Source organism: Haliotis cracherodii, unplaced genomic scaffold (genome assembly GCF_022045235.1).
Source record: "Haliotis cracherodii isolate W230 unplaced genomic scaffold, xgHalCrac1.p SCAF_6, whole genome shotgun sequence".
Classification (NCBI taxonomy): domain Eukaryota; kingdom Metazoa; phylum Mollusca; class Gastropoda; order Lepetellida; family Haliotidae; genus Haliotis; species Haliotis cracherodii.
In genome coordinates, this window is record NW_027266319.1 from 48,188,088 (window position 1) to 48,332,266 (window position 144,179).

At 42.2% G+C, this 144,179-nt stretch overlaps 1 protein-coding gene across 5 annotated transcripts; it reads right to left on the reverse strand.

Moving 5' to 3' along the window:
- Nucleotides 1-27,726: 27,726 nt before the first annotated feature.
- Nucleotides 27,727-99,896, reverse strand: LOC139444821 (FYVE, RhoGEF and PH domain-containing protein 1-like). Of its 5 annotated transcripts, none has more exons than XM_071225790.1 (18): nt 99,817-99,896; nt 74,210-75,309; nt 58,080-58,193; nt 51,942-52,090; nt 48,658-48,814; nt 47,570-47,657; nt 47,276-47,326; nt 46,403-46,461; nt 46,050-46,199; nt 45,040-45,123; nt 44,432-44,514; nt 43,168-43,198; nt 42,753-42,845; nt 41,998-42,126; nt 40,561-40,725; nt 33,730-33,858; nt 33,277-33,431; nt 27,727-32,520 (listed from the first exon to the last, which is right to left on the reverse strand). In XM_071225790.1, the coding sequence occupies exons 1-18, from the start codon at nt 99,827-99,829 to the stop codon at nt 32,208-32,210; spliced, it is 3,063 nt and encodes a 1,020-aa protein (XP_071081891.1). In that variant the 5' UTR covers nt 99,830-99,896; the 3' UTR covers nt 27,727-32,207. The 5 variants fall into 5 exon arrangements, with proteins under 5 accessions (XP_071081891.1, XP_071081890.1, XP_071081889.1 ...); XM_071225789.1 differs by lacking the exon at nt 99,817-99,896 and adding an exon at nt 99,656-99,734; XM_071225788.1 differs by lacking the exon at nt 99,817-99,896 and adding an exon at nt 77,791-77,875.
- Between the last annotated feature and the right edge of the window lie 44,283 nt (nt 99,897-144,179).

A 144,179-nucleotide genomic window follows, 5' to 3' on the forward strand; every position in this document is an offset into this window, starting at 1 on the left:
TTGATTGATTGATTGATTGATTTATTTATTGTGGGCAACAGTGATGAGTTCGCTCATGGATAGAAAAGAGTATAGTATGTGCATTCTATAAAACTTTGACAACCGTTTTGATGCATGTATGATGTTAGCCAGTTGGACTCTCGTAAGAGATTATGTGTAGTAAATGCCTGTGTTACCATTTGACGATGCAATACGCAGACAACCGAACACAGTCCAAATGTCTTCCTTCTAGAGGTCGTGTTCACTGGAATCGTCAACCCCCGAGGTTCGCTAGCAAGGCCATGTCACTGCTGAATTGGAATCGCTTCTATTTGTAACCGCTATTCACTCAATGTCACCAGCACCCTGTGTATGGCGGCCTTTTTCAACGTAAGCGTTTTCCCTGTGGAATCCACAGATTGTTCAAACAAGCCAGCGTGACGTCAATACAGTCTCAGTGATAACGGGATCACCGTTGCGTCAATGGTTGCTGTAGAAGTTTTGAAATGTATTAAATAAACGACAAGAAAGTTAGTAGTTAATGTAGCAGACGGTCCCGACTTGTTTTGTTTGTGGTAGAAGTTTGTTAGTTTTTTTAACGCCGCACTCAGCAATATTCCAGCTATATGACGGCGGTCTGTAAATAATCGTGTCTGGACTTGACAATCCAGTGATTAATATCATGAGCATCGATCCGCGCAATTGAAATCGATGACATTCATCAACCAAGACAGCGAGCCTGACCACACGATCCCGTTAGTCGCCTTTTACAACAAGCATAGTCGCCTTTTAATGCAAGCATGGGTTCCTGAAGACCTATTCTACCCCGGATCTTCACGGGTCAGTAGTAGAAGTAGTAGTTGTAGTAGCAGCAACAACAGTAGTAGTAGGTGTGGATGGTGTAGTACTTGTTGTAGTAGTAGGTGTGGTAGTTGTAGTCGCGTTCAAGATTATTGCACTTATATAGCGATGCGCATGCGCATGCACGTGTGTGTGTGTGTGTGTGTGTGTGTGTGTGTGTGTGTGTGTGTGTGTGTTTGTACTAATCCGGACTAATACTGATGTTACAGTGCTAGTCCACTGAGATATCACGCCACAGTTTAACATGAATACCCCTCTCAGACACAGTACATTGACTCCGAACCGACCAGTCCTTGTTTTAACCCCTTAGCGCCGAGCGCCAGGCAGGGTAACAACATATATCTTTTAACGTCTTTTGATTTGGTGCGTCCGGGAATGAAAACCCCTGACCTTGCGCTATCTGAGAGGACACCACTAGACCACGGAGGCGATCAGTAGTAGTAGTAGTAGTAGTAGTAGTAGTAGTAGTAGTAGTAGTAGTAATTGCTACTTGATAGCGGCAGCAGCTTTCAGATTTAAATGACATATTGTTTGCATTTCTTCAACAGAATCAGGAGATATACCCGAAGTTGACTGTAGTTATTCAGTATTCAGGCTTCAGGCTGACTGAACGTGGGGTAGTTCTGGAAATATAAAACGTGAACGCCATAAAACGACTAGTCTCGTTTAACTGCCGAAACAGTCTTCGTCCATTTGTCAAGAAACTCCTCGCGCTTGTGGCTGGTCGCGGTTAAGGGCGTTTACAAAATCCAACATGTTTTAATTTAAGGTAAAATGGTTTGTTTCTTTATAAAAAAAACCCTCCAATTTGGGCCAGAAAGATTTCTTTTAAAAAACAATTTTTGATTTCTTGATTTGCAAAATAACACAAACATTAACTACATTTGTCATGACACGTATGCAACTAACTTCTAGTGCTAAATAATGTTTTCTTATGTAATTTTCAAAATATAATATCATTAGAACTAAATAATCCAATTTGAAGACATGTTTATTAAATAAATATAAACAGATACACAGTGGCGTGATGCTTTAATTGGCATTTGTCCAAACAATACATCATGAAAGGGGGCTGACCTCCACCTCACTTAACCAGAAAACTCTAATGATAGCTTATCAAAAGATGTACTGAGTGAGTGAGTATGGTTTTACGCCACTTTTAAAAATATTCCAGCAATATCACGAAAGAGGACACCGGAAATGGGCTTCACACATTTTACCCATGTGCGTAATCGAACCCGGGTCTTCGGTGTGAAGAGCGAACACTTTAATCACTGGGCTAGCCCACCGCCTATCAAAAGAGGTAAACATGAATATCTCTCTACCAGCAGCTAATGTGCACTCTACTTTTATTTTGGGATTGAGCATGTAAACAAACAAAACGTGTTTGCAGTGACAACTTAACACATGGTATAGACGTGAAGTCCATTTGTATTATTACAGATAGGGGTGGTAACCAGACATTTTGCGTCTTGGCAACATCATCACATGCAAGCATTATTTCCGAATACAATGATATCGCAGATAGAACTGGTGAACAAAACTGTTTACAAGGATGATCTATCACTAGAGTTTCACATTAATTGTGTATTCAGTAGGGTTTCAGGAGAGGCGGTAAAGTGTGGGTTTACATGTACTGTAAATACAACTGATAATGACAATGCTGATGATTCTGGTGATGGTGATGAAGTTGCTGATATTGGTGGTGGAGGAGGTGACGGTGATGATGATGATAATTGATGATGATGATGATGACGATTGATGATGATGATGATGATGATGATGATGATGATGATGATGAGAAAATCGACATTAACTATATCTGATTCATAAAGAGATATTTTCAGTAACCCATTCGTAAAGTTTTCACCGCTATTTTGTCTTTTACGCCGAGTGGAATCGGTTCCAGCAGATAATAATCCGGCCGATACTGGTTGTTCTATGGTGTTTACCTTGTATATTTCTGAAAGAATTTGATTTAGATAAAGATGATGTTGGTAAAGGACTTGACACTGAAACTGTACGAGATGATCACAGGATACCGGGAGAGTAATTATTTTGGTCTTAAATTAATTGAAATTAAAACATGTGTAGATGCAGATGTAGAATTCGAAAAGAAAATTGATAGGTAAAACAACATAGATTATACCATGGAATCGCCACATAATTGTATCTCATACCTTCGTTATCAGAGTGAGTGAGTTAAGTTTAACGTCACATGAGCAATATTTCAGCCATATCGTGACGAGTCGTTATTAGATGTGCTTTGACCAGTTCCTGTTATTTTCTCTTTGAATACCACCAGATATCCCAAGAAGAAGTAAGTCCATATCATCCCACAGATATAAAGAATGTCACATGCCAATCATATTTAAACGAACATCTCACCCCATGTAATCTTTAAAGTCTGGGAACGGGCTGATATTAAGGGATAGACGAACCTAACAACGATCCGTTTTGTTTCGCAAGTCTCACAAGATTTAGGTATCGTCTTAGAACGAAAATTATTCATTGTCTTGTAATGTATGATCAAAAGAACCCACCAATGTTGTAATTTTCAGACGGAAGAAATCTGGACTTCCATAACAATAAGAGTCTTGCCTGAGATTTGGGGATATTGTTTTACTTCCAAAGTTTGTAGAAAGAGTCCATATGCACGGGCTGGCAGCTATCCGAATCTTGTGAGACAACGGCGGGCATATGTTAGTGACACATCGATAAGGCCACTGTAATAATTAAACGTCAACGCCAGAGAATAATCAGTCTCCGAAACATATTCCATTGGGCGTAGAAGGCAAAATAGCGGTGAAAGTAATATGAATGGATCACTGAAAATCGGTGATGACAGCAGGTATTCGCAAAAAGGGTTAGCATGTCCAGCCTTCCCGGTACATTTTGATGTAGATGTAGATTTACTAGATTTTTCTGCAACTTTTTTTAAAAAAAGAAGAAGAGTTGTTTATTTTCAAAATAACGAACTGTTCAAGGCAAATGTGATTTACACGAAACATGATTCTTTGGTAGGACTACCTGAATGGTGTATTTCATCACGTGAAGTAACCAGGGGCCCACATAGCGACTGTCGCCATCTGTAGGAGACAATAAAATGATGTCAAGATGTTCTAGCGGAAGTGAGGCGGATGGAGATGACAATTTAATTATTAATGATTAATTCTCTAAGGATGATCTAATGTTTTAGATCTAGCATTATTCAAGGGTACAATCCATTCAAATTGTTGGTGAAACTCCACACTGCGCGAGGGTGTCAGGACTACCTTTTGTAATGTGCTTATGATCTAATAAATTAGCTTGAGCAGTGTAGAGAGAAGTATTGAGAAATATGTTCTGATTGATAATGAGTGGGCTATGATTTGATCAGCGAGGCGAACTAAAACATCCTACCATCAATCTCGGCATCCCTCACTTTATGACAGCTGCCACTAAGAGATTGCATTGACCAAGATGAGCTGTATGCTTCAAAACGATACTTTGAGGGTATTTGTATTTGATGACTTGGAACGTGCAGCTCTGGATCTCCAATTACTTTTTACTGAAATATTAGCATCTGACCGTGCAGAGCAATGGTAATTACGGGGTATTTTCTGGGCTTCATTTGGGGCTGCATCTGTAGGCCCCCAGCAGTTGCAATCAAGTCGACTTTGTGATATGGCCTTATGGGTATTTGTGTCATATGGAACCATATTGCGTCATGTCTTTCTATGTTATCTATTATCCGATTTCTGATGAATACTTGAATATTAGGTTCATTCAGAGAAACAGATTTGTTTGTGGGCTGTGTGGGTAAAGCCATCTTGTACTTATCGACCATTAGATTATCAATCTCAATGTGGAGTATTGTGGATAGAGTTTAGGATACCCGATGTTCAATTATCGCGTTTATTGAATCCACCGCTTTAAGTGCAAATGTATTAATTCTTGCGTGAACAGCTGACATTTCACCGAACATCTAGCAGCAGAGTTTGTCAGATTCTCTTCGCTACCGTTGGCGTGCACGTGCACGGGGCAGACGACAGGAGCAGTTCTCGCGAGATCACGTGCAGCTTGGCTGGAGCACACGACTTTCTGAACGGAACATTGACAAGTCCACAAGCCATCTCGTCGCTAAACAATGGTCAGATCGGTCCATTGTGTACACGTTACCACAACGATTCTCCATGGATCAAATTAGCGGCAGCAGAGACGACAGTCCATCTACATCGTTATCAATAAGTCTGACGACGGACGTCTTGAATTTGGATGAACAAGGCAGTGGCACTTTATTCTGAAATAATGACCTTTGTACTACTGGTCATTAGCTCAATAACGAGAAAACAAACTACTCAATAATCAAGTTTCAACTTGTTTGACCAGTGCGGAAGACACAAAGAACGTTATAGTTATCAAGTTTGACAAAAAGGATGTTTATGAACCCCATCATGGGTGCCTCATGTCGATGGTGGAGTAGCCCACCGGTCTATTCGTCGCTGCAACTCACCACACATGTTCATATATGTTTAAATGCCAGAATCCGCTGTTTCTGGTTTCTAACCCAAGAATATTCCCGATTAAGGTCTTCGGAATGGCAGCACTATACCCGTGCTCGTGGGTGTCATCAAAGGAGAAAATAAAAAAAACCTAACTAATTCTGATACTGTGGTAGATCCAATTGCAAGTAAGATTCACAGAATTTCTGCTAAGGGTTCTTCGCGGGGGACCGGATACTGTTATTGGCCGTGATGATTGTTTATAATCAAATCTTTGAGCGGATATACATTAAAATTATGGAAATCCTTACGATTGTTTAAGTATTCTGACAATATAACGGCGTCCTCTCTACAGAACAAGGTCAGATTGATCTGTGAGCTCTCTCACCATTGCACTGTTGCATCGTGGAGTGTTTTCGGCGTGACGACAAGATCCTCACATTGGCCCAGGACGGTGTAAATCTCTCCACTGCACCCACACGCACTCTCCGTGCCGTGCGGACATTTCCAACTTCAAGTGTCTTCTCGGGACAAAGACCGTGCTTGTCTGAGCGGGAGAATATAAAAGATCAAATACAAAAGACTAGCAGGAATTAAAACGGAAATAAAACAACAGCACAGTGACATCACAGAGAAAGATTAACCAGGCGCAACTTCAAAGGGATTTGCGAGAGGAAATGAAATTGAATTTTACCATTGTAAGTTTCGGTAGGGTGAGTCAGGGACGATATTAAAATCTTGCAACAAGATCACCCTTTCACGCTGCATCGATGTATTTCAATTAAACAATTGTTGGATAATACCAGATTTGCTCTATATTTTCCCAGCATCGTTCAATAATGTATGCGTAGGCATAGAATAATATTTCCCTTTTTTTCATTTTGTAACAGCAGTCTATATATTGATCTTCATATCGCTCTGTACTTAAGTGATAGGGGATGCTAGTGCGTCATTTTATAGTCGTATCGCACAATGGCAGTCCCTGTCCGATTAACATATATAGCGAGACTACCTTGTTATTGTTTCCGCACGTACATCATATAGTTTCAATGAATATGCATAATATGTGTATAAGCGTTACCATTCCATCCAATTAACCACGCGCACGTACTTCACTTGAAAGATAAACACTCATCTGAGAGCTACACTGAGTTATCGATCAGATATACTTTTTTCCGTCCTATCATACAAATACATGCTGAAATAGAATAACAAAGTCCTCAGTGTCCTCTGACGCATGGCAATACTGGATGTGTAAAGGGCAGCAGTGTTTATTAACTCCAACTATACACAGCGAACTTTACCATGGAAATGAATAAGTAAATTCAGTACAGTACATTTGGTTCGGTATTGAAAAGGCTCCGGATTAACCGGATTCCGTTTTGGGCAGGTTCCACTGTAAGTATTTAGGCCAATGCTTATCTACATGGGTTCCGTTTAAAACAAGATACCAAAGCGCTGTGACTGTCGAGAGTTACATACTTGAATATACATTTGGATCAAACGATTTGTGAAACTACATGTATATCAATACATAAGGACAGTGGGAACTATTTTGGCCTAGAGTTACCATATATGAGTGTGTGAGTGAGTGGGTGGAAGGGTAAGTGAGTGAGTGAGTGAGTGGGTGGAAGGGTAAGTGAGTGAGTGAGTGAGTGGGTGGAAGGGTAAGTGAGTGAGTGACGACTGAGTACAACATATTTCACACATTGGTTTCCATTTTTAGATTCGAACCCAGTCTTCCGCATGACGAGTGAACATTTTCACCAATAGTTTATCACACGCACTTACATAATTGTATGTTGTAGGATGGTGCAGCAGATGGATGCACTAGGAATGTAATCCGACAAGGAAGCCCTTCACCAAAGACAAAATGACATTTTCAATCCAACTCTAAATATACGCAAAAAGTAGATAGCATAAAATAAGGATAACAGGGAGTGAGTGAGTTTGATTTTACGCCGCATTTAGCAATATTCCAGCAATATCACGGCGGGGGACACCTGAAATGGGCTTCACACATTGTACCCATGTCGGGGATCGAACCCGGGTCTTCGGCGTGACGTGCGAACGCTTTAACCACTAGGCTACCCGACCGCCCTAGGGATAACAAAAAAGTCGTGTTTTGTTATAACATTAGCTCAAACATGTTAAAATATACTGGTTTTCCCATAGCCCCGAAAACATTTATTTACACCAGCCTAAACATAGCCCAAGCTAACTGATACACACAACACTATAACCAGATAACGGATACAGGTGCATTGTGGGAGCTCACAAAGGCATTTTTGTTACGAAATTCGTGAAGCTGAGATCACTCTCGAGATCTAGACATTTCAATATTAGCATACTTTCAACTCCAATCACAGCCGTACAGCTTCCAACTTGTTTCTTTGACATCTGTTGGTGCAATAAATTGCCAAGTAATCAGCTGCTTGACAAGAAAAGCCAACATCGATTCCCATGGAATCCCCCCCGACCCGCATCTCGCCTGGGAATCACTGTTATGATCCGAACGTGTCAGCAGTGGTCAGAGATAAGTGGTGTATGAAGTGCGGGTCCGAGCGTCCAGAGTCACGTGACTGACAGCAGACGACTCTGATTATCAGCCCTCACGCAACATCGAACTCGGCACACTCCTCGTCCTCTCATGTGTAGATACTATCTCGTGGTAATCATGCAGCAGAAGACCACGGTACGCACACAAGATGGCGGATGTGATGCAAGATGTCGTCTGCTCGCTAGTTAAAGTAACAAATTACCGTTCAAACAATCATAGAGCAAGGAGATGGTACCACTGACGTATCTTGTGATTCTATATATCCCTTTTTGTCCAGGTAAAATAAGGTTTTACTTGGAACAAATTGCAACATAATTTATTTCACCACAATGCATTTCTACAAGGTCCCCAAAACAGCAAACTAATACTTTAACTCTAAACAGTGGATTTATATGCTTATAAGGTTGTCACACTAACTCATTTGAGTATAGTGAAAACTTTTAGATATGAACCCCGCCACCAGAACTAAAAATCCACGATTGTCGCCAAGAGATTGATGATAGACATGGAATATCAATACACTGATGGTCTCTGATGACCTATTTGAGTGATTTCAACTTCTACAGTACTATTGGGGTATACAGACCAAAGGATGCGTGTAGACACCCAATCGTTTGCATAAATCCACTATAACCACCAAAGAGCAATATTTAGCACTGAAATGACATTTTCTAGTGAGTTGAAATATCTCTATATCCACTGCTCATTCAAGAACATGACTGTCTGATTCATGAACCTTATCATGTGGCGAACAGTGGAAAAGTTGTCACAGTGAAATCAATTCTGTGGCAATTTGTTCCAAGTTGAGTGGTGAAAATAATTGCCTAGATTGCCTGAACTATGTACAAAGATTGTACCATTATGCGAATGACCTTCTCCGAGACCCATGCAATATATTTCCACTTGTTCCCGAGGATGCCAATTTTGGACCAGACTACCCCACCAGACTACCCCACCACACTACCCCACCAGACAACTCCAACAGACAAACCCACCAGAAACCACACAAAACTACCCCCCAGACTACCCACCAGACAACCCACCAGACTACCCACCAGACAACCCACCAGACTACCCAACAGACTTACCACCAGACTAACCCACCAGCCAACTCAACCAGACAACTCCACCAGACTACCCCACCAGACTACCCCCCAGACTACCCACCACACAACTCCACCAGACTACCCACCAGACAACTCCACCAGACTACCCACCAGACAACTCCATCAGACTACCCACCAGACTAACCCACCAGACTACCCACCAGACTACCCACCAGACTACCCACCAGACAACTCCACCAGACTACCCACCAGACAACTCCACCAGACTACCCACCAGACAACTCCACCAGAATACCCACCAGACAACTCCATCAGACTACCCACTAGACTAACCCACCAGACTACCCACCAGATTACCCACCAGACAACTCCACGAGACTACCCACCAGACAACTCCACCAGGCTACCCACCAGACTACCCACGAGACAACTCCACCAGACTACCCACCAGACAACTCCACCAGACTACCCACCAGACAACTCCACCAGACTACCCACCAGACAACCCACCAGACAACTCCACCAGACTACCCACCAGACAACTCCACCAGACTACCCTACCGCCTCTTTCCCCTGAGACTACCAGACGTTTCACGCGAAGTCAATCAATCATATGTTTCAGTGAGTTGTACAGGTTATTTTAATAGAAAGGCTACTTATGTCGCGCACATGTTTGGTGACAAATTAAATAATTAAAATAATTGCATAACTCTTAATAACTCCATGGAAAGGTCCTTGATAATATAAGCAACTCCTGCAGCAAATTGATCTTGTATATGAGAATGGAACCAGCACCACATTTAGAATCAGTAATGATATACATTTATTCGAACATTTACCCCTGCTGCAGATATTACACTGGTCCTGTCAGCGTCATCATCAATAAGATATCGAGGAAACCGTATTTTCCGTTACCAAAACTCCATGGCGAGCAAAACGTGCGCAAATCTCTCCTTAGTTTTAATATAGTGTTTGTGCACATCAGACTGAAGACACGAAGTGTAGGCTGAAGGGCCCCGTGACTGTGCAACCCGACTTGTTGCTCTATCATCCCGCCATCCGCCTCACGACGCACATGCAATTATACCGCTCGAAAATCAATCTCCCTTGATTGAAAACCTGCTATTTGCATGGTCCCACAGTGCGAAACTTCAGTACCAGTGCGCCTTTATTTGTGGAGAGTTGTCATTGTAAACAACGTATCGCCGCCAGGACCATTCTCCATTCTCACTAGTTGCCTTGATGAGACAAAAACATGAAAACGAATTCGACCGACTAACCTACAAAGAAACTCCTTTGCGAGTATAGGATGCATATTGAGCAATGTGATTAGAATAAAGAGTTGTGCCCTGTGCCCTCGGGAATTAAAGATGCGGGTTTAGTGCGTTAGGGCGGTTGGGAAACCATTCCTTGCGGTAATATAGTCCTAATGGATGTGAAAGTGCCAATGTGGTTCCATTACCCCCTACAGCTAGTTCCTGCCTCGATGCACAGTTCCTCCCTGTCTCTACACCAAGGCGTGGATGACACTGTGACAATACCTGACATCTCAGGCAACTCTTGTGTGTTTCCTCGTCACTCCCCGACCCGAGTTCGATACCAAACAAAGACACAGCGTGTAAACCCATAATGATAGAATAGGTCTTCAGCAACCCATCCTTGCCGTAAGAGGTGACTAACGGGATTGGGTGGTCAGGCTCGCTGTTGATGCATGTCATTGTTTCCCATTTGCGTGGATCCATGCTCATGGTTTCAATCACCGGATTGTCTGGTCCAGACTCGTTTGTTTACAGGCCACCGTTACATAGCTGGAATATTGCTGAGTGCGGCGTTAAACATCAAACAAACAAACACAGCGCGTAAAGTCAAATTCTGCGTCCCTGGGGTGGTACTCACTTCTCACCTCAAGGTGGGATGCAGTTACATTGAACATCATTTCAACTGAACTTTGCATGGGCAAAACAATTCCGGGCGATCTCAGTCACAAGACGTTAAGACGCTGTCACTGACTTTTTGAAAGAACTCCTGTGTTGAAACACAAAAAGACAGTGTGCCAGCCAAGCAAATGCAAGGCATGTCAAGCTCTGCACTGTCACGGCATGAACTCTTTCCTTCAACAATATGTTGAAAGAGATGCCTGTGGATAGTGTACACTCTTAACTGCTGATTCGTCACATCTTACACTGTCCATTCAACGAGTTATATATGTGTTTCATCTACTCTACACATTTAGATAAACACACCTGGTAAAACTATTTTCTTATATTGAGAAAATATCCTAAAACGCGAAAACATTTTTTCCACTCGCGTATTTGTCTCTTGTTTTAAATTGAGACCAGTGACCCACAGGTTCTCACCGATAGATGAGGTGGTACACGCTGAGACCAGTCACCCACAGCCACTCACCGAAAGTTGAGGTGGTACACGCTGAGGCCAGTAACCCACAGCCACTCACCAATAGTTGAGGTGGTACACGCTGAGACCAGTAACCCACAGCCACTCACCGAAAGTTGAAGTGGTACACGCGAGGCCAGTAACCCACAGCCACTCACCAATAGTTGAGGTGGTACACGCTGAGGCCAGTAGCCCACACCCACTCACCAATAGTTGAGGTGGTACACGCTGAGACCAGTAACCCACAGCCACTCACCGAAAGTTGAGGTGGTACACGCTGAGACCAGTAACCCACAGCCACTCACCAATAGTTGAGGTGGTACACGCTGAGGCCAGTAGCCCACACCCACTCACCAATAGTTGAGGTGGTACACGCTGAGGCCAGTAGCCCACACCCACTCACCAATAGTTGAGGTGTTAGACGCTGAGGCCAGTAACCCCCACCCACTCACCAATAGTTGAGGTGGTACACGCTGAGGCCAGTAACCCCCACCCATTCACCGATAGTTGAGGTGGTACACGCTGATGCCAGTTACCCACACCCACTCAGCGATAGTTGAGGTGTTAGACACTGAGGCCAGTAACCCACAGCCACTCACCAACCGTTGAGGTGGTACACGCTGAGACCAGTAACCCACAGCCACTCACCGATAGTTGAGGTGGTACACGCTGAGACCAGTAACCCACAGCCACTCACCAATAGTTGAGGTGGTACACGCTGAGGCCAGTAACCCACAGCCACTCACCGATAGTTGAGGTGGTACACGCTGAGGCCAGTAACCCACAGCCACTCACCAATAGTTGAGGTGGTACACGCTGAGACCAGTCACCCACACCCACTCACCGATAGTTGAGGTGGTACACGCTGAGACCAGTCACCCACACCCACTCACCGATAGTTGAGGTGGTACAAGCTGAGACCAAAAACCCACAGCCACCCACCAATAGTTGAGGTGGTACACGCTGAGACCAGTAACCCACAGCCACTCACCAATAGTTGAGGTGGTACACGCTGAGGCCAGTAACCCTCACCTGCTCACCAATAGTTGAGGTGGTACACGCTGAGACCAGTAACCCTCACCCACTCACCAATAGTTGAGGTGGTACACGCTGAGGCCAGTAAATCACAGTCATTTACCAACAGTTGAGGTGGTACACGCTGAGGCCAGTAACCCACAGCCACTCACCGATAGTTGAGGTGGTACACGCTGAGGCCAGTAACCCTACATTACCGACAGAACTGCCATTAACAAGTAATGAAACAGACCGAGTCGATGGATGCACGAAGCTCTGCAACTTTATTGATGGCACGCTCACCTTCCTTCATCTTACGACACATCAATGGCGACCTAGTAATAAACCCACAGCTACTGTTCGTCGATACAAGACCAAGCCATTGAATCAGGCTGCGGAGGCCAACAGTGTATGTCGGGGAACCCCTGGAGTACCCAGCCCGAGCTCCAGTTCCCGCTTGCAATAATATATTGTCACTGACAGCCAGGAAACAGGACAGGGTTCCCATATCGCTGCCCGGACATCCACATGACCAGAAAGTCGTCCGCCAGCCCATCGTCAAACAGAAGAGTAGAGTGGCCGAGCCATGTTCTAGCCGTGTGTATGACAGTGAAGGTAGCCTTTTTAATTTACGTGAGTACATGTCCGGGGATATAAGGGCGGTCAACAATCGATAACCCTCCCAAGCAGGATCCCAGGGGATGAATACAATTTCCTCTGTCCAATAGGTCTGTAAAGACCCGTATGTGGTCTCCCCAATGTGGGAGGTTGGTGTCATGGTAATCTGACCAGTGTAATGCTGCTAATTAATTAGGTGCTGCTTCACCGAAACGTTATTAATCAACATCCATAAGAGTCTCTGCTCTTACCCGGCTTGAAATAATCTCCATGATGAAAACGTTAAATCTATCACCATCTTAATTAGTTGCGAAGATATAACCCCTCATCTATCACTTTCTGCATAAACGTCTTCGGAATATGTTGAAGTGGATCATACCGTCCAGTATATCAACAGGCTTAAAGTGTCAGGCTTAATGCTATTTACATATCGCCGGACAGATTGAGATATGGTAGTTGTAGATTATACAGCTGTAGTACAGCTCAAACAATTCGCGATAAAACAGTCATGGGGGATACACCACCCGTGAAGATCCGGGTTAGAATAGATCTTCAGCAACCTATGCTTGCATTAAAAGGCGACTATGCTTGTCGTAACAGGCGACTAACGGGATCGATTGGTGAGACTCGCTGACTTGGTTGATCCATGTCATCGTATCCCAATTGCGTGGCTCGATGCTCAATCACTGGATTTTCTGGTCCAGACTCGATTATTTACAGAGCGCCGTCATATAGCTGGAATATTGCCGAGTGTGGCTGAGTTCAACAACAAACAAACAGTGTTGAATACACTCGTTAAGGTCAAACTTAAGGTTATGCCGAATGTTCTTGGAAATGTACCGTTCTTTAGGTGTACATCGATTTTGACCCTCAAAGGGTATGAGAAAGCGCTGTCTGGAGCAGCTGGTTTATGTACGTGATGGCAGCAACGGTGGTGTTGATGGTCACGTCAACGTTAGATCGATGTTTGTCTTGATATAGTGTGATAGTCAGATGGCATGTGACCAATCTGAGGCAAAAACTTATCTTTATGATTGGAGAAATGCATTTTACTGTGTACTTGGACTTTCAATATTTTTCAAATGCTTTTGAGGACAAAGGCTCCACGACGTTTAGGGGTATTGTTATGATGTATGGCTAGTCATGACGTCGGCCAAGGCCGCCTCCTCAACAACGACGTCGACGATGAAGTATCGCTTCTCTCCCGTCCACCCAGTGTGCCTATAACGGACCATCAACCTGGTGGCTGTCATTCGGCTACAGCCAAAACTCCTTGCAACGCGGTCATGCGTTGCTTCTGGATGTATCAGACCAATGGCGTTTTCTTTCAGTACCATTACTCTCAGCAAGTTATTTGTGACTATTATATCCATATCTTTGTAGGCTTGCATGCCTCAAGTTCCACTGACCTGTGTGATGCAGCAGGTGCATTCCTCAGCAAACGGTTGTGGTTGTGTTTGGGCGAATGATTCTCAACCATTTGGTAACACTATTCGGGGTTTGGACCCAACGTGTCCAACTTTCAGTTGGTAACGTTTCTTTTTTTCGTCATATACATCAAAAGCTATGCTACTTATGTCCATCATTCACAATCTCAGTAATTGAAAGGTACATTCCTCCAGTAGATGTGAGTACAAACATGTCAAGTTGACTGGGTTTTGCTACACAAGGTGAGGTAAAAAATGGTCTTGTATTTATTATTTGATAAAATGCTTTATGCTATGTTCATTGTTCTGTTTCAAAATCACCCTTATCTATACAGTTATTATGTTTGAGTGAACAGTGAGAACTGTAACATTCTTTCTATAAGTTGAATATGAAATATGCCGTAAACAAATCTGAGCTCTCTTTTCAGAAAATATCAAAATCTCAGGTCCTAAAAATGGAAAACAAAACAAAACATGACTACCTAAAAAACCCAGGGCCCCATGAGTTTAAGTGCGGCGTTAAACAACAAACAAACAAACAACCATGAGTATAAGGTATGTATAGTATAAGTGTTGTGCCATGAGTATATTGTCTGTTTGTTTGTTTGTTTGTCTGTCTGTTGTTTAACGCCGCACTAAACAATATTACAGCTATATGACGGTGGGGGCGGTCGGGTAGCCTTGTGGTTAAAGCGTTCGCTCGACTCGGGTTCGATTCCCGACATGGGTACAATGTGTGAATTATATTCTCCCTTCTCCCGCCGTGATATCGCTGGGATATTGCTAAAAGTGGCGTAAAACAATACTCACTCTCTTACTATATGTCGGCAGTCGATAATCGAGTCTGGACCAGGCAATCTAGTGATTGACACCGTGACATCTACGCATTTGGGATACTATGACGGCAGATGGCAGTAAGTGCGCCTGACCATCCGATCCCGTTAATCGCCTCTTACGACAAGAATAATCGACTTTTACGGCAAGCATGGGTTGCTGAAGACCTATTCTACCCCGGACCTTCACGGGTCCTACGGGTAGTTACGAGTATAAGGTATACAGTATAAACTTCAGCTTCCGGATGAAACCGAACGTGAGATTGGGAGGACGTGATATATGACGTTGTCACGGAACTTGACAGTTGCGTTAGTCAACTCCGTCCGTCAGCAGACTGTCTATATGACAGCATGGCGGTGCAGGGTGCATCAGACAACCTGCCCTTGTCATTTACTGATAGCGACATTTGGCGAGGGGGAAGTGCTGCTAAACTTTGATCTTCTTCAGAGATCGACATTTCTGTTCAACCACGCTTGAATGTTCGCTTCTAACGATATCCGGGGGATGCGAGGGCTCACATCTACATATATATTTCATACATGGCTCGTTCGAGCAAAGGTCAGCGTGGCTCTTCATTGCAAAAGGTCGTGTCATTTATCATAGTGAATGAACTCGGTGGCCATTTGAATGAAATAAGTAGAACTTGAAAAGTATGCAAGTTTGGTTCTTTCCTTAAAAGCCTTTGACCCAGTCTGACTTTACACGCGCATACAGCTGGACGATTAGTCTGTCTCTCATGACCTCAGAGAATAAATTAAACAAGGAGTCGAACTCAAGTCTAGAATGATTGCCTCGGCTCTTTCTGTTCTGGTCTCCTTTTGGATTACTGGTATATTATTTTTATTTAGTAGATATATATCTACAAATGAGATAACTTTAATTCTGGGACTAAATGTCAGTCAACTAGACTGTCCACGGGGTAGTGTGTGTAACTTCTCTCTGGTTTCATTAAGTGGCACATGGATGACGGACAGCGAATGTATTGTGACACAGAATAACACCGCGAGTCGCAGAAAGACCTACACATCCGATTAGAAGAAAATGTAACTCATACTGGAGGTACGCGAACATGTATCCTATGGCAACCAGTACTGCGCGATTCTACAGGGTCTCTGGCAGGAGTTTTGAATACGCAATGGCATTCCTGTCCATTATTCATGACGACATTCTGATATTCCTACGACATATTATAAAAAACATTGTCATGATAATATTCATCAACACTGTGTTGGTAATCAACACTATTTTTAAATGTCCGAATGTCCCCAATTCGCCGTCTCAAGACAAGGAAGTAGATTATGGGGACCTTTCCCAAACGTAGCTCATCTCCCCATGCAAGTCTGGCACTCCCAAAATTTCAGCAGTAAAACTGAAACGGGGAAAAAAAGGTTTTAATTTTTAACTTTTCTTATATACGATTGTTAGCATAATCATCAGAAAGCATTGTGTATATTACCATGGTTATTATTGTTTTGTTCAGGGTACGAACATTATCTTTCCTATGTTTTATGTTCTGTGTTTTAGCGTCTTATTGAGTTGCATTAGCGGCTGAACGTTACTTTTAAATTATATGCCCAATGCTCTCTCTCTCTCTCTCTCTCTCTCTCTCTCTCTCTCTCTCTCTCTCTCTCTCTCTCATGAGTGTGTGTATCAAGGGCCGACGTAAGGACGTCGGAACGACGGGGAAACACTTAGTCACGGGGGGACGGGGGGACTGAGTCACGTACAGTGACGGATGATGACGGGGAAGAGGGTATTTCACGAGCTTTATGTGCCGGAATAGTGCAATTTCAGTTTCGGTTTCAATCATTGTGATGGAACCAATACAATAACTTGGATAAAATCATAATGAATAATAGCATTCGTTGGTAATGAGAGCCATGAAGAAAATCGTAGCCCAGATGAGAAAATGACGACACGTGAAATTAGACTTCATATGAGATTAAAGATTGCGTTGTGGTCAGAATACATGAATTATTTATTGGCTATTTTTGGATTCCCTTTTACTCTTGAATGAATAACTAGTTTATTCTTCGGGATAGGCTCGAATATGTTCCCCAAATCATTCAGAAAACATTATAGGCACAGCCAAGCAGCGGGAGAGGCCGCAAGAATACGGGCTGTTGTGTGTACAGGGCCGAGTGTGAAGCTGTGTCGAGGCCGCAAGTGTATGGGTTGCAGTGTGTGTACAGAGCTGTGTGTGGAGGCCGCAAGTGTATGGGTTGCAGTGCGTACAGAGTTGTGTGTGGATGCCGCAAGTGTATGGGTTGCAGTGTGTGTACAGAGCTGTGTGTGAAGGCCGCAAGTGTATGGGTTGCAGTGCGTACAGAGCTGTGTGTGAAGGCCGCAAGTGTATGGGTTGCAGTGTGTGTACAGAGCTGTGTGTGAAGGCCGCAAGTGTATGGGTTGCAGTGTGTGTACAGAGCTGTGTGTGGATGCCGCAAGTGTATGGGTTGCAGTGTGTGCAGAGCTCTGTGTGGAGGCCGCAAGTGTATGGGTTGCAGTGTGTACAGAGCTGTGTGTGGAGGCCGCAAGTGTATGGGTTGCAGTGTGTGCAGAGCTGTGTGTGGAGGCCGCAAGTGTATGGGTTGCAGTGCGTACAGAGCTGTGTGTGGAGGCCGCAAGTGTATGGGTTGCAGTGTGTACAGAGTTGTGTGTGGACGCCGCAAGTGTATGGGTTGCAGTGTGTACAGAGCTGTGTGTGGAGGCCGCAAGTGTATGGGTTGCAGTGTGTACAGAGCTGTGTGTGGAGGCCGCAAGTGTATGGGTTGCAGTGCGTACAGAGCTGTGTGTGGAGGCCGCAAGTGTATGGGTTGCAGTGTGTGTACAGAGCTGTGTGTGGATGCCGCAAGTGTATGGGTTGCAGTGTGTAGAGAGCTGTGTGTGGAGGCCGCAAGTGTATGGGTTGCAGTGTGTACAGAGCTGTGTGTGGAGGCCGCAAGTGTATGGGTTGCAGTGCGTACAGAGCTGTGTGTGGATGCCGCAAGTGTATGGGTTGCAGTGTGTACAGAGCTGTGTGTGGAGGCCGCAAGTGTATGGGTTGCAGTGTGTAGAGAGCTGTGTGTGGATGCCGCAAGTGTATGGGTTGCAGTGTGTAGAGAGCTGTGTGTGGAGGCCGCAAGTGTATGGGTTGCAGTGTGTACAGGTGTGTGTGGAAGCATCAAGTGTACGGGTTGCTGTGTGTTCAGGGTGTGTGTGTGGGAGCATCAAAAGTGTAGGCGTTGCTGTGTGTACAGGGGTGTGTGTGGAAGCATCACGTGTAGGTGTTGCTCTGTGTACAAAGCTGTGTGTGGAAGCATCACGTGTAGGTGTTGCTCTGTGTACAAAGCTGTGTGTGGAAGCATCACGTGTAGGTGTTGCTCTGTGTACAGGTGTGTGTGGAAGCATCAATTGTACGGGTTGCTGTGTGTACAGGGGTGTGTGTGGAAGCATCAAGTGTAGGCGTTGCTCTGTGTACAGGGGTGTGTGGAAGCATCAAGTGTAGGCGTTGCAGTGTGTACAGGGGTGTGTGGAAGCATCAAGTGTAGGCGTTGCTCTGTGTACAGGGGTGTGTGGAAGCATTAAGTGTAGGCGTTGCAGTGTGTACAGGGGTGTGTGGAAGCATCAAGTGTAGGCGTTGCTCTGTGTACAGGGGTGTGTAGAAGCATTAAGTGTAGGCGTTGCAGTGTGTACAGGGGTGTGTGGAAGCATCAAGTGTACGGGCTGCTGTGTGTACAGGGGTGTGTGGAAGCATTAAGTGTACGCGTTGCTGTGTGTACAGGGGTGTGTGGAAGCATCAAGTGTACGGGCTGCTGTGTGTACAGGGGTGTGTGGAAGCATCAAGTGTAGGCGTTGCAGTGTGTACAGGGGTGTGTGGAAGCATCAAGTGTAGGCGTTGCTCTGTGTACAGGGGTGTGTAGAAGCATTAAGTGTAGGCGTTGCAGTGTGTACAGGGGTGTGTGGAAGCATTAAGTGTACGCGTTGCTGTGTGTACAGGGGTGTGTGGAAGCATCAAGTGTACGGGCTGCTGTGTGTACAGGGGTGTGTGGAAGCATTAAGTGTACGCGTTGCTGTGTGTACAGGGGTGTGTGGAAGCATCAAGTGTACGGGCTGCTGTGTGTACAGGGGTGTGTGGAAGCATTAAGTGTACGCGTTGCTGTGTGTACAGGGGTGTGTGGAAGCATCACGTGTACGTGTTGTTGGGTGTACAGGGGTGTGTGTATAAGCATCATGTGTACGGGCTGCTGTGTGAAAGCATCAAGTGTACGGGCTGCTGCCCGGTAGGATGTAAAGCAAGGACTGGTCGGCTCGGAGTCATTATACTGTTTCTGGGTCGGGTTTCCACATTAAACTGCGGCATGGAGACATTTGGTCACGTCAATCGGTGTTGATAGATGCCACACTGTACGACGCTTCAGTCGTTATGGATAGTTGTCATACTGTAATTAAGGTCGTTTCAGTCTTTGATGGTATATTTCTCACTGTTATTGAGATCACTTCAGTCGTCGGCGGTAGATAGCACAGTTTTACTAAGGTCACCTCAGATGTTGATAGTTGCTACACTTGTTAGTAAGTATCTTCAGTCGTTGGTAGATGGTGTTATGGTGTAGGAGATGATGAAGTAGTGTAGTAGATGATGTTGTGGTGTAGTAGATGATGTAGTGGTGGAGTAGATGATGTAGTGGTGTAGTAGATGATGTAGTGGTGTAGTAGATGATGTAGTGGTGTAGTAGATGATGTAGTGGTGGAGTAGATGACGTAGTGGTGGAGTAGATGATGTAGTGGTGTAGTAGATGATGTAGTGGTGTAGTAGATGATGTAGTGGTGGAGTAGATGATGTAGTGGTGGAGTAGATGACGTAGTGGTGGAGTAGATGATGTAGTGGTGGAGTAGATGACGTAGTGGTGGAGTAGATGATGTAGTGGTGGAGTAGATGATGTAGTGGTGGAGTAGATGGTGTAGTGGTGTAGTAGATGATGTTGGTGTAGAAGATGATGTAGTGGTGTAGAAGATGATGTAGTGGTGTAGTAGATGATGTAGTGGTGGAGTAGATGATGTAGTGGTGTAGAAGATGGTGTAGTGGTGGAGTAGATGATGTAGTGGTGTAGAAGATGATGTAGTGGTGTAGTAGATGGCGTAGTGGTGTAGAAGATGATATAGTGGTGGAGTAGATGATGTAGTGGTGTAGAAGATGGTGTAGTGGTGGAGTAGATGATGTAGTGGTGTAGAAGATGGCGTAGTGGTGTAGAAGATGATGTAGTGGTGTAGTAGATGGCGTAGTGGTGTAGTAGATGATGTAGTGGTGGAGTAGATGATGTAGTGGTGTAGTAGATGATGTTGTGGTGGAGTAGATGATGTAGTGGTGTAGAAGATGATGTAGTGGTGTAGAAGATGGTGTAGTGGTGGAGTAGATGGTGTAGTGGTGTAGAAGATGATGTAGTGGTGGAGTAGATGATGTAGTGGTGTAGAAGATGATGTAGTGGTGTAGTAGCTGATGTAGTGGTGTAGTAGATGATGTAGTGGTGCAGAAGATGGTGTAGTGGTGGAGTAGATGATGTAGTGGTGTAGTAGATGGCGTAGTGGTGTAGTAGATGATGTAGTGGTGGAGTAGATGGCGTAGTGGTGTAGTAGATGATGTAGTGGTGGAGTAGATGATGTAGTGGTGGAGTAGATGATGTAGTGGTGTAGAAGATGATGTAGTGGTGGAGTAGATGATGTTGTGGTGTAGAAGATGACGTAGTGGTGGAGTAGATGATGTAGTGGTGTAGAAGATGATGTAGTGGTGTAGTAGATGATGTAGTGGTGGAGTAGATGATGTAGTGGTGGAGTAGATGATGTAGTGGTGTAGTAGATGATGTAGTGGTGTAGAAGATGATGTAGTGGTGTAGAAGATGATGTAGTGGTGGAGTAGATGATGTAGTGGTGGAGTAGATGATGTAGTGGTGTAGTAGATGATGTAGTGGTGGAGTAGATGATGTAGTGGTGGAGTAGATGATGTAGTGGTGGTGTAGATGATGTAGTGGTGGAGTAGATGACGTAGTGGTGGAGTAGATGGCGTAGTGGTGTAGTAGATGATGTAGTGGTGTAGTAGATGATGTAGTGGTGTAGTAGATGATGTAGTGGTGTAGTAGATGATGTAGTGGTGGAGTAGATGATGTAGTGGTGGAGTAGATGATGTAGTGGTGTAGAAGATGATGTAGTGGTGTAGTAGATGATGTAGTGGTGTAGTAGATGACGTAGTGGTGGAGTAGATGATGTAGTGGTGGAGTAGATGATGTAGTGGTGGAGTAGATGATGTAGTGGTGGAGTAGATGACGTAGTGGTGGAGTAGATGATGTAGTGGTGGAGTAGATGACGTAGTGGTGGAGTAGATGGCGTAGTGGTGGAGTAGATGATGTAGTGGTGGAGTAGATGGCGTAGTGGTGTAGTAGATGATGTAGTGGTGGGGTAGATGACGTAGTGGTGGAGTAGATGATGTAGTGGTGGAGTAGATGATGTAGTGGTGGAGTAGATGATGTAGTGGTGGAGTAGATGATGTAGTGGTGTAGTAGATGATGTAGTGGTGGAGTAGATGGCGTAGTGGTGTAGTAGATGATGTAGTGGTGGAGTAGATGACGTAGTGGTGGAGTAGATGATGTAGTGGTGGAGTAGATGATGTAGTGGTGGAGTAGATGACGTAGTGGTGGAGTAGATGATGTAGTGGTGGAGTAGATGATGTAGTGGTGGAGTAGATGATGTAGTGGTGGAGTAGATGACGTAGTGGTGGAGTAGATGATGTAGTGGTGGAGTAGATGATGTAGTGGTGTAGAAGATGATGTAGTGGTGGAGTAGATGATGTAGTTGTGTAGTAGATGATGGAGTGGTGTAGTAGATGATGTAGTGGTGGAGTAGATGATGTAGTTGTGGAGTAGATGATGTAGTGGTGTAGTAGATGATGTAGTGGTGGAGTAGATGATGTAGTGGTGGAGTAGATGATGTAGTGGTGTAGTAGATGATGTTGGTGTAGAAGATGATGTAGTGGTGTACAAGATGATGTAACAGTGTAACAGACGCTATCAACAGAGTGTGGTTCTGTAGATCTTCTTGATCCTTGAAGTCCTGTGAAGCACTTAAACTAGCACATGGATACGGTATGTCGTAGATCTTGAAACAGAAGACCCCGTCTCATTTTCTATTCGACCATCCGTTACGAACCCGGCCTTTCCGGGTCTCCTATATTTCTTCCAAGTGAATACACTTAGTCTTAGACACAGTACAACGAAATGCCATCATGGGTTTCCAGCCTGGTCTACCAAATACATGATGGAAACAATGCACAGAAACACATCTCAACATTTGATTCTTATGTGTTGAATTTGTATGCACGTTAATATGGGATTACAAGTTCCCTTATTCTTTCAATGCGACGTATAGGTACATATGTTAGTACCTATTGGGGAAGCCTATATGTTAGTACCTACTGGGGAAACCTATCTGTTAGTATCTATTGGGGAAACCTATATGTTAGTACCTATTGGGGAAACCTATATGTTAGTACCTATTGGGGAAACCTATATGTTAGTACCTATTGGGGAAACCTATATGTTCGTACCTATTGGGGAAACCTATATGTTAGTACCTATTGGGGAAACCTATATGTTAGTACCTATTGGGGAAACCTATCTGTTAGCACCTATGAAGTTCAAATTAAGTTAATCCCGTCTCAGTGTACTGTTGGCTGATCCATCTGCCCAGACATAAAGTTGGCGGCACTTAATTGTATTTAATTAAATTGCATGCATGCCATTAGGTGTATAAGGATGCTGGTTTATTCATTAAGGTTCCTACCTGCTATAGGCTTTTCTACTCCACATGGAAACTAACAACGCCAAGAACAGCCATGACCTACCTGTTAGAAATCATAAAACCACATTCATTTCTATTTCAAAATAACTTATTTGGATTGATTTACAAAAAGATGATGTTTTCCTACTTTTCGTCTGCGAACTCCTAATTAACGTATCAATAATTCAGTCTCCACACGCTTTGTTTCAATTAAGGACCAATAATCCATCATTTAGAGTGAATGAAACAATTGAAACGGTGATCAGTTATCAATACTTTACTTCTTGGCAACACTGCATGGGGCAGGTAGGGGGAGGAGGAGTGCACATAATACCCGAGCAGTTAACAAGGTGGGAAGCCACCCTCTACACCTAGGATCCGCTTGACCTGAACGTGATTTTCTTGTGTGAGGAAATTAGAAACTAAGTCAACAGGAGTTATCGCCCATATATCACCGGAATGGATTTTACAGCATTGGATTTATTCCGTATGCTCGGCTTCTTTCTGGGTCAGAATTCAACACAAATAACCCAGGACATCGTGATCACGGAGGCGGATGAGCATTAATTATTAAAAAGATAGACATTCCTACTTGAGGCAGGGCCGCTGTCAACACATGACTGATTTTGTATGCTTCTGTTCCGATTATATATGAGCGCAATCTGCGAAACAGAACAGTGCTTGGTCAGTATTAGATAGGTTCTCACATTTAGGTGCACTTCCAACGGACTTAGATCTATGTTTAAGACAAAAAACAATGGTAAACGCTACTGAACCCACGAAAGCCATGTCTTCGGCAGTCTACAACTAATAAGTAACCCAATGGGTTTGGTGCTCCAGAACCAGTCTCCTGAAGGTTAATGTAAGTGGAATCTGGCTGTTGGTGTGTTCATGCTATCAACCACCACTGGCATGTTGTTTCAGACATGCTGGAGATGCCGACCTCAGTTTCCCCACAGTCCATGGAGAGTCCGCAGTCTTGATACTACCAGCATCATCAGTATTTTGTACTGGACCGCCACGACAGAAACCCGGCATGTACCTATTCTCCGAGTTTGGTTTTGACCCATCCTTGACAATCCACCGTCGATCTACCCTATCAGTAACTTTGCACATATACATGTAGTTTTAGTGGACTGCTTTTTAAGCATCGACTTGTACTTGATTTATGTTTATCTTAGTTTATTCATTGTTTAACGCCGCACTCAGCAACGTTCCAGCTATATGTAAATATTGTCTGTAAATAATCGAGTCTGGCCCAGACAATCCACTGATTGACACCATGAATATCGATCTACGCATTTGGGATACAGTAACATGCATCAACCAAGTCAGCGAGCCTGACCACCCGATCCCGTTAGTCACCTTCTACGGCAAGCATGGGGTGCAGAAAACCTATTCTACCCCGGATCTTCACAGATTGAATTGTACTTGAAACCAAGCTATGTGGTGAATTTACCCAGAGTATTTATCAGAATAGAATGTAGATACAATACACTGGATAATGTTTTAGGTGTATGTATTGGAGGCCAGTGTTTAGTACAGGAAATATAGTAGTTTGTCAGGCCAGGGTTCCATTACAACAAAAACCACAAAACCTCTCCCACAATCCAAAAATTTGAAACAATTGTATCAACTTTAAAGTAGCATTCCATAGATGAATTTATCAGAGTTATGTCACATATAATGACATTTGCTCTCTATATCACACTTAAACTTCACCTCACTAATTCGAGATAAACAACACTTAAAGAATGACAGAGAACAAAATCCCGGTGTGAAAAATAATTCCTAGTAAAAACTGTTCCTAGAGAAAATAGTACAAAGGAAAAATAATACACTATAGAAGTGATACCCTTTGACACCAGCTGGAGGGGTATTCCCGGGTTCACCTGTCAGGGCCAGACCTGTCGGAGGGATATGCCCGGGGACACCTGTCAAGGCCAGACCTGTCGGAGGGGTATTCCCGGGTACACCTGTCAAGGCCAGACCTGTTGGAGGGGTATCCCGGGTACACCTGTCAAGGCTATTTGCTCAGTGGCACATCAGTATAATATTCTTCAATCATCACTATTGGTACTACAGACCAATTAAGAGGATGAACAGGTTTCAGATCTAATACAAGATACTAATTTATCTTGCAGTGGCATTCTAGATTAACATTAAGTCTCTGAAATGAATCCATTGTTTAGATAATTTTTTGGGTTAAATTGACTTTAAATATCTAATATTATGAGACCCCATGTGACATTCTATGTCTAATATGTAAAATCATGTTCAAATCTTGGTATGTTGCCAAGGAGCACAATGCAGAGAATCATGGTTTTGGTCCTCCACAGTGTCACACCCTGTAAATCTGCTGTGCCAACTGATGATGAAATCTCCTCCCTCGCCCATGGATAAACAATAGCAGCAGTGTGTATATGAAAGGGAGTAACTGTTAGTGGGAGCGCCTCGATGTTCCGTTTTCAAATTGTTCAAAGAGTCCGTCAGGGGGGACGGACTCCGTCGAGTGCAACAAAACGTTCTTTTCTTACAAACTATACTAAACAACAAAAGTTCCCGAGACACCAATATTTTAGTGTATTTTTCAAACGAGTAAAGTTTGGTTTTCAATATTGTAGTACATGTATGGAATCAAGTCACAAAAACACAACTGCTACAGAAAAGCATGCATTTCATGCAAAAGTTGACTTTTATGCAAGCCCCATGCATTTCACTACCCAAGAATGGGTAAAAAAACATGTGTGTTAACGGGATTCCATATGCATTGCTTAGCATCGTGCTGACAACAACCACTCAGAAAAACAACAAAATTAGGCAATTATTCAACATTACGAAATGCCACGCCTGTCCGAAAATGAGTGTCTGCGAGCCACTGGTATGCTTGATGCAGGATCGAGTCAACGTGATGTTGCAAGACAATTTAACGTCCACAGAAACACCATTTGGTGTTTATGGCAACTTTGGCAACAGACGAATGCAGTCAGATAACATTCTCGGAGTGGCAGGCCACGCGTAACCAATAATCGACAAGACAACTGGATTCGAACAACAAACACACCAGACCATATAACAGATATGGTCTCTGAACACACCTACGAGATCAATTCCAGCCAGCAACAGTGACTGCAAGACGCATCCACGGCCTTCGACGAATGTCTTCACAAACCGTACGTCGTTGCCTCAGATTGTCTCCACAAGACCCGCCAGACATCCCATTTTGGCAGGAAACCACCGTCAAGCACGTCTACAGTGGTGCACACAGCATCTACGCTGGACGGCCATGGAGTGGGACAAGTTCTGTTCGCTGACGAGTCTCGTTTTCATCTCAGCCACAGCGATGGACGGATTCGAGTGTACCGGCGTCGAGGTGAACGTTACGTCAATCATTGTGTCATGGAAGAAGATCGGTTCGGGGGCGGCAGCGTTATGGTATGGGGTGGGATTACAGCAAGACAGAGGACCCGTTTGATAGTGGTAGAGGGAAATCTCAATGGACAGCGCTACCGCGATGAGATCATCGACCCTGTTGTTCTACCGTTTTTGCGTCGTCATGGCCCAGGCATTACCTTTCAACATGACAACGCCCGGCCTCATATTGCTCAACTTGTTCAGTATTCTCTTCAACAAAACAACGTGAATGTCATCCCCTTGCCGGCTCGCTCCCCTGATCTCTCACCAATCGAGCAAATGTGGGATGAGATGGATCGGCGCCTATGACTTCAACCACGTGTTCCAGACACTCAAGGAACTTCGAAACATGCTCCAGCAGATATGGACAGATATCCCACAGGACTTTGTGTGATGCCTGGTCCATTCCATGAGACGAAGATGTGTTGCTTGCATAGCAACCAGAGGTGGACACACATGCTATTGATTTGTAAATTGACAGTTTGGCATGTTCATGTTTTTTTTTTATGAAATCACGCATTTTCTGAAGTCCGTATGGCAAATTAAACTATTTGAACACTGACAGGAGTCTTTTATCTGTTGCAAACCGAAATTGTTTCAGATTTGGTAATAGACATAACTTGGCATTAAATCTTATTCAATGTCACAGGAACTTTTGTTGTTCAGTATATTAATGTTTTAGCTTTATCTTCCCTGCAATAAACGATTGAAACAAGCTTTTAATAACATGTTGTATTGTCATCATACTGTGAATGACTGAACCAATTAAGAGACTGATGTGAGGTGAAATGGGGTTCACCATGCCTCCAAGATTATTGTATCTTATATATTATCATGCATGCATGCATGTGTGTGTGTGTGTGTGTGTGTGTGTGTGTGTGTGTGTGTGTGTGTGCTTGCTTGTACTAGTTCTGACTGATACCGATTTTATAGTGCTAGCCCACTGAGATAACATACCGTAGTTTTAACATGAATACCCCACTCAAATACAGTAAACTGACTGTGAGTCAGAGTTGAGCAGTCCTTGTTTTAGCCCCATAATGCCGAGCGCCCTGGAGGGTAACAAGTACCGTCTTTCAATGTGATTTTGGTATGACACGGCCGGGGATCGAACCCCGGACCTTCCACTCTCCGGGCGGACGCTCTTCCACTAGACCACGGAGGCGGTCCAAGAGACTATGGAATTGACTTCTCCACTGTGATACTCAGTTGAAACAAAAAGGACAGTTGGGATTATCCTCCATATGACAGCAAATGATACAAGAGACTGCTGATATCTTCCATACGGTATTTAATCAGATCTTCCACTCATACATCCAGTATCAAAACAGAGATCAACAAAAGTATAAAATACAATACATGTTGTCATGTTATATTACATCTCAGAGTAATAGGTATACAGCCCTCATCATGGTGTCACACGACGGCACAAACAGCTTTGTCACATGATAAAAGATAGCCACGGGATAAATCCCAAAGAACAATAAAAAACGAAGCTTGTTATATTTCCTGATAAAACAGTGTTCTGTCATGATGTCATTTCATTAAATGATAAAAATTTAATCAGAACTTATTGTAAACTTAGAATTTCATAGCACAATTTTAATGTAAATGTATGTCGAAGGTCTTTCAAAGACGGTGATATTGTGAACTATCTTTGTACAAACTGTTCATCCGGGGAGGTAGAGGATGAATTCCATGTGTTACTTATATGTGAAACGTATTCCCATTTAAGGTATAATTTTCTCCCCATGTTGCAAGGTATTTTTAAAGACCACCTGTTAATGATAAATCTGCTAAACTCTGAAAATCCTGATATGATCCATGCTGTTCTGTTTTCTTAAAACATGTCTTTACAATGAGGAGTGTGTAACGTGATTTAAAATCTAATCATGTACATCACATGACAAATGTTAATATCCAATCTGCTATGGGCCTTGATGCCTAAATTACTGAATAAACTGTCTGTCTGTCATTTCTGGAGATTCTAACATGCGCTCACAACTTGATGATGTCATGTACTTGACCATGTTATTTTTAAGAGGGAAATGTCCAGTGACTTGTTCCCCATAGATGTAGCTGGGGTATGATATTAAACAAAATGTTCGAACGATCTCATCCAGAAGAGGGAGAGATACGACAATAAGTATTGTGAGTAAAGGAATATTGGAATATTGCTAAAAGTGGCGTAAAACCATACTCATTAATTTGCAATGCAACACTTTGTAAAATTCCATTAAGGTCACACATTTTTTAATTTACGTTTTACAGACACCCTACCCCAACTGAAAAGCAGCCGGTCTAAGAAATAAATTAAACATAATTTGTAAAAAGATTTTTAACTATGTCTCCCGCTCGCTCGTAATAGAGACCCTCTTATACAATAAAAAATGATATATATATACATTTCATGTCTACATCACTTTTAACTCTTTAATGGCAGAATGACTTACCGGGTAAATAAATAAATAAATAAATAAATAAATAAATAAATAAATAAATAAATAAATAAATAAATAATATTTTCTTCTTATTTCAACCGACCTTATGTGGAAAAAACTGGAATAAGTCTGTGAAACATAAAATTAAAAAAGTGTTACCAAAAGGATTAAAAATACATCTCAGTAAGACTCCAGATTATTAGATTCATCAACATCAAACATTGAACCAGAGCCTTAAGGAAGATTACATTTGACAGATCTGAAGATGCCACTAAGAAGGCTGAGCTCACTTCTCTACCTCAAATTAAGGGTAAGGCCATGAGAAGTGGTCCTACTTTATTGAACAGAGTTAGGTTAGATTATATGTTGCATGGAATGAATGGGCTTATATACACTTGTGTACAGACACAGGCAGTATAACATGGCCCCCTGGAACACTAAGGTTCTACTACAGTCGTGTGACAACATGATAATGGACACTCCCTAGTCTTGCTCTCTCTGACAACATACACATCAAGAAATGGTTTACAATTTCCAGTGTTAAGTTCTGATGTACATTCACCTCTATTTACAATTTTGATCTGATAATTTTATACAAAATAGTTTACAATAAAAATACAAACCCAGTAACAATTATTACAAAAGTGATGTAAGATGTTTTGCAGGTCATCAACTTCGAAGGATAAAACCAACAATGATGTAGCTACAGCACAGATGATGCTGGTGTCTACGTGACGTCCCTCATGTTGCTGGACTGATTGTCTAATAGCAGGAAATGTAAGCATAGGGAAGTAATACTCAATACATTTAAAACTAATTTTTGCAAAACTGTAAATGTCATAAAAATAAATGCAAATTACAAATTGTTTTCTCCATACATACAAAGCAGTTGTGATTTTACTTGCTGTGTCGGAATTAAGCACCATAGTTAAGTACAATAATTAGTACATTCAAAGCATACCATAAATTATTGTACAAAGCATTGTTTTTTAAATTTATAATAGTGTATTAAAATTAAAAACTCTTCACAAAAGTGTTGAAAATGAGCTCCAACATCTTAATAATCAGGACATTGATATTAAATCCCCCTACTGTATCAATGTGTATATACAAATCCAACAATGAAGCAGCAGCACTTCATGATAGACCCACTATGGTAATTAATTAAAAAAGGAAAATTTACATTAAAATCTGAAAAACGAGATTCAATCTAAAATACTGAGAGAAAACAACTTTATCTGAATATATAGACTGACAAAAATGAAGCATGTAGTTGACGCTGATGATTATGTAATGAACCTAATGATGCATAACTGTATTAGAACTTATTTAAATGTTGCTTTATTAACATTGCAGTACACGGCCAGGCATTATCTCAGCCACATTTGTAACACAACATTTGTAACAACACCTTGCTCTGAGTTTGACAGGTACACTGGGAGGAACATAGTGCAGCTCCGAAATGTGATTACTGAAATACAAGCTGCGTGGATGACTTCCTTTCATTGCTCCATGAGAGCTGGAGATGCTACATAGCTGTATCCCTGCGACCTGATGAACCGGATGTACTTCCCTTCATTGCTCCATGAGAGCTGGAGATGCTACATAGCTGTATCCCTGCGACCTGATGAACCGGATGTACTTCCCTTCATTGCTCCATGAGAGCTGGAGATGCTACAAAGCTGTATCCCTGCTACCTGATGAACCGGATGTACTTCCCTTCATTGCTCCATGAGAGCTGGAGATGCTACAAAGCTGTATCCCTGCTACCTGATGAACCGGATGTACTTCCCTTCATTGCTCCATGAGAGCTGGAGATGCTACAAAGCTGTATCCCTGCTACCTGATGAACCGGATGTACTTCCCTTCATTGCTCCATGAGAGCTGGAGATGCTACAAAGCTGTATCCCTGCTACCTAATGAACTGGATGTACGATGATCAACAATATGAAAATTGCTGACTTGAGAAATATTCTCAGTATACGTTAATCCTTGCAATCGAAGGTAACTATGGTTACTATAACAACAAATTTACATATTCAAAACAAAATATACATCTGACTGTTAAAATGTACAAATATATTAGGGAAATCAATCAAACTGTATAGAAACCATAATAGAACTGCAATGTAATTTGCTAAAGTTGGAATCTTTTCATGAAATATATTGGAAGATACATACAGTAGTTGTATCAGGATTAGTCTGTTTTTGCCAAAATTAGAAGGAGAATTTCTTATCCATCATCAACCCCCAAAAATATTTTAAAAACTTATTTAATAATAGTTATACCTGCATAACTATGTTCTAACTAACTTTCTTTATGAAAGATTTAAAATTGCATTGTGATTTAAAATAATAGTTTGTAAATATTAACATCGTGAGATTAAAAAACAGTTTAAATATTTACAGACATTAAGGCAAATATTTTCACAAACTTAAAACTGGTGAGCAAGAGTCTTTACACATTCCAGATTTCAACTTCTGATTTCAAATATTTTGTTCATATATATTATATAATTCATCCTTGATTTTGATTTTATTACCTCAGCATCATGTTGTAAATGGCCTAAAATTCCTGACAATTCTCAATATCATATATACATACTAAATGGTAAAATGTAAATACATACATCATTTCTATTTTCATATAAGGAATATATTACTTTAAGTTAGATTATATAAAGAATATTTGTCATCTATTCTTTCAGTTTCACATCTGGTATTAAGAAAGGGAGAGATGTAACAGAAAGTTGCCAGTTTTGGCAGCTCAGAGTTACTTCCCTTTCAACACTCTTCATCCACAGACACAGCTGTTCACACAGAATACTGAAAGAAGCTGGTGACATTGTGGAACACTTGACTTCTGGGTAATACTGTAGTCAATAAATCTCTGTGATGGAAATACATTATGGCAAAACACACTTTGTAGCACTTATATCCCAAGGTGACGTCTTCACCAGGGCTGGTATATTGTTGACAATCCATAACTGCACCAATGATAATCTGACTTTGGTTGGTTATTGAGGAAGATCTTTTTAAAACATCGTAATTTCCTCTGTCAGCTCCTTTCAAACAACTCAATGTCCACACATATCCATTCTTAACATGACACCAAAAAATGTGGTAGTGATCCCCCTTCATCAACTGCATTCAGAGTTACATCCCTTTGTAGTAGTATGTGCACCCATTACTTTGTTGTGGTAGTATTAGGATTTGGGCTGAACTTGGGCCAAGAGGCCCATTTGCACGCCATCCTTTGTTGTGACTCATATGTGAGTTGTTTCCCTTTGGTGTGAGTGATGTCCCCTGTATCATGACTTAGTTGAGTCCTTAATGTATTCAGAGTTGTCAGTATTACTCGTGCTACAGTTTTCATTGCTGTTGGCAATACCGCTGTCATTGTCTTTGCCACCGATTCCGTTTTCATCACTGGTTTTACTACAATCACTGGGGTTGCTATGGGTGCTACTGATGTCACTCGCAGCGGCGTTACTCTCTGACATATCACCACTTCCACTGTTGCTGCTGATGTTGCTGACGTTACTGACGCTGGACTGAGAAGAGAGACGTTGTGAATCGTCAGGGAGCTCCAGCCTCACCATCTTCTCCAGGACTTTGATCCACCTGTGAAGAGAAGGACCAGATTAGGGTCATTAGTTGTCCCGAGCGAGCATCAGAGAGCAGACACGATCTCACACCACTGCCAGACTAGCTCACAACATCACATCACATTTTACAAGAAGACACATTCAGATTGTAATAAAGCAAATCAGCTTCCATTTAACATTTTGACAGCTAAAAATCTTATTTTATGGACAATCAGAAATATGCTTACAAAATGTCCATGTTAATCTAACGCCTTGCAGATAAAGAGCAATATATTTCAGACAAATGCACTTTGTGGTTTTACATGGCACTGTCAACAATTCAGAAGTGAGTGAGTGAGTGAGTTGGGTTTAACGCCGCTTTTAACAGTATTCCAGTTATATCACGCTGTGTCAGCTTAATGTGGGAGGAAGTGATACAGGTCTCACATGTTTACCACTTTGGTGAAGCCCACTAGCACGGGTATAGTGCTGACAAACCTAGAAACATATCCGGGGTGAACCGGGATTCAAACCCACAACACTTCAGAACCTTTTTGTGGTTTGGGACAGGGGAATTGCTTTCCTTCCCTGTAGATAGTGTCTACAGTGTACTGGGAGGTAATGCCATTACAGTGACTCGACTCTACAACATGTGATGTCGACATAGTCCTAACCACAGATGCCATGAAAGAGCCAGCCATAAGCCCAACATGATATGTCCTTTGCTGTGAACATGAAATGGGTACATGACACCTGACACCTGCTACAGGGAAAGTTGCACCATTACACTCACTTCCTCAAGTGTTTCTCATGGTCAGTTTGGAAGAAGTAGATTTTCTTATGCTTATGATGAACTTTGAAAGTGTTGGGCCTGTCCACGTTGTCTCCTGCCGACACAGGTTCCGCAATGTACCCTGGGAGAGGCATAGATGTCAGCGCCGAAACATCCTGCAATCAAGAAATGGTTACACAATGTGAATAGTGAATAGTAACAGTATCATACTTTTTGCGACAGGAGAAGGCAATAATTGATGGTCTCAGAAATAATTCCAACTGCAATATTCACAAATTAAAACAAAACAGCAAATATATGAGTTGAAATAAATTCATTTCGCGGCTTCAGTAAGACGTCAATAATATCTAAAGTTCTTCTCAGTGAAGTAATAAACTATTGTAAATATCTCTTACTTTAATATGTGCAAATTGCCTTCATTACTTGAAACAAACGATTGTGATAATTGTGTACCTGGTGTGCTCTGAATGCATACATGACGAAGTCGTCATGGACGGCAAACCACCTCCTGACCCAAGACTTCCCCTTGTCTGAACTCATGTACAGGTAGCCAGACAAGACGGCTGGGTCGCTGGCCTTCACCTGCAAAACAACAGAGAAAGGTGAAGGTTGGACAGAAACTAGAAACCAGCAGAGATCAATCAGGATGTTTAACCCCAGGTGTACAGGAAAGAGCTGCCATGTTCGATCATATATCTATCCTGAAACAAATTTGTATAAATTATCCCAGCGGCTGATTTTGTTAAGTCAGGGTAGAAAGAGTGAGGGAAAGGCCGATTGTATAGTTTCATAGTATCCTACATAGGAGCCATAAGTGTATCAACAAAATACTACAAATTTGTAACATATGTGACCTTATTAAATTCAATTATGGTGATTCATGTACAAATTCCAAATCTCTGCAAAAACATGATAACAGATGTGATTAAGAGATAAGGGAAACTATTTTCCTGATGACCTAGCGATGGTAATGAGTCTCACTATGAAACCAGAATTAATCACTTCCTGTTGTTAAGGATCTGTTTCCTGAGTGACATGTATAAAAGGACAGTTAGCCAAACAGCCAAGGCCAGGACGTAGTGGCAAGAGCTGGATCATTGTGGCACAGTGCAGGGAAGATCAGGGAAGAGCTGGATCATTGTGGCACAGGGCAGGGAAGACCTGCAAGAGTTGGATCATTGTGCTACAGGGCAGGGAAGACCAGGGAAGAGCTGCAAGAGTTGGATCATTGTGCTACAGGGCAGGGAAGACCAGGGCGTAGTGGCAAGAGCTGGATCATTGTGGCACAGGGCAGGGAAGACCAGGGAAGAGCTGGATCATTCTGGCACAGGGCAGGGAAGACCAGGGCGTATTGGAAAGAGCTGGATCATTGTGCTACAGGGCAGGGAAGACCAGGACGTAGTGGCAAGAGCTGAATCATTGTGGCACGGGGCAGGGAAGACCAGGACGTAGTGGCAAGAGCTGGATCATTGTGGCACAGGGCAGGGAAGACCAGGGCGTAGTGGCAAGAGCTGGATCATTGTGGCACAGGGCAGGGAAGACCAGGGAAGAGCTGGATCATTCTGGCACAGGGCAGGGAAGACCAGGGCGTAGCTGCAAGAGCTGGATCATTGTGGCACAGGGCAGGGAAGACCAGGGCGTAGCTGCAAGAGCTGAATCATTGGGCTACAGGGCAGGGAAGACCAGGGCGTAGCTGCAAGAGCTGGATCATTGTGGCACAGGGCAGGGAAGACCAGGGTGTAGCTGCAAGAGCTGGATCATTGTGGCACAGGGCAGGGAAGACCAGGGCGTAGCTGCAAGAGCTGGATCATTGTGCTACAGGGCAGGGAAGACCAGGACGTAGTGGCAAAAGCTGGATCATTGTGGCACTGGGCAGGGAAGATCTGGGAAGAGCTGGATCATTGTGGCACAGGGCAGGGAAGACCAGGGCATAGCTGCAAGAGCTGGATCATTGTGCTACAGGCAGGGAAGACCAGGGCGTAGTGGCAAGAGCTGGATCATTGTGGCACAGGGCAGGGAAGACCAGGGAAGAGCTGGATCATTCTGGCACAGGGCAGGGAAGACCAGGGCGTAGCTGCAAGAGCTGGATCATTGTGCTACAGGGCAGGGAAGACCAGGACGTAGTGGCAAGAGCTGGATCATTTTGGCAGAGGGCAGGGAAGACCAGGGTGTAGCTGCAAGAGCTGGATCATTGTGGCACAAGGCAGGGAAGACCAGGGCGTAGCTGCAAGAGCTGGATCATTGTGGCACAGGGCAGAGAAGACCAGGGCGTAGCTGCAAGAGCTGGATCATTGTGCTACAGGGCAGGGAAGACCAGGACGTAGTGGCAAAAGCTGGATCATTGTGGCACAGGGCAGGGAAGATCAGGGCGTAGTGGCAAAAGCTGGATCATTGTGGCACAGGGCAGGGAAGATCAGGGAAGAGCTGGATCATTGTGGCACAGGGCAGGGAAGACCAGGGCATAGCTGCAAGAGCTGGATCATTGTGGTACAGGGCAGGGAAGACCAGGGCGTAGCTGCAAGAGCTGGATCATTGTGCTACAGGGCAGGGAAGACCAGGGCATAGTTGCAAGAGCTGGATCATTGTGCTACAGGGCAGGGAAGACCAGGGCGTAGCGGCAAGAGCTGGATCATTGTGGCACAGGGCAGGGAAGACCAGGGCGTAGCTGCAAGAGCTGGATCATTGTGGCACAGGGCAGGGAAGACCACGGTGTAGCGGCAAGAGCTGGATCATTGTGGCACAGGGCAGGGTGCTTCAAAGTGCTTATACTGATCTATAACAGTCCTATTGTTTTGTATTGATTCATTATGTTGTAAGACGGTGTTACTAAGCAATATAGCTGTAGACTGTGGTTACTCAGAAGCTAGTTTGGTAAAACAGATTTACATGGGATTGACATTTATATTGCATTTTGGAAGACAAGGAGGGAGTGCGTGTGGGGCTGGTAAATATAGGCTTGCAATAGGGTAAAGTGATAAGGAAGGGGATGACACAGGTATGAGAGGGTTTACAGGGGGCACAGAGTGAGAGGTTTAAGTATGGGGAAAGAGGTTCCACCGGATCACCCTGGTCATTGTTGATATTACCTGCTTTGGAAATTTATCAACCTTCTGATACTGTAGTGTGATGTCATCAGAGGTTTATAAGTACAGTCAGGGGTACAGGGCTAGGGGTGGGGCCAAGTAGAGGGGGTATCATGGCTAGGGGTACAGAGGGGGTGACAGTGATAGGGGTAGGGCTAGGTAGTGTGGGAGGGGACGTGGCAAGGGTTGGGGCTAAGTACAGAGGGGGTGACAGGGCTAGGGGTGGGGCTAGGTAGTGTAGGAGAGGACATGGCAAGGGGTGGGACTAAGTAAAGTGAGGGTGACTGTGATACGGTCGGGGCTAGGTAGTGTGGGAGGGGACGTGGCAAGGGTTGGGGCTAAGTACAGAGGGGGTGAGAGTGATAGGTGGTGGGCTAGGTAGTGTGGGAGGGGACATGGCAAGGGTTGGGGCTAAGTACAGAGGGGGTGAGAGTGATAGGTGGTGGGCTAGGTAGTGTGGGAGGGACAGGGCTAGGGGTGGGGCTAGGTTGTGTGGGAGGGGACGTGGTAAGGGTTGGGGGTAAGTACAGTGGGGGTGACAGTGATAGGGGTAGGGCTAGGTAATGTGGGAGGGGACATGGCAAGGGGTGGGGGTAAGTACAGTGGGGGTGACAGTGATAGGGGTAGGGCTAGGTAGTGTGGGAGGGGACGTGGCAAGGGGTCTGGCTAAGTACAGTGGGGGTGACAGTGATAGGGGTAGGGCTAGGTAGTGTGGGAGGGGACGTGGCAAGGGGTCGGGCTAAGTACAGTGGGGGTGACAGTGATAGGGGTAGGGCTAGGTAGTGTGGGAGGGGACGTGGCAAGGGGTCGGGCTAAGTACAGTGGGGGTGACAGTGATAGGGGTAGGGCTAGGTAATGTGGGAGGGGACATGGCAAGGGATGGGGCTAAGCGTAGGATCTAGGTGTTGTGTAAACAGTACTGGAAAGTGTTCCATGTAGGCATGGGAACTAGAGCTCCCACTACTGGTGAAATAGTTTCTAGCAGGTTGTCCACCCTCGACATGTATGTAACAAAACACTCATAGTGGCTGTATCTAATCCACATATTCCTGTGAACAAAAACTCTGACAGTATACATTCATGTGTTTTCTCCACTTCTGTGACATGAGAAACAGAACTTCCCTTACATCAACACACGACCACAGACCTCAACACTTTGGCCACAACAAACTGACGTTTTGCGTGTCATCACCTAAAATAGTTTGTAAAGTCTAGAATAATATACCTCACTGTAAAAATAAATCAGAAAAAGACCCTCAAAATTATATTTCTTCAGCTGGCAGTCTGCTTTGGGAAACACTCTTTTCATACTTCAAAAACTTAAAATGTTTGAACCTATAAAAGATTAGTAAATACCTGTAGAACAAATAATGACTGTTGTGGCCTAGAGCTTACGGACATTTAGTCCTAGAAATAAAGTTATCTTATTTAAAAATATATATGAGATCCAAATGAAGCCCAGAACAATCCCTAATTTCTTAATCTAGACTTGCTAAATTATTCTAGACTTGAGCTGGACTCCTTTTTTAACTATTTTCTCAAGGGCCTGGGATACAGACGACCTGGAGCACTGCTGGATCCCGTTTATACACAGTGTGACTACACAGTGTTTCCCTGGCTACATGATATCTTGGAGGAAGTGACTGTATGCAGAACATGACTGAAATATTTAACATAAAACCCACTTAACTCAATTTACATCTGATAATAATCCAAATCCCAGGGAGAAATATAGTTGTCATGTGACATGTGTACAGGAATGGCCTTGTTCAACAGACGTCCACATGAATACCTTGTGGAACTACCTAAACTTATTTTTACGATCAAAAGGTTTGGATATTTTTTCTTGGCAGGTGTTAATAACAGATGGAATATTAACATTACAAATTATTTATATCAATTATAGATTTCCTCTAACCTTGCCTTGGCTAAGGGTATATTTGGACCTTCACATTAATTAGGCCTACAACAGTAACTTTCTCTTGATCATCACAAAACTACAAATACATGAACAAAATAGTAGGGGACATGTGATTAGCAAAGATCAGCTTATTGTGGCCCATGATATTGAGACCACTTTATTGTGAGCAATACATTTGTTACATGAAGGAAACCAACACAAAGCAGAGAAAAACAATGAAACAAAGTTTTATTGTAGAATCATCCGTTAAATGAATATTGTAAAACAAAGGTAACGAAAAAGAAGAAAAAAACAACAAGAAACAGATACTTGATCTTTGCAGAAAGACGATGATGAGCTGCTGCAGTACTCTGTATACTGTAGTTCCTCAATAAACACTCCTCACACTTATATATCTCAATAATAATAATAATAAAGTATAAATCTAATAAAGAGCTTCACACTATCATTATTATTTTATTGACAAACAGATTTATTGAAATTTGAATTTATGCATAATATTTTTATCCAAAAGCTCATTTCTACTCAAAATGAATACAGAAAAAAAGTGTCATTTAAAGATAAGTGTAGATCTCATATGAGTGTTGCTTCTAGGTTCAACAAGAGGCTGTGTGGTTATTAGAGGAAATACAGCATTTGACATACATTCCAGGACAACACTCAGAAGTATGAACCACTACTCACAATGCCTACATGCACGGCAATGTGTGACAATGTGTGACAATGTATGCCAGTGTAAATAAGTGTATGACAATCATCTCTGTATTTCAATGGATGTATCACAGTGAATGACTGTATGAATGTGTATGAAATTGATGATTTAGTTTAGTTTCATGTGCAGGCAAAAAGAATTACACATTTATATTTCTTTAATCTTCACACACAGTTTAATTGTTTAGCCTGGCATAAAGCAAGCAAGTTACTTCACTTCCATCAACACTCACAGAAAGCGCTTCTTCCCGAGTCAAGGGAATTAATTGACCATAAAAGTCCAATTTACTATCATTTCCGAACCATTTCCAAAGTCCAGAGTTGTATTTTGGCTGGACAAACAGGTCTATGCAGAGTCCAATGAATATTGTGTAATGAACTAGACATCCAGTTTGTAAACAACATGTATTTCAACCTGCAGATTTCGGTCAACTGCAGGATTTACAGAGGATGAGAACCGTCAACTGGGGATTAACAGACATTTTCCACAGATTTTCATGTTCTAATCATGGTGTTCAAGCGATTTGATGCACTTCGTGAGGTAAGACCCGTTTCATTGCAATATAGACCTTGATTATCGATCAGATCATCTTGACAGTGAGTCGCCATCTTTTTTAAAGATAATGATAGGATAGGGGGAATCTGATTGGTCAGTAGGAGGGACATAGATGGGACATAACTCGTATTAGCAGCTGATGGCACTATGATCGAACGATGAAATTACATCCTAGTTTGGCAAGGGTGGAAACTGGACTTCTATAGTCAGTTAACGCTCTTGCCTCGGGGAGATGCAGGATCTGCAACATCTGAAGACGTGTGATGTTAATACACGGGAGGCTTGTATTCATTTGCCTCAAACATCATAGAATTATTATAAAGATGTCTACTGAGGTGTTTTGTGTCAACCCTCCTACAAGCTGTCATGGGGATACCATCTAACACCTCTTGCCCACCAGTTCACCCACCCCCTCAATCACCCACATGAAATCACCGCCCCTCACGTGTATGGAGGACTAGGGGTCGTGATACAGCTGACGACCTGTAGAGAGTGGCAGGGTTGTAAACTGTAGCAGCAGAGGATGAACTTTGTGTTAGAGATCATGCACGTTGATACTGAGAGATAGGCTCCAAAATATCTCAGGTAGAATTAAGCACTGTAAGAATGGGGCTCCCAGTCGATGCAAGTATCGCACTCATAAACTTCATCAATACAAGATTATAAACTTCAGTCATCAATACAAGGAAAACATGTGATCGAGAAGAAACTGGGCTTGTACCTGAGACATTTACATATCAACATGATGAATAGAGATAGATGAACTACCCTTGGATTAGTACAATCCACATATAACATCAGTATCTTGATAAATCCTAACCATTCCTTTGGTTTTTTTATCTTAAGATCTCTGGTGCCATATTATATATTATCTAGGTTCTGAAACATGTGTGACAAGTGATATTGTTTTCACTTGAACATGAGTGGGTCCTTCTTGTGTTTATCAGCTCGCTACTTGATAGATGAAGTGACACCACAACAAATCACGTGACATTGTCTTGAAGAATGCTAACCTGTAGAACACCCCTTCTCCGCGGCGAACCCCTTTCGCTGTCGGGTGACGATGCATTGCCAGGCTTTGGGTGAACGATCACATCATAGCACTTGTCGCACACTCGCTCTATTTTGTTTTGCATGTATGCGAGGGGTGCCTTCCTGCAGCACTTGCCACATACAACCTACAAAACAGGAAACAACATTATTATGATCAGTATGACATTAAAGTTTGGACCTGTGAATAGAATAGGTAGAATAGGTCTTCAGCAACCCATGCTTGCTGTAAAAGGCGACTAACGGGATTGGGTGGTCAGGCTCTCTGACTTGGTTGATGCATGTCATCAATCCCAATTGCGTTAATCGATGCTCATGATATCAATCACTGGATTGACTGGTCCAGACTCGATTATTTACAGAATACTGTCATATAGCTGTAATATCACCACACCATCAATCAGGCCACACCATCAATCAGACCACACCATCAATCAGACCACACCATCAATCAGGACACACCAAACCATCAATCAGACCACACCATAAATCAGGCCACACCATCAATCAGACCACACCATCAATCAGACCACACCATCAATCAGGACACACCACACCATCAATCAGACCACACCATCAATCAGGCCACACCACACCATCAATCAGGCCACACCACACCATCAATCAGGACACACCACACCATCAATCAGGACACACCATCAATCAGGACACAACACACCATAAATCAGGCCACACCATCAATCAGGACACACCACACCATCAATCAGGACACACCATCAATCAGGCCACACCACACCATAAATCAGGCCACACCATCAATCAGACCACACCATCAATCAGGCCACACCACACCATCAATCAGGCCACACCATCAATCAGACCACACCATCAATCAGACCACACCATCAATCAGGCCACACCACACCATCAATCAGACCACACCATCAATCAGGCCACACCACACCATCAATCAGGCCACACCACACCATCAATCAGGCCACACCATCAATCAGGCCACACCACACCATCAATTAGGCCACACCACACCATCAATCAGGCCACACCACACCATCAATCAGGCCACACCATCAATCAGGCCACACCACACCATCAATCAGGCCACACCATCAATCAGGCCACACCACACCATCAATCAGGCCACACCACACCATCAATCAGTCCCTGACTCCGACTGAGCCTTCTCTGATCAGCTCCTATACCAAACTGGGGCCCTACACACAATCTCAAGGAAGAGGTATATTCATATGAATACAGAAATCAATATTACAAATGTTTTCCTCTTCCTTGTACAGATTTTTATAAAGAATGAAACGGTACAAACATGTGAACAGATAATATTTTCAATCATGATATTTCACAGTACTTCAGAAAAAACGTTCTGGTAGACACATCACTGAATCTAAACATTCCAGACTTACCCATCCGCAGGCTCGACAATGATGTCGCCGCCGGAAGGCCGAAAACCCTGCTTGGCATCTCATGCACATGGTGGCAGCATCGTCAGGGATCCAGCGTGGTGCTCGGCGCCCCAGGATACTGTCTGGAAGCTGGTCATAGATTCAACATGCAAGAGTAAAGGCAGAGAAGAAACACCCTATCACAGATTATCACCGATTATAGTGTGTGGGAATACCGTTATAATCTGCTTACATCAAAATTGCAGCAATACATAACAGAAATAGGATATCACTCATAAGCTAGGGACCAACCACTTTATATTCTGGTCGTTGGATTTTATTGAAAAAAATAAACTGTCCCTACAAAAAATTAATTATTTGTTGCTGCAAGGTGTTTTTCTTTTAAAAAGAATTTCACGCTCATTGTTTTAAATGAAAAAATATCTGGTTTTGTAGCTTTACCTGAAAAATATCTTATCTGGATACAAAATCCCAGTCCCCCCACCCCCAGAACATCAAATGATCGGTCCCCTTGTAGCCAACCCAGGCCCCCCACCCTCAGAATATCAAATGATCGGTCCCCTTGGTAGCCAACCCAGGTGATATGTACAGGAGACTGATAGATTCATTAACCACCTGCCTATATAGAAAGTAATCCGTCTGACATAGTAAATCTGTTAGTTCCTAAACAGCCCCATTTAGATAAGATATAAATCTGTTATTCAATCATTACAATAACATCTGATTTGAATTTACAACTATTAAACAAACATTACCATGGTTTCCTGAAATGATTCCAGAGTGTCGTCGGGCTTGCTGACTCGTAACTTCTTCTTATGGCAAAAATCATCAACAACTTTCTCAATTGCCTGCAACATAACACATTGTCTGAAAACAGCACCGATGAAGCACCAAAAATGTGTTACCAACAAAATTCAACTATTCACATCTGAACATTTCTAGAGTTCTACAAAGCCTATGTAATGGCATAAATTTGGTTAATTTACAAAAGAGGGCCTGAAGATTACACAGTGTTGATATGGATCATTTTCCTCTAATGACAGAGGTATTATTGTTGTTGTTGTTGTTATTATTATATATTATACAAAGCAAAACATATCTACTGTCCTTTTGAGACAGGAGTCAATGAAGGGAATGAGACAAAACAAAAGTCAATAAAGGGAAACTCACATCGTACCAGGTGGGCCCATCTCCAACAGTTCTGAAACAATACATATTGATAGGTAATATATGTCCATTCCTTGTTCCCTACAGATGACAGAGAGAAGATATGGTATGTTGCCTACAGATGACAGAGAGAAGACAGGGTATGTTGCCTACAGATGACAGAGAGATGCTAGGGTATGTTCCCTACAGATGACAGAGAGAAGATACGGTATGTTCCCTACAGATGACAGAGAGAAGATACGGTATGTTGCCTACAGATGACAGAGAGAAGACAGGGTATGTTCCCTACAGATGACAGAGAGATGATAGGTATGTTCCCTACAGATGACAGAGAGAAGATAGGGTATGTTCCCTACAGATGGCATAAAGGAGATATGGCATGTTGCCTACAGATGACATAAAGGAGATATGGCATGTTGCCTACAGATGACATAAAGGAGATGTGGCATGTTGCCTACAGATGACATAAAGGAGATGTGGTATGTTGCCTACAGATGACATAAAGGAGATGTGGCATGTTGCCTACAGATGACATAAAGGAGATGTGGCATGTTTCCTACAGATGACATAAAGGAGATGTGGTATGTTGCCTACAGATGACATAAAGGAGATGTTGCATGTTGCCTACAGATGACATAAAGGAGATGTGGTATGTTGCCTACAGATGACATAAAGGAGATGTGGCATGTTGCCTACAGATGACATAAAGGAGATGTGGCATGTTGCCTACAGATGACATAAAGGAGATGTGGCATGTTGTCTACAGATGACATAAAGGAGATGTGGCATGTTGCCTACAGATGACATAAAGGAGATGTGGCATGTCGCCTACAGATGACATAAAGGAGATGTGGCATGTCGCCTACAGATGACATAAAGGAGATGTGGCATGTCGCCTACAGATGACATAAAGGAGATGTGGCATGTTGCCTACAGATGACATAAAGGAGATGTGGCATGTTGCCTACAGATGACATAAAGGAGATGTGGCATGTTGCCTACAGATGACATAAAGGAGATGTGGCATGTTGCCTACAGATGACATAAAGGAGATGTGGCATGTTGCCTACAGATGACATAAAGGAGATGTGGCATGTTGCCTACAGATGACATAAAGGAGATGTGGCATGTTGCCTACAGATGACATAAAGGAGATGTGGCATGTTGCCTACAGATGACATAAAGGAGATGTGGCATGTTGCCTACAGATGACATAAAGGAGATATGGCATGTTGCCTACAGATGACATACAACTGTTCCTACTCACTCATGGTCCAGCAACTCGATAGTCTTCTGTCTGCTCATCACACAGAAGGTGTGGGCGATGCTGAGATTATCTCCATCCTTCACCTGCCAACACAATCATCAAACCTTTATGTCACCTGTATCCATGCAGACCTGTTCACACAATTATCACACCTGTAATGGTAATAGCGCAATGCCCCGCAGTAAGCAGCTTCTTAATTGAATCTTTTAAAACCCAAATGAAAGTGCTCATTTTGTGTCCTATGTATTTTTTAAATGTACAGCATGGCAGAGTCACAGACTCACCACATTACTGCTGGGAGGCCTGTTGACAGAGCATGAACCAGGTATACAGTCACTCACAAGATGATCTTCGTACATGTTACAGGCAAATTTACATCAACCATGAGACGAGGCAAAGTTCTTTACCCATGTTGTCACAACATGTAACATCATCATTTGGACCCCAAAAATAACTTTGTAAAGGAACTAATAATAACCGCATTGACTTCAACTTATTTGAGTAAAAAAAATATCCGGAAATTTGACATTGGCGGAACAGAGAATTCTGCAACCCTATACATACTAAATAATGCCATGCTGTTACAGGAAGAGACATGTGTAACTAACCTGCATCCCGTCCACATCGAGCTGTGCACGGACACGGAATGTACCCAGTAGTGGCTCACTGCATATCAACATCATGTCATTGAACTGAAACAGAGGCCATGTACGTCAGACACTGTACTCTCGGCACTCACACTTACTCAGGGCAAATCAAAGGCTATATGATCCATTCCTCCTTGCTTTTGATACATCAAAGTGTTAGGAAACAGAAATATGCTATCCCCCTTTCCTTTCAAAACTCACTGGGGTAACTATATGGCACAAAAGTTGAACTATTTGTGTCTTATATAAATTTCTCCATTTCTTAAAAATATTTATTTTCTTTAAACAAACTGTACCAGGCACCTGTGTACATTAACATGGATGGAAGTGTTTCCCTTGTAGCATGAATGTTGGGTTTGACTTTCACATGGTCATCCTCCTGACGCAAGGGAGCTTACTGACTAGAAAAGTCCAGTTTCCACAGTGGCCGAACTAGGCTGAAATTATGGAGTTACATTTTGGCTGGACTAACGAGTCTATGCATAGTACAATCAAAATCATGTAATGAAATCAAAATTCTGTTCATAAACAACATGGTGACTGCCGTAAAGATTTCTGTTCATTGCAGGATTTGCAACTGGGCATTTTCACATGTTTTCCAAATCTTTTTATGTTTTTAATGAAGACGCTCAAGTGATTTCATGTACTTTGCAGGGTAAGATCCATTTTATAACAAAAAAAGGTCTTGATTATTGATCAGATCATCTTGTCTGGGCATGGAATTTTACAGTCAATTAAATCCCTTGCCTCAGGGTTTTGGTACACAGTGTATTTCATCATGCAAATTAAGGAAGAATGGAACACACAGACTGATGTGACACATATGTACAATTAGTAAGGCGGGCAGCGATGTAAATCTAATTATTACTTGATTGTGACTTTAGGGCATAAAATCATTTTAATGTGTGAAAATAAAACAAGTGGCATCATAAATCAACAGTCACAATAATTCATATAAAAGTGTAAATTACCAAAAATATATATCTCAATTGTTTCTCTCCACTTCGAGCTGAGATCTTGGTGACAGATCCCTCTCTGATCAACTCGCGTGTCGGACTAATGAAGTCCACGTTGATTCCACGGAGTGACTGGTGGATCTCCAGCAACTTTCGGAACTTCTCCTACAACCAGATGGATGCCATGTTGTTAGGACTTCAACTGTTACTACACACAGCACTGTCTGTTATGAGAGACTGTTATGCTTACTGCTTCCTAAATACACATCACATGAGACAGTGTTGGATGAAATAGACTGATTTGAAATCACATACTGCTGATACAATGACAGCTACATTGAAAATTAAGGAGTTGATCATCAACTTACAATTTTCTTCATGGCTTCATTGGAATGTTTGGCAGCAGTTGTAACAAGATTGAGGGCAGCTGGAGAAAGAAATACAACACAAATATAGTTATCAGTACTGTCAGGCAACAACAGAGACCACCCCACATATTCAATGTGTATTAGGTGAGGTAAGGTCATATATAGTGACGTGTGTGTGTCTCTCTGCTCTATTTGTTAAGTAAACTCTTTCATCACATCACATGCCTTCGAGGCAGTGCAGAGGTTCCCTTTCTACAAACGTAAGGTGAGGTGAAACTGAGTTTAACATCACATTCGGGATTATTGCGACATGCATGCACTCGTGTGATTGTGTGTATGGCTGCTTGTACTAGTCTGGACTAATGCTGATGTTATAGTGTTAACCTACTGAGATACCATGCCGCAGTTTAACATGAATACCTCACTCAGACACAGTATACTGACCCCGAGCTGACCAGTCCTTGTATTAGCCCCTTAATGCCGAGCGCCAGGCAGGGTAACAACATGTACCATCTATTCACGTCTCTTGGTATGACATAGCTGGGGATTGAACCTCCAACTTTCCGCTCTACCACTAGACCACGGAGACGGTCTCCAGTGTGTATGAGGACAATCCTGGCCTATAGGTGCCTCACTCTGAGAGTGTGTGTTCAACTCTCGGATGGGGCTCAACCAAAAATAGTACCTGAATTTGTACTTTACCCAGAAAGTGTTATCCCAAACATAAAATTTGTTACATTTGACCACTTTCTAAAAGGCACTGTGTATTCACATCTACATATTATTATTTTGCAACGTGACCATTCTTTACATCTTCAATTTTAACTTTATTTAATACAAGAAGTTGTACACCAAGACATGACGGCATCTCACCTTGAGCATCATGGTGGTCGGGGGACTGCGATGGCAACTTCTTGATGTAGTCTGTAAATGCAGTGGTTCACTTCAGGGTACAAGGTACGACATTGTCATAGCTTCATTTAGTGTTTTAATCGCTAAAGAGAATTTACGTGCCAGACAATGTCATTTTCATATTTAATTAAAACAACTGCAAAACTATCAGTAAGTAATATTTATGTTTCTTTTCTTTATTGAAATTCAAGTGATACAACTGTGCTGAAAAATATCATCATTATCATCATCATCATCATCATCATCAAGGCCTACCTTTGAGCAGCATCTCGTACCGTGGAACTCTCTGTATAGGTTCCAGCATGTGGTGTTGTAAGGACAGGGACCCACACTCAGGCATTCGCTGAAATCACCATTACACAAAATAACACTCGGCACACTATCACCTGTGTGGTGGCTATGTTCAGGGGGAGTAACTCTGTATAGAATATGAGGCTGGTACGCTGAAGCAATACATAGTCTAGAGGAGAGGCATGTGGGCTTTACAGCTGCTTTCATAAATATTTCAGTCAACTGTTCTTGATGTCAGAGGAGCACATGTCAACCCATGCACGGATGATCACTGCTTGAGACCAACATCATGAGGATGATCTGGGCTTCAACCCCAACCAACCCTCACCAGCAACTAAGGGAAACAACTCCAGTGAGTGAGTAAGGATGCTATAACACTGCTTTTAGCAATGTTTCAGCAATATCATGACAGGGAAAACCAGAAATGGGCTTTGTACCCAAGTGGAGAATGGGACGAACCAACTGAACAAATGAAACTCAGAATTGAAGCACCATGTTACCTGGCCACCACTCAGTGAGAAGATCTGGGTAGAGAATTGGTCTTCAGCAACCCATGTTTGCCATAAGAGGCGACTAAGGGGATTGTGTAGTCAGGCTCGCTGACGTGGTTGATGCATGTCACCGTATCCCAATTGCGCAGATCAATGCTCATGATGTCAATCACTGGATTGTCTGGTCCAGAATCAATTATTAATTGCTGTCATGTAGCTTGAATACAGCTGAGTGCGGCATTAAACAACAAACAAACAAGCAAAGAACTCAGCTGCCGTGAGAGGGATCAGAGGGATGGTTGGAGTGGACATCTCATTGGATAGTACATAATGTATGTCGTGGTGTGTCAGCGTAATGTGGGATCATTGTAGTGAGGGTGTAAGTGAATATTGCTTAATGAAGTAACTTTACCACAAGAAGGGTTAATCTTATATTTATTTAAAGAAATAAAAGGATCTAAAAATGGATCGTGAAGTAGTTAAATGAGGTTCACCTGAGTTCTGTTGCTAGTCTGACCATCGATCACTAAACCACCTGTACAAACACATCTCCATCATTACCTGTATTTCCTGAATGAGGGTGGCAAACTTGACTGATTTCTCCTGCCAAGTGTTGATAAGATTCATGGCGTTGTCGAAGTTCTTCACGTAGTCTGTGTACAGCTTCAGGAACGGCGCATTCTTCTTCATCAGGTCCCCAATCTTCGGACTCTGGTCCCTGGGAGTCAACATAGATTATTCATCATCATCATCATCATCATCATCATCATCATCATCATCATCATCACAGCCATCATGTCATCAGTAGTTAATCCTCACTACTCACCATACTCTGTAACATAACTGACAGACAGTATATACAGACCCCATCATTGTGAAACCCATCAAACATTCTTGATGCATCAAACCAAGTCAGTTGGCATTAACCTCCTTGTTCAAACAGAATTATTCACATCAATGTCTAAACCAGCAGTAGGGGTTAAAGTTTAAACATGTGGCTTGACAGACCTAGTTTGAAGCAACATCTCTATTGTGCAAAACGACAGAAAAGAAACAAAAGAAATTATCCCAAATAGTTATTCCATCCATTTCAGCTGTTAAGAAGCATTGATCTGACCAGCCCCTAGCCCTCCACTGACAGTCGTCTGACCAGCCCCTAGCCCTCCACTGACAGTCGTCTGACCAGCCCCTAGCCCTCCACTGACAGTCGTCTGACCAGCCCCTAGCCCTCCACTGACAGTCGTCTGACCAGCCCCTAGCCCTCCACTGACAGTCGTCTGACCAGCCCCTAGCCCTCCACTGACAGTCGTCTGACCAGCCCCTAGCCCTCCACTGAAAGTCGTCTGACCAGGCCCCCCAGCCCTCCACTGACAGTCGTCTGACCAGCCCCTAGCCCTCCACTGACAGTCGTCTGACCAGCCCCTATCCCTCCACTGACAGTCGTCTGACCAGCCCCTAGACCTCCACTGACAGTCGTCTGACCAGCCCCTGGCCCTCCACTGACAGTCGTCTGACCAGCCCCTGGCCCTCCACTGACAGTCGTCTGACCAGCCCCTAGACCTCCACTGACAGTCGTCTGACCAGCCCCTAGACCTCCACTGACAGTCGTCTGACCAGCCCCTACCCCTCCACTGAAAGTCGTCTGACCAGCCCCCCAGCCCTCCACTGACAGTCGTCTGACCAGCCCCTAGCCCTCCACTGACAGTCGTCTGACCAGCCCCTAGCCCTCCACTGACAGTCGTCTGACCAGCCCCTAGCCCTCCACTGACAGTCGTCTGACCAGCCCCTAGCCCTCCACTGACAGTCGTCTGACCAGCCCCTAGCCCTCCACTGACTGTCGTCTGACCAGCCCCTAGACCTCCACTGACAGTCGTCTGACCAGCCCCTACCCCTCCACTGAAAGTCGTCTGACCAGCCCCCCAGCCCTCCACTGACAGTCGTCTGACCAGCCCCTAGCCCTCCACTGACAGTCGTCTGACCAGCCCCTAGCCCTCCACTAGGAACGTAGAGCTGAGGCAATCTAGACTTGCCCAATCATTCGAGCCTTGAGTTGGACTTTTTAATTTATTCTCTAAGGTCTTGGAGACAGACTAGCCCTCCCTATGTCAGCCCTAAACAGTCCCTACAGTCACCAGTGCCCTCACAGATCACTTGACCCATGTGTTAAAGACAGCAGTACTCCCTAAGGGCTCTTGTGACCATCTCAACAGAGTCTGCATTTGTCACTGAAGTCTCGTTACTATAGACAATCACATGGTGCTACTGGACACATCTTCAGTGATGAGAAACATTGAATGAAGATGAAAGGAAGCACAAAGCTTTGTTTGTACTTGCACCATACTACATGAAGCAGAAAGTGGTATTCAAGCTTCATTTAAATGAATGCAGAGTTTCAAAACTGTAAGGAATTTCAGACATATGAAAAATATTCAAGTCATGTTTAGCATCCACCAGAAACGTCAACAAGCTTATGTAGCTGATGATCTACAAATTAACTAGTTTTAAAGATCGATCGGCACAATATAAAAACATGCTCTTTGTTACAAGGTACTATTTTTGTAGTCAATTACACATTTTCAAATTTCTTAAAACAAGTTTATTGTTTCAAGAGGTTATCATTACGCCTAGACAATTGCATGGAGTGGCAATTGTTCGTATGACATACAAGAACTGAGGGATCTACAAAACTATACTGAGTATTTGCAGTTCTGAAATATAGAAATTAAAGATAACATTCCATTATACAATTTTGTGGGGAAGAATGACACATCCATCTCTCATTGTGAGTCTCGTCATACAACCTACTGGTGCTTTTGCAACAGCAAACCTTTCATTTGTCTGAGAAACACACACAGAATTTCATATCATTCTGATGATGGCCACCTGTAATAATCAATATTTGCATCCCTGGATAAATATTTGAAAAGTGAGTGTCAGTATTGTCTAAATGAATGCTACACCAAGTAGTCTGGCTCCATATGTGGGTCGAGACCATCACAGTAGAGGAGCCTGTACATGGGGTAGCAGCTGGCCTCTCACCACAAGGGAGTCTCATTCAGTATCATGATGATTGATAATATAGTCAAAGAAAAAATAAACAGCGATGAAGCAATTTTGTTCTGATCTTTACCATGTAATATTGTGATTATTTTGAAAATGTGGATCTACATCTTCTGATGTTTCAGAAGTTCAGAGATTTGTCCCACTTGTGAATAACAAGCTATAACATAATGTCACCAATGTCTTGCTAATTGTACCCTGACTGCAGAGATGCTCATGTTATCAACCACTGGTTTGTCTAATACAGATCACATAGAGGCTACTGTGACATTGCTGTAACACTGAAGGTGACAGAGCAACACCATGTTCTTATTGTGAAGAGGTGGTTGTTTGTTTGTTGTTCAACACTGCAGTTAGCAATATTCCAGCTATGTGACGGCGATCTGTAAATAAATAAAGTCTGGGCCAGACAATCTATTGATTTATGTCATGAGCATCGATCAACACAATTTGGATACGATGACATCAATCAACCAAGTCAGGGAACCTGACCACCCGATCCCGTTAGTCGCCTCTTACGCAAGCATTGTCGCCTTTTATGGCAAGCATGGGTTGCTGAAGACCTATTCTACCCTGGATCTTCACGGGTGGAAATCAAAAGGTACATGTCTGGTGTGAGATGTGTGGAGCCAGGCAGCTTGTGTGCCGCACATGTCTGGTGTGAGATGTGTGGAGCCAGGCAGCTTGTGTGCTGCACATGTCTGGTGTGAGATGTGTGGAGCCAGGCAGCTTGTGTGCTGCACATGTCTGGTGTGAGATGTGTGGAGCCAGGCAGCGGCACCTACCACTTGCTCATGCGGTCCTCCAACTGTGGAAGAAGAAAGTCGTGATGGAACTGGAAGATGCTTTCGATGTTTGAGAACATCTGTGTGATGGCCTCTGGCGGAAGCATGTTCTGCGTCCGGTTCTGCATCGTGATGCGAAAGTGGAACACCTGTGAACAGATGAGAGAGAAGGGTAGTCATGTGATAGATGGTGATACAGGGAGGTGCACTGACACAGTGAGAAGCCGATGCCAAATCTGGATATTGCTGCAGAGACAGGGGCAAGATTGGTACAGGCTGTATGGATGAGTGGATGACTGGACGGATGGATGTATCACTTACCGTATTATGACTAACACTTAGACTATGAAAACATTTCTTTAAAATTTTTTAATTTTTTTTCAAAAGTCATTTCCTCTTCTGCTGTTCAAGGAAACTAGACTTGGTTTAGTTTGATCTAGACTTGCCTAGGCTTTTAGCAAAAAAAATATATATATCAGTGTATGGAGGAGGCTAGCACAACAATATTAAGTACCCTACATTATTATTATTATTATTATTATTATTATTATAATTACATTTCACAGTCATGACACAGGACTGGCACTTATTGCAGGAGAAATGCTGAAAATGGCTGAAAAGCAGCCTTGATAAGATGCATTTTGGATTGAAAGAGTAAGTGAGAGAGTGAGTGAGTATTGTTTTAGCAATATTCCAGCAATATCAAGTCAGGGGACACCAGAAATAGGCTTCACACATGGTTGGGTTCCCGGAGTGACGAGCAAACGCTTAAACCACTAGGCTGCCCCACTGATTGACAAACAAACTTAATGCATGGAGTAACATCTATCACAAGAATCGCTGATGATAGGAAATGGGACAAATGGAAATATGAAATTAACAAAGTCATTGAAATATAGAATACGATTAACCTAGTTACATTCCAGACATGTTTCTATAACAATAAATGGATAATGAAAGAATATTCCATAGACCTTTTTAAACAATCTTGTAATTTACATGACTGTTTCAATATTTCTTGATCAAAAAGGCATTTGTTGTTCATGCTGTTTGTAAAATCAGCTCTGAAATACCACCTCTCAACTTCCCAAACAAGGAAACTGTTTGAATGGCAGACATATTTCCTACTGTGGGTTAAATGATGTTTCCCCAAACACTACTATTGATAAACACCAAATGGAGCCCCCAGTGAGGTGTGTACTAGTTCCCTAGAACTACCTACAGTTACTGCCTGGTAGGGCCAGCTTCCTGTCTTGCCCCGAGTTAATCTCTTCCTTCACCACATACACAGGCTTACCTCACTCCCACTCTCAGTTTAAACATCACAGTCTGTTGCCTACATGGCCTCCCTGTTGGTTAATGTCTTACTCCTACACAATACCAAATAGAAGAATACACTGGAAGAACGGAGAGGCATACTGTAATGATAGGATTTAATTCAGTTTCCAAGCAGATGTATTGATTACTTTTTAACATACATATGTAAAATACTTTTGTTCCTAAAATGTTCCGTCAGAATATTGAGTTTTAAGACTTGGGATTCAACATACCGAAGATATATTCATTGAATTTGTCCTTGAAATCTTTCATTCATTAAAACAGGATATTGATGAATATTAATAACTAAAACCATTCATGGCAAAAGTTCTATAATAGCAAATTTAATACCCAAAATTTTAACAAATTAATTTCCAAATAAACCCAATCGTCTACCAATCACCGCAAGATGCTAAAGTGGTTCTGACGTGACCCACAATGGGATGTTCTCAGAGCGGTAGCGAGAACTGAGATCTGATATTAGACTGTCTAATGACACAAGAGGTGCACTTCTGTTCCTGCCCTTGTCAAGGCTACATGAAATATCTGGCCCATCTTCGCGTCCCCACCTATGATGTCAGTGTTGACATCTCCTGTCTGCTACAACACTTGAGACAGATAAGCCAGATATGGACAATGTTGTTACCTCCATTCTGATAAGATTGTTCAAGCTGAGTCAGTATTTTCAATATGGCTCCTATCTCGCCTGGCATGCTGTCAGGTGGTTACATATAAACTTGCAGGCATTCATGGCTAGCAAGAGAGCAATAAAGATTAGGTTGGTATCTTAACTGGAAGGGAGATGTTGAACACTGGCTGAGATGAAATCAAACTAACACGACCCTATTAAAACTGCACATAATTCAACATATATATTTGTATATGCACCTATCACAGGTCAATAAAACGTTTGAGTCATACCTTCAATATGTGGGAGACTAAAGTGAGGGAGTGAGTGTAGTTTTACGCAGCTTTTAGCAGTATTCTAGCAATATCACAATGGGGGACAGGGGGACTATTAGTTGTGAAGAGAACACAATACATTGAACAGATAAATGTAAGGGAAATGAGTATAATACACAACTTTCCTTAGAACTGGTTTCCATGTAAAAAATATCTGTCTACGATGTACTCTACCATATATACAGCATATGCAATTTATAAATAATGAACACATTTCTGCAGCATAATTTATAAAGATTTGGACAAATGATATAGATTTTTCAAATTAATTTTTTTTTTTCATTTATGCCATTAATTTACGCAAACATTCAAAAATATTTATTTCTTTAACTTCATAAACCTTTGTTACGTTCCTAAATATTGGTCTTTTTCTAAACTTGATGAGAAAACCGACAACCTAACAGAGACATTGCATGTTGTGTATGTAAGTAGGAGCTTTATGATGCTTTATGCAGTTTACTCACTACTGAAGGAATCCTCATAGTAAACTCTTGTTTTTCTATATGCAGACCTACATTTACTTCAAACAAACTGTGCCAGAGCACTTCTTTGTAAAAACAATTCTCAAAATGTAAATATACTTAAGTCATCAACACAATTTGAGTATTCCCAAGTAACTGTTCTCTATCATTAGGAAACGAGCCGAACTTCCACCTGAGAGTGAGGTTAATCTGTCTAAGTAGGTGGCCTGGCCCAGGGCGAGAGGAGTCAATCTAGATTCCATCTGACCTGCCGATGGTATTCATACTATACACATCCTGGAATGGAGGCTGGTGAAACATCTCTGATTAGCTGCCTCACTTGGGGGCGGGGGGGGGGGGGCATGAAGGCGGGAGACTGACATGTAGTCCAGAAATAAAGTTATCTTATTTCAACATATATAATCTTCAACATAAAAAATAAAATTCGAACAGAGCCCAGAACAATCCTTAACTTCAGCCAAATCATTCTAGACTTGAGTTGTAATATTTTTCTCTTTTATTCTCTAGGGTCCAGGAGACAGACTGGAAGGGTAGGGACAGGCAATGCTGTGAGGGAAGGGGTTGAATGAGACTGAGACTGAGACTGAGACTGAGACTAATACCCTTAATATGTTACCATGTTTATAATCAGGAACCAACATGGCATAGCTTTTGTCCCTACTCTGTGATTGTTTATGGTGCTTTATGGTGCTATTATCAGGTACATCTACATGGAGTTTACAGTACCTCTACTGTTTCTAAAAGCAATGTCGTGCATTACGTGATCCATTCATTCAGGGATCCGGAAATTAGTCTGTGCGCCGGACTTGTACGATTGTGACTGCAAAATGTCTGATTTGACTGGTATTTTCGGTGTTACATGATCGTGCATGCATCAACCAAGTCAGCGATCCTGAGCACCCATCAGTCGCTTCTAACGACAAGTATAGTTGCCTATCAAGGCCAGCATTGGTTGCTGTAGACCTATTCTAAAGGGCCGATAGCACTTATGAAAGAGATACTTGAGTTACTGACTGTTTGGGAGTTGTGGGCTGCAGGGGCAGTTCCAGGATTTTGAAAAATGGTGTGTGTGCTACATCAGTGATGAAGTAAGAAACACACATGGGCGGCTGACTGCATTGTATCTGAAACAAAGGTGGGTGAGGCACCGTGAGCACCTGTTACACCTCCCCACCCCCATCCCAATACCCCTCCCTCGTCTGGATTTGTCAGTGATTTGAGCCACAGATCTCGACTATGCAGAAGGCATGTGTGGGGATGTAACCTGTTGGCTGTAGGTACATCCATTGGCATGAGTGTGTAATCTGTCGGGGAAAGTCCACTAATGTGAGGCTAAGCCTGCCACCATTTCGCTCAAGTATCTTGTGACTGTCTTCAGATTCCTTTGAGATTATGTCCACAACACCTTCATCGAGAAGTTCATCCACTTTCCGAAAATAACTGAACTCAATTTTCACATTTGTTTTTCTCTACATGGGTCTATCCTACACTGCCGACCACCTCTCTACACTCACGGCTCAGGGTTCATTCAGACACATGTCTCTTGTTTCACCCACAGAAAACAGGTTCAACTATATTTCAACTGTCTCAGATGTTTCACACTGTAGATGGTGCACACATTGTAGATGTTGTGTCTCGTAGATGATGTTGTATGTGCAGTGTCCAGTAGACCATGTTGCACACGTAGTAATTGTGTGTAGTAGACAATGTTGCACGTGTAGTAGACCATGTTGCACACATAGTAATTGTGTGTAATAGACAATGTTGCATGTGTAGTAGACAATGTTGCACATGTAGTAGATATGTATAGTAGACAATATTGCAATGTAGCAGTAGTAGACAATATTGCAAGTGTAGTAACTATGAGTAGTTGACACATTTTGCAATGAAGCAGCTATGTGTAGTAGACAATGTTGCACATGAAATGGATGTTTGTAGTAAACAATGTTGCACATGAAGTGGATGTTTCTAGTAGACAATGTTGCACATGAAGTGGATGTTTCTAGTAGACAATGTTGCACATATAGTAGACAATTTTACACACGTAGTAGATATGTGTTGTAAATTGCAATGTAGTAATAATAGACAATGTTGTACGTGAAGTAACTATGTGTAGTAGACACATTTTGCAATGTAGCAGCTATGTGTAGTAGACAATGTTGTAAATGAAGTGGAAATTTGTAGTAGACAATTTGTGCACATGAAGTGGATATTTGTAGTAGACAATGATGCACATGAAGTGGATATTCGTAGTAGGCAATGATGCACATGAGGTGGATGTTAAGTTGTAGACAATCGTGCACATGAAGTGGATGTTTGTAGTAGACAATCGTGCACATGAAGTGGATATTCGTAGTAGACAATGATGCACATGAAGTGGATTATAAGTTGTAGACAATCGTGCACATGAAGTGGATGTTTGTAGTAGACAATGTTGCACATGAAGTGGATGTTTGAAGTAGACAATGTTGCACATGAAGTGGATGTTTGTAGTAGACAATGATGCACATGAAGTGGATGTTTGTAGTACACAATGATGCACATGAAGTGGATGTTTGTAGTAGACAATCGTGTACATGAAGTGGATGTTTGTAGTAGAAAATGATGCACATGAAGTGGATGTTTGTGTAAGACAATCGTGCACATGAAGTGGATGTTAAGTTGTAGACAATCGTGCACATGAAGTGGATGTTTGTAGTATACAATGATGCACATGAAGTGGATGTTAAGTTGTAGACAATCGTGCACATGGAGTGGATGTTTGTAGTACACAATGATGCACATGAAGTGGATGTTTGTAGTACACAATGATGCACATGAAGTGGATGTTTGTAGTACACAATGATGCACATGAAGTGGATGTTTGTAGTACACAATGATGCACATGAAGTGGATGTTTGTAGTACACAATGATGCACATGAAGTGGATGTTTGTAGTACACAATGATGCACATGAAGTGGATGTTTGTAGTACACAATGATGCACATGAAGTGGATGTTTGTAGTACACAATGATGCACATGAAGTGGATGTTTGTAGTATACAATGATGCACATGAAGTGGATGTTTGTAGTACACAATGATGCACATGAAGTGGATGTTTGTTGGGACTGATCTCGAAGTCGTGAGGCTCAATTGTATTTGTAACCATAGTAACACTTAATCCAGGCACAGTGACAAGTTGTATCCATCCGAGATTAGCTGTACCAGGAAAATATCAATTAATGTCATTATTGATAAAACCTAAAGAAATACACGAATGTACCAAGTTTCACAATATACCAATCGATCTAGGTCATATTGCAATATGCATTGTTGAAGGTATGCATGACGGTGTACAGGTAACACCTTTCAGTCTTCGATGTTGCAAACTTACCTGATGCAGGAGATGCAGTCTCTCCACATAAACCCGCTCGGTCTTCAGCAGTTCGTCCGCTATCCGGTACAACTTGTCTCGTGGTGGCCCATCCTCAATCTCAGTTTGCTCCAACTGTGAACATGAAAATACCCTTCACCATCACACATACACACTATACAATCAGCACAGAAGACTATAAAGTCCTGTTCCTACCATTAGTTGTTCTACATACTCTGATCAGCTTCCTACTGTCACCAAGTGTTGAGACAATGCAGTGTTTTTTTCTGCTTTTCTCTCATCTATTGCCTTCATTCCTATAATTGGGCAACACCATACAATGCCATGTCATAACATCATATGCCAACATAGGTGACAGCAGGCGAGACAGGGTTTCCTTGTCAGTATTGTTGTGACTACTCCTCCTAGGCCTGCAGGATGCAAATCAGTAAGTTCCTTGTGTCTGGTCTCAGTTACCGGTATCGAGTGTGCCAGGTGGGTCAAGACAAAGCTCAGTGTCTGAATATAATTAGGAAATCAGAAGCAACGGATATGCACCAAAGATATTTGATACACAAAGAAATAAATCTTATTCCACAACCTAGTCCGTGCAGGTGATAATAAATGTCACAGAATATTAGGGATGTCCCGATTCACCAATACATCGATAATATTCTCAAACGATACGATACACAATACACGCTTATCTGTTCGATTCACATTTTAATCCTGTGTCGTTTCACACATGGACCTTTTCATTTATATTTGATTTTTTAATTTTGTTTGCGCATCTGAGGTATTTCGCGAACAGGGGATTTGTTATTTTATTTAAAAATAGAAAATACTTATGTTGCCACTCCAGTTTTATCTGAAATAACTTATTGATTAAAATGAGATATTTTGATTTCAAATATGAGACCAGATATTCAGGAAGTTTCAAGCCTTATTAATAGTGTTTATGCCCTTTGAAATATATAATATTACACAAAATTGCCACGAATTAAGTATCCCAATATGTATCGTAGGAAAGTGTATCATGACATCCCTACCAATTATCCTGCACAAGAAATATTACCACACACATCAACAACACATCAGCCTTCCCAGCACACTTCCCTGTCACACGCAAATCACAGGATGTCATGCAAGCTTTATAAAACCCTGAGGACCATCAACCACTGCCTGCTATGCCACAACATCCTACACAACACTGTGTCTCCTCCATTCTGAAGCTCATCTAGCCTTGTGACAGGGCTTCCCCCAGATACAGTGAATGGATGGTGTGAATGGTAAAACCATGTGGAACATATCGCTTCAGGCAGATGCTGTGAGGGGTATGATGCTGAGGTTAAGCAAAGATTTACTCCATGTTTCTTACACATCAACACAACTGTATCAGCACTGAACCCTACGCGACCTGCAAACTTCTCCATCATCGCCTGTATATTGACATATGTTTGGATGGGTGTTAGGTATTTGATTTATGAATGACGTGTGGCAAAAGTTCTTCTTTTTTATCATAAGAAAGCATGTTTATTTGTCTGTTTTGTTTCAGAATCATCAAAATAAGTAGGTTTCTGGAAAATATGATATTTTCAATAAATATTTGTTAAGTAAACTCTTTCATTCCATCACATGCCTTCGAGGTTCCCTTTCAGAATCATCAAAATAAGTAGGTTTCTGGAAAATATGATATTTTCAATAAATATTTGTTAAGTAAACTCTTTCATTCCATCACATGCCTTCGAGGTTCCCTTTCTACAAAGGTAAGGTGAGGTGAAATTGGGTTTAACATCACATTCGGGATTATTGCGACATGCATGCACATGTGTGATTGTGTGTGTCGCTGCTTGTACTAGTCTGGACTAATGCTGATTTTATAGTGTTAACCCACTGAGATACCATGCCACAGTTTAACATGAATACCCCACTCAGACACAGTATACTGACTCCGAGCTGACAGCCCTTGTTTTACCCCCATAATGCCGAGCACCAGGCAGGGTAACAACAAGTAATATCTTTTAACATCTTTTGGCATGATGCGGCCAGGGATCGAACCCCCGACAGACACTCTACCACTAAACCACAGTGGTGGCCCCATTCCACAAAGGCATGAGTAAGGGAGTGTATGTTTTCCGCTACTTTTGACATTAATAAAGCAATTTTGGAGTGAAAGACACAAAGACGGACTTCATGCATCAATCCTTGTGGAAAACCAAACTCAGGTCTTCAATATGCAGCAAACACATTAACTACTTGGCGACTGTGATGGTCACAAAGTTACAGGAGCACAACATATGTTGACATTATCTAGACATGTGAATAGTACAGGTTACCATACAATACCAAACAGATTTTAATAATTTAATCTTATACTAGTCCCTAGGCATTTCTTGAATTCCCATAAGCATTAAAGTATTTCATTTAATGAATATTTATACATGTAATAAGTTCTGGTTATATTTTTGTTATATTATCTAAATTCCCACTTCAGTGAAGAATTTCCGAATGGATAGATGCTAAGAAACAGCTGTCTGGAATTCCAGCCAATATTAATGCATGACTAGTCCTTTGTCAAATCAATTCTTACACAAGCTGTTGCTTCCAGCCTTCTGAAGCAAGCACATCTCACAGTTGATGCATTCAAAGGACAGGGTAGTCTGGTGATTTACACAGACATATCTAGGGGCCCACATATAGAAATAAATCTTTGAAACGTCAAATTTGATTGCTTTATGATTGAAGCAACGTCATCTAGTCAGGCCACAGCCACAGGAATATGCATGGGGGAACGTTGGCTTTACATTGCTATAGTATTCATGGAATTTACAATCTGAATGGGAATGGATGCCGGGAGACCCTTCCCAAAACACACATCATGGATGGTTTAGAAACATAACAGACATTAACATGTAGCATTATTATTGTATCAACTCACAGAATGAAAGTCTATAAAATATCATCATTGTCTTCATCACTGTTGTTTTACCTACCCACCTGTCTCTATCTCTACCCACCTGTCTCTGTCTCTACCCACCTGTCTCTGTCTCTACCTCTACCCACCTGTCTCTGTCTCTACCCACCTGTCTCTGTCTCTTCCTCTACCCACCTGTCTCTGTCTCTACCTCTACCCACCTGTCTCTATCTCTACCCACCTGTCTCTACCTCTACCCACCTGTCTCTGTCTCTACCTCTACCCACCTGTCTCTGTCTCTACCTCTACCCACCTGTCTCTATCTCTACCCACCTGTCTCTGTCTCTACCCACCTGTCTCTGTCTCTACCTCTACCCACCTGTCTCTACCTCTACCCACCTGTCTCTATCTCTACCCACCTGTCTCTACCTCTACCCACCTGTCTCTGTCTCTACCTCTACCCACCTGTCTCTGTCTCTGTCTCTACTCACCTGTCTCTACCTCTACCCACCTGTCTCTGTCTCTACCTCTACCCACCTGTCTCTGTCTCTACCTCTACCCACCTGTCTCTGTCTCTACCCACCTGTCTCTGTCTCTACCTCTACCCACCTGTCTCTGTCTCTACCCACCTGTCTCTGTCTCTACCTCTACCCACCTGTCTCTGTCTCTACCTCTACCCACCTGTCTCTACCTCTACCCACCTGTCTCTACCTCTACCCACCTGTCTCTACCTCTACCCACCTGTGTCTACCTCTACCCACCTGTCTCTACCTCTATCCACCTGTCTCTACCTCTTTCCACCTGTCTCTACCTCTACCCACCTAGCTGTCTCTACCTCTACCCACCTGTCTCTACCTCTACCCACCTGTCTCTATCTCTACCCACCTAGCTGTCTCTACCTCTACCCACCTGTCTCTACCTCTACCCACCTGTCTCTATCTCTACCCACCTAGCTGTCTCTACCTCTACCCTTCTGTCTCTACCTCTACCCATCCACCTGTCTCTACCTCTACCCACCTGTCTCTACCTCTACCCACCTGTACAGTTGTCTTCATAGCCAGTCTACCTTCACCATGTTCTACACCAGCATCAACAAGTGCCAGTATGAAGCAGGAGAAAGGTCATGTGGTTTCCCAGCATTACCTGGCTATGAGGTAAAACCATAAAACTCTCATCACCTCTCCAACCTCCTGCTATGGTACAAATAATCCACATCTTCAAAACACGCACACTGCCAAAGAATAGTGTCCTGTATGCAGGGTGCAGGTGTGGGTTCAACCACCTTGCTACATCTCACATCATGTTTCTACTTCCAGCTAGTATAGCTGACTGGCATCAGTAGGATGGAGGAGGAGGCAGATGGATGCGTTATTCATATGCAACAAGTACTTTAACAGAAACAAAGTCTCAGACTTTTGGCAGATTTGCTGAGACAACAGGACGCTCCGAGGTATTTAATGTAAAACTCTGTGTTTCAGTCTTAGGAGATCTTACCAAGCACTTGTTACATGAGTCATGGCAGATACATTCAATCTCTGAGTGCACATCTTCCTGAACTATGTTGAAGACAGAATATCTGGCACCTAACTGTTGGAAACTGACACCGCCCCGGGATGAAACATTTGGCTGGGATTTATTTAAAGAAAATAAATTGCGTAAAAAAATATTGGAAGAAAATAATTTGGTGTCAGGCTTTACATAAAAAATACTTGTTAACTGGACATGCTGGATGTCTTGAGGAAAAAAACCATGTTAGTCCTAAACAATTATCTGGCTTTCAGAGGACTAAAACACCGGCTCTCATCCCAGCCCCCAGGCCCTAGTCTCCAGCCCCCAGCCCCAAGCCCCAAGCCACCAGCCCCCAGGCTCTAGCCCCCCAGCTGGCACCCAACCCAAGCCCCCCTGGCACCCAAGCCCCCCCTGAAACCAGCCCCCAGACAGTAATAAACTGGTTGTACGTGGGGATCACATGGAGGTGGGTATACAGACATAGTTTGTAATGGTCTGATTCATTGTGCTGCAGGCTTAGTTGAGATTACAAGAAAAACCAACAATTTATCTTGACATTTTTTTCAGTAATTTGTCAGAGATGCTTCTGGGATTCAGTCATTGCCCCCATATTGTATTGAAGCTTGTTAATAATTGGAGTTTAATTACTGTCAAAAACATAAACTGGAATATATCAACATTATTAGACTGAGAAATAATTTTAACAAATAGCTGAAAAATTAACATTGATGTTCATAAGTATGAATCAACACAATCACTCTTATGACATCTGCAGTATTAAAGAGTACATTCCGTGAGATGACGTACATCCTAACTCAATATAAACTGCCCGATTTAGCATTCTACACTCAACATGTGTCGCTGGTGATCTCAGCCCACACACAGTAGCGTGATGGTGCGTGAGATCTGAAGGTCACGTGACCGGTGATGAGATGACAGGTGGACACAGTCATGAAGTCACTGCATTGTATCCATGGGTGCTGAAACAGACACTCGCTGTGTGACTGCAGCAGATTCATCAGCTATTTGAACCGCCATGGACCTAAATATTATTAATTAGGTCTGTGGTACTGCATGTTCACAAAAAAACATCAGTTACCCTTATTGTGTTGAGGAAGTTAACTTGTGAAGATTATGAATTTGGGATGAGGCATTTTTCAACAAGTGCTTCATGATCCTAGGAGTAATTAATGCAGTGATGAAAGAAGGAGAGATTGGGGATAATGAGGCGTTCCCTTCAGGTCATACCCAGGGGATTCAGTACATGATAGCCTGGACTAACACTTAGTCTCTGAAAATATATAGTTTTGTTAGAAGCATACAACTACTCATAAATTTAAAGGAGCCCCAGTGAGATTCCTGAACCTGGGTAAAATCTAGACTTGCTTCATTTAGGGCTGTAGCATTACAGTAAGGGCTGGACGGAAGGAAAACTAAACTGTGCAGGGACTGTGAGACACTCTAATGGTATCCATGTAGAGATATATATAACATGTCACTTAGCATTAGTGTCATGTCATTTGTCATTGTACCCACTCATGGCACTCTTGGGAAGGGCAGTCGGGTAGCCTAGTGGTTGAAGCGTTCACTCGTCACGCTGAAGACCCGTGCTCGATTCCTGACATGGGTACAATGTGCGAAGCCTATTTCTGGTGACCCCCGCCGTGATATTGCTGGAATATTGCTAAAAGCGGCATAAAACCAACCTCTTACTCATTTGGGAGCTGGGATTAACATGGTGACCAATTTCCTCAATTTGCTGAAATAGTGGGCGGGCTATGATTCTTGCAGATGGGTTTGACCATGATCTGGATGGTATGTCATTAGGAGGGCAAGTCATGAGTATCATCCCTGCCCTAAAAAATTGTCAAAAAATTGTCAGATCATGAAATACATTTCATACCATGATTAGATAACACATATTGTACTAAATAGGGCAGTGTTGTTACTAATACATTCAAATGAACAAGGACTCATCTACTGATGCTGATTCAGAGGTTGGAGGTGATACCTGGGCAATGTGAGGTCAGCATATATATCATTGGTGTGTGTCATATTTCTTAACAGTGACATAAATTACATTTGGTTAAAAAAAATTACTCATTGGTAAATATGTGATAGGAAAATACAATTTTAAAAGGCTAGCTAGGCTATATGAACAAATTGATTCCATGTGAACGCTCTTTGTGATAGTTTGAAATAAAGGCAAACAAGAAAACAGCATTATCACATTCCCCACCATGGGGCACATTAGAGTTTGAGGTGTTTACCTCAATGCTGATTGTCAAAAAGTATGCACTGCAAAAACAATGCACAAAATCTACAGCCTGGAGAAAGGGAGGGTAACTCTGGTAAAAAAAATTTTTATGGCACCAATATTCGAACAGGGTCTGAATAAGTATCACTTAGATAAGCTTTCAAAGTTTCATTCATGTGACACAAGTAGTTTCTGATAAAACTTTTCAGACACTATCAACTAAGTAACGTTTCATGTATCAAAGGCCATAGCTCCAATTTTTTAACTCAGTCTTGACAAGTGTTTCTCAGATAAGCATGCAAACTTTGCAAACTTTGCAAACTCATGTCACTTCATTAGTTTCGGATAAAACTTGTCACGGTTTCAAGCAGCATGCACGCCTTGTTACACCATGTTAAAGTGATCAGTGTCACCAGCATAGGGTCAGGAGGGGCATGTAATGATGGACTCAAGCACAGCTACACACAAGATGCAGAGAAAGAAGATGGGACTGTAAGCACCTAAGCAATATCTGGACACAAAAAATGAGAGGAGATCTTATCAGAAAGATGTTATCTTGGAGGTCATGGAAAACTATGACTGTCTGTAGTATGATGAGCAGTGATAGACTGACGGTGGAACTCTCAACTACTGCAGGACATCAACACTTTCCACACCGATGAGCAGATACAATAACCCTGGTCATCTTCCTGGGCAATAAACAGGATGACACACAGAAGCAGCCCAGTCACTGTGAAGTTTAATTGCAAGCTAAGATGACAATTGAACAGTGCTGCATATGTACGTGTGTTGTCTATGTGTGTTGTTCATGTGTGTTGTCCACGTGTGTTGTCCGCGTGTGTTGTCCACGTGTGTTGTGCACGTGTGTTGTCCACGTGTGTTGTCCATGTGTGTTGTCCATGTGTGTTGTCCACATGTGTTGTCCACGTGTGTTGTCCACGTGTGTTGTCCATGTGTGTTGTCCACGTGTGTTGTCCACGTGTGTTGTGCACGTGTGTTGTCCACGTGTGTTGTCCACATGTGTTGTGCATGTGTGTTGTCGACATGTGTTGTCCACGTGTGTTGTGCACGTGTGTTGTCCATGTGTGTTGTCCACGTGCGTTGTGCACGTGCGTTGTGCACGTGCGTTGTGCATGTGTGTTGTCGACATGTGTTGTCCACGTGTGTTGTGCACGTGTGTTGTCCATGTGTGTTGTCCACGTGCGTTGTCCACGTGCGTTGTGCACGTGTGTTGTCCACATGTGTTGTCCACATGTGTTGTCCGAGTATGTTGTCCACATGTGTTGTGCACGTGTGTTGTCCGAGTGTGTTGTCCACGTGTGTTGTCCATGTGTGTTGTGCACGTGTGTTGTCCACGTGTGTTGTCCATGTATGTTGTCCACGTGTGATGTGCATGTATGTTGTGCACGTGTGTTGTCCATGTGTGTTGTGCACGTGTGTTGTCCATGTATGTTGTCCACGTGTGATGTACATGTATGTTGTGCACGTGTGTTGTCCACGTGTGTTGTCCATGTGTGTTGTGCACGTGTGTTGTCCATGTATGTTGTCCACATGTGTTGTGCACGTGTGTTGTCCATGTGTGTTGTGCATGTGTGTTGTGCACGTGTGTTGTCCATGTATGTTGTCCACGTGTGTTGTCCATGTATGTTGTCCATGTATGTTGTCCACGTGTGTTGTCCATGTATGTTGTCCACGTGTGTTGTCCATGTGTGTTGTCCATGTGTGTTGTGCACGTGTGTTGTCCATGTATGTTGTCCACGTGTGTTGTCCATGTATGTTGTCCACGTGTGTTGTCCATGTATGTTGTCCACGTGTGTTGTCCATGTGTGTTGTCCATGTATGTTGTGCACGTGTGTTGTCCATGTATGTTGTCCACGTGTGTTGTCCATGTATGTTGTCCACGTGTGTTGTCCATGTGTGTTGTCCATGTGTGTTGTGCACGTGTGTTGTCCATGTATGTTGTCCACGTGTGTTGTCCATGTATGTTGTCCACGTGTGTTGTCCATGTATGTTGTCCACGTGTGTTGTCCACGTGTGATGTGCATGTATGTTGTCCATGTGTGTTGTGCACGTGTGATGTGCATGTGTGTTGTGCACGTGTGTTGTCCATGTGTGTTGTGCACGTGTGTTGTCCATGTGTGTTGTCCATGTATGTTGTCCATGTGTGTTGTGCACGTGTGATGTGCATGTATGTTGTGCACGTGTGTTGTCCATGTGTGTTGTCCATGTGTGTTGTGCACGTGTGTTGTCCATGTATGTTGTCCACATGTGTTGTGCACGTGTGTTGTCCATGTGTGTTGTGCATGTGTGTTGTGCACGTGTGTTGTCCATGTATGTTGTCCACGTGTGTTGTCCATGTATGTTGTCCATGTATGTTGTCCACGTGTGTTGTCCATGTATGTTGTCCACGTGTGTTGTCCATGTGTGTTGTCCATGTGTGTTGTGCACGTGTGTTGTCCATGTATGTTGTCCACGTGTGTTGTCCATGTATGTTGTCCATGTGTGTTGTCCATGTATGTTGTCCACGTGTGTTGTCCATGTGTGTTGTCCATGTATGTTGTGCACGTGTGTTGTCCATGTATGTTGTCCACGTGTGTTGTCCATGTATGTTGTCCACGTGTGTTGTCCATGTGTGTTGTCCATGTGTGTTGTGCACGTGTGTTGTCCATGTATGTTGTCCACGTGTGTTGTCCATGTATGTTGTCCACGTGTGTTGTCCATGTATGTTGTCCACGTGTGTTGTCCACGTGTGATGTGCATGTATGTTGTCCATGTGTGTTGTGCACGTGTGATGTGCATGTGTGTTGTGCACGTGTGTTGTCCATGTGTGTTGTGCACGTGTGTTGTCCATGTGTGTTGTCCATGTATGTTGTCCATGTGTGTTGTGCACGTGTGATGTGCATGTATGTTGTGCACGTGTGTTGTCCATGTGTGTTATGCACGTGTGATGTGCATGCATGTTGTCCACGTGTTGTCAACGTGTGTTGTCCACGTGTGTTGTCCACGTGTGTTGTCCATGTGTGTTGTGCACGTGTGTTGTCCATGTATGTTGTGCACGTGTGTTGTCCATGTGTGTTGTGCACGTGTGATGTGCATGTATGTTGTGCATGCATGTTGTCCACGTGTGTTGTCCATGTATGTTGTGCACGTGTGTTGTCCACGTGTGTTGTGCATGTGTGTTGTGCACGTGTGATGTGCATGTGTGTTGCCCACGTGTGGTGGATGAACCACTCCTACCAGCTCCTAACCTGGTGTGTGTTACAAAGGTGAGACATCATAACAAACACGATCCCATTCAATGCTGGGGTTCAGATGGAACTGCTGAAATGTAACACGCCTAAAGGGCTGAAGGATTTTCCACCAGTTAGAAGCATTGATGAAAGCATTTGTACCAAACTATTTCCTTGAATATCATACACAAAGTATCCATCGGAATCGATTATTGTAAAGGAAAGAGATCCCATGAAGAGAATCTGTTCCATGAAGATTCAGTGAAAACCTACGGTAAGCGTGCGGTAGGGGAGAAGCATCTTCCCTAGGCAAGAGAGTTTAAAAGTCCAGTTTCCACCCTTGCCGAACTAGGCTGGAATTCCTGGTCTCAATTGTAGCGCCACCAGTGGCTATTACCAGTGATGTCCCTTCTAAGCCTCTCCTATGGACCAATCAGATTCCACCTCTCGTATCACATGCATTTGCTTCAAACAAAGTGGCGGCGCCAAGTCAGGACGATCTGCTCGATAATCAAGATCTATATTGTGATAAAACGGGTCTTACATCGCGAAATGCATAAAATTGGACTATGCATAGACTCGTTAGTCCAGCCAAATTGTAACTCCATAATACCAGTCTAGTTCGGCAAGGGTGGAAACTGGACTTTTATGGTCAGTTAACTCCCTTGCCGCGGGAAGATGGGGGAGAAGATATTATACTTTATTGTTTTGTTCCAACTAATTTTTCCCTAAAATCTTCACACACCAAGGGCATGTAACTTTGCATTTATGCAAAGAGGAAAATGAAAAATATCATAGAATCATATTTCTTCAAACCAAACAACAACAGACAGAGACATTTTTATCCCTTCAATCATTTAGCACCTACAAGCTCGTGGTCATGGCCTCTCCCTCTACATCCTCCACTACATATTTAAGACTTATCTAGAGATAGGTATCAGTTGTCCTACAGCGGGGTGTCGCAGGAAAGTTGTGACCCTTATAGGGCTTCAACGAGTACTCGAGTACTTGGGGCTGGGTCGGTTTTAGAGGGGACTCGAGTCCGTTATCAAGGACTCGAGTACTCGATAAGGGGAGATCACTCTGTTCAATGTTCAATTGTTCATCAATATATTGATTAAAGCTTAAAAAAATATTGTTTGAATAATGTACTCTTTGTAGAAAGTAGAAGAACAATTGAGAATGTCACATAAAATAGACGTAATTATTGTTTTTCCTTCCCGACTTTAAGAAATTGAATGTACCAAGGCGATTATTGCTTCTTTGCTCCGAATCAAATGCCAAGTGTATTCCCTTTCACAGATTAACAACTGATTAGCTGGTATATATGTGCTATTTCAGTGCTTACAAATCAAGCGACAGGTCGACAGTTTGGTACATTTTGAAAACGTGACCAACTCATGAATGAATGAACTTATAGTACTACATTTCCATATTTAGCGGCCTTAGTCTTGCAGCCCAGCAGCTGTGTATAGTACTGTATACGTGTATGTCACGTGATGCACATTATCGATTTTCTTCCAGCGAATTATTGTTCGTGCTTGTTGGCAGGTGTCGAATGAAACGCTGATCGTCAGAAAAAAAATTGGTTTGTGTTCAATATGTATTGTAGTATTTGTAGACGTGACGTAATGTTTTTGAAGGTCGTGATTAAGATTAGTGCAGTTACAAGCAAACATTAACACTGAACACGTCCATACACTTTGACTGATAAACAAGTTCCATGGACGCTCTCTATTTACATTTCAGTGCAGTTCAATTATACTTATAACATGTTTTAATACTTTTAGATGGCAATTTTTATCTAATGAACCAATATTCTTAAAGGACGTCCTATTTTCGGGTATTCGCGTACGAGTCGAGTTTCACCCCTCGGGTACTCGAGTCCAAAAATTTGGACTCGTGGAAGCCCTAGACCCTTCCCTCTAGCTCCTCCTACATATATATACATATATACCACCTATCTCTTCATGTCTTACATGCTTGTCCATTCACCCCGGGGACTCAAGCAGAATAAAAGCAACAGTGTGAAGTGCTTGAAATTTTTTCATAAAAGTTTTCCAATTTTCACTGATCTGACATTCAGTATTATTTAGAAATCACACGACTAAAGCATCTGACAGTTGACCAACACACCCTACAATCAACAGAGCTGCTTGCTTTGTAACTGTTTCACATAGGCATCTCAATCAACACTTCATGCTGCCACTGAATGTCTGATTGCTTGGGATGGGTTAGCTTTCTCAGGCAATAACTCTACTACTTCATTCTCTTTTGTGAGTGAGTGAGTGAGTGAGTGAGTGAGTGAGTGAGTGAGTGAGTGAGTGAGTGAGTGAGTGAGTGAGTGAGTGAGTGAGTGAGTGAGGTTTAGCACTGCTATGAACAGTTGTATCACAGCGAGTCAGTTTAATGTGGGGGGAAGCCTGAAGTGAAGGTCTCAGCATTTCCTCACTTTTGTAAAACCCACTAGAACAGGTATGGTGCATACAAACCTAGAAACATGATCTAGGCAAACTGGAATTCAAACCCATGACCATAGGTTTCTGGCATACAGGAATACAACTCGACGACTGGACCACCCATGCCCCCATGTCAATATGTGCTTCTATAAACAGGATCAATAATGATGTAAGGAGTTTCCAGATCATACCACTTATATCACAGGTGTTGCCTGGTTATCTGTAACTCAAATATCAAACATATCTATCAATATCTTTCAATGATACATATTACCTTACAGCTGTATGATACATAGTACCTCACAACTGAATGATACATATTACCTTACAGCTGTATGATACATAGTACCTCAAAGCTGTATGATACATATCACCTCACAGCTGTATGATACATAGTACCTCACAGCTGTATGATACATAGTACCTCACAGCTGTATGATACATAGTACCTCACAGCTGTATGATACATATTACTTCAAGCAGTATGATACATAGTACCTCACAGCTGTATGATACATATTACTTCAAGCAGTATGATACATATTACCTCACAGCTGTATGATACATAGTACCTCACTGCTGTATAATACATATTACCCCACAGCTGTATGATACATATTACCTCACAGCTGTAAGATACATATTACCTCAAGCTGTATAATACATATTACCTCACAGCTGTATGATACATAGTACATAATGATATTCATAAAAAAGGACTAGTATTTGTATACTTAATTTAAAACGAATTTCTGTGCCTCTTAATGATGACTAAGTGTCAATAAGTGTTTGCTTCACTAATGAGTCCATTGTAGAGTATCAGTATGTTACGTCACTGAATCACTATCAATGAGCAGGAGAGTCGATTCTGTTACCTTCTACCAATAACTACAATGTTAAAGAAAATAGTCAAAAGTTGACAGGGAGATGGAAGCTTTGCAAACTGATGAAGAACACTGTACACATGTATAGTTTGTGTCATTTCTTCTACACATCAAGACTGCCATTTCCCCCATTCCCCCACTCCTTATATACACACCATGCATGGAACACGGCATCCACAGCCAGCTGGGAGATAGTGTCTGTCCACCTCACTCGCAGCCCAAGCGTGTCCAGGTTTGTCCTGACACACAGCTGGTCACTGAACTGGACATGAGACTCACGCCAGGTGTCCATCCACTACATTAGACATGGAAACTGATGGTTTGTAATCCCCAATCTTAGCAGGAGACAATCCTCACACTGGATGAACAAGCTGACGGCATGTGTAAGATATCTTCCGTTTCCTTTGCACTGTCAGGTCAAGTGTGAAACACGAACATGTTCCGCTAACCTATCCTACTTCATAACCACATTAGCATATGCTGGCTTATTTGAGGGAATCTATTTCAAAACTTGCCCATGCAGACAGTGGCTGTTTGAGGGGATGTGGGATATTTCTTTGATATATATCAATATATAAGTTAGTAATACAAGGCAGACTATATCCCTACTGATTCCCTCGTGTTGATGGCAAACAAGAAATAATTCATTCACAGATGTAGCCACTCAAGCCTGTTATATCACATGTTGTAAGCCCAGACAGCTCAATGAGGGTTGCAACTTAAAAATAGAAAAAAATCTATTAATAACCTTGTTACCACATTTCCCAGGTTTATGGTAGGTGAAAATTTGATAACAGGCTTCATGTTTAAGGTGTCTATTCTTTGCTGATAAAGGGTCATACAGATGCTCGCTAAATGTCAAAGGTACTTGGAGCATTGACGTCTGATTCTGCATGAGGACAATATCAGATATCTTGTTAAAGTGATTATCTCCTGGCCCATGATTATACAGCTGAACTGACAACGTTTGGATCCATTGTTTGTTTGTATGTATTTATATAGAGATTCTGCATATACCAGTACATTTTACAGCCAGTTATATTTTGGTTTTTCCATCATAAATCGAATCCTTGTTTGTTTTTCCGTATTGACACAGGGTTTGGGGGAATTGTTTTTATTTGCAAAATTAAATAAATCTCTTATGAGATACTTAATGGATCTTCTATAATTAAAGGACCCTCTCTGATGAGAAATTAAAGTTTCAAGTTCTGATCTGCATCCATTATTTTCGGTCAATGCTTCAAGATATACAATTCTGTTCTCTGAAAGGAGTACAAACAGTTATAGATTTATTTTACAACATCACATCCAGTGAGCAATTACAATCTTATTTCAGAAGCTGCCAATCAACTGATGAACTTCTCACATAATAAACCCTTTTTTTGACAAGATTAAATGTGACTTATGTGCACTAGCAATATCTACTTACATACAAAGTATTTTGTAATTAAGTACATTCCATACAGACTCTGCCCCTTCCCTGTAATCTGAGTAATCCCCCCTGCTCATACACTCCCCATCTCACCACCAGGTGGTGTAGTGCTAATTACTTCCCCCAGATGCCGAGTGGCACATTTGGTCAGAGTTTACCACTGACATAATACTAGCTGAGTGTAGAAACAAACACCATCAAATCGAAGCCTTACATGCGAAATAAGAACATTGGGGGAAAATGTTCTGATACTGAACCCAAACTACTTATGGTCTGATTTGAGTCAAGTTCAGTGTTTCGCTGAGAGGGAACAAAATCAATTTAAAAGTATATTAATAGTTTGTTTTGTTTCTAAAAAATTCTTTTAACTGAAATTCCCGGCAGTGGGATGAAGCTGCTAGGGACAGGGTGTATTAGTGTTGTTGTCTCTATTGGGTACAGCATGTGTTACGTGTATTTTGATACAGGGTAGGGGCAACCATTTCAAATGTATCATTACATCTGGTGTGTATCACTGTTTTATCATCGAAGTCCCACGTGTATCCAGGAAAATACAAGAAGTTACTGAGGTTTCTGAATGGCAGTTAGAAGTGACACACATAAGAAGAAGGAGTAAGCATATTCTCCGAAATGTTGTGGTCCTCATAACAAAGAAGTCGATATCCATAAATTCTCTCTCTTAAGAAATTATTTGACAAAGAAGAAATGAAAAGCGCGACCATGAGAACCTCATGGATCACCAGTACAGGGAGTTACACATGCAGCTTTCCTAATCTTTGTGGCAATCACCATCTCATCAAATTATCATTTTACAACTATTTCCACTTATTTTGCTAAGCAAACACAACATTATTTCTTCCATCAAAAGAAATGTGGACTATAACCTGAACTGACACAAACATCAAGTTGTGGGTATTTACCTGAAGTCTGTAATTACATGGACAGATCGTGATATGTCACCATCTATCTTTATCTCTAATGATCATACTGAAATGTCATAGGTATGGTGCTGATTCTGACATAATCTTCAAGGAATACAAAACATCTTCCCTATTTTCATCTAGCTTAACCAGTTATACAGTTTCTGTATTCCTCTCTGTGACTGCCTTCATCAGTGTCTGTCAACTAGAACTGGACACGGCCATCTTGGACTGTTTGACCTCAACCCACATGTACTGTACCAGGTTCAATGTCCCACAGTTAACACAGCGTGAATCTCCTACATTTGATTAAAGTCCAATAAAATATACATATTATGTATATACTTGCAAATCCGGGATACTGACCTTATGAAGCCTTCATTTGGGACAGAATGGACAGTCTCTCTCTCTCTCTCCCTCTCTCTCTCTCCCCCCCCTCTCTCTCTCTCCCCCTCTCTCTCTCTCTCTCTCCCTCCCCCCCTCTCTCTCTCTCTCTCTCTCTCTCTCTCTCTCTCTCTCTCTGATATATCTAGACAAAGTACTTACCTTCTTTTCAAAAGTCTCAAAAATTTTGTCCTCAGTATCACTTTCCTCACTGAAATCTTCAAAACTCATATCCGACTCAGACCAACTTGAGTCAAACAACTCCGCCGGACTCATAGGTTGCCCACATCCTCCTTCCACATTGAATCCTGAATCCTCCTCTCCACACTCGCAACTGCCATTCACAACAGGCTTTTTCACACTGTCACATGGAGAGATTTTTTTCGATGATTTTGACACTGGTGATTTATTCGAGGATCGGGGTCCAATTCTACACAGACAGGCATTATCCCCCTTCTCTGAATTGGGTAATTTTAACTTTGGTTTGGATTTTCCATTTTCACAGGATGACTTTTCTAAGTGAGGTTTGGGCGACTTCACTGGTGGTTTTTCTTTTGGCAGAGGGGTTTCACAGGTCTGTTCTGACAGATCAACATTATCTTTATCGGTACATGTGTCCTCATCTTCGAAGTCAGACCCTTCATGTTCTAACGTGCCCTGGGTACTATTAATCCGCTCAACTAACGCACGTACGTATCCTCGTGACATCACTGTTTTGGCAAACTTTTCATCCCTGGAAATACTATAGTAACTTTTAATCAGTCTGTCAAACTTATCTACCTGATCATGAGGACCACAAATAGGTTTACATTCAATGCTTGGTGATGTCGGGGTTGACTGGTGGCCCTTCTGAATATGACACAATGATGACTTACGTTGCAGAGGGGGACTATCATGTACTACATTGTAAAGTCGCTGAAAATTTTCACACCTTTTTTGCACAATTCCTGACCGGAGAGGAGAGCTGGGCGTGGACCATGTTCCTCGGGGGTGACAGGGTGGGGAGCTGGTTATTGATGAATTTGTTGGGGTAATGGAACCCTCTGAGCAGTCAGTCTCTCCATCCAACGACTCGGGAAAATCTGAGTCAGTATGGTCTTCAGCTGAGCAGACGGCTCGTGCACATGTGTCGTCTGCTGCAACCTCATTGACAGTATCCCCTGCAGCACAGTCCCCCTGTATCAACCCGTTAGTTCCAGACTTTACCCCGGACTTCTTTGCACTGGTAATTATCCGCTCCAAAAATTTCGGCTTTGAAGGAACTGGAAAAAGAAGTATGACCTCATCATTATTACTATTAAAATGACAATATTTATCAAAAAATTTCCTTCGCATCCATGATGAACACATTGTAAAGTATCTCTCATCCCAGCACACGTCTGTGACACACTTATCACGTTTACTGAAACGATCAGCTTACCTGATGGGCCGGGTCGGATAATCACAACATCAAAGGATTACTTGAAATTCTCTTCCTCGACTAATGGACATACCTGTTTAGTTTACAGGGAAATAGTATCCATCGAAACACATCCAATCTGTGTCAGCTAACTCAAAACACACATCACATGCATTTGCGTGACCCTTTTCTTTCTCTGACATGCACATGCACAAAGTGAGCGTCTGATTGTGAAGCCCCTCTCTTAGAGGAGGCACTGAGAGGCGGAGATAATAGCGTCTGTATTGTGTTAGTTGTGGGGCAAGTGGCATCAGTCGGAAATAGGCTGTGATTCATAGGGAAACCAGTGGTTGTTCTATTGGGGATTCAATTTTGGGTCATAGACCTACTTAAATATTCTACAATGTTGTTCAGCTGTAATTACATCAGATGTCTTTCTCACAAAAACAACATATAGTCGCCACTGACATGAGTGAACATAAGTGACATGATTAATAACATATTGATGAGTAATTACTTATTATCTTGACAATGAAACAGACATGAATGATGTATAGTTACTACGTACTAAGCAATCCTAGGAACCTCCATGTCCTGTACCAGTCTGAGACAACGAAACATCCTTTCTACAGATACAAACATCCTATAATGAATCAATTATATTTTTTTAACATTGTACAATTCCTCAACACTGTTTCTTACACTTTAAAGGGGGGAAAAGAATTAATTTGGCCAAATTCAGAACTCGACATGTGTATTCACAAACAAACAGTGCACACACAATAGGGACAACTATAGTTCCTCCTTCACTCAAAACAAACATAAAATGTAAAAAATATATTGTCCATTGTATATTTATACAAGTATTATTTAGGATCCTGAAGTGGCAGGAGCTACATGTCAATATCCACCACTACTCACTGCAACAAACAGTCCTTTCACTCCAGAATATAGATCCTTGTTGATAGACACGTTGGCTTCTACATCTGGTCAAACGAGATCCTCCTTCTACTAAATAATAACATGCCCATAGCATAATGTGGCCGACAAACACTTACCTTATCTATGTCGTACAAACAGTGAAGAAGTCCCCCCCATGTATCTGTCAACTGTGAACATGCTTGAGTACACTATGTGCCCCTGTACCTGCTTGCCACACTCATCTCTGACATAACATTGTACTTTATTATCTTCCTGCTTGCTGAATGAATTCCCCGCATCCTGCCAACACTATCGGCGACATTCAATTCATGACGTCTACACTTCAATACACATTATCAACTATTTTCTCTTTCCGAGAATTCATTTTTCAACAACCTCAAACTCTCCATGCACGTCCTTGATGTGAAGGAGCAAGGATGTGATATGAGCACCCAATGGACATTACTGATAACTTAGAGATCAGCCGAACACCTACTTGTAACTATATTTAGGATTGACAATGGATTTTATGTAATTTTCCATGAGCTATCCTTATGAAATGGAGGGCACATGGTGCAGGAATACACATGGTCAATTCTGCATGAAGCTGCGCACTGTTTTCATAATGCCTTTACAACAATTGACATGTTTCTTTGTGGAATGTGTTACTTTGTGTATAATCTCAATCTCATACAATCTGAAAGGAATCTTTCTGTCATCTCTATATAAATATAGAGAGTTCCATTTGACATTTTATAAATATACCATCTAATTTGGAGTTCAATAACATGAGTGAATGCAACAGAAAATCCTAAAATAACACGACCATAATTAGCTAACCTCAACATACTACATGACTAGGAGTCGGAGGGGGAGCCAAGCATCTCAGTGCTTTAGACCAACACATTCCTGCAGCATGTCTCTCACATCCAAGGGGCCTTCTTCAAACACAGAGTTGAAATTAACAAAGATTAAGCAACCGGACGAAAGTTTAACAACCAGTAAAATCTATACCCTATTTTCACTTTTTCACCCTTTTTTCTCATTTTCACAAATACAAGCCAGTATATGTTTCTTTAACATAATATTTCATAAAAAGATATCCAAATTGAAATATGTTGATATTCTGTGCAGTATATGCCCTCCCTCCCACGGTGAGCCCACTACAGTCAGTGACACGGGATACTGACTGCTTCCATCTCCTGTCTGCATTATCCCACGAACAATCCTTGTCAGGTAGTCACAGAATTACAAAATCAAATTTCTTCATTATTCATCATGTTTGTGGATTTGCCATAGCAAGATTTACTAGTGATAAGAAATAGGTCACAGTTTTGACAATCCATCTACGTGCTACGTTTATTTACGATGTGAAATTAGAACAGCAAACCCACATGTGATACTGAACGATAAGATTACTTACTGGGAAGTCCCAGGCGATGTCCCACAGACATATACTCTATACAGGAAGTTCAATGTCCACTGCATGTGTACCTGATTGCATAGGCCCAGTCAAGCACTATATTGCAGTGTATATGTTTACGCAGTATTGACTGCTATACCATATGGTGTCTACCTAGGAATGTGCCCTATTTCACCTATATCACAGAGACCCAGAGTACACTGGCAGATCTCCAGCGGCCACGCTGACCAGTCGGCTGACCATGACACACACAACATCACAACACAGTGATTACAATAAGCCATTAATTCCCATTGATGGTTCCTGAAAATTAACCTCTTTCCCGTTGATGCTGTGGAGCAGTTGAAATAAGGATCAATGGCATTGAGGGGAGAGCTTTCATTATTTAAATTCCATGCAATCAACAGCCACGTATGTCTACCTTTAACTGACAACTTCACTGATTCAAGCGATGGGCTCTAGAAAAACAGAGATTGCTGTCAGTATGAAATTTATGGAATAAACAGAAACGTTCTATACACGACATTTTTGACAAGCTCCTGGGGTACAATCATATCACCTCCTACCACAAGCTTGCCACTCTGACATGGAACACACCAGGGAAGTATGCCATTACACACAATACACACAAATAACAGAAAGACTGTAATAACCCTATATTCATTTGAGAATCAATCGGGAAAAGGCAGTATGCCAGGGGTGAATAGATTTCTAAATGTTGGGTTTATGCCACTGACTACAGCATCTGAAAGCCAGCCTTTGAATGTGGATTTGGCCGTGTTGTGTGTTCTGTGTTCAATATACTCAGCAGAATAAAGAGATTGTTACACATTCTGAGTACCTCAACAAGGAAAACTTCCTCAATTAAATGTGATATCTGAGTTTATACTTTGGTTGGCTGTCAAAATGAGATGAACTCTCATTGAAGTACAGTGTCAATGGTATTACATGTTTGTATAATACTTGTACCAAGATTTCACTATTGTTTTATGAAAGGTTTGTTCAATTATATTCCTTCCGGCCTTCTGTCATCTCTTGTTAGAGTGGATTTTATCAGTTACATACACTTACTGAGTCCTTTTCAAATACACAAGTAGAAAAATTCTCAGTACATTTGAGGAAAGTAGCTTTATGAATAATGTTCTAACCAGCTATACAATCATGAAGTAATATTGATAAATATTGATATTCAAATAAAAAGAACTTTGTATTAAAGTCTTCCACAAAATATTATTGATAATCAGGAAAAGGTCATCAGTGGAAGCAGCCTGCTACATTCTTCGGCACATACAAAACATCAGATTGAGATTGACTCTGGACCATATTCAACAAAAATAATGTTTTAAAGAACAGGAATGTATTTTTATGTACTATTTTCCTTAAACATTTATTGTCATTCAACACTGCCGTTATGAATCAGAAATTCCACATATGAATCATACATCCTTTTGTTAAAATATGTGCTGTTTCCCTGAATACTTCTCTCACTAACAAAGTGCTGTGACTCACTGTAAACTATTTGTGACTGATCTCATCAGGTTATTTACTGGTATTGGAGCTAGAAATTAAATACCAACCAAGTTTGTATTGTTTGTTTGTTGAATAATGTCACACTCCTCAATATTCAAGCTATAGGCAGCATAATATTGCTGCACAGGTGTGCTACCTAGCCTAAATAGTTACTAGCCAATTTCAAATTTCACTAGCATTAATATGTGACACTATATTTTTCCAGAAATTTGATTCGGTGAAGGTTTCAATAAAGTAAAACCTCATTGCGAAACATGATTCAAATATTATGAAGTGGAGTAACTGCAGAATCTTGATTTGTTATGGATTTATAACTTTTATGGTCGTGTTGATCCACAGAAACAGAAAACAAATTATATTTTGATAAACTAAGAGGTGTGCATCATTAAAATTTCAGTAGCCAGTCGGGCTTGGGACATTTCAGAACCTTAGCCAGACTGTTATTCCACGCAAAAAAAAATGAGTGAAAAAAATGAGTGAGTTGGGTTTACCCCGTTTTTAGCAATATTTCAGCAATATCAAGGCAGGGTACACAAGAAATGGGCTTCACACATTGTACCCATGGGGAATCAAACCCAGGGGCTTCATCGTGACGAGCGAACGCTTTAACCACTAGGCTACCCCACTGCCCCTCATGCCAATCTTGAGGTTATCTGATTCGGGAAAGTTATATATCAGTATTTGTCACGACAAGGAAAAACGTTTAGCTGATAACTAACCATACTAAATGTAGGAACAATGCAATCAAATAGCATGTACATCCATATCCTTTACTTTAAACAAACAAGGAAGTATTTCGGCAAGAATATTTAATGTGACGGGGTATACCATGATCAAAAATCATGATAAAAATGTACCTAGTTAATTCTTCATCCTAGACAATAATTTGAAGGATTGGCCTCAACCATTAATTTTTATGTTCTTGTCCGTAGAAATATTTTCACTAGAACAGTGCAAGGTTATGACGAACTAGATTTAGTTCAGGTTAGTTAAATTTAGTTCAGACTAATAGATTTACTTCATACTAGTTACATTTAGTTCAGACTAACTAGATTTACTTGAGATGAGGAACTAGATTTACTTGAGATGAGGAACTAGATTTACTTCAGATGAGAAACTAGACTTACTTCAGATGAGGAACTAGATTTACTTCAGATGAGGAACTAGATTTACTTGAGATGAGGAAATAGATTTACTCCAGATGAGGAACTAGACTTACTTGAGATGAGGAACTAGACTTACTTGAGATGAGGAACTAGATTTACTTGAGATGAGGAACTAGATTTACTTGAGATGAGGAAATAGATTTACTCCAGATGAGGAACTAGATTTACTCCAGATGAGGAACTAGACTTACTTGAGATGAGGAACTAGATTTACTTGAGATGAGGAACTAGATTTACTTGAGATGAGGAAATAGATATACTCGAGATGAGGAACTAGATTTACTTCAGATGAAGAACTAGACTTACTTGAGATGAGGAACTAAATTTACTTGAGATGAGGAACTAGACTTACTTGAGATGAGGAACTAGATTTACTTCAGATGAGGAACTAGATTTACTTCAGACCTACAGGATTCAAACTTGGTTTTACAAGCTGACTACAGTCCTGAGTCACTAATGATGACTAATGAAGCCAAGTACTATCAATGACTATTTTGTGACTACCAATGCTAGTTTTATAACCAACACACACACACTTCTGATGTCCCTAGTGCTTGATTAGTCATTGTGGCTTGCTTCCGTTCAAGTTAATCAATGGCGTGATCTGCTTCCCCTGCATCACCACATGATGCAGTTATCCCACAGACAGACACACTGCAGACAGACAGACACTGCAGACAGACAGACATACAGACACTGCAGACAGACAGTCAGACATAGAGACAGACAGTCAATCAGACAGACACTGCAGAAAGACAGACAGACAGACACTGTAGTCAGTCAGTCTGCAGTCAGTCAGTCAGTCATCTACACTGCCAATTTGCAGAGTTGGATATAGTCGAACCTCGTTGTGTCAAACTTGGATGTGTCGAATTCGTGGGTTGTCTCAAATTCATTTGAAAGTCTCAAGTATATAAAATAACCCATTAAATTCCCCTCATGTCTATCTATTCAAAAAAATTAAACAGAACTTTCCAAGGTCCCCACGAGTTCGACACAATGAGGTTCGACTGTATTTAGAAATGTAACCAGATGACATTAAGACATAAAAAGCATTTAAAACATCAGCAGATTGACATGTTACAAAACTCAGCCATGTCTTTTTGAACAACCTGGCTTTCATCAATATACCTAAACCCAGATGGCCTGATGTATTGTGAAGGGATGGTACAGATTGGCAGTTGTGAAACGTTATCCATCACTAATACAAAATCAATATAGAACAACGAAACCTTCAGGACTGATAATTACATTGTCAAGCAATGCATTGTGAAGGATCTCTAACCTTGTATAATGTGTATAAATATATATGAGCAAGAATGACCAGCGTAAACGAAAACATCTTTCTCCCTGTGAGACCTGTGACAGTATGGACTGCAAAAAGAGATGGTTGGAGGCCTGCTGGTATTTAATCATAAACTTGCTGTCTCTATATGACATGCTGTCAGTTAACAGGTTTACGACCAGAGTAAGTTATGACAGAGATACCTCATTGTTCTTCCAACTAACAGCACCCCACTGTAAACTGTTGTATAACTCTCAAGTTCACGACACATGATCTATACCAGGCTTCCTTGAAACAGGCCTGGCTGGCCTGGTGTGAGATTGTACCCAGTGGGTGTGGGCAGGTCCCTGTAAAACCAGCTTGATATGCATCAGAAATGCAGTAATAAATCGTATTCAATTCGTATCAATGCACCAGGAAACTGACTTCATGCAAAACTACATTGTATTTCCAGGTCATAAGAAAAATTTAAAAATTCATCATGAATATTTCAGAGTTTTGAGTACATGTGTATAATACATGCCTGATTTCATTGTAATACATGGACCAGGGGGACGAAGCTTCTGGAGCCCCAGCATCAAGCTGCACAGAGGTGCTGGTCAACGGATCAGACAAGTTACTAAGGCAACAACAAACGCATGTATTTTTTCAGACTCTAATTATCCTTTTTCCTCAAAAAAGAGAAGAAATTACCCTGGTTGTGACTCTATGACCATGACCAACTTACCATGTTTATTGGCTGTTACATGTAATCATTGGAATATCAGTAGTTTTTTCGAATTAACAAGTGAAAATATCAAAATATAGGTATTACTAAAGCAATGACTTTTTCAGGCATACAAATAATGAATAAGTTGTGACGTCATATCATCATTAACCAGTTGTACATGAATGTACAAGCATCATCCTTCTCCTTGTTAAATGAATATGTTTTGTGCATGTGGGAAAATCCCCCACGGACATCACACGTCACAATACATTATCTCTTATGAATACATCCTGCTACCAAGATCCTGGTCCATAATATATCTGTATGTCATGCCACTGCTCGTCTAGGATACTCGTATGTCGGATCAGTCAAATGCTTCACCTATGATTGCAACGTATGAGTTTTTATTGCAACTGACTTTGCATAACACATCAGCATTCATCTTGGCAAGATGCTGTACGCCCCATCTGTACCTGCGTGTCATAAAAAGATGTATAATGGAGTTATATATACGAGTACCTTCAAGAAGAGCCACACAACACAAGCAAAAACATGCTGCACACTCTGTTCCCCAGGTCGTAAATATCAGCCACTGACGTGCACATTTCATCATCTTTATTAAATATATATTTCATCATAGGGAATTAGGAAAGTACTTTACAAGTCCCTATCTTTGTGTACCATAAATGAAAATGATTGATGTACTGACAGCTAAGTTGGGGCCATAACCTGCTCCTCATCACAATGTTGGACATAAAGGCTTATCAAGGGCCGGCATGACAACAGTCTGATTTGCTATTGTGATGTAATCTAAACGTAGTTATGCTTTATGAGGTCCTGACATGGGCATATATGCATATCACTCTGGGTAGTTTTCCTTATAGCTCGTAATGTGCAGCACATTTGTTGCAGTACAAATAATGATCACCCCATGTGCAGCACATTTGTTGCAGTACAAATAATGATCACTCCATGTGCAGCACATTTGTTGCAGTACAAATAATGATCACTCCATGTGCAGCACATTTGTTGCAGTACAAATAATGATCACCCCATGTGCAGCACATTTGTTGCAGTACAAATAATGATCATTCCATGTGCAGCACATTTGTTGCAGTACAAATAATGATCACCCCATGTGCAGCACATTTGTTGCAGTACAAATAATGATCATTCCATGTGCAGCACATTTGTTGCAGTATAAATAATGATCATTCCATGTGCAGCACATTTGTTGCACTACAAATAATGATCACCCCATGTGCAGCACATTTGTTGCACTACAAATAATGATGACTCCAATGATCTCCAGCATTGAGAACACTGTATCCATTGATGATTTCATGTTTCATGTTACTTTCATGATTTCTAATTTCTAATAATTTGATTCAAAATGCCATAAATTCTTAATATTGTCTACATACTGTTAAAAGCAGCCTCCTACAAATGACATCCCCACCTAGCTGAGCCAGACAAGATGTATGTCTACTGCTGCCATAAACTCGGCATCTCCTGATTGTGAGGTAAGACGTCATTGATGAGGATGAAGCGTGTCATTATAAACATGATGAAGACTGTGTTTAATACCCTAGAATCAGCAGCACTCATTTCAGAACACTGTGTGCAAAGTATGGATTGAAGTCATTAGTGTCGTACCATATAGTATAGGAGTTCGTTAGTGTTACCTCTTCAATCAAGCTTCATTAGCATCAGGTTGAAACGTCTTGATGTGAACTGGGAGCATTACCTAATACTGATGTCTGTTCCACACAGGTGGGAACTCCATGATGCCCAGAATGTAAGAAATTATGTATGTTTTTACTCAAACACAATTTACGACTAGGGTTGAAGAATATGAGCAGTTGAGTTTAACACCGATTTGAACAGTATTCCAGTAATATCACAGCAAGGCAGCTTCATGTGGAGGAAAGCCCGAAGTGATGCAGGTCTCAGACGTTTACCACTTTAGTGAAACCCATGAGCACGGGTATGGTGCTGACAAACAAAGAAACATGATCGGGGCAAACCAGGTTTTGAACCCAAAATCATAGGTTTTTGGCATGCCCAAGGGCTGCAAATCTGCCAAGTGAATTGCAGGGCCTTAGACGACAGGGCGTGAGAATGTGATGTTTACTTTGTAGAAAGCAATATAAGATTAACACTCAAAATATATAAAACAAAAATTACATCAAATCCCCTGACAAAGATGGAGATGTGGGTTGGGAAGTAACATTTTGCTGTCAATTGGAAATTTACACGTGAGACTGCCAGTTGATATCCTGACATCTACTAAGTGATTTACACATGTGCCATAAGTGAAATTATTGGTTGGTGCACTAAAAACACATTATCTTTATTGGCTTCATCTAATACAATTCCAAAGTTTCTCAAATCATCCACCTGTTTTCAATAAGGTTGTATGCCAGGTTATACTGACTGCTGTTAAATACCCCATGCTGGCTCATGATGCAGTAAACTTACAGCTATGAAATACGCTGGGAACATATGCCCTGCATACACGACTGTGAGAACACATACACAAGATCAGACCACTTCACACCAGTGCCATCTCTCCGATATACCAACCAGTGATGACCTTCATCATGTCTAAAATAAACTGATCAGTCTCATACTGTGTAGAAAGGAAGAATCTGTCCCACAGTTTAAAGATGGAATCATGGCTAACCCAAATTGCCAAACTAGGCCACTAGAATTAATGTATCATTCCCATGAATTAACTCCAACAAAACGTATGAAGATATCTTAGTAGTATTTCAATGTGTTCTAACATTTAGATCAGTGATACTGTCAAGATTAATGAATCAGCTAGGAATATGGCTGAAGCTAGGTTAAGGTTAGGGCTAGGGCTAGGGGCTAGGGGCTAGGGGCTAGGGCTAGGGCTAGGTTAGGGTTAGGGTTAGGGTTAGGGCTAGGGCTAGGGCTAGGTTTGGGCTAGGGCTAGGGCTAGGTTAGGGCTAGGGCTAGCGCTAGCGCTAGGGCTAGGGTTAGGGTTAGAGTTGGGGCTAGGGCTAGGTTAGGGCTAGGGCTAGCGCTAGCGCTAGGGCTAGGGTTAGGGTTAGAGTTGGGGCTAGGGCTAGGTTAGGGCTAGGGCTAGCGCTAGCGCTAGGGCTAGGGTTAGGGTTAGAGTTGGGGCTAGGGCTAGGTTAGGGCTAGGGCTAGCGCTAGCGCTAGCGCTAGCGCTAGGGCTAGGGCTAGGGCTAGGGTTAGGGTTAGGGTTGGGGCTAGGGCTAGGTTAGGGCTAGGGTTAGGGCTAGGGCTAGGGTTAGGGCTAGGGCTAGGGCTAGGGTTAGGGTTGGGGTTAGGGTTAGGGTTAGGGTTAGGGTTAGGGTTAGGGTAAATGGTTGGGTTGGATTCAGGATTAAGGTTAGGGTTTAAGCCTGGGTGTCAGGAATAGAGTTAGGCTCTAGGTTAGGGACAGGGTGGGGATTAGTGTTAATAGGGTTAGGCTTAGGGTTGTGTTCAGGAATAGGGTTGGGTTAGGGTTAGGGATAGGCTTATCTCAATTTTACCCAAACCCTAAAGAACAGTACATTAAAGGATATCTATTGAAAAAAAACATTGAAAAGGCAGATTTATCAAGGAGGAAAGTTTGGATAAAGCAATGTCAGCGTGGAGGGAAATGGAAGTCCTGAAATTGAGTCCTCATTTTAAAAAAGAATACAAACACATTATACTTACCACCACGACCATTATAAACACCCCTTTTTAAATATGAAAACAGCACAGATGGCATAAATGAAGATGTCTTGGTCATGACAAATGAAAAATAAAAAATATCAAGTACATGTATTTATTTCAGGAATAACTTTACTATAAATGTCAATGTGAAAATGTATTTGTGTGTCATTTTTTATTGGAAATACATGTATGTTTATATCGACTATAAATACTCAGAGGCGGATCCAGATTTTTTGTTTTCACCCTCGGTGGGGAGGGAAGTTTTACTGGTTGTGGATTTCGAAGGGAGGGGGTGGTTGGGTGGTTTAACCCCCTGAATCCCACCTCTGGATCCACCATGGATGATTTATATCAGTCATTTTCTGTCTAAATCTAGGATAAGTGATTGTTTGACAAAAAACAGTTTTAGGTCAGATGAGTGTAAATTTGATGAAAATTTGTACAGAAATTATAATGTGACAGGTATATTTAGTGTGATATTGTCAGTTTTATTTCATTTATTTGTTGTTAAATAAATAATTATATTCTTTGTTTGTGTCTCTCTCTTATATATGGTAGTCCATAAGTTATAATGATAGATATGTTTTTCACAAGACGAGGAGAGTCACTGTGCATGTAGTGCTAAATATCCCTCTATTGATCAGTGAAGTACATATTATTATAACTTTACACAGCAGTATTAACTGAACCAACCATCACTTGACAATACAATTGTAACACATAACATTCATTTGTATAGAAAACAAACTTAGCTTAAATAGCCCTATGCCAATTGTTTGGTATAAGATAACACAATAAACAATGTTTTGACAATTATAGCGTCAATCTACACATGGCACATTTTACACAAGATTAAATGTCTCACAAATTATTTTGTATTAATAAACATCCATTTTGTTTAGAAATATCAGGATAGCTTTTAACACCAGATTGTGTTCCCTAGTCTTTCGTGTTGACATCTGACTTCACTGGGTAGATCTTCCTTGCTGCTGTCAATTCTATTTTTACTAAAAACTGGCTCATATCAATATGGATAAACATGTTTTAGGTCAGATGATGCTATGGCGAATGCTAGTAATTCACCAAACACTATACAGAAAGGGTGATCGTCTCCAAGTCAACTGTCCACTTTGACGTTAGGTCACGTGATGACAACTCTGCTCGTCAACTCTCGGTAGTTTCCGGAATACATTTTAACGGGGATTTTTCAAAATTTTGTCCTTAGAATCTTTTCCTCCAAGACACTTGTTTTAATATGCCTTATTTATAGCTTACTGTAAATCTCCTTTAATAATATAGTGCCGTCCCACAAAATGCCACCACCTCTCTCATACACCATGTTACAAGATACCATCTTCACCTGGGAATTACATCAGCGATTACACACAGACTGGCAACCAGCCTCACTTGAAATATATCCACTTAGCAGATATTGTAAACTGCTGCAGGAGTGACAGGTTGGTCTTATCAAGCCCTAAGTGTGTCACACCATCACACATACTTGACATTAAGCCAATGTGATGTCAGTACCTCATGAACGTCACATAGTATTACTTCTTCACCTTGGTAAGTTTAGCAGACTTACTTCATAACTTACTGGAGATTGAGCATTACAGCGACCACTAGGAACTGTCATGGGGGTACATTATAAGCTCTCTCACACTGACATTCTCATGCTTCAAGTTTTTTCGTAAATATAGTAACGTAGAACATTTGAATTATTTTGTTCACTGGATTAAGATTTCATCATGTTGAGATAGGCCAATGAACAAATAATAGGCAAAGAGAACATTATTTCTGTTATTAAAAAACTTGAATTCATTCTTGATCTTTATTCAAAAGATGGCGAAGGAGGGGTAAGGGCCATTTTTGTGACTCCAAAAGAAGATTTGAGAGACAGAGAACATGGACTTATTGGCCTGAAACTCCTCTGACATGTTCAAGTGGCTGACAGCTAGCCATTCTTCTGTCCTGCACTTGCATACTTAGGAAAGCTGAGTGACTGGGCGACTAAGAAAGGCCAGTTCAGTAAAAACTGTATGAGTCGCATGTCTGTGACCCAAGATAAATTTTTCAATGTATGTTTGGATTTTATCAATATTTCCTATTAGGTACAATGCTTGTTCGTGATCAGATATGGGAAAAATGTTTCCTGAAAAGCTCCAATATCCTCTTTGACACGTTTTAGGCGCACGCATACACTTTGTGTTGTCCTAAATGTTACATCAAGTCTAGACTTTCCCTCATATGAACACATCTGATACCTTTCATAACAATTTCTACAAGTTACATTTGACACATTTCTAATATCATGCAGACTCTGTGGTCCCCAGTATACTTGTTCTTTAAAATTTCAATACCAATGGATTTTTGTAAAACTACTTTGATCATATGGACTTACCCGGAGGACGATAAGATGTCATTCTGTTAATGCGTGCCTTAATGAAAATAATAATAAATTCCTTTAAGCTTGTTCCAAAATATTTTTTTTCGCAGAGATGAACATCACAAAACATTGGACAGTGTATTGTTTCAGCTCACAGTCCAGCATCAGGAAACTGCAAGCTATATATAGGGCAGAACTGGATGTTACCACTGACAATTAAATAATTTCCGTGTTGAAGTGTTTCTCAATTCTCTACATTTCATATTCCTTGTAACACAATCACACCACTGATGGTCACATATGCTACATGAACTTAGACTTTCAGTGTTAACATATTGGCATAAAACAACTTCCTCATGCCGATCACACCACCTACTACCCCCCCAAAACTCGGGATAATATTTTGCTTCAAATAAGAGAAAAGTTTCAAATGCTCAAATAGTTGCTTCAGTTAAAAAATTTAAAGAAGCCATTTTGTTCATTGATTGAGAACTGTGCACACGTTTTCAATAAGCAAATTAAAGCTCTTTGTTTTCACTGTTCGAGGTGAAAGATTATATTAATTATGACCCACATATGACAAAGATGGAACTATCATCAACAAAATATATTATCTGAACTCAAGAATTGGCACAAAGTCTGTGGTTAAGCGCCAGAGTTAGAGTTTTGGTGAATTCCAAACTGTTGAGTTGAATTTCTCAAAATCTTCAGAACAAAATCAATAAGTATGTTCTTACACTTGGGAACAACCACCGAGAGAGTTACATGTGAAGTGAAATTCAATACTGATACTATTGTTTTGTGCTTTGAGTGTGATTGAGGTTCTGGGGAACTGTCTGCCATCTCTGAAAACTTCTAATCGGTCCAACCTAAAAGGATACATCAAAGTAACATCAATAAATTCAAAGACGGACACAAAACTGTGGTGGAAAAGAACTTTGATATTTTACATGAAACACCTCCAGAATAGCCAGCTGCTGAAAATCAAACTTGAGCCTTAACTAGGGACTATTTGGTTTAATTGTTAGACACAATCAGAAAATCCTCCATGATCTTGTGAATAAAGAATTGGGGCTGCTATTTTCAACAAAAATCTCTGGTTCCACAGTGGCTTGAGATGACGGTATTGAGGGACTTTTCAATTACCGTGGAGACACTTGACGTCAGAGCCAGACATGGTTTTCATTATGCAAGAGTCCACATATTGCCCACAAGATCACCTGAATTTTATGTCTCTGATAAAGTGTCAATACCAGCACAACTTTCGCCATTTGATTTTTTCTTACCCAAATTAACATCACTTCTTACTTCAAAAGGTCAGCAACTGTGAATAGCAGAACTATTGAAACAGAGAAACCCTGTCTTTGGTAATTAAAGGTTTTAAAGCAATACCATCTGAAAACAGTTCAATGAACAATACAAGTTTGATCCGACTGTATTTTCTGATGAGTTATCAATGATTATATCTGCTGAGCTGAAATTCTCTCTATGGTTGAAACAATACTCAGACACAATCCTTTGGCACAACACAATACGCATGACAACTGCTGAAAAAACATCTTGAATAATGCTGTGCTAAACTAGACAACTGTCTCTGATGAAGGCTGGGGGCTGAAATCCTGAGACTATGTATATTTTTGGAAAAATATATAATCATGATTTCATGAAACAAGTGTACTAAATTATGAATCGTGTAGAAATTATCTACAGCACAGTCTGAGACTGTTGCCACAGGCAAATGGATCGAGGCCAATCACAAGACTTCTAATTGAATTTTTTAGCAACAGCTATTCTGATTGAAACTACAGATCTCAATGGAGAATTCTCGGTTACACAGAGGTCAAACCAGACAAATGTTAAAGTGTCCTCTATGAAAACAAAGGTGTTTTTGCAGAAAACATAGACAGTGAATGTCAACATTTGCTGTATTGTGGTCAGCCCAAATGGATCGTAGGGCAAACCAACAAACGTGATCTCAGAACAGTTACTGGACAAAAACTTGCCTCTTTCACTTTATATTTCAGACAAAAATCTAAAGGGCTTCTTTGTAAATGGCTTTTGATAAAAAAAATATCCTTTAATTAAACTTGGGATGGACAAGTAAACTAAGGATTCTTTCACAAGATACTTTTTTTACTTCATTTCCAACATTATTTGACTGATGATGAAATAATGAAAAATAATACTATCAAAGAAGTGTTAGAATAAATAGAGACTCACTCAAAACAAATCAATATCTAACACAAACGTTTTAAATTTTTTGACAATACAGCCCTGACTCACACAAACATTATATAACCATCTCATAATTTGTTTCCAACAGATGTACGACTAATTCATGAAATATTTTCTTTATGGTTTTGGACAACTATTTATTTTTGCTACCATCAGGTGAGTCTCTCCACAATCAGGAGGTCTCATACCAACTGAAAAGGAAGAATAATTACCCCCTCCCAGGGGTTGGGGGTCGCAGGTGGTGGGTTGTGGTGGTGGTGGGTGGTGGTTCTACCTATAACAAGAGACTTTGGACTGTGATTATGTACCCAACTGTTAATCATGCTTACATATGTTATATTTGTAGATATGTCTGTATTGATGGATCATCAGGATAAATCAGCATACTTGGCTGATACTGATGAGGTTGGACGTCACAGGTCAGTTTCACATCCTCTTACTTTCCTGAGAAATTGGATAGTAGGTCACAATGGTTTCATGTGAATACGTGTGACCTGTCCATTATGCAGGAGCGTGCCATAGCGGCCATTAAGTCTTGAACAGGACAACCAATGGTCGACAGTTGGAACAACACCCTTAGCTATCCATGATGTTCATGGACACACTATAAACTATCCATGACATTGTGGTGACACACTATCAACTATCCATGATGTTGTGGTGACACGTACACTATCAACTATCCATGACATTGTGGTGACACACTTTCAACTATCCATGATGTTGTGGTGACACATACACTATCAACTATCCATGACATTGTGGTGACACACTATCAACTATCCAAGACATTGTGGTGACACACTATCAACTATCCAGGATGTGTGGTGACACACTATCAACTATCCATTGCCTTCTCATTATATTCAACCTCCATTGAGACCAACCAATCCCCAGTTTACTCCCAGTAACCAAGGGCTACTGGAGCCAGGTCTGTCTCCCTGCAAACCTTCATTGTGGTGCTTCATATCAAACACTGTGTCTACAACTTCCAACAAGGAGAGTCATGTCTGGATGTAAAACCATTTTAATATTGAATCATAAAAAGGTATCGGGTGATTTAAGTGCACACTTGGGTCAAGCTTATCAAAACATATGTATGAAGTAAGCCATCTTCCTGAGCTAAAGGAGTTAACTGACTGTTATAGTCCAGTTTCCTTCTCACTGAACTAGGTTGAAATTTCGTGGATTGATCATAGCACCACCAGTGGAGATTATGAGTTATCTCTTTTCTGTGTCCCTCCTATTGACCAATCAGATTCCACCTCTTATATCACATGCATTTTGCTTTAAACAAAATGGCAGCACCCATTCAAGTTGATCTGATTGATTAATCAAGATTTTTATTGTAATAAAATAAGTCTTACATCAAATCACTTGAGCATCTGGATTAAAAACATGAAAAGATTTGGAAAACATCTGTCAATGCGCAGTTGACAGTACACATGCTTTGCAAATCCGGCAATCGACCGAAATCTGCCATGTTGTTTATGAACCAAATGTTGATGTCATTACGCAATTTTGATTGGATTATGCATAGACTTGTTAATGCAGCCAAAATATAACTCCATGATTCAGGCCTAGTTTCGCAAGGGTGGAAACTGGACTTTTACTCCCTTGCCCCGGGAAGATGATCAAGTTACCGCGTTGTTGTAGCCTTGCACCGTCTCCTACAATATATATCACATTGTGTCAACACAAGTATTCTCTATCAAAATAACTGAGGCAGGGGGTTAGCCCAGCAGGTACTGTATTCCCCATACACAGCATCAGCATCAACACAGCATTAGCATCAACACAGCATCAACATCAACATCAGTGTGATGTCAGTTGGTTTAGGGATTCACAGACAAAGGCTATGTCATGTGTGATAACATGGTCCTGTTTGAGTTATAATTTTATATAACATGTGTTGCCCTGGAGGAATTGTAGCAGATAATATTAGGTTGTCTTTTTTAAGTTTCTTTGTTATTTTCTTGTACTCGGTGACTTCATGGCAGCTAATTCAGTGGCCTTATTATGGTACAATTATGCCTGGTGCCCCTTCACTGTAACACAGGTGATGCACAATTATAGGTTAAGATCACCTTAAGTCTTCTCACTTCTGAATCATGGGTTGATAGTGCAATAATAAGTATCAGCTAATCTGGGGAAGGTACTCAAAAACATTGAGAAAGTTGTTTGTTACTGTGCTGAATACTTGCATAAACAATTTCTCCTTGGATTCTCTAAATGGTATCAACTGATACCTCGTCAGTGGGACCTTGATCCTGCAAGAACTAGAGCCACTCCTCAGCATCCTGTAGGTCCTGTGTGAGGGTCAAAATTCACTGACTGTCTACACATGACACAGACAGGTCCAGTGTCAGGGTTTCACTGACTGTCCACACATCACACAGCCAGGTCCACATATCACACAGCCAGGTCCATACATCACACAGACAGGTCCACACATCACACAGACAGGTCTACACATCACACAGCCAGGTCCACACATCACACAGCCAGGTCCACACATCACACAGCCAGGTCCACACATCACACAGACAGGTCCACACATCACACAGCCAGGTCCACACATAACACAGACAGGTCCACATATCACACAGCCAGGTCCACACATCACACAGACAGGTCCACACATCACACAGACAGGTCTACACATCACACAGCCAGGTCCACACATCACACAGCCAGGTCCACACATCACACAGCCAGGTCCACACATCACACAGACAGGTCCACATATAACACAGACAGGTCCACACATCACACAGACAGGTCCACACATCACACAGACAGGTCCACACATCACACAGACAGGTCCACACATCACACAGATAGGTCCACACATCACACAGCCAGGTCCTCACATCACACAGCCAGGTCCACACATCACACAGCCAGGTCTACACATCACACAGCCAGGTCCACACATCACAGACAGGTCCACACATCACACAGTCAGGTCCACACATCACACAGACAGGTCCTCACATCACACAGACAGGTCCTCACATCACACAGTCAGGTCCACACATCACACAGACAGGTCCACACATCACACAGACAGGTCCTCACATCACACAGTCAGGTCCACACACCACACAGACAGGTCCACACATCACACAGACAGGTCCACACATCACAGTCAGGTCCAAACATCACACAGCCAGGTCCACACATCACACAGACAGGTCCACACATCACACAGCCAGGTCCACACATCACACAGCCAGGTCCACACATCACACAGCCAGGTCCACACATCACACAGACAGGTCCACACATCACAGACAGGTCCACACATCACACAGACAGGTCCACACATCACACAGACAGGTCCACACATCACACAGCCAGGTCCTCACATCACACAGACAGGTCCACACATCACACAGACAGGTCCACGCATCACAGTCAGGTCCACACATCACACAGACAGGTCCACACATCACACAGACAGGTCCACACATCACAGACAGGTCCACACATCACACAGACAGGTCCACACATCACACAGACAGGTCCACGCATCACAGTCAGGTCCACACATCACACAGACAGGTCCACACATCACACAGACAGGTCCACACATCACAGACAGGTCCACACATCACACAGACAGGTCCACACATCACAGTCAGGTCCACACATCACACAGACAGGTCCAAACATCACAGTCAGGGTTTCACTGGCTAAAGTAGCACTGATCATACCCATTACTGTGGGAGACTCAGGGTTGCTGTTTCTGTGCAGCACTGAGAGGATCTGTCTCAAATGGTTTTCATGCTTGGCTCCATGCTGGCATCACACAGCCAGGTCCACATATCACACAGACAGGTCCACACATCACACAGCTAGGTCCTCACATCACACAGCCAGGTCCACACATCACACAGCCAGGTCCACACATCACAGACAGGTCCACACATCACAGACAGGTCCACACATCACAGACAGGTCCACACATCACAGTCAGGTCCACACATCACACAGCCAGGTCCTCACATCACACAGACAGGTCCACACATCACAGACAGGTCCACACATCACAGACAGGTCCACACATCACAGACAGGTCCACACATCACACAGACAGGTCCACACATCACACACATCACAGACAGGTCCACACATCACAGACAGGTCCACACATCACACAGACAGGTCCACACATCACACAGACAGGTCCAAACATCACAGTCAGGTCCACACATCACACAGACAGGTCCACACATCACACAGCCAGGTCTACACATCACACAGCCAGGTCCACACATCACACAGCCAGGTCCACACATCACACAGCCAGGTCCACACATCACACAGCCAGGTCCACACATCACACAGCCAGGTCCACACATCACACAGCCAGGTCCACACATCACACAGCCAGGTCTACACATCACACAACCAGGTCCACACATCACACAGACAGGTCCACACATCACACAGCCAGGTCCACACATCACAGTCAGGTCCACACATCACACAGCCAGGTCCACACATCACAGTCAGGTCCACACATCACACAGACAGGTCCACACATCACAGACAGGTCCACACATCACACAGCCAGGTCCACACATCACACAGACAGGTCCACACATCACAGACAGGTCCACACATCACACAGACAGGTCCACACATCACAGTCAGGGTTTCACTGGCTAAAGTAGCACTGATCATACCCATTACTGTGGGAGACTCAGGGTTGCTGTTTATGTGCAGCACTGGGAGGATCTGTCTCAAATGGTTTTCATGCTTGGCTCCATGCTGGCTTTATCAAGGCAGAATTTTTGGTCTCAGAAATGTTTCTTATCAACCTGACATGGAATCATAGCTATTCAACCAAACTGTGTTGTTTTGTACTATACCTAACATACACAAATTCCCTATGCAATTCAGCACTGGATTTGTACGAGACATTTAGTAACAGAATATAAAGTTATCTTATTTAAAAATATATATATCTACAAAATAAAAACAATAACAAAACAATCCTTAATTTCTTCATCTAGACTTACCAAATCATTCCAGACTTGAGTTGGATTCCTTTTTTTAATTCATTCTCTAGGGTCTTGGAGAGATTTGTACCATAACTGACTATTCATTACCATGTGTAGTGCACATCATTCATTACGCTGTTTATATGAAACATAGTTAGCAAAGATAGCTGATAATGTATTTTCTTATTTATCTGGACACCTCAAATACTGTACTTCCTATAAGTGACAGGTTTCCTTGGTGTCCAGTTCTGGCAGGTTTTAGTGATTTTAATATCTTGTGAGTCAGTCTGATTATCTTCATAAGCCTTCATAATTTGCTTACTTATGGGTCAAGGTGTGTGATAAATGTTCCGATAATTGCAGGTTTACAATCATGACTAGGACATACAGCCTGAGAACCTGATCCATTCATTAGGGAGATTATACGTAATCCACCACTTGGAAAAGTCCTACTTCCTGATGAGTGTATGAGCAGGCTGACACTAATACCTTGTGTAGTTATACACAGTCTGTACTGCATGCTGGAACAATGGGGGGGACTTTATCTGAAAGAGGATTACCAGAATTCTGAAATATCCTCATACAATCTCTGGAGGCCACTCAGTATTTGCCCTTATCTGTCATTAAACACATACCATTCCATAAATGTAAAGTGGAGAAGAACGATGTAAATCATCATCATCATCATCATCATTGCAACCCTACAGGGTCCTATTCCACTATCATCAGTGTCTGTTAAAGTATGGGAGTTACTCTTTACTTAGCGCTAAGATCTATTTTGAGATTTCTGTTAGAGGCTTACCCAGCCTATCTGCCATTTGTACACACAATTTCTTAATGATTCCCATGATGTTCAGTTTACAATTAGTTTCTGTACAACTTCATCATGTTCAAGAAAATAACAATGCACTCTCTCCCTGATTTGCGTGATGACAATTGTGTTCTTGAAACAAACATACTGTTGACAGGCAGTTCTGTAACAAGGGAGTAGGACACCCCACACCCTTCACAACCCACTGCTACCATAAACATATTCTCAACATTCAGGATCATCTCAAATCTTGAGGGGATGTGTATCAAATTTACTTTTACAAAAATACTTTAATTTAGTTCACACTGTCCAAGTAACCATGCACAACAACGTCTTATCCAGTTGAATGGTGTCAGCCGATATTACTCCCTGGTCCGACTTGGCAGTGAAGCAAGTAGTTTGTAAACATACTCATGTGTTTTGAATGTTACTTGTATAAATGAAGATGAATGGATCTAACCAATCTGAGGAGGCATCTAGTGACCTCTGGACTTGACTTGAAACATCTATTCACACGTTAGTGGTAACAAGGTTCAAGATTACATCACTGGTTTGATAGACTATATTCTGAAATCAACATATTTTAAGAAAAAAAATAATTTGTTAAATCATGTAAATAAAATATAATAAAAAGGATCCCAGAGACTCTCTCTCTAAGATTGCAGTAATCTATACTTTCTATTATAGACTTGCATGGGCTGTATTGGATATATTTGTTTCAGGGTCTGTAAGACTGACTACCGTGTCCCCTTCCATACGGATGGTCTTGTGACGGGGTCTCGTGTTAGCCTATTGGGGTGTGAAAGCCATGGATAAGCTATGGCCTGATATGCACACTGCATTTGGAAGACTGGCTTATCAGTTAAAGGAGGAGTTGTTTTACCATGGTGCTTGAAAAAATGTACTCCTTCTTAGAAAATATTGCATATCCTTAAGCTCCAAACAATATGCGAGATTAAACAAGGCCAATAAACAGACAATGTTGTGTTTACATCATTGTGTATTATAACAAATTTCATTTCCTCTTAACGTTCCATTAACTTCATCTGTCTTCAACAATATTGATTTGAAATGAATTAGCTGATATGACAACTTTAACAAGCCTTGTTAATCAATTATGAACCCCTCATTTCCATGGCAACTCATTACCAATTCTAGCCACACTGACTGCTCCATCTAAAGTCCCACCAAGGTGGTGCAATCATTTCCAAAAGGACTCCACAAGATCAAGCACCAGTCCATTACATCATAGCCACTAAGGAAAGCCCTTTCTTCTAGCCCATGCCACCATGATAATAGGTGATTAATATTACACGTGAGGCCCTGCGAAAATCTGACATGCATAAAACTTCTTAATTAGTGACGTTTGATGGAAGGAGGAAGAACGTGTTTATGATTACGCAGGATGTTGCCTGTGAGAGCTTGACGAGGATAAACAAAAGAGAGAAAAACGTTTACAAAATATTCAACAGCAGGATCTTGTTTATGATGACTTATTGCAGCCTGGCTTCCATCAAAGTTTGACCAATGTTCAGCACCTCACTTCCCTGTTTTATTATAATAAAAAAGTGTAAAGAAATTATTTCTGGATAGTAGATATCGTTTTACTAAAATAAGCACAATTTGGTAGATAAGTTTGTTTGTTTTTTAATACAGCACTCAGAAATGTTCCAGCCATTTAATGGTTGTCTGTAAATAATCGAGTCTGGACCAGACTGTCCAGTGATTGACATCATGAGCACTGATCTACGGAATTGGGATACGATGACATGCATCAACCAAGTCAGCGAGCCTGACCACCCGATCCCGTTAGCCGCCTCTTACCACAAGCAAATCTAACAATACAAATTGATTTTCTAAGTTTTCTTTAAGGACCTTTGAGCTCAAGGAAACATACCAATGTATATATACTGGTAGTAGAATTAAACATGGTGCCATTTCTATACTGACTCAATACTTTCATAGCACTTAAACATGGCTTTTCGACTGCTTATCAAACCACACAAAAGCTTGTCCTTTGATGTATTTTAGATATTTCACTTTTATTGGTATGCTAATGAAACTCTCGATAAATTTATTATATATACTATGGCTCATTACCAGCTGCCAATAGTGACTCATCAATATCTGACATGTCAAATATTGCAATGTTTCATGTCCTACATTGTACCAGGTTCAGCATGAGAGTGTGTTGAACACAGTCATCACTTGATGATTACAACACAGAGTTACAACACTGTCTCAGGGATTTATTTGATGCACAAATGTAGAGAATGCAGAGAAATGCAGAAAATACTGCAAATATACTGCATCCTGGGGGACGCACAAGAATACTCATTTTACCTACAGCGCATCAAGAGCAGTGATGGGTGTCTGTCATTTCATCCATCAATCAACACCACTGTCCACATGATCATTGATTCATTCCAGGCTCTATAGCAATTATCAAGACATACAGTACACTACACCATTTCATCACTTTACAGGACCTTCATATTGCCTGCAAGGACCCTTAACATTACTTTTGTAAGACAAGGTGAAACCCTGCAGTCTTCATCCAGAATGCTCAACCCCAAAACTACAACGTCATTCTACATGTAAGGAGAAAAGTTCTCTTCAAGTATGTTAACTTTGAATAAACAATCACTTTCTAAATACCTAAATGTGTTAAACTTTCCAGCACAAAATCAATACCTCTCTGTCTACACAGCAGAGTACCATGCAAAATATAAACACAACCAAGGAAACCAAAATACTCATACATGAAAATACATCCACATTTACGACTTAGGTAACTATGTTAATAGTATCTTATGTAATACAGTTGCAAATGTTTCACTTGACAAAGTGAAGCTGTTAGTGCTGAAGTGCCCAAGGCACTGACTCCCACATGTCTTCTGCCAGACCTCGGAGACACAGTGCCAACTGCTGCCGTGGAAAGATGCACATCGCTATCAGCAAAATAACATACATAAAACACTGCAAGACCACAATAATCACACAACAAAAGAATACAAAATGGGAATACCAACCACTCATGATTATTTTCATCCTAAATGTGCTGATGTGAAAATACCCCTAGTACCATCCTAGCATAGGGCTACCTCCATCACACATGGCTGGAATGTGACGTCCTTACAGTGTTACTATTATCCCTATTGATTGAGCGTGTGCGTGCAAGCGAGTGCCTTACCCCACAAGCACATTGCTGCAGACGCCGAACCCGGACGACGAGATGTGCCACCGCCGCACGTGCAAAACAGTACACACGACATCGTCCCCTCACACACACGGCAGTGCGGGTCTTTGTCACATCAATGTGAAGGTCGCTCGATGACTAAGCTCCAAATTCACATAAAATATTCCATGGTAGGATAGAAAAAACATAAACATGTGCCTTGCTTAATTCAAGAATCGGTCATTTTATCAATGATAAATTTCACCAATAATATTGAATATTTTGGCAGCGGGTTGTAGGGATTTGAAATTATTGATTACTCATTTGCTTGGAGCCTCAGCAGAATTATTGATCCCCGGCATCCAGTCAGTGGGTGGTTTCCATAGCGATAATGATGCCTAGCCCCTGCAGCATAATCTATTCAAACTTGAGACAGGCTGTTCCATTATAGTCTATTCCAGCATCTCATTCAAAAGGTCACATTGGTTCAATATTAGGGTCACTGGATCAAAAGACAGGGGTCAAATCTCCTGTAGAGTTTCATGCATAAAATTCCCCTCTACAAAGAGCGTGGAGTGGTCCATTGTTACAATGGTAATTGTTAAAATAATAACTTCAAAGGTATGTTCACGCATGGCTGGAGAGTATATAACTTAACATTGTAATACTAACATTGTGTGAATCGATTGAGAATTGAACACATTTTTATGGTAAAGTGTAATCACAAAACACTTCAAGTTTCAATTGTGCAATCAACAGAAATTAATGTATATGACTTTAAATTGTTGAATATGAATTTCAGTGAAATATGGCTATACTAGCTTAAATGATTGGATGCAAGGATGCAAGGGTTGTTAAGTTTGTTTTGTCCTCATAATGTTAAGTAAACAAACAGTCCATGAATAACATGCAAAATAATTCAAAGTATATGAAATATAAAAACATTCAGGCCAGTCAGGATTAATTATGCATCCTTCCTTGTTCTTCAACTTGAGGTAAGTAAAATGGAGTTTAATGTCATTCAAGATTAATGCACTTACATAGCGACGTGTGTGCGTGTGCGTGTGCGTGTGTGTGTGCGTGTGTGTGTGTGTGGCTGCTTGTACAAGTCTGGACAAATGCCCATTTTGTAGTGCTAGGCCACTGAGATACCATGCGGCAGTTTAACATGAATACCCCAATACTTGTTTCATTCCTTAATGCCAAGAAGCAGACAGGGCAACAACAAGTACCATCTTTAAAAGTCTTTTGGTATGATGCTTACCGAGGATTGAACCCTGGACCTTAAGCTCTCAAAGCAGACGCTCTACCACTAGACCACAGAGGCGGTCTTCTTCTACATATCAAGAAGGAGACATCTTGATTATTAAGTGCATCATATCTCTATTGTAACCACTTTGTTTGGAGGCTGGTTTGACTAACAAGGCGATAAGAACAGCCATCTAATCATACTACACTGTTCTTTCATGATATAAACAAGCAGTGATGTCACAGAACTCATCTCTGCTAGACTAACACTTAGTCAATGAAAACATTTCTTTAAAATAATCATTTTTTCTTCAAAAGAACCTTTCCTCTTCTGCTGTTTTCATAATCAAGGAAACTAGACTTGGTTCAGTTTGATCTAGACTTGCCTAGGCTTTTAGTAAAAAATATATAATTATAATTAGTCTCTGCATGCTGTCACAAATACAACTGGACGTTCTTGTTGCCTTACGACTTCCCTCCCTCTGTCTTAGAACTCAGGAAAATATCTTTTCCATCTCACATATCATTTATAAGTATATAGTGATTTCCTTAACTAACTCGATGGCTTGCTCATATGACAACACATTTGATTGGTTACTGATTTTGGTTGGTTAATTACTGATTTCAAGCTCATAAGGAAAAGACATTCTGTGCAAAGTTGGATGGAGAGATTGAGCTGTGACATCCCCTGTGAAATGAAGCTATAATTGTAAAGGGACCAGTTTTGATCATTATCGCGATATAATGCACTGGATAATCGAGGATGAGAAGGAGGAAGACTTTCATTCTGCATTGACATTTTTTTCAATGAGTTTAGTTTAACACACTCATTTTAGCTCAGTAAGTGCTGAGGTTTGCCACATTGATGAAACCTGTGCAAGCATGGGTATCGTATGGACAGTTCAGGGATCATAATCAGTTTGACTCTTGGATTCAAGCAATAATTAGCAGATCCTGGTAGCAAAGGGTAACTACTCTGCACAGTTTCTTAGACCCCTGGGGTCATATGCCCTAAAACTATTGTAAAAGATTTGGATATTTACTCTGGCAGATTTTATTATCTCATCCTCTGACGGAATGTCCATGTTTTTATGTAAGGCTTTCTTATAGCAATTGTTCTTGCGATGTTTGCAAACCATCTTGAGGTAAAGTAATTCATTCATTAGATGAATTTATGAATGAAATTTGTTCCTGATCAGAAAATTGCAACCAACAAATTACTCATCCAAAGAGCATATAGTTAAAAATTAAGGCTTAATAAATTGAACTGTTTCACAGAATCTGTAAAATGTAAGAAAGTAGACGTCCATTTTGCTGGAGCTGGATAATTCTTTACCTGATAAACTCTTTCTGCCCACGACAGATCCAATTCAATCACACCATCTGGTAAATTCCAAGGAATTGCTCACAGTTTCTCTGATGTTATTCAGCAGTGAACCGAAACAAACGACTTTGGTCCCTGATCACACAAGTGATTATCAGTCAATGCGAAACAGCATACTTGCACGGGAGGTTAACCTTCCACTTGTGTGTAGAACACTGCCACATACCTTATTCATGATGCAAGTAGCATCAAGTACAAGTGTCCATGTAAGTCACACTCTGACCAAGATTTGATGAATCGCAAATACCAGTATCAATATAAGGCTGTCAGTGTTAAATCACATGTAATTAATACCCTAGCTGATGGACGTGTTATGCTGCAGCAGGCAAGGATTGATTACACATGACAGTAGGCATAATCCAGAGTTGACCAGTCACAGATTGTCTGTTTACATATTAGGTAAAAGCAAAATTAAAGATATTTACTCATTCAGTTTGACAATGGACTGTTTGGGTATATCAAAAACAAAATGATTCTCCTTAAACAGGTATCAGCTAACATTAGTGAGTGAGTGAGGTTTTACGCCGCTCTTAGCAATATTCCAGCAATATCACGGCAGGGGACACCACAAATGGGCTTCATACATTGTACCTATGTCGGGAATTGAACCCGGGTCTTTGGTGTGACGAGCGAACAGTTTAACCACTAGGCTACCCGACCGCCCTAGTTAACATTAGAATTACCAGGGTATATGAAAACTTTGAAGCAGAATTCATCTCTACCTATTGCTGTGTTGTAAGGTGACATATTTGATGTGAAGAAGATGTAGCTGTGATGTTATAACGGATACACTGAGTGATGAGTTTTATGTATTCAATTAAACATAAGTCCATGTCAGAGTGAGTGTGCTCAACTGTTTCTCATGTTCCAAAAGATAACCATGGCAACCCTCCCTAAGGGACCACATGTGATAGCCAACATATACTGCTGGAAATTAAGAAGGGAACGCTTAGTTTTAGACACAGCACAATGTTACGCTGTCATGGGTTCCCAGCCTGTCTACCAAATACATGTTGTATACAATGCATACAAACTTATCTCAACATTTGATTTTGACATGTGTTAAATTTGTATGTACACTATTTCAAACATACTGACAGTAAAGCATATCTCCCTTTATTTCTCATTGTTCCCTTATCTGTTCCCACCAGTAAATATCCTACCTTCATCGCTGGAACACTTCCTGATGGCTGTGTGAGACAGCAGTACAGAACAGAACACATCAAGCTTGTTGATACACTAACATGTTTGGAAAGAGATCTAAGATTCCTGCAACAATATACATATGTAAATTTCTTTCTTTGACATTACTCCCTGTTAAATGAGAATGTTTTGCACTTATCAACCCTCACAGCAATAAGTGACATGCACAATTTGTAAATTCAAGGGAAAACATGGTTTTATGGAACAGGAATATTTCCTTAATTTTCAGGACATTGAAATTCAAAACTAAAGCCTATATAAAACAAATGAATTTTTGGTGTGCCCTGGGACTCTCAGTTTGCTGGTGTAGTCCACACAGTATCACGTGTGTTTGACCTGATGAAGCTGCCTACACACTAAATGCACCTTCAATCAGTCTGGTATCACAGAATCTCTGCGTCCTACACTGACAGGCAAACAGGATTATGAACACAACTCAACTGGGACAATGATCGTATCAGAATTATCGGGGTCATTTGTATCATATTACTCATTCTAGGGTCACTTCATCACACAGTATTGATTTCACATACAGCGTTACAATTTAATTACAGGCAATTTATCTGAATAACAATTTACTGCTGGTTATCAACAGAAGAGCACACTGCACACATTACCATCTGTCTGGTGAATGGGTTGGTCATTCCGCGTATAATGCCACAAGTTAAGCACCCCACTCAACTCAGATCCCTATGTGTTTGAGAAACCAGGTTTCATGTGACCATCACATGACTGGCTGTCAAAGCTGAACATATAGAACACCACATGAACGCCACAGTCAGCTATATCCTCGCCCTATCACAGCGGTCTGTACATATTTGAGACCAGACAAACCAATGACTGAAGCATGTGCATGGATCCACACCAAAGTGACACAGTGACACTGTCGCTTACAACAAACATATGAGACTGGGGACGAAAATCTAACAATGTGTCTACCCAAAATTTTGGCAGAGGACATCTTCCTGTGGCAAGGGTGTTAACGGGCAATAAAAGTCCTGTTTCCATGCTTGCCAAACCAGGCTTGAATGTTGTGGATCGATCGTAGCGCCACAAGCGGCTATTGCAATTGATGTCCCTTCTATGTCCCTCCTATTGACCAATCAGATTTCACATCTCATATCACTTTGCTTCAACACACGCTTTGCAAATCCTGCACGTTGAAATCTATGTTGTTTATGAACCCGATGTCTCGTTTGTTACACAATTTTGATTGGACTGTACATAGACTCATTAGTCCAGCCAAAAAGGAACTACGGAATTCCTGCCTTATAAGTTCGGCCAGGCCAGGGAGGAAAGTGGAGTTATATAGTCAGTTAACTCGTATGCCTCAGGAACATGGGAACAGGAAACAACACCATGTTTGTTTTTAAACACATTTTTGTTTTTATTGTTTTTCAAACATTTTCATAATTAAATACTTTAAGGAAATTAGCCTTCAATCATCTCTATTTTGTTTATTTTTACTTTGCGTCTTCTCAGGGTATATCTAAAAGAAGGAATTGGTCCTGCATTATAGCAACATTTCAAATCTCTAATACCACCTCCCTTTCAAACTTTATAAGTGCTTGGAGCACTTAACACATGGAATATGGTAATCATCCCAGTCAGATGATTATGTCAGTCTGAAACTGTGTTGGATGTATATCGCTGGCTATTCTTATATACTGTATATTCTGTGGACTAAGCTGTATAACCCAAACATGATGGTATTTATAACCTTGAATGACATAATCCAAGAACTGTAATTTATCAGTGAGATATTTTTGTCATAAATCACAGAAAATGTGGCTGGTATTTCATGATCTAAGCTTCACACATTGATTCAAGCACACAATTTCAAAACTACCCATTTTAAGTTTGCTGAAATAAACATTGACTACAATATTGGATGTGCCCAACAGTAGAACAAAATGTCTTGAAAGAAATGAACCTAGAAGCCTAATTCTTTGAATACACAAGGTTAATGAAAATATATTAATAACCTTGAGTCCAATGATTTTCCTTAAAATCATGACATGAAACCTTTTCTGACTTCTGTGTGATAACCAGGTGTTTCCTTGTTTCACAGATTTCCAATACCCTCAATGACCACATATATATATCTGGTCTATTATATCTTAGTCACTTAGTGGAATAAGGGTATCTGAAATCCTGTAGTTGTATTCTGATTAATACCCTGAACCCTAGTGCCACCATGGCTTTATTTCAGAAGTGCAGTCATCACCTCCACACTCTTTTTTGCCAACAAAGCAGACTTTTTGTCACATAAATCAACAATCAATGACGTTTTGAAGAAGTTAATTCAACATGGATCTAATTCCAAAACAAGGACTCAAAACAAAACTCTGGTGGCAAACTTGGTTTAAGTTATTTATATTGACAGAATTGATATTTAGTACCAATGAGCACAAACCTATCGGGGTTCATAAAAATCATATGTCCCCTCATACAAGTCTGTGATAAGGGTACTTTATATCACATCAAGAGACAATAGTGTATTGTTTCCGTCATCCGGACGGCATCGTTGACATCATTTGAATCTTACTGTGACGTGAGGTCGGAATGACGTCACACTAGAAACGATGTCATAGCTGAAGATTGTTGACGTCATTCGACAAATTGTGGTTCCGCTGCTGTTGCGACTTACTGTCCTTATAGGTAAACACTAAAATTTGTCTCTGTATGTAGACATCTTCTTAGTAATAAATAGAACATTATATTTGTGTTCCTGTCATGCTATGTTTATGACACTCGTGCCTAAATTACGGTATTTAGACACTCATATAATATCCTCTATGTAATACACTAAATTATCAAGGATCGGGAGCTTTCAGGTTTGACCTGTGGCTGACCTCCAGTTTATGCATTATTCAGAATGACAAGTCATCAATGAGTAAGTCATTTGTGAACCCCCTACTCTTGGGGGTAACTTTTGATATGTGTCAATCAGTACACATCCATGTCTACATGCTGACTCTGTACAACACTGAGCACATCAAAGCAGCACACCAAGAAATAGTTCGGACAAACTTAAGAGAAAACAGACACACCTTTTTAAGGCTAAACAAACTTGTCTGGAGTGTACAAACAATATATATAGTTTGCATATAGATGACATGCTATGTTACAGATGACACGCTATATTTTTTAGGAGGTAAAATATAGCAAATTTGTGGAAATATGTTTATAAATATTTATAAATTACCAGTTGATTGTGACTCACAATAACATGAAACAGAAACATGAATGAGAAACTTGTTTTGACAAACTTGTACAAAATGTATCCTGACTGAAGTTGGCTTGCTGAAGAAAGTAAAGTTCATTTGGTGTATTGTTATAATGCGAGGCTCACACCCTGTATAGTCACTGCCTTATTCAAGTCCACCAAGGAACTAGATGTTCTGATGATACAAATCCAATAAAGTAGGTTCTTTTACAAGACATTTCACTTTAAGTCTGTTAGATTTTGTTGCAACAAATGTTACACCCAAATTATACAGTTTTGCACCTCATATATAACTTTTTATGTTTTAAAAAGTACACAGTCATGTCTTAAAATATAAAAGTTTCAAGCACCTTCGTCGTGCAGAAAGAGCCCAGATTATCAGCTGATTTACACAAATGATTCTGTTTCTACCACAACTTTTAAAAGATTAAAAGGCCTACCTTTAGAGATCACATTCAAAGGAACTGTCCATGCACTGCGCTCTTCAATGATATCCCTGTTTCACACATTAGTCCTTCCGATGAGATAAAATCTAAGCTTTGAGTTGTAACCTTCCCCTCAACTCATGAACACTGCCTTAGTGGGAGGAGGGAAAGTTCTACTATTAAATAAGATAATTATAGCAGCGCTGCAAACAGGGCTGGGTTGACACGTGTAGTCCAGACTTACAGCATCAATTATCTCTCCAGTGTCACCGTGAATGTGCGTGAAATGCACTCCTCCAACTCAAGTGAGTGGACTGGGGCTACAGCAGCAAGAGTTCTGAGACAGTTGTCTCCACACTGAGACATGAAGGATGTTAAATGTCTCACCTCCAAATAAACTACAACGGGTCGACTCTCTATATAGATGACAGTGCACGGGACAGTAGGGGCCACTCTGACACCTCACAGCCCCAGGCTGTACGCGGCTTGTGTGCGTTAGTGATCATCTGTGTTGGTTTTTGTTTAACCTGTGACTCTTTAAACTTTTCTGCACATATTTATCTTTCGTTGTGTCAGAAATTGACCCTGTGTGTTTATAAAAAAGAATATTTGCTGTGGATGTTTTTTAATGTTTGGTATGTTGAATTTTAAGAGTAAGAAAACACAACAGATATTCACAGGTCAAAAGCATGAACGATGACCAGTGAAAACACCTTTTTCCACCTTAGTTTCGTTTTAAAAATGGATCTGATAATGCTTTGGTTTCCATGGAAACGGTCAATAGCCTAAGATTCCAATCTTAAGAATGCAAGGAATAACATACTGAAAGATAGCATCAAAGAAATGCTGAATAGGTAAGGCTACCCCACTAACAGTAAAACTAAGGCCTCACAGCTCTCCTGTGGAAGCCAGTTTCGGGTGATATAGTGGGTATCATGTGGTCATCAGCCCAGCTAATTGGCTACTTTCTGCAATAGGTTGTGTGTCCAGAATTATCAAGGTCCAGACTAACCAGGGTCTTGTATCACCAAGTTTACATAATATTGAAAGTAATCCTGCCATGAGTTACGTGCTGGAAGCTGTCAGGATAACTTGCATAACATTTCTGAACGAGAAGAAGACTGTGTTATCAAGAGGCTTTATGTTAATGGCTGTTATCAATTGAAGGACCACTGCTCCCATGTAAAGGAGACTGAAAAACAAGCCAACTGATTAATGTTGGGGCTAAATCCACAACTCTAGTTGATTTACTCTGAAATATAGAATTGGAAAGAAGTAAAACGATGGAAAATAACAAAACAATTGAAACAATATTATGAAACGAAATAAAATTACAACTCACTTTTTCCAGGTGTTCAGAATATAACACTGGCGGTATTAAGTGCCCATATTTCAAGGTAGGCTCCCAGAGTAGCTACTAGCCCCTGACAAGCACTTTAGAAGTAGAACTCTTCAATGCATCAGCTGACAGGTTCTAACTTATGGATCACACGTACACAGTGTAAACATGCATCAATGGCATCCTTCAACAATGATGAATACGGTAGATATAGTATCGGTAAATTACTTCCTTGTTTGCAACAAGAGACGAGAAATATCTCACTGATAAAATATCAGTCCTGATTGGCCTCTCTCTGATTGTACCATGCAACACACCTGCAGTTGTCAGCTATTGGTCTACATCTCCAGTGCCCAACCTTGGCGCAGGTAAATATGAGGCAGATCATGTGAGCCGCCCTTCAGTCACCTCCATCAAGCAGCATCAGCTACTTTACTCCACCTCAGGTTGAGTCTGTTCAACGCTGTTAACCATTCATCAAGTTCTTTTTTCAAGATTCATTTCAATTATCTTTATCTGACTTCAAATATTACGATCAAAATACTCCTTAATATTATCTGTCAACTTCCCGAGGCAAGGGATTTAACTGACTGTAAAAGTCCAATTTCCACCCTTGCCGAACTAGGTAGGAATTTCTGGGCTTAATCGTAGCACCACCAGTGGCTGTATGAGTTATGTCCCCTCCATGTCCCTCCTATTGACCAATCAGATTCCACGTCTCATATCAACTACATTTGCTTCAAACAAGATGGTGGTGCCCAGTGAAGACTAGCTGATCGATAATCAAGATCTATATTCAATTATAGTAATAAAACAGGTCTTACTTTGTGAAATGCATCAAATCACGTGAGCACCTTGATTAAAACATGAAAAGATTTGAACAATTTCTGTTGACGGCATGTTGTGGGTACACATGCTTTGCAAATCCTGCAATCAACTGAAATCTGCACAGCAGTTTACAAACCGGATGTCAATTTCGTTACATGATTTTGATTGGGCTACGCATAGACTTGTTTATCCAGCTAAAATGTAACTCCATAATTCCAGCCCAGTTCGGCAAGCATGGAAACTGGACTTTTAGTCAGTTAACTCCTTTGCCTCGGGAACATGGCTATCTGACCGACTTCGGATATTCATCTTTTGCACTGATATGTTCGTGATGTGCTGATGAATATCCGAGTTCGATTCAGTAAAACTGTTCCCTCAAATACAACACAATCCAAAGCATATCAATCTCTGTCTGATATCAGTGTAGGACAATCCTAGATTGAAAATCATGTCCAATCTGATAACAACTGGTTTAACCCAATTAAAAAGAGACAGCAACGGGTTACAGCCAGCACTACCAGTAATTCAGTCAAGAGTGTCTGGACTCTGAGTCTGAACACTGTCATATAAAATGCATTACATTACCTGTATAAAATTAACGAACATTAAGCAAAGACCTTGAGATTTATTTTGAGGAACTGACCTCAAAAGATGTCCTTCATTTGACTAGACCCTGAAAAACTATCCCCCTGTCAAATCACAAATTGTACTTCTCACACCCCATATTGACAATCTCTCATAGCGTACATAAACAGCTGTATGTGTTTCATGTGTTTCAGAAAGAAATTTGTCCAAAAGCCAATCAACTTTATTGTTAACATGTTAGCTGATATTTCACTGTTTCAACACCAAACAGGATTAGGATTAATATAGGATTAATATAGGATTATCTATGATCTGCTGCAGGTGATATGTCACGTAACTTCAGTTGGGTCATTAATCTTTGAGGTGAAATGGCATTTAACATTGTGTTCAAGGTTACTGCACTTATCGAGCAATGTGTGCGTGCCTGCATGCGTGTATGGATGTAACTGCTGCTTGTATCAGTCCACGCTTATGCCAAGTTCATAGTGTTAGCTCACTCAGATGCCTTGCTAGTTTTAATATAAACACCCCCACTCAGACACAGGATACTGACTCCGAGCCGACCAGTCCTTGTTTTAACCCCTTAATGCCAAGGGGTAACAACAAGTACCATCTTTAACTGTCTTTTGGTATGACGCAGTCGAGGACTGAACCCTTGCCTTCCTCTCTCCGGGCACACCCTCTACCAAGAGACCATGGAGGTGGTCACATTAATCTTTGAAGCAATATAATGCCAATGTGAGCCAATTTTAAGACCAAATATGAAAAAATCTCCATAATCCTAAAACTTGATGCTATAGTATTTCTGCTTCAAATAGCCCAACACAACCTCAGGCCTCATCCCTCGGTGACCTCCTCAACACCTGTCTCCTGCCTGGCAAGTGCAAACTTTCATGTATATCAGTTGGTGGCAGTAAATGCCTTGCTCCAGAAGAGAAGGGGACAGTCATTATGCTCTACAAAACCCAGGAGATGGTTTTGAATATTTAATTGTAGAGGAGACAGAGATCAACACGGTACAGGAAACTATAGTTTAAGTTAATACATCATTTTACAATTAATAGCACTTTCAACTTCCCACTTAGTTGGAATCCTACATTATCTTCACGTTCATGTTAAACACAAACTTCAGTGATGTTCTCATGTATCTTTCTACAGCATACTGTACAATGGCGCTTTAATGTTACCAGGTTAGAGGATTTATCGATTATATTCAATTTCAGCATCCTTAATTCAGTTTTCGACTACAAAGCAACAGAGATTTGTGATAGTGTAAGTAATAGAAGATTTAACAGATATCCCAATTTCATCACTTCCTAAAATAAAAAGGACTTTATCAAATGATGGGTGAATGGATTTAAGGAATAGAGATAAATCTTGTAAAACTGTCACCACGTCCGTGCAATATCAGAATAAAGATACTTTTCATATTCAATTGACAATGATAACCTTAGGCAATGTCCGGGTTCTTAGAGGGTTCCACACACAGACATGATACGCTTCCACAGAAGTTGTTTGTCCACTTCATAACCAAATCTCAGGGGAATTGTACTGTGGAATATTTGATCTCCTGAGGGAGCATTACGAATGGGGAGATAATTCAACGGCCCATGTTTTATCTGGGTCTATGCAGAACAGCTAACCTTCCTCGATAGTGAAACACTGATATGACAACACCAAATGCTTAAGTATACCAGTGCCAAGGAAATACACTAATCTATATTATTAGTCATCATGAGTGCGAAGTCAGGGATCTGTTTTCTGTGTACAAGAGTTGGCATGACATTGCAGTTCAACTTTGGAACAAAATTAACTGAACAGGCTAATTTTCCTAGAGCTACTTCCAAATGCTGGCATGCAATTAAACTGTCTTTAGACGTAACAACTCTGATTTCTTTAAGTTTAAATATATGAACACAGAGGAGATGCGACTGACTATTCAAGTAGCTCTAGTTAATCCCTGTAGTGGATGTGGAAAAGATGCTCAAATACAGACTCTTGACTCAACACAGCAACCCACTTTGAGTATGTGTGTCTGTAGTATTTACAGATGTCTGATGTATAGTCATAACAAAAGAGCTAAAAAAAGTTCAGTGATATTGAAGTATTTTGCAATCCAATCTTTCTCATGTCTTCTCATATATGTTTTTTTTTTGTAATTTGAATTAAGAGAACAAGTGGTTGTACAAAAAGAGTAAACTAATGTTGATACACATGTGAGAGGCTGATGTGAACAATTGTGGCTTGAGGGAAGTATTTCCATACTGGTAAGCCAGAGAGAGTCTTGACTATTACCCATGGAGTAACTGGAAACAAAGTAGTGACTGACAACACACTTCTCTCACAAGAGGGACAAACTGTTTTCATCTCCACAATAAGTCTGTAAAAACACTTCTTTATTATATACCTACTTTTTACATAGATTTAACAGCTGTATTAATGAGGTGCAAAGTCTGCAGACTAAACTCAACTGAAATGCACTGTAAGTTGATTGCCTCGAGGGCTCTCTCCAATCATGAAGAGCCAGGAGGATGTATCTACCTCCCGAAAACAACATCAGTATGTCAGTTGCTGCACACTTGGGAATATATTGATAGGTTAACTCTTAGCATGCAAGTATTATCTCCAAGGAAACAGCAAGATCCTGCATGGAAACTATGGCACCTGACTGAGGGGATTATTAGAATTTCTTAACATTTATAAAATTGGCACCTCTTTAATTCCATCTAGATTTTCACAAAAACATATTGCAGAGATGAAACGGCCTATGTTCACATACCTGTATGCAACTCTTCAGTGGGAACTGTGAGTGATATGAAATGATGTGATCAGTGTACAGGGTCTGCCTCACTGGAACATCATCCCGGCCACTTGTGAATGAGGAAATGAAAAGTAATGTCCACCACCGATACTGACGAATCACAAAATGTCAGCCAAACTGTAGGACGATCACAGACAGAAGTGAACACTGTGCTGTGCCTCCATCAAACAACTCAGGTCAGTGGGCAGATGGACAAACATGGGGGATGTCCCATGTGATGTGGAGAGAGATGGTGAGAGATTGATGACCTTGACTTGTTGAGCCTAGTTCTGGTGACAGCAATTTACTTGGTCCCTCAATGTCTGCCTGCACCTACAGCAGGGGCCATCTCAACAAGGCTGGAGTTTGTATTCATGAGGAGCATTTCATGAGCTCTGCTACATAGATGTTGGGTGAGTGAGTGAGTGAGTAAGTTAAGATTTAGCGTCACATCGGCAGTATTTCAGCCATATCGTGACCATAGATGTTTGGCCTGTGTCCATACAGCTGCCAGTTCCGTCACACAAGTAAGGTTTGATTGAAAAAACAGTCGTGAAAGCTTTATGTGTGTTATGAAAGCTGATTTGATTGTCTACAATTATTACATGACTTTCAACTAAACTGAATTTTTGTATCAGTAGATATTTACAGTATCATGTAATTCACACTCACCCACACACCCACTCACCCACACACCCACCCACTCACCCACACACCCACACACCCCAAACCAACACACCCACACATCCACTCACCCACACACCCACTCACCCACCCACCCACACACCCACACACCCCAAACCAACACACCCACACATCCACTCACCCACACACCCACTCACCCACACACACACCCACACACCCCAAACCAACACATCCACTCACCCACACACCCACTCACCCACACACCCATACACCAACTCACCCACACACCCACACACCCACACATCCACTCACCCACACACCCACCCACACACCAACTCACACACACACCCCAAACAAACACACCCACACATCCACTCACCCACACACCCACTCACCCACCCACACACCCACACACCCCAAACCAACACATCCACTCACCCACACACTCACTCACCCACACACCCACACACCAACTCACCCACACACCCACACACCCACACATCCACTCACCCACACACCCACACAGCTACACACCCACACATCCACTCACACACACACCCACACACCCACACATCCACTCACCCACACACCCACACACCCACACATCCACTCACCCACACACCCACTCACCCACACACCCACACACCCACTCACCCACACACCCACACACCCACACATCCACTCACCCACACACCCACCCACACACCAACTCACCCACTCACCCACACAGCCACACACCCACACACCCACACAGCCACACAGCCACTCACCCACCCACACACCCACTCACCCACACACCCACCCACACACCAACTCACCCACACACCCACACATCCACACACCCACACACCCACACAGCCACACAGCCACTCACCCACCCACACACCAACTCACCCACACACCCACACACCCCAAACCAACACACCCACACATCCACTCACCCACACACCCACACATCCACTCACCCACACACCCACACATCCACTCACCCACTCACCCACACACCCACCCACACACCAACTCACCCACACACCCACACATCCACTCACCCACACACCCACTCACCCACACACCCACACACCCACACACCCCAAACCAACACATCCACTCACCCACACACCCACTCACCCACACACCCACACACCAACTCACCCACACACCCACACACCCACACATCCACTCACCCACACACCCACACATCCACACACCAACTCACCCACACATCCACTCACCCACACACCCACTCACCCACTCACCCACACACCCACACACCCACACACCCACTCACCCACTCACCCACACACCAACTCACCCACACATCCACTCACCCACACATCCACTCACCCACACACCCACTCACCCACACACCCACACACCCACACACACACCCACACACACACCCACTCACCCACACCCCCCAAACCAACACAGCCACACACCCACACATCCACTTTGCGACTCACCCACACACCCACACACCCCAAACCAACACACCCACACATCCACTCACCCACACACCCACACATCCACCCACACACCAACTCACCCACTCACCCACACAGCCACTCACCCACACAGCCACTCACCCACACACCCACTCACCCACACACCCACACATCCACTCACCCACACACCCACACATCCACCCACACACCAACTCACCCACTCACCCACACAGCCACTCACCCACACAGCCACTCACCCACACACCCACTCACCCACACATCCACTCACCCACTCACCCACACACCCACACACCCACACACCCACACACCAACTCACCCACTCACCCACACACCAACTCACCCACACATCCACTCACCCACACATCCACTCACCCACACACCCACTCACCCACACACCCACACACCCACACACACACCCACACACACACCCACTCACCCACACCCCCCAAACCAACACAGCCACACACCCACACATCCACTTTGCGACTCACCCACACACCCACACACCCCAAACCAACACACCCACACATCCACTCACCCACACACCCACACATCCACCCACACACCAACTCACCCACTCACCCACACAGCCACTCACCCACACAGCCACTCACCCACACACCCACTCACCCACACACCCACACATCCACTCACCCACACACCCACACATCCACTCACCCACACACCCACTCACCCACACACCCACACATCCACTCACCCACACACCCACTCACCCACACATCCACTCACCGACACACCCACTCATCCACACACCCACACACCCACACATCCACTCACCCACACACCCACACACCCACACATCCACTCACCCACACACCCACTCACCCACACACCCACTCACCAACTCACCCACACACCCACCCACACACCAACTCACCAACACACCCACACACCCCAAACCAACACACCCATACACCCACACATCCACAGATCCACACATCCACACACCCACACATCCACTCACCCACACACCCACATATCCACACATCCACACACCCACACACCCACACACCCACACATCCACACACCCACACACCCACTCACCCACTCACCCACACACCAACTCACCCACACACCCACACACCCACTCACCCACACACCCACACACCCACACACCCCAAACCAACACACCCACACACCCACACATCCACACACCCACACATCCACACACCCACACACCCACACAGCCCAAACCAACACACCCACACACCCACAAATCCACTCACCCACTCACCCACACACCCACACATCCACTCACCCACACACCCACACACCCACCTACCCACACACCCACACACCCACACACCCACTCACCCACACATCCACTCACCCACACACCCACACATCCACTCACCCACTCACCCCAAACCCACCCACCCACACACCCTCTCACCCATTCACCTACTCTGGTTAAACATCTCACACTGTGACCTTATGTAACCTACATGTGCTCATAATTATGTGTGTACATTTATCCCAGAAAATAGGCCTTAGTTAAATATTGATGCTCAGGCAGCCATCAGGACCTCTTCATGAATGAGTGTGAAGCAATGACAAGGTTTCCTACCTACTTATGCCTGGTTTCTGCAATGTACGGCACACAGTGACTGGCATTTAAATTGCAAACTCTGTAATACAGATAACTATTTCATAGGAATAAATTTAGCTAAGCTAGGATTTTTACCCCAACAGAGGATTGATTGCTGGATGTTAGGAAGGCTTACACCATCAGATAAATCTTGTATGCAATAGAGCTTGTCAACAGCATGTCCAGATAACACATTGTCCCGTGTCAGAGCAGATCCCTGTATAACAATGGTGATATCAACATAACTGATAAGTGGTACTTCCTTCCTAGCAGAGAACTACATAGCTGTGAGAGGGGAACATGAAACAGCTGATGACACTATTTGACCTGCCATTCATTATAAAAGAATATATTTCCACTGATCACATTGTAGTTTTTTTTTGGTCTTTTGCTGTTTAGGCTGCACTATATTCCAGCTATATGATGGCTGTCTGTAAATAGTCCAGTCTGAAGTAGACAATCCAGTGAGTGATATTGAGAACAACGATCAACGTCACCAGGATAAGATGACGCTGAGCATGACCACCCAAACCATTTAGTCCAACATTGAAGGGTCCCCCACAGGGATCAGTCAAACATTGAAGGAACCCGCACATAAATAAATCAAACATTGATGAAATCCCAACAGGGATCAGTCAAACACTGAAGGAATCCACATGTTGATCAGTCAAACATTGAAGGAATCACCACAGGTGATCAGTCAAGCATTGAAGGAATCCACATGTGTGATCAGTCAAACATTGAAGGAATTTCCACAAGGTTCAGTCGAACATTGAAGGATTCTCCACAGGGATCAGTCAAACATTGAAGGAATCCACATGGTGCTCAGTCAAACATTGAAGAGTCTCCACAGGGGTCAGTCAAACATTAAAGGAATCCACATGGGGATCAGTCAAACATTGAAGAGTCTCCACAGGGGTCAGGCAAACATTAAATTAATCCACATGGGGATCAGTCAAACATTAAAGGAATTCCCACACGGGGGAACAGTCAAACATTGAAGGAATCTCCACAGGGATCAGTCAAACATTGAAGGAATCACCACAGGTGATCAGTCAAGCATTGAAGGAATACACATGTGATCAGTCAAACATTGAAGGAATTTCCACAAAGTTCAGTCAAACATTGAAGTATTCTCCACAATGATCATTAAAACATTGAAGGAATCCACATGGTGCTCAGTCAAACATTGAAGAGTCTCCACAGGGGTCAGTCAAACATTAAAGGAATCGACATGGGGATCAGTCAAACATTAAATGAATTCCCACACGGGGAACAGTCAAACATTGAAGGCATCTCCACAGGGATCAGTCAAGCATTAATTGAAGGAATCCGCACAGGGGTCAGTCAAACATTGAAGGAACACAGAGAAACTGCAATGACTACAGAGTGATGTTTTAAGATCTGAGGGGCAGAGTTATATGGATACATGTCATTATTTGCTGGCCTCTTCAAATTCTTTTCCATTGTTTCCGCGAGTCTTGGAAAATATATGCCTCAGTAATTATAGTGCCCCGTGTACAACAGAGACAAATTAGTAACATTTTAACAGCAAAATGACGACCTATTTCATTTTCAGCAAATTAGTGTATACTAATCCTCCCCACGTACAACAAACCTATCATTTGGCCACCCTCCGGTACCACTCCCACCCAGCAAACGCAACTCACACACCCACCACTCCCCACCCCACCCCACCCCACACAGCCAAACTTAGACCCATTTTTAAATGGGTCTCTAAATGCATTTATGTGTTGTGTGTTGACGCATGGGTAGTTGTCATCTGCTTTTCAAAGACTACAATATTACATTAGAATCTAAAGAAAATAGGTTTACACATGTACTTACATCGTAATTTTGAGCTCAGCGATAACAGTTCGGGAATTGACCTTGACCTCTGACCGTGGTTGCGCTTGTCCTTTGAACTTGGGGATGATGACTTTCCGAAGTAAGCTTCATCAAACTTCTGCAGGTCCTTCGGAGACGCCGGTAGTGGAAACCCATCAGTGTCCCCTGAAATACACGGGTATTCTTTGACTATGGCATGTTTACAGTTGAACTCCTCGGACCCGTTGATGTAGCTCGAATATTGCACTCTTTTCAGAACAATCCCAAGGGTTACCACCGAACGCCCGTGAATCTGATACCACCATACGAGGCATCATAACTTGACACGACTTATGTCTGATCATATCTGTATGACATTGTTTATGTTGACCGACTGCATTCAACGTTAGGGTTTGTCTCAGTCTGGGAATTCCCCACACGCTCTACTCTTGAGTGAGTGAGTTCAAATTTACGTCTGCAATATTTCAGCTGTTCACGCTTTGACAGCATGTGGATGCGAAACCAAACGAACCCCACTCAACACTGACGACTGACTAAGTTTAAAGCTATATGTATAAGCTATATATGAATCTGAACGTACAACTGTACTATAGCACGATGTAGCTCTTTACTACAATTTATACATTGATCAAAGAACACATATCGATCAGCGAAGTAACGTAACCATTGAGTACAACAATTGAATGTTGCGAAGACTTTGCATTTTCGTATTCGTGATAGCTCCTATTACGTTATCTTGAACCTGGCAATGTCATATTTCTCACAAGACAACTCATCCAAATCACCTACCAACACCTTGGACACGTCAGCGTTGTACACGCCATGGCAACACGCAGCCTGTAAGCGTGGCGATCAGAGACTTCACCTGAAAACTGTCTGTTCTAAAAAGGGCCAACTGTTTCTAAAAGTACACCGTGTGTATCCACAAAGTTCATCAATGAACATTAAAATGTGACACCCACACATTCACAACATACGGTCGTCCGCCCCGCCGTGGAGTACCTGCTCTCGCCACTATTGAATGAATGGCCGCGTAAGATGCCAGACCTGGTCCTGGGGGCAGAAACGTGAGACTTTGTGACATGGCCAGACGCGACCTCGGATTACCCACAAATACGCTTTGGTATTTCACAACCTCTACGGCATGGCGTAACGGGGTTGCACAGTTAACATTTGCAGCTGAAGCATGCCGAACAGGATTGGGTAAATTACGGGCAATGTTTATTTGAGAGCTCAAGGAAGTGGGCGGGCGTAAAACTACAATTTGTATTTAGTTATCAGAAAAATGGAACAAGATAGCTCTTCCCTCTTTGAAGGTGTTGTTGCGAAGCCACGAAATGAGGAAAGGAGTCTCTGAAACCAGTACTAAAACTTGGTAACAAGCCTTTAACAAATGATATTGATGAATGCTTTATTCCTAATTAAAATAAGAGGCATCTACTCTACAGTGGGACTACATCAAATTTCAGAACACAGTAGGTTTATCTCCTAATTTTATACCTTTGAAAACGGAAGTCGTGTCTATGACGTCTGCAATTAAAAGAACACACTAAAAGTGGCTTATGTCTATGTATAATGGTTTCATGGTAGTAGGCGTGTTTAAGCCAGTTATAATGTTGGTTAAAGAAGCGATATTTTCACTGAAGTAGGCTGCGGTGCTTGTGTGTTATCAGTGAAGGACAAAAGCTACAGTAATATATATGGTACAAGATGCAGACTACTGCCACAGACAACCTCATACAAGACCTTGCACTTAAATTTCTTGATACACCGAAAATTCTCTACAGTTGTCATAATGAAGTGATCATCCATAGCATATTGTCATTAGTAAATATAGCAAGACGTATGTCCCTCTATAGACATCGATGTAAGCACTTCACAGTCTGGTCATAAAACGTGAGACGCACGTACACAGAGATTGGAACTGTGGACTCCAGTGTGGGTAACAAAGTTTACGTTTTGTAATAACCTTTGAAACACAAAAAGATAATAACGAATCAGACTTCTTCTTAAGTATAATACCCGACAGTCTCTTTTGTTCTTTCACGCAATGTCAAGGTTTGACGTAGGTATTAGTTCCAGGTGATTCCCTCACAATGTGCAGGCCTCGGGCAGAAGACCCGATCCAGTAAACACAGGGATTACTCAGTCCCGCGGGCCCCGACGTGTAACAATTTGGCAAAGGAATGAAAGAAGGGAACGAAATAATCATAATATTATACTAAACGTTTTGAACCAATAAGGACAGCGGATCTTAGTTGAATGAATGAGCGAACAGACAACCTAATCAATATCATTATGTGTTCTATAAATACTACAACCGGGTTTTTTTAGATTTCACAGATGAAGATGTCGCTAGTATTTCCCTCAAACAAACGGACCTCTGGTCCTATATGTAAAACAGGAGCTCTCGTTATGATACTACTTGTAATTAGAGACTTCAAACATTTTCTGACAAATCTAACAAGCGTTATTTTATCACAATAGCCAGACGATCTTTGCTCCTACCGCCCTGTTGTTGGTGCATTGATTACAGCGGTCGTCTGCTCGGCACAACCTCCACGTGGCGATTGCCGACTGCTCAGACGGCCAGAATGACAGCAGTACCTGCATCTGTTACAGCTCATCTCGACCCAGACCTATGGTCACTCGGCGCTGATGGGGAAGAAGGATTGTGTAAAACTCTTGTGGCAGTTCAGATGGTGCACCACATTTCATCATTTGTACATTAGGAAATTCGTCTTGTCAGAATAGTCCTGTCTAACTAACCTCGTGGATTTGAAAATATTGGCTGTTATGATGAGATCACCAAGCGAAGTCTTTATTACCGGTATGGCGTACACTTACATGCAACAATTCAACAAACACAAAACAATTGTCTAGTGCCAAGACCGTATACCGATATATGATCTCTGTCTTGAGTAGAGGCCCGTTCCGAGAGCCGAGCGAATTCATTAGCGCCTGCATTGACAACAAGTCGCGTGAAATGGGCTTCTACAAAGATTGCCTGTAGGTTGTAAGTTAATAGAAAACGATTAACTTGGGTCAATTGCCGGTCAGTTTAATAATGGCTTAAAACCACAACTTCCCTTTATAAGGAGGACTTGAATAACTGTATGGTAAATGATATGACGACAACTGAAGGATTTACGGTAAATGTTTCAGATGTGACAAAGTGTGAGAGTTATGCCTACTTAAGTAACAGTGTTTAATATTATGGTTATCATAATACATCTCCACACTGGAGAAAACCAGGAGTAAGACGTTTTGGTAACAAATTGTCTTATCAATGATGAAGTATGGTTTTACGCCTTTATTAAGCAATATTCCACCTTTATCGCGGCGAGGTATACCAGAAATGGGCTTCACACAATCATGTGGGAAATCAAAAACGAATTTCGGCTTGACGATTTAAAGCCTTATCCACAACGCTGTCTTTCCCTCCTCAATGACAAATAACTCATTGTTTAGGAAAACAACAAACATGGATAGACAAAATCATAGTACGATACAGATACGCAACGCCTTCTAGCTAATGTTGTTATAAACATGTACTGAATCATCTGACTACCTCAGCAAGCCGTTACACCACGAGTCATACGAACGTCAGGCAATGTGGATAGACGGAGTTATGTCCCTTGAAAATAACACCTGACTGTCGAGGAAGAAGTAGCAACAGGAAGACATTTTGAAAGGATACTCTGTTGTATTGATAACCAAACACCACACTGTTCGCCTCGTTATCTCAAGTTACAGTAATTTGAAAAACTGGAAAGCGAAAAACATCGTAAAGAGTATCTATTGTATATTATACTGCTGTACCTCTTGATGACACTTTGCTCCCGTCCCACTGAAATATAATGTTATTCCTTCATCTGTAAATTGTCCACTCTTTTCCCTAATTTTGGAATTTTACGATAATCTTTAAAACTGACTGAAGTTAAAGTAATATGCGCCTCCAGCCCCCGTAAACCAGCTGACAATAAGCAGTGAACACGGAATGTGAACATTTAGAAAACATAATTCTCAAGAAAATAGGATGTTAAATATGTTAAAATGTGTCATTTAAGCATTTATTTAATAAATATTAAAAAGGCCTACAAACCATCTTCAGTGGCGTTTTGCGCAAACTTCCCTTGAGATTTCGCTCGCCTCAGTCGGAAACACATAGTGTATGGTGACAAGCAGACGTCTCAATTATTTGGGTTGACGAACCCACACTTCCAGTGTCAGCGTACGAGCAGGCTTTCTACATAGACTCCAACTGGTAGTAGATACGACCACACACTTCCAGTGTCAGCCTACGAGCAGGCTTTCTACATAGACTCCAACAGGTAGTAGATACGACCACACACTTCCAGTGTCAGCGTACGAGCAGGCTTTCTACATAGACTCCAACAGGTAGTAGATACGATCACATACAACTGATATAAACTATTGTATTATTATCAATTAAATATCCAAACGTGTTCTGTCATATTTGCTTTCGTTTCCGCAAAGATTTCCAAGCAATGCCTACACAAGCACAGGTAACACCTTCAACCAGTTGTGAAGGTCGATATATACAAATTCTACTCCAAAGTTTAGGATTGGCAGTTTATATGAGCTCTGGTAGCCATTCTCCAATGTGATCCCGTCCGTGTGGCTACAGGTGGCAGGACTTTCAGCAGTGCAGATCACCCCTGTCCACTAGGAAGAATATGTTTGCCTAGTCAACAGTCTCTGGCTTCAGACTCATAATAAACTGACTTCAACCACCATTTCCGAGGAAGAAGCAGACATAAACATTCTTCATCCTCTAATTCGTAAGTTAAGTATCCAGAAGAACAGACTGGCCACATTGCGTATGGTGTCCCGATTTACAAAATACCCGCCATGTTTATGCTTCTGACACCGACATATAAATCGTCTCTCAGTTTGGCGCTGGGTCTTACGTGTGAGTTTTATCAGTCCAGGTCTACGTTAGAAAACAAACGTTTTCGGGCGTATAATAGCGTTTCATTGAATTAATATACAATCTTCCTACTTCCTGAGAAAGGTTTTCCGAGGTTGTGCAATCCCGAGTTAAACACACGATGCACTCGTAACATGTCCTGCTCGTCACTGATTCATCGATCACCGATTGTCAGAATAACACCTATATATTTCCCATCCTGCTGCAGTCTTATCTCCTAAAAGACTCGTTTTGACTCTAGGAACTAACTTCCTTTATATTGGTCGTTGCCCAGTTGTTCCTTGGCGAGTTTTCTAAAGTTTACAAACATGGGTTTTCCTGACAAGCTATTGGCCTGTTAATATAAATCCTTCAGCAGTATCATGTGAGATGTCGTTTTCACCACACCAATGGCCCCGCCCAAATTACTCCATGACATGATAGTGTGGATATCACAACACGGTTAATGAAAGTTATACAGCTGGTGTGGATAACACTCATACAACCATACCCTCATAGTGTAGGTCTCGCGGTTTAACCGACACAGAAGTGTTTAATTCCACGAAATGCACAAGTAACCTTGTATATAACCTTTCTAAAAAATAGTCACCACTCGCTAGTATTTAATTCCATGACATTGCCATAAAGGTTGTCATTGAGCCTAACTAATGATTAACCCATTCCTTAACCACGACGCTAAACATTAATAGACGGTTTACGTCCAAAACACCTATATTCGTTGTAACAGTCAAGACTACATGTATGCCCAGGACTGGCAGCGCCCGTGCCCCCGCCTAAACTTGCTTTGTTGCCCTATAAACAAGGTTACTGTAACACATTATATGTTAATGGCACGTTTGCTTAACTGTTTTGTTTTGTTTTTAAGTTTTTGTCTGTCTGGCTTCTGAGACCTAACGAAATTACGAACAGTGTCATAGTTGTGTATTTAAAGTTGCAGTTGTAGTTGTAGGGCTTCATATAACGACGTTTGACTGAGAGGATGTAGTTTGGGTTGAGTTGGTTGTGCATGTTTGTTTGTTTATTTGTGTGTATAAATTTAATATCCACTAAATATAAAAGCCACATAACTCAAATACGATATTTAATTTTTAAATGTGTTCAGTTTTAAAGATTGTAGTAATAATTAGTTTTGAGGTAGTGGTATTAATGAGTTTAGAGATAGTAATATCAATTAGTTCAGAGATAGTAATATCAGTGAGTTTAGAGATAGTTATATCAATGAGTTTAGAGATTGTAGCCAGCCTTAACGAGTTTAGATATTATATTTTTTCAGTTAATACGATGATTCTCTCGAGGTACGGATTTATATTTCAATATCATTTTAAGTTTGTCTTCTATTAAGGTCAGTTTCAAGATAGTCTTTTCGCAAAGACTGTTTCGGAAATGCCTACTAATGAGTTGTCTATGGTTTGCCAAAAACATTAATACATAATTGCGCATTGTTTTCAGAAAGGTAGTGAAGATGTCTGCCTAGTGATGGGAGATATAGCCTCACACAAGAAGCTTCTAACGTCCAGTAGTAAATGAAGCGAGTGGGTGAGTGAGGTTTTACCTGCTTTGAACCGCATTTCAGTGATATCACGTGACGCACCACTTATCACAAACCAAGGTTCATAATCAGGGCGAATCGGAGATTCCAACCAACAACAAAGGGATCCAGGTACGACTAAGCGAGACAACTCTGCTATGACGACGTCTTATACCACTGTGCCAGCCGTGGCCTGAATAAGCAAATGTAAGCTAGTTCCTGTTCTATCATGTGGTGTGTTGTTCATGACGTCTGCCTTCTTGAAAAAAGGCCGGAATTATTAGAATGGCGGTATACTTACTCGATGCCGGATGGCAAAAATAGTCACACTTTAACTTTTGTATCATCGCTGCATGGTCACTCTGTCGCGCCTGTCCATCAGCATTTGTTTGACCAGTGGCCGGTACTGTAAATGTCTGCACTGGCGTCATGACAATATATTTCTCTGACACCAAATCACTTTATCTGAACATGTCTGACATTCTCATCTGCAGATGTTGCTACCTTCCGGCCTGCCCCTGTCCGGGATCCCCCACCTCCTCCACAGACCCGTGTTGAGAGCCGTCAGACACAGGTGTACTGTTTCCCCCCTGTTGATTTAGGAGACATCTGTGTTGACTGGCCAGCAGGACTAGCTCACGCCAAGGTCACTGCAAACTGGGATACCTACATCGCCATTATTTAAATATCACACATGAGTTGTATTGTACAGTATTAGAACTATATCAAAGAAACCTGTTTCATCAGTCCAGCTTTATCCGTGTATGTCTGAATTCCGTATGGTCATCAAACCTCTGGGTTTATACCTGTCAGCACAGAAACATCGGAATATCAGAAAATAGGATCAAATTACTCCTGTTGCATAACGTTCCTACAGTTCCGACAACAGCACCGATCACTGTCTCCACGCTATCACTCCTGGTCATTCCCCAATGGAACCAGTAATCCTGAAGATGAACGACTCGGAATGTCTACCGACACCTCCTCCATCCATCCACCAGCTCCCTCGATCCGGTCTGGCTGTTTGACGCACGTTTCAGATGGATGGCGCGGCACCGTCTCCGGACCACAAATATGTCTACCTCATCTCGGGACAGTTCAGGGTCGTAATTAATGAGAGGTGTCGTTTGCGTGACACCCCGCTGTACGCCTGTCATTAAACTGTGGGGTGAAAGGTAGACTTTCTCTCATCCTCGAGGATTTGAATGTTTGAATTCAAATTGAATGATCCAAATGAGAACTTTTGACACAGTGTACGTCGGTCATGAAGATGAAATTTAAAAAAAAAAAAATTCAGGTCGTTGGATGCTTTTGTAAATACTTAAAAGATTTGGTGTGTCCAGTTGGTGGGCATTGGTTTATTCGATCACGCGTTACGTTAAACACGTATGTTCGACTCTCTCTTGACATAGTTGCTGCTGGTTTTAGTGTTTGCTCCATACAACGAGCGGATTATTGTTAACGTGGCGAAAACTGTAAAAACTTCCTCTTTGGACTTCAGTTATGCTAGGACTCTGGTAGAGACCAATCCATGGCTAACTGGCATTGTATCTGATCTTTTATTTCAATTATGTTTACTATTACTATAATGCTGCTAAACTCTGTTAATGTATCTCCCCATGTTAGCCCGTTGTTTTTGCGTGCTTACATATTCATGAACCCCTAAACAACACAGCTGGATGAAATCATTCGACTATTATACTCGAATTACTGTGAAGAAGTCAAGAAATGTTTACTTTTCATTTCTACGTATATTCTGACTTAATACAAACATACAGCCTTTAGCGAAATAATTACACTTCCACTTCTTATCACCGGGATGCTAAAGGGTAGTTAACGTTTCTGCCGAGCGTATGCACCAGGAGTTGTAAATCAATCATCTTCTCTTTACAAACAGGTAATTCGACAATCAGGTAAGTAGAAACGCACTTCAGTTAAACTTTAGAGTGAAAGCCCGGCTGTGTATTACACGGTTGTCTGCCCGTGGCTAATCAATACAGCACTAACACTCCCCGTGGTTCACCTGTAACCCTGTACTTACGTTCGCCAATCTCCGCTTGCTCTCAAGAATGTATCGGTAACAAGAAAGTGTGAACTATAGGCTTGTTAGTCTGTTACAGTTGAGAGTGGGTAACAAGAGGCTAGATTACAGAGACGTAGAATGAAGTGGTAGCCATGTGCAGCCCTGTGCGAGGAACGCTGTTCCTCCGCCCGCATGATGTATTGGAGACATGTAATCTGTGACACGCACCGTTAACATCAAGCCAATTTCAAGTTTCAAGTTCGTCCTGATTATGTTTCTAGGTTTGTCAACACCAAAACCACGCTGGTGAGTTTCAACAATGTGGAAAACGTCTAAAACCTAAAACGTTGGGCTTTCCTTCCACATCAAGCTAATGTCGTACGGTTGGAAGTACGACAATACAGGGGATGTATTTCTCCACTTTATGCTTTTGGTTTGGTTTGTTGTTTAACGCCGCACTCAGCAATATTCCAGCTATATGACGATTGTAACAGATGCTATATTTGGGATAACACTTTCTTCGTAAAGTACAGATTCTCGTACTTTTTGGGGGATTATCCCAAATATAGCATCTGTTACATTTGGCCACTTCCTAAATGGCATTGTGTGTTCATAGCTTTCGGCCATGGGAGCCGTGCCAATTTACACTTGTCAGAGGGGTACTCAAAGTACGTGATCTAGACTACCAGTTGTCGGATTTTCATTTAGTGGAAGCCTCGGTGGCTGATTGGGTTGGATCGCTGACTTTGTGTGCTGGCGATTAGGTGCCTCATTCTGGCAAGTGTGGGTTCGAATCCCGGACGGGACTCAACCCCCAAAAGTACGAGAATCTGTACTTTACTAAGAAAGTGTTATCCCAAATATAGCATCTGTTACATTTGACCACTTTCTAAATGGCATTGTGTATTCATATATGACGACTGTCTGTAAATAATCGAGTCTGTACCAGACAATCCAGTGATTAATATCGTGTGTATCGATCCACGCAATTGGGATCGATGACGTGCATCAACCAAGTCAGCGAGCATGACCACCCGATCCCGTTAGTCGCCTCTTACGACAAGCACAATCGCCTTTCACGGCAAGCATGGGTTGCTGAAGACCTATTCTACCCCGGATCCTCACGGGCCCCACTTCAGGCAATGCTACTTTGTTACACTATACACTAATTATCTTCATGTGCCGTTTGACTACAGCATTTATTTTTTTTAAAAACAGTTATATCAATGTAAAACAATTAATTCACATTTTTTACATGTTTCTCACGACGATACTTTATCTGAAATATTGTTCAGAGCGGTGATAAACCAAACTCACTCACTCACTCGACTTTACAGTTACAATTTGCTGTGCAGAAACCTAAGGTCGTGAAACATAAATTCAGAGTTTGCCCTGATAATGTTTCCTGGTTTCCTCCTACAAGCTGACACACTATCTACACTCTCTGGGCAACATGCTTATTCAAATGTAATATTCGCTTCCAAATGATAACAAGGTTTAATAACGGTTTGAAGGGTACTTTAGTTTATGGGGAAGGTCGTTCACAATTTAGTGAGTTGCTGGCAAGCCATGGATTATATTTGCGGAGAATATGAAATCCAGACCTAAGATCAGCGGACCTAATAATAATAACAATAGTAATCATAATAATAATCATAATAATTATAATGTTTTAAAAAGGCTTTTATATACATGTACTAAGAAGTATTGTAGGGAAGGATGTCATCATTTGGGGGACCCCCGTTTTCAGGGTCTTGTCTGCTCACAGAAGCGATTATTGTTAAAGTATTTTACAAGAAGTAAATATGTCTCAATAATTTGACTTGAAGACAAAGTGCGTTTTAACATACATAGTATCAGGCATGCCATATATGTCTGAAGGTTGGTCTCGGACTGAGAACACTGTGTTGTCATGGAGATGTCGGTCTTATGCATGTAAATCCGGCAGGTGTTTCACCTGTAGGCATTAACAATGAGCGCCCAGAGTGTGTGCTACCTTTCATTAATTTCTCGGTGTGAAGACAAAAGTGTGATTTCAAGCATACACATGATCCCCAGTACCCCCAGAAAGAAATTACATAAAAAAATAATTCAAGGTTTATTTAAAAGACTTGCTCAGATTCACTGGCGATGGCCCTACTAAAAGGTTACAGTGAGTGTTGCCCGTCTTTGCACCGGAGTCAGTTATAGCTCAGCTGTATCACGGCAGTGTGTGAAACATCGACCATGGGCCACACAGACCAGTGGGTGACAGTATGAGCATCGTCTAGCAGTTAGATATCACACTGTAACCGACCAATCCGCATTTGTTCGGTCTTACGACAAGCACTGGTGGAAGTCAGTCATATATATATATATACTACTCAAAACAAGTTAAGGAACACCCACAATTGGAAGGCTGTGTGTTGCAAGACCAACTAGCCATGACAGATTAACTATAGTCATATAAAAAAAATGGGTGTTCTTTAACTTCTTTTGAGTAGTATATATATAAGGTATGACGTGTTAGATCGATTTCAGAGATTGTGATAACAAGAAGCAAAAAATAAATATTCCTCATGGATGGGATTCAGAGTGAAATATTTCATTTGGTGTCGAAGCAAATTATGATTTTATGGCGGCTCTGGCAATCTTGATAGATGCGTCCACGCCTGGCGTTCAGCATGTCGGTAGAACACATGTACTGCCACGGAGTGTGCTCTAGGTGTATTACTCTGATGCTCTAATATGTCCGAGTAGGATCTTTTCAAATTTGTTTGACTGTAATTCCTGACGGTGACGGTAGGGATAATTCTTTGGAAGTACAAGAATAACACACGTGCTCTTTCTTATTTGCTTCTATCATATTACAGCTCCCTGCAGGTTCCGCCTCCTCTTATTCAAATAACAATTGTGGAACTTTAAATTTCATTTCAGAGGTGTTCCCAAATATGGTACAACAATTCATGTAAAACTGTTCTATACAACCAAGCATGCGGGATGTGACCATCGAGACCGACAGATCAGCGGCCACGGAATAACGAGCAGACGCTCGACCACGGCTGATACTGATTCGTCTTGTTACAAGTCACGACTGCCACCGGCTGGCGTTGTAATTGGACACCCACTCGTGAAGTCGGACATATATGTCTATGCATCCCTAGATCTCAATGAGGGGGATTGATCTGTGCTGATTCTCACCTAGAAAGATGTGACCTGAATACATCATAATTATCTATTTTTCAACATAACCATATTGACACACGTTTGCCAAAGTTATTTGAAGAAGTTTATCCCAGTATCCTAGGTCCTTCTCTTGGCTGTTGAAAACGTTCTCCACAGGTACTACGACATCATTCAAGTCGGCTAGAGCTTTCTTTATGTTTGGGGACAGTCAGATCAGGAGAATAATTATAAGGTGGTAGGTGAAAGACATGCTTCTTTTATTGTCTGGCCTTTGAGAAGATAGTCCCTCAACACCCCAGGACACGAGCGTCACCATTGCAGCTGATGGGGCATTCCCTGTCATCTTTGGTAGCGATGATGTCAAATGTTTCCACTGTTTTGTTTGTTTAGTTGTTTGGAATTGGTGAACCCAGCTTTCATTCATATTGACACAAATCGTTCCATGAAGATGTGGTGAAATTGCGTTTAACGCCTCGTCCATTATCATTACACTTATATAGCGACGTGCATGCACGTGTGTGTGTGTGTGTGTGTGTGTGTGTGTGTGTGTGTTTGGTTGTACTAGTCCGGACTTTATAGTGCTCGCCCACTGAGATACTATGCTGCATTTCAACACGAATACCCCACTTAGACACAGTGTACAGATTCCGAGCTGACCAGTCCTGGTTTTATTCCTTTAATGCAGAGCACCAGGCAGGGTAACAACAAGTACCATCTTTTAGCGTCTCTTACTATGACCCGGCGGGAGATCGAACCCCCGACCTTCCGCTCTCCGGGCGGACGCTCTACCACTTTCAGGATAAAAAAATCGTTGTAAGAACCTTTCTGAATCAACTTCAAACAGAGCTAGATCGTCAAGAGACACGTTGTTCCTGGTGCGTTTTCCATCAGATGTTAGACTATCTCGACAGCACAGTAAGTCGGGTAAGACTTTGGGTTATTCCGATGAAGACTTTTGTTCAACATCTGAATGCCATTTGCTGCCGACATGCTCTCGCGATGGCGTTGATTATTTATATCATCGTTATCTGGTTAAATCGACCTACATACAGCCGAGACACGTCCTTAAAGTTGAAAATGAAAAGGTCGAAGACCGTTTGTATATTTAGATTGTTTGTTAAAACGAAATATGATCTACCGTTAGCTACAAAAGATTGACCGTGTGTTATTTCGACGATAGACGCGCGAGCGATTTATGACTATTCCATTAGACAGGTAATGAAAGGCAGGTGGAAAAAACACACCTAATGGCCAGGTACATGTGCATGTGACTTATTTTGTCACGTGCTGATAGATTAGATGGTGAAATGGGGGTGTGTCAAAGACTAAACTAACATATAATAGACTAGCGTGTGGGCTGCTCATACGATGGGGGAGATACCGCCAATATTAGAGGGACTTCTTGTGTGGTCGACGGATTCCCCATTTCAGGGTCTTGTGTGTTCAGAAGTGATTATTGTTGAAGTATTTTACCTGAAGTAAATATGTCTCAAGCAATTTGTTTTTAACACTAAGTGCGTTTTAATATACACAGTATTAGGCATCTCAAATCTGTCTGCAGGACAGGGGTTTGGGTTTGACAACGATGTGTATAAATATGTTAACTCAACGATAACTAACATAACATGTCTCAGGTTGTCTTGTTAAACGGTGCATATTATTCCAAATATTTAAATTTGTTTAATCAAACGAATGGATTAGGCTTTGTTTGTTTGTCGTTCAACACAGTACTCAGCAATATTCCAGCGATATGACGGCGGTCTGTAAATAATAGAGTCTGGACCAGATCTAGACAATCCAGTGATTGATATCATGAACATCGATCCAAGCACTTTGGTATAGGCTAGTGGATACGCTTGCTTCGGGATATGGTTACATAGGGGTTTAGTAATGTTCTCCGAACACGTCCTATCAACATAATTTCCACTTTCTGTACGACTTTACGTAACTGCTTACAAAATCAGCCCAAAACTATCGAGAAGAAACAAACTGTCTACCCAGTTCCTGCACCGCCTCATACAACAGTTTACAGGAAAATGCGTGATTCTCGTGGTCGACTGCCACGGGGCTAACAGGATTAGACAGAGATAAATAGGGTGGGGGTGTGCTGGGGGGGAGCGCTTGGGTGCTTGGGATGACAGAAGGGAGAACCAGTAATTATATTTGACGCCAAATGAACTTTTTTTGCCAATTCAACATTCGACCCTGCGAACTTCGTATTTTTAACTTCCACTTTCAAAGCACACTTGACCTCACCTGATTTAAGTTAAATAAAGCATTTTTGTCTAAAATTACTAACAGGAAATACATTTTACGCTTTGAAGCAACATTAATTGTTTCTTAACTTCGGGAAATATTGAGGCGCCCTGCAGCACGAGGACCATGTTTCTAAATATATTCACAGTTCGACATAGACAATCAAACTGTATGTTTCCACATTTTAACTTCCATTTGATGCGTTTCTGTACATAAACGCAAGAGTATAAGTTATCTTTGAAGACACACTTCCCCAAACGTATAGCTTTTGGACACGAAGATGACATTTGCTTGTACATGTTGTAGATGTTTATGGTTTTCTTCATTTCGGTTCTTGTCCTTGGAAGTTTTACGGCCAATTTGTCAAAATAAGTGCCGTAAGTAACAGTACGTAGGCAACCAACCCGCGCCGACCGCCTGGCCTGGGACAACGTAACGTCGGGCATTTACTGAGGTGGGGCTTAGACCAAGGCGGAAACATACTTCATGGCAATTACTTCAAGGCCGCGGGACGCGACTCACCACTCCACATATATTTGAGATGCAGGGAACCGCTAATATAAATATAAATATACTTTGTCTTTGGCCTACTTTTTAAATATTTAGGAATTTCTGTTGATATGTTAACCTGTATTCAGTTTTATATTAACCTGTATTGGATTATCGACATCACGACGTTACATAAGTTCTATAATTCCATTTCTTGAATAGCCACAACTCACTTTTTACAAAATCAGTTCCTATTTGTCGTTATTTCAATATATCATTAAGAAAACACGGCTCCATGTAGTATACACATGTATAAGTGAGTGAGTGAGTGAGTGAGTGAGTTGGGTTTAACGCCACTTTTAACTGTATTCCAGTTACATCGCGCCGTGTCCTCCAATATGGGAGAAAAACACGAAGTGATGCAGGTCTCACGTATAAATGTAGGGCGTAAAGTCATCCCACAGATGACATCCTTACTTTGTCAGCTTGCCGACGGGGTTAACTTCTTTGGTCATGTGGACAAGGTGTCCGACCTCTGATCAGAAGGTCCGTGGTTCGAATCCCATTTACGGGACTCGGAAATTTTATGGCCGCTACATTAATACACGACGGCGGCTGCTGTGATTGAAAACTCCATACTCTCTCGATCTTTTCACCAGAGTATTCCTGGTGTAAATTACCCTAGTTTATCAAACAACCCTGCTCCTTGTTGACTACTCGCACTGGCTGTCAAATCTGAACAGTTCCGAGTAAACAGAAATCTATAGCCATGACGTAATTCCATTAAGCATTTTTACTGCGAGTAACGTTAACGGTTTTTTTCTTGCCCTTAACCCATATTATGTAAAGATGGAAGCATTTAGCCGGAACATTGCGCAGTCTTAATCGCCCTGGTCTGTAAAAAGGTGGGGTTTTTATTGATTGATGTTTCCTCACTCAGGACGCGTCCATTCTGTAGTGCAACATCGCGTATCTGTTAAATCATGGAGACAATACAAAGATCGATACTGACAACAAAAGTTCCTGTGACATTGAATAAGATTTAATGCAAAGTTATGTTTTTTACCAGATCTGAAACAATTTCGATTTGCAACAGATAAAAGACTCATGTAAGTGTTCAAATGGTTAAATTAGCCATACTGACTTCAGAAAATGTGTGATTTCACCAAAAAAAACATGAACATGCCAAAATGTCTATTTACAAATCAGTAGCGTGTGTGTCCACCTCTGGTTGCGATGTAAGCAACACATCTTCGTCTCAAGGAATGGACCAGACGTCGCACAAAGTCCTGTGGGATATCTGTCCATATCTGCTGAAGCATGTTACGAAGTTCCTACAGTGTCTGTGGAACACGTGGTTGACGTCGAAGGCGCCGATCCATCTCATCCCACATGTGGTCGATTGGTGAGAGATCAGGGGAGCGAGCCGGCCAGGGGATGACATTCACGTTGTTTTGTTGAAGAGAATCCTAAACAAGTCGAGCAATATGAGGTCGGGGGTTGTCATGTTGAAAGGTAATGCCTGGGCCATGACGACGCAAAAACGGTAGAAAAAGAGGGTCGATGATCTCGTCGCGGTAGCGCTGTCCATTGAGATTTCTCTCTACCACTATCAAACGGGTCCTCTGTCTTGCTGTAATCCCACCCCATACCATAACGCTGCCGCCCCCGAACCGATCTTCTTCCATGACACAATGATTGACGTAACGTTGTCCTCGACGTCGGTACACTCGAATCCGTCCAACGCTGTGGCTGCGGTGAAAACGAGACTCGTCAGTGAACAGAACTTGTCCCCACTGCATGGCCGTCGAGCGTAGATGCTGTCTGCACTACTGTAGACGTGCTTGACGGTGGTTTCCTGTCAAAATGGGACGTCTGGCGGGTCTTCTGGCGACAATCCCTGCACATCTGAGGCGACGACATACGGTTTGTGAAGACATTCTTCGAAGGCCAGGGATGCTTCTTGGAGTCACTGTTGCTGACTGGAATCGATTTTGTAGGTGTGTTGTTCGAATCCAGTTGTCTTGTTAATTATTGGTTACGCGTGGCCTGCAACTCAGAGGATGGTCTCTGACTGCATTCGTCTGTTGCCAACGTTGCCAGAAACACCAAATGGTGTTTCTGTGGACGTCAAATTGTCTTGCAACATCACGTTGACGCGATCCTGCTTCAAGCATACCATTGGCTCGCAGACGCTAATTTTCGGACAGGCGTGGAATTTCGTAATGTTGAATAATTGCCTAATTTTGTTGTTTTTCTGAGCGGTTGTTGTCAGCATGATGCTAAACAATGCATATGGAATCCCGTTAACGCACATGTTTTTATACCCATTCCTGGGTAGTAAAATGCATGGGGCTTGCATAAAAGTCAACTTTTGCATGGAATGCATGCTTTTCTGTAGCAGTTGCGTTTTTGTGAATAAAATATTGAAAACCAAACTCTACTTGTTTGAAAAATGCACTAAAATATTGGTGTCACAGGAACTTTTGTTGCTGAGTATATATAGACTTCCTGGTTACATGATCACAGCATCTGAATGCTTTCCTACAACGACAGACACATGTTGAGATTGGAATTTTTACAATACTTTACTGATATCAGATATCACGATGTTGTTGTCCTTTATTTATCGATACATTTAAACAAGAATTAATATATAATTTCCAGCATATATGATGCGGTTAGTTTAATGCTTCATCAGACTCTTTTTACTTCAAACATTTCATCTTTCATCAATTTCAGTATTTTTAGGAGTGGTATGAGTCAGGTTAGAATACAGTTAATTCAGAGTAGCTGTAGATGTTGGAAGATACTGTACTTTGAGCTGATTTTATATTGTATCCCAGGAGGAAATTCGTTTTAATGGTGGTGTAAATGTCCTATTTGGATGTGAACAAAATAATAAATAAACTTAAGAAGTTCTGAAGTCATATTCTATCATATCTTTTCCAGACATTTTCACCCCTGAAGTAGTGTTTGAAATTTGCCAGGCATCAAGCAGGACCCCCAAACGTTTAGAAGCTGCTTGCCCTGACTTCAGGCCCTCATTAAAAACAACTGCAGCTTATTGTGATAAATAAATCGACACGCAAAATTACTGCACGTCATGAAGACCCATACACATTTGCAACTTCAAGCCCGACTTGAGCTCTACCTGTCACGGTCCTACGAGCCGGCGCTTATTTCGAACACTGCTCTGAAGACAAAGCTTGTCTACTCTTTTCACAGGATTCAGAAAATGAGAAATTCTGTCTGCTAATGTCCATTTGCGTGCACTGTTAATACGTGTTTGTACTGATATAGTGGATATAGTATGGGCCATGGGCTCTATGCTGAATAGACTGTCTGTTTGTAGATGTTTTCCTTGTACATGTGTCTGATGTCTGCAGTGATTGTATTAATGATGACAACGTGGTAGACATTTAGAAATATACGTAGAAATTGCAAAAACAAAGGTCATAACTGAAGACGCGAGAGTTAATTACTATTAGTAAGCTTAGAATATTGAATACTTTTACTGATCGTGTGACGTTCATCCACATAGCCTTGAACGAGATGATGACATCCTTTCTGAAATGTAAACATGTAAACATGTCTGTTATGAAACAACATCCCATATGCCATGCTGTGCAACTTTCCAATGACTTACTGTCATAGCTGCTGACGTCGTCGGTGGTATAGAACGGTGCACCGTCAGTCGTCCTTGACCTTCGCCTGCGGTTGGCCCTGCGTTCGACTGGCGGATCATGTTCATGCACGCTCTGACTCCGGGATAATTTCCGGGTCACGTTGCCAAGCAACTGTTCAAGCTGGGCATCAACTGTAACACAAGAAAATCGAGTTGATGGTTACATATTATCAACGCACCCGCCACCCCGATGTGTCTGGTAAAGTGGGTTACGCATACGAAGTGGCAGTAAACCACTGATGCCAAGACATCAGGGACACCAAGGAGGTTATGGTTACTATCAATACCTCTGTCAGAGATGTCCTTTACGTACTCCATATATCAACTGGAAGTCCACGCTTGCACAACGGCCCCTCCGATGTCATTGTTTGGTGCACTAAGCTAATTATGGCTGCATCCGCTAGATGAACTTTCAAATGTTTATATAGCTCCACATGAGCTACTTCAATGCCAATCAGTGTGACCTGATGGCCAGTTGTGTGCTTCCTGGCCCCCTGCTGACACAGAATGCCCACCTTCACTGATTACATCTGCTGTACTCATACATACGACCACACCTCGTCTGTACAACTCGCCCTATAACGCTCGCTCACCCATCCACCTCTACACACGACCACACTTCCGACGCTCACCCACACCGTAGATACACGACCACACACCCGATACATGACCACATCCCCGATACACAAACACATCCCCGATACACGACCACACTTCTGACGCTCACCAACATCTCCTATACACAACAACACCCCCAATACACGACCAAGCCCCCGATACACGCACACCCCGATACACGACCACACCCCCAATACACGACCACACACCCGATACACGACCACACACCCCGATACATGACCGAGCCCCCGATACACGCCCACACACCCAATACACGACCACACCTCCGATACACGCCCACACACCCCGATACACGCCCACACATCCGATACACGACCACATCTCCGATACACGACCACACCTCCGATACACGACCACATCTCCGATACACGACCACATCCCCGATACACGACCACACCCCGATACACGACCACACCCCGATACACGACCACACCTCCGATACACGACCACACCTCCGATACACGACCACACCCCCCAATCCACGACCACACCTCCGATACACGACCACACCCCCGATACACGACCACACACCCCGATACACGACCGAGCCCCCGATACACGACCACACACCCGATACACGACCACACCTCCGATACACGACCACATCTCCGATACACGACCACACCTCCGATACACGACCACATCTCCGATACACGACCACACCCCCGATACACGACCACACCCCGATACACGACCACACCCCGATACACGACCACACCTCCGATACACGACCACACCTCCGATACACGACCACACCCCCCGATACACGACCACATCTCCGATACACGACCACATCCCCGATACACGACCACACACCCCGATACACGACCACCCCCCCCCCCCCCCGATACACGACCACATCCCCAATACACGACCAAGCCCCCGATACACGCCCACACCCCGATACACGCCCACATCCCCGATACACGACCAAACACCCGATACACGACCACACACCCGATACACGACCACATCCCCGATACACGACCACACACCCGATACACGACCACAAACCCGATACACGACCACATCCCCGATACACGACCAAACACCCGATACACGACCACACACCCGATACACGACCACATCCCCGATACACGACCAAACACCCGATACACGACCAAACACCCGATACACGACCAAACACCCGATACACGAACACACCTCCGATACACGACCACACACCCGATACACGACCACACACCCGATACACGACCACATCTCCGATACACGACCACATCCCCGATACACGACCACATCCCCAATACACGACCAAGCCCCCGATACACGCCCACACACCCGATACACGACCACAACCCCCGATACACGACCACATCCCCGATACACGACCACACCCCGATACACGACCACACACCCGATACACGACCACATCCCCGATACACGACCACACCCCGATACACGACCACACACCCCGATACACGACCACATCCCCGATACACGACCACACCCCCGATACACGACCACACACCCGATACATGACCACATCCCCGATACACAAACACATCCCCGATACACGACCACACTTCTGACGCTCACCAACATCTCCTATACACAACAACACCCCCAATACACGACCAAGCCCCCGATACACGCACACCCCGATACACGACCACACCCCCAATACACGACCACACACCCGATACACGACCACACACCCCGATACATGACCGAGCCCCCGATACACGCCCACACACCCAATACACGACCACACCTCCGATACACGCCCACACACCCCGATACACGCCCACACATCCGATACACGACCACATCTCCGATACACGACCACACCTCCGATACACGACCACATCTCCGATACACGACCACATCCCCGATACACGACCACACCCCGATACACGACCACACCCCGATACACGACCACACCTCCGATACACGACCACACCTCCGATACACGACCACACCCCCCAATCCACGACCACACCTCCGATACACGACCACACCCCCGATACACGACCACACACCCCGATACACGACCGAGCCCCCGATACACGACCACACACCCGATACACGACCACACCTCCGATACACGACCACATCTCCGATACACGACCACACCTCCGATACACGACCACATCTCCGATACACGACCACACCCCCAATACACGACCACACCCCGATACACGACCACACCCCGATACACGACCACACCTCCGATACACGACCACACCTCCGATACACGACCACACCCCCCGATACACGACCACATCTCCGATACACGACCACATCCCCGATACACGACCACACACCCCGATACACGACCACCCCCCCCCCCCCCCCCGATACACGACCACATCCCCAATACACGACCAAGCCCCCGATACACGCCCACACCCCGATACACGCCCACATCCCCGATACACGACCAAACACCCGATACACGACCACACACCCGATACACGACCACATCCCCGATACACGACCACACACCCGATACACGACCACAAACCCGATACACGACCACATCCCCGATACACGACCAAACACCCGATACACGACCACACACCCGATACACGACCACATCCCCGATACACGACCAAACACCCGATACACGACCAAACACCCGATACACGACCAAACACCCGATACACGAACACACCTCCGATACACGACCACACACCCGATACACGACCAAACACCCGATACACGAACACACCTCCGATACACGACCACACACCCGATACACGACCACACACCCGATACACGACCACATCTCCGATACACGACCACATCCCCGATACACGACCACATCCCCAATACACGACCAAGCCCCCGATACACGCCCACACACCCGATACACGACCACAACCCCCGATACACGACCACATCCCCGATACACGACCACACCCCGATACACGACCACACACCCGATACACGACCACATCCCCGATACACGACCACACCCCGATACACGACCACACACCCCGATACACGACCACATCCCCGATACACGACCACACCCCCGATACACGACCACACCCCCGATACACGACCACACCTCCGATACACGACCACATCTCCGATACACGACCACACCTCTGATACACGACCACACCTCCGATACACGACCACATCTCCGATACATGACCACATCTCCGATACACGACCACATCTCCGATACACGACCACACCTCCGATACATGACCACATCTCCGATACATGACCACACCCCCGATACACGACGACACATCCGCTACACGAACACACCTCCGATACACGAACACACACCCGATAAATGACCACACACCCGATACACGACCACACACCCGATACACGACCACACCTCCGATACACGACCACACCTCCGATACACGACCACATCTCCGATACACGACCACATCTCCGATACACGACCACCCCGTAGATACATGACCACATCTCCGATACACGACCACACATCCGACAATCACCCACACCGTAGATACACGACCACGTCTCCGATACATGACCACGCCCCCTATGCAAGACCACACCTCCGATACACGACCACAGCTTCACACCCACACCTCAATCACCCCCGCCCTGATACTTTAAAACACGGTTTCAGGTAACTTATCTTGTTACCCTAACAGCTCGTTTCATAATCATTTCCGTCACGTATATGTGCCTAGCATATGGACAAGCAATATGATCACAACTTTAGACAACAACAGATGTTACCTATTTAGAAACTGAAAGAAGCAGTGTCATGACATTCAGCAAACAGAGGCATAGGTCAGTGTGTCCTGGGCGTGGCCCAGACAGTCTCGGTGAAGGAAGGGACCTTAATATATGTTTTCGTTATCTTTTCAATTGCTATGAAAAAACGTCATAAAATATTATGATTTAACAATATACGGATTGGTTCGGTGCACACAAGATGTAAACTATAGCCATATTAATGCTGACATGTACATAGATTGTATACCAAGTCATAGTCAGTCATATAGAATATTTGTCAAGTCCAGATTACGACAGTTTCTGAAAACGAAGACAGTCTCTAGGCTCCGTTTTATTAATTCTTAAAATTGATTTAACAACTGCTTTTTTCTGTAAAATATATGTTAATTTCAGAGGCTACATATCAGTCTCACCAAATCAGACAACCAAAAATAACAGATAGCCCAACATAATGCAAACATATCGTTGTGAATATCGAATGTGAGCGTAAGGTTACCAAGACTGAGTAAACAGTATTGATTGCTGAAAGCGACGTAAAATCTGATTCGCAGAGCCGCGCCACGCCAGAGACACCATTGGTTTTGAGCATCGTCACCAAGCTAATGGGGAGCGCCTCACGTCACTGGTCTCGTCACATACAGTCATCATCCGGGTATCCTGGATCGTCCGTTTATGACCAATACCCGGATGATATAGGCACCTGTTCCCTAAAAAGTGGAAATGAAAACTGACCACGAGCGGAATGTCTCAGCAAAGGGACGTTTTGTTTGTTTAACTATGTCGGTTTCATATTTGGAAACGCTTAATGTATATTTTTTAAGGAAGTTTTTTTAAAATTTACATTTGGCTGGTTGGTTGGTTGTTTAACGCCGCACTCGGCAATATGACGTCGGTCTGTAAATAATCGAGTCTGGACCAAACAATCCAGTGATTAATATCACGAGCATCGATCCACGCAATTTGGATCGATGACATGACTTGCATCAACCAAATCAGCGAACCCGACCACCCGATCACGTTAGTAGCCTTTCTTATTTACATTTTTTATTAGTAATATCTTCTTTGTAACCACTTCAGTAAAATAACTTATGTACTCACTTAGGAGATGTGGATTGCTTTAGACACTCAAATATACCCCCCGGACACGGACACGCCGGGTTAACTATGTTGAACGCCAATCTTCGTCATTTTTACCAGACCGAGATTCGACTATGCATAGGACGCCGTGATAACACAGGTGTGTCAGCCTAACGTGGGAGAAAACGTAGGCCTGTCAAAGACGTTTACCAGTTTCGTGAAACCAACGAGAACGGATAGGGTGCTGATCTTTGGTCGCGGTCGTTTCGTTATGAAATCAAATCAGCTTCTGTTAAAAAAATCTTATACCTCCTTATAATATATTAAACATTTTACTTATTTATGTGTGAAGTTGTTTTAGGGGGTAAATTCATACGCAAATAACTTGACATGTTTAATTTCAAGCCAAACATGTCAAGATATTTTCATAAGATTTTACAAGAAGCTGCTTTGATTTTATGAGGAATAGGACGCAACCAAAAATAAGCTTTGAAATATCGCAACTTGAAAACAATGAAAAACGGTTGCCATCACATAACGGTGGTGGTTGTACACATCGTCCGCACCACGCCGTCGTGCCGTCACAGTTACACTGCTCAGAATAAATGTCAACCTTGTAGATCTGCTGGCAGTAAATTCACGTTTGACCTGTACAAGCTGGGTTCAATCAAAGCAAGTGTCGCTCGCTGGTGACCTTTGTACCAGCGACCTTTACGGCGGTGTTTCTGAACATGCGACTGGGGAAAGCGGGACTCAGGCGATCAAAGTGTCACCTGCATGAGAACTCGCTGCCACAGACGTATTGCGCAATGCCAACAGGGACCAGTGGTCCTCGTGATTCCAGTGCAGGCTGAAATATACAGGGTTTGGTTTCAGTCATCACTGAAAGATGCTGCAAGGTGATTTCCAAATAGTATTTGGGGTTAACCCTGAAATCAGTTCGCACGGACTTGAATTGTGAAGCCAGTGAATGACCACACAAGATCAATGAATAATCAATTATATTTAAACAGACAGTTTTAGGTTTATAGCGGAAAAACAATGAGTATAGTGGCAGCAGCAATGAGAAACAGGCCCTGCAAGTAATGTGAGAATATCCAGAATATTGTCGCTGTTTGAATGTCTTGAAAGTAGAGTACTCCTGGAATTTTGTTCAGAAATGGTATCCAAACCGCACTAACAAAGTAGACTAGAAACAAGTCGGGTCAACAAGGTATCGAATCGCCCTGTCGCTCGTATATGGATACAGCCAGCCTTCTTGCAACTGTCAGATCCAGAAACTTCTAGAACGATCAAGTCTGCCATATCCATGTACACAACAAAGACAGATAACTCTAATAATTCTGGTGCAAACTATTCTGGAAAGTTCAACAAGCAGTTGTCGACAATGCCTTAATCCGACACCGTCAGCACCTACCAGCAGCTCAATAGTGTGCCGACACCGACAGTCACCAAAACACATCCATACCACCCACACACAACAAAGATATATAGACGAGGTGTCGATCAGTCAGGAAGCTGAACTTCTGATTTAGTCACCACTGAAGCTGACACGGTATCGATACAATAAGATATGGCCAGGTCAATGACGACATTATAAAAGGTGAACGTTAACTACAGACAGCAGTGCTGGTATCACTGATATTATGAGATTGGCAGATACAATAAGATATGGCCAGATCCATGACGACATTTTACATTGTGAACGTTCACTCGTGTAGGTTTCACTGGTATTAATATGAGACAGGCAGATACAATACTACATGGCCAGGTCTAGATTCTGATTAGTCAACGTTAACTTCAACATGCCATTGATCCACAAAACACCACTTGTTTACGAGTTCCTGAAAAGTAGCATTGATATCAACATACACACTATATCAAGTGGCACATCCCGCATTAAGCTACCGGGTACATATTGGTATCAGTCTCCAAGAACTGACCGTCAAGAGACCAAGACCTCGACACATGACGTCTTCATGACGATGCTAAGTCGTGAATGCTTCCATTGGACATTGTGGCTACGTGTGTGACGAGTGTGGTGCTACGTGGCTTCGGTAATATGACTATATCTTATCTACATACGTAATAGCCCCTCTTCACACCTAGCCTTACTAAACCCCGCCCCGTGAAGATCCGGGGTAGAATAGGTCTTCAGCAACCCATGCTTGCCGTAACAGGCGACTATGCTTGTGACAGGATCTGGTGGTCAGGCTCTTTGACTTAGTTGATGCACATCATCGTTTCCCAATTG

Bases quoted from the DNA above. Each gene is read 5' to 3' on its own strand.
- LOC139444821 (XM_071225788.1), bottom strand. From the start codon at position 77,821: ATGTCTGTGGGACATCGCCTGGGACTTCCCA. The intron at 46,462-47,275 runs GTGAGATGCCGT...TTCTTTCTCCAG, and splicing joins CGACCACCATGATGCTCAAG to CTGCCCTCAATCTTGTTACA. The intron at 45,124-46,049 runs GTAATTTACACT...CCTCTGTTTCAG, and splicing joins AATTGAGATATATATTTTTG to TTCAATGACATGATGTTGAT.